We start from the raw sequence: 121896 nt of genomic DNA, 5'->3' as shown, positions 1-121896 counted from the left end.
CCCACTGAGCTCCTGCCCCCCAAAATGTCTGTGCACGCCCCTGGACTGTTGCCAATTATTAGCTAGGGAGTGTTTCTGACCTCCAATGGACGTGCTTCAACAGTCCCATAAATTTAAAATCCACTAGAGGGAGCTGCAAACTGAGATGTGTGGTGCTTCAAAAACATTGAATAATTTACTTTTTGTGAAACTAACAGTCATGTTTAAAGACACAGATCTAGTAACATGACGACGACAGGTTGTGTGAAGCATTTCTGTAATCACAGCAAGGAGACAGGTTAGTTGGACATTCAAAAAGGTTTTCCTTTATTTATGCATTTTTTCCTTGTTTTGCCTGCTCTTTGCGTTACACTCCGTTTAGTGAAGTCAGGCCTAAATCCACAAACCATCATAGTCACAACTGCAACTATTGCATAAATACAAAGCAACATACAGGTGATGCTCAAAACGTGAATGAAACACGAAAGAGGTTACAGTACGCAATGGCGAGAAGAAACAAAATGCAAACATTCACAGCAAAAAAAAAAAGGAACGACAACTCGTTTTTTTTCTTTTTTTTCTGTCAGCTTTGGTTTTATATGTTGCAATCTCTTACAACGACCTTAATCAAAAAAAGGTGGGTTCACATAATGACAACAAACAGGCTTTACAGAGGAGGTGAGCTGTACCATGACAACAGAATGCTCTAACGGAACAAACAGGGGAACAGGAGACAGCGATTAGACAAGTGTGACTTGTTTTATGTCGACATTGAACGCATCTCACTCCCAACACTCGCCTGCCCAGGAAAAAAAGCACCAGATTTTAGGCATCCAGATGAGGTACTAAATCGCACGCGACAACGCAAGTAAACTTTTCACTGATGGTCATGATTGGTTCTTTTCCTCACAGCAACAGTGTTTCTGTGCAACACGTCTTCATCAAGATTGAGAGAATAATTAACAAAAACCACAAAAAAGGAGAAAAATAAAATATACAGAAAGCTCTTATTAGCTCAAATAGGTTTCCAAACAATAAATATGTAGAATAAATTCAGAGAAGAAAAAAACCACACATGCACACACACCCACGCACATTTCTCAGTTCAATCAGTCTGCGAAAAGGTAAACCGAAGATCCAACATGAATGTTAGTGTGCTAAAACCTTAGTGAGTGTAGATTCGACTTGGAAAGGGAGAATGTCCCTTTTCAAGAGCTTCATATATGACCTTAATTCAAGCAATGATACTGTATTTATATAGAAATGTTTTAATAAATGTGCAGTGCTTAGTAATAGGGATTAAAGTCATTTATTATAACACAATCTCTGGTTTTCTAAAGATATTGATATTTATTGGCTTTGTCCCTGCCCATTCAAAAACAAATTGCTAAACAAGCCAACTCGTATACAACTGGAAAAAACATCAAAAAAGATCAATTTGGAAGTGTGCTTTTGTCAGTGCCCATACTGAACGGATATAAAGTGTTGATTTGAATCAATGCTGGTATATTTCCTTATAATCTTTTTTTTTAAACAACCACATGCATTTACATCTATGGATAAAGATTCTTTTTTTTCTCCTTTACACTGGAAACAAATCAAAAGGTCATTTGCATTCGTAAACCTTTATCATCTCCCCAAATCTGTGTTTTTGCAGCAGTGGAGTTTGTCAGTCTCAGCTTGGTCTGAGTGTTGAATGTGTTCTAAGCGAATGTCCGAGTGCCTGTGTGGTGCCAGAAGAGCAGCAGCGTCTTCTGTCGGAGGTGGAGGGTGGATGGGGGCTCGTGGTTCCCTGTCCTCTCCTGAGGGATTTCACAGTTTGTCCGTGTCAGGAAAGGAAAAAATAAAAACAAAATAAAGAAAAAGCTTTAAGAGAGAGGAGGGGGGAGGAGTCCTGCCCCCCGCGGACCGCCTCCCGCCGCTTCAGTTTCGTCACTCGTCATCGTCGTCTTCCTCCTCCTCTCCGTCGGACAACGAGGCGCAGGGACGGATCTGCCGGTAGCCGTCCAGCCACTTCTCCACCATCTGGGTGACGAGCGGGTGGTTGCGGCGGCGGGAGCTTTTCTGGAGAGCCACCAGAACGCCGCCCTCCGTCACGCAGCAGTCCAACCACTCCCGGAGGAGCTTCTCCTGTTGCTCTTCATTACCCATCTGAAGCAGAGGAGGAAGCACACAAACACACGACCATGAGAGGCAGCCACAGTGGAAGAAAGTCAAGATATCACACAGTGTTTATGAAATATATAAACCCCTGGTGCAAGTTTGCTCTTTTTAATCATTGAGTCGTGGTCACTATAATTTACAAAAAGCGGCCCAGAACACAGAATCAAAATGAGAATTTGCAGCTGGACTTGAAAGGGGCTCAAAAGAATGGGGTAAGTTTGTGTCCAGATGTGCAGAGTTGACTGAGACTGAGGATCAATGCTGCTGTGGCCAAAGGTACATCTACTACACACGTGGACAAAATTGTTGGTACCCCTCAGTTAAAGAAGGAAAAACCCACAATTCTCACTGAAATCACTTGAAACTCACAAAAGTAACAATAAATAAAAATTTATTGAAAATTAAATAATCAAAAACAGCCATTACTTTTGAATTGTTGATTAACATAATTATTTAAAAAAACAAACTAATGAAACAGGCCTGGACAAAAATGATGGTACCTCGATAAAAGATTGAAAACTATTTGACCAGAGTGACATGATTAACTCAGGTGTGTCATTTAATTGACATCACAGGTGTTTCCAAACTCATAATCAGTCAGTCTGCCTATTTAAAGGGAGACAAGTAGTCACCCTGCTGTTTGGTGAAAAGGTGTGTACCACACTGAACATGGACAACAGAAAGCGAAGGAGAGAATTGTCCCAGGACATCCGAAAAAAAATTATAGACAAACATCTTAAAGGTAAAGGCTATAAGACCATCTCTAAACAGCTTGAAGTTCCTGTGACAACAGTGGCTCATATTATTCAGAAGTTCAAGACCCACGGGACAGTAGCCAACCTCCCTGGACGTGGCCGCAAGAGGAAAATTGATGACAAATTGAAGAGACGGATCGTTGGAATTGTATCCAAAGAGCCCAGAGCAACCTCCAAAGAAATTAAAGGTGAACTCCAAGGCCAAGGTACATCAGTGTCAGATCGCACCATTCGTCGTTGTTTGAGCCAAAGTGGACTTCATGGGAGACGACCAAGGAGGACACCACTGCTGAAAAAAACTCATAAAAAAGCGAGACTGGAATTTGCAAAAATGCATGTTGACAAGCCACAAAGCTTCTGGGAGAATGTCCTTTGGACAGATGAGACCAAACTGGAGCTTTTTGGTAAGGCACATCAACTCTATGTTCATAGACTCAAAAACCAAGCATACGAAGAAAAGAACACTGTCCCTACGGTGAAACATGGAGGAGGCTCAGTAATGTTTTGGGGCTGCTTTGCTGCATCTGGCACAGGGTGTCTTGAAAGTGTGCAAGGTACGATGAAATCTGAAGACTATCAAGGCATTCTGGAGAGAAATGTGCTGCCTAGTGTCAGAAAGCTTGGTCTCAGTCGCAGGTCATGGGTCTTCCAACAGGACAACCATCCAAAACACACAGACAAAAACACCCAAGAATGGCTGAGAGAAAAGCGTTGGACTATTCTAAAGTGGCCTTCTATGAGCCCAGATCTGAATCCCATTGAACATATGTGGAAGGAGCTGAAACATGCCATTTGGAGAAGACACCCATCAAACCTGAGACAACTGGAGCTGTTTGCTCATGAGGAGTGGGCCAAAATACCTGTTGACAGCTGCAGAACGCTCACTGACAAATACAGAAATCGTTTAATTGCAGTGATTGCCTCAAAAGGTTGTGCAACAAAATATTAAGTTATGGGTACCATCATTTTTGTCCAGCCCTATTTCATTAGTTTGTTTTTTTAAATAATTATGTTAATCAACAATTCAAAAGTGATGGCTGATTTTGATTATTTAATTTTCAATAAATTTTTATTTATTGTTACTTTTGTGAGTTTCAAGTGATTTCAGTGAGAATTGTGGGTTTTTCCTTCTTTAACTGAGGGGTACCAACAATTTTGTCCACGTGTGTAAATACTGGCTTTAATGCAGTCAACTTATGCAACCTTTTTAAGATTTTCTATTTCTAACTAATGAGCATTACTTTGTAGAAATCTGTTTTCACTTTGACAATGAAAGTCTTTTATAAAATATTGTCAAAAAAGGCCATGATTCAAAGTTGGAAAGCAATAGAAGTAGAAATCTTCCAAGGTGGGTGAATACGTTTCATAGTCTTCAAAAGCTCTCACAAACCTCTAAAACCCAAACAGTTCAAGTCACATTTTTACTCACTGTTGTCTCATTTTTCACTCCGATACAAAGTCCTGTTTATACATGAAAACTGAAAAACCATGACTAGAAGTTGAGAGAACTCAAAGATGTCCTCTGTGCTGAATAACCAAGCTATAATAAAGAAAATGAAAATTAAAAAAAAAAAGAGTTAAACTACTTTGATCCTTAATTTCACACACACAAAAAAATGGAACCAGCATGTATACATTTTTTTCAAGCAACTACAAGTGTTATCAGTTCTGGAAAAAAAACATGAGTAGGTATTTTACTCGTGTTCTACAAGCATGAATGATAGGCATGGGCAGTTAATAAAATGGAACTTGACACATAAATGTAGAGCACAAACATGATAAAGGCCTGGGTTGACAGACACGAGTCACACTTGAATCACTTCTCTGATATTGTTTGCTTAAAATGACATCCATCTAGTTTAGGGTAAACTGTGAGGTTTCCACAGATTCTCTGTCAGATGATGGAGGTAAAACCGAATTCAGCGTTTTGCTGGTGTCATCAGACATTGAACACCTCGGCTGGAAGAAAATAGAGGCAGAGCTGCAGGGCATATGAGGGAGTGGAGATAACCAGTTACTCATATCTGTTTTGGTGTGGCTGCTTTAAAAACAAGAAAAGCAGCCATAGAACGCAGTACTCCTCCAAAGCTGCTCATTCCCCTATATGGCATTGTCAGAAATGCTGCACATTGTTGTAGAAATGCAGCTTTTTTTTTTTTAATAGTTATCGATGATGAGAAACACAGAATATGTCCATTTAATGTAGATGTACCCACAAAGGAAATGATCTTGCGCTGAGCACAGGCGTGTGTTATGCATGTGTACATTATGTACAGATCCGGAATCGCGTGATCCAAAAATTTAACAGGCAGTGACATCTGACGGGACTCAGAAACACCCCCACAATATAATCAATTGTTCCTTGTCTCATTTCTGACAAATAGGTCCCGATAGTCTGCTGCGGTGGATTGTATAGTAGGATCACAATCGTGATCATTAGCAGGCAGAATGTAGTGTTCACTTGTTGTCATGGTTACAGTCACGCTGTGCCACTATCTCGCAATGATACGGAAATCTTGAACAAATCCATGGATTTAGACTATAAGCCGCATTACTGCCAAAATCTAATGATGTGGTCCTTGTGCCATTTCTGACTTTCCCTAAAAATTTAATCCAAATCCGTTGAGTAATGTTGCGCACAGAAACACGGATTCACATATGCCAATCGTCACATAATTGAGGCATTTTATCATATACCGTAATTTCCGAACTACTGAGTGCACCTGAATATAAACTGCACCCACTAAATTTAAAAAGAAAAAAAATGCACATTTATAGGCCGTACTTGTCTATAAACTGCAGGTGTCCACGTTGTAACATGAGATGTTTACACAGAAAGATTTTTTAAACTTTTAATTAAACAAATGCTTTTTTCCCCCAATCAGTGACTGTAACACGGCAGTAAAACACATTTAGTGAGTTCACGCTGTCGACTCCAGCGTCTCACCATCGATTCATTGATGCCAAGCTAACGTGCAGCAGCTCCATTACCTTCTTCGACAGGCAGATCAATTACCTTTAACTTAAAAGCTGCATCATAGACATTTCTTTATGTGTTTTCCATGATGAGGGTGTGAATTTTTTGCTTTTTACAGAATCTAGTTACAGCAAATGGCTTGTTTCGGGCAGATATAGAAATTTGTCTTACTGAAACCCAAAGTTGCACATCATTATTTCAAAAACCGTCTGAAAGGTTTTTATAGCTTCTAGTTTTGATAAATGGTGTAATTTTGACGATTTTTTTTGTTTTTAATAGCATCCCTTTCCAACCTGTCAGCAGTTTTTAAGCTTCAGAGAGTTAAACTGTGTTGACAGAGTGAAGAAAAATCTCTTGCACAAAATAAACAGGCTTCAAAACAAAACAAAAAAACCCTCACATCAATCATGCACTGAATTTAAAAGCACAAACAAGAAATCAGCAGACACGGCAGGGGAGCAGCTTACTTCCTGTGCAGAGAGGAAGTGAATATGAAGCAGCTTCCTCTCGCTGTCGACCAGCGGCAGGAACGTGACCGTCACGTCATCGTCTGTGTTGAGGTTGGCGCCTGCGCCGCGATTGTCAAAGCCGTCGTTCTCCATGGCCACCAGTGCTGAGAAATGGCCTCGCGTGTAGCCCAGAGCGATGGGGCTTTTCCAGCAGAAACTCTGCTCCCACAAAAGGGGCAAGTACACGCCTGGAGGGGGAGGAGGAAGGACATAAAGAGAATTTAATTACACAAAAAAATCAAAAATAAGGAGATATGGAGATGTTCAATGTTGATGTGGGTTCAGGTCATTATACAGCACGTGGTTATTTGCTGCTTGTGCATAAATAAACTGCATACAGGTCAGTACTGGTGGGACTTTTTGTAACAGTTGATAGGTATCAGAGTTGACATTTTTGCTGTTTTCAGGCCTAAAATCAGCATGGCTGCATATAACCAAACACCACATTGCATTTTTACAGACAGATTTTTCTAAATATTATGTGTACAACTGAGTAAAATTGAATTGAACTGGTTGTTTAGCTCATTAGAAGGTGGTTGTTATTAAATTCAGACGGTTGTTTAGTTGGCATTTTAGTGATATCCAGTCATTTTTATGAATAAGTGATTGTTTCCACAATAAATAATTATGGAATTAGTAAAGACAAGATCAGAATGAACATCAAAAATATTCTTTTTACTTTTAACAAAAATGTATGCAAAATTTATCCTATGGACTTCAAAAGTCCCTCAATCATATATTGACCCATACACAGTAATAACATTCATGTTTTCTTCTTCTTTTCCTTTCGGCTTTTCCCTTCAGGGGTCGCCACATTCATGTTTGTACTGGAAAAACTTTAAGCAACTGCATAGTTCTCTTAAGTGGAAACATCACTTTACGACCTAAACTCTTACTGACGTATATTAACACCTTCAAAACACTGTCTCATTTGTTCTGAGTAGATTCATGGTCAGACCATGGTCTAACTGCGGAAATTTTAAAATTGGACAATTCTTCTTGTCACTTTATTGATTTTTTTTAAAAAGAAAATGTGTCTTTCCATCTAGGCAGCAGGTTTGGGGCATCAGGATGACATAATAAACTACTGTAGGTACTTCTGAGGCTTTTTGTGAGGAATAAAGGTGTTAATTGTGTCTGGAACTACTTTTGGAGTAAATGTGATACATGCAATGTTACTATTTCTGCTTTTCCTCCTTAATAAAACTTTTATTTTTCATACACAGGATCTTTTTATAATGAACTGGATCAAGCACTACTGTTCAAATGATACCGCTTGTTGGCCTAAATATCCTGAATTTACTCTCTTAGCCCCAAGCAGTTTCTAGGGTGTGTTTTAGCTCCTGTCATATTTATACTCACGGTGGATTCATTTTTCACTGCAACATAATGGAAAAAGCACAACCATGGCTAGAAACTCAGAGAATTTTAAATGATTATTATGTGATGCCATAAATCGCAACAACAGAAAGAAACATTTCATTTCTCCAAGTGCACAAAAGTGTCACCAATACTGGAAAATAAAATGTGACTGTAGATATTATAAATGTTCTACCAGCAACATTTAACTCCTCTTCATTGTTTTCTCCTATCTGCTCTGCATAAGCACAGCCTGCATTTCAGCCGAACAGTCCCTGAATTTTTGGCTAAACTTTGGGTTGTAGTTGAGTCACTATGAACTTTACTTTGAAAAATGTTTTGTTTTTACAGAATGACATCACAAATTGTTTAGTTTTAGTGATTGTTTTAAAATGAGAGATATAGAAAAACACTTTTTTGATTCATTTTAACAGTTGTAATCTTAGATATGGTTAAGTTTTTGTATAGAACAGTACACCACAGATGATTAGTTAAAGGACTCTTGGAAAGGTGAAGGTTCTATCTGTTCTTACAGTTTCCGGTTGTGATAAATGGTGTGATTTTGGCAATTGTTTTTTTTAGACAACATGCCTTTTAAATCTGCCAGCAGGTTTTGGAGTTCAGAGGGTCAACTACACAAGTTGAAGGAAAATGCTAGAAATTCCTAGACGTGGTTCTAGTTTCCTGTCTATTTCTTCTGTAAAAGTAGCAACAATGTAAAATACCCGGTTGTAAGCAGAAGCCCACCATGAAGTACTAATTATGCAGCAGCATCGGCCCTGCAGGAGTTCCTACAAAACATCACATTTTCTGAACTAATTGCATGTTTTGTATATGGAATCATAATCTCCAGGGTAAGTGGGAAGTATAGTTCACAAATAAAGCGAGAAAAAGACATGGCAACGTTTTGTTCTGACATGCAGTACAGCAGAATTACATAGGTGCAGAAATGGAAACAGCCAAAGTGCTGACTTTAGGATGCATTTGGTTTTACACAGAACAATGCAGAAAAGTCGACACAGTCCATATTCATGTCTCATATTTCTTCAGTTCACTAATACACAAAGCAGCTCCTGCACCTCGTGAATACCTGTGAAACTGACACCACGATTGAGAAGCCTCTGTTTGGCTCCTCTCCTAGTAACCACTGCGTTTTACTGGGTTCACTTGGTCACCACTTTAAGCGAGACGCCCCACCCCTCCCTATAGGCGCCCATAAGTACGCCTTTCCTACGTGTGTTTTACATTGGCTCCTGGCAACAGTAGATCACTGATCCATCAGGCAGCCTTTACCACAAGCAGCTGGCCCTTACAGAGCACTTTCATCATCCCCTGCACAGCATCACTCAGCAGGCAAATTGAATCCAGACTGTTTTTACTGCTTGTCATAAAGGTGGACCCCGCTCTCTGCGCTCGCAGGATTGTTTGACTCGGGGTTCTGATGGTTTACACATGTTCAAGGGTATCTAGGATGTGTGTGGAACATTTTCCAGCATCGCAATACTATTCCTCTGCACTGCTGACACAGAGCGAGGTTTTGTTTTGTTGTTCATGTTATTTTGAATCACACTGTACAAAAATACAATTAAATGAAGGACACTAGGCTGATACATGGTGTAAATAGCAATTACTGACACATCCGAGGGCCAGTTATGTCAGCTATGTCAGTTATGCAGACACATGTAGGCTGAAGCTATTTCACCAAGTCTAGTTCTTCTACACCCACTGGAACAAAGCTGCATTCAAAACTGAATGATACTTAACCAAAACAACATTAGTGTAATCATCGAAGCTCACCTTGAAAACGGGTGTACCCGAGTGTTTCGCCACGGAAACTTTTGTAATACTTCACTCCGTAGACGATAATGGGCCTACGAAGTATGTGTGCAAGAACGAAAATATGGGTCTGCTCCAAGCTGGATCCAGGCTGGAAAATCAAAACACAACACGAAGAGGGAAAACAGTTAAAAGAAGCACTTTTAGAAAGAACGGGGCTGGAGAAACTACAAAGCGAGGACTCTCGAATGCTGCCAAGTTACCCTCAGCATGCTCCAAGTGTTAAAACACCAAAAACACACACAATTACTGAGCTTTCACACCCAGATATAATAACAACCCGCCCAAATACTTAGTCAGTGAGGTCACATGGAGCAGTCAGAAGAGCTGACAGACAGGATGCACTTTGAGAGTGCATTGCAGATTAAGTACACTGTGGTAAGAGCAGTAAAGCTCCTTGCATAATTCATGCATCATTAGTGTGTCACATTTTAAGCACATCAAGCTCCTGTCCTCGCTGTTATTGTGTGTGTTTGCTTTCATGTGCATGTACCTGGCTGGCAAGGGACAGGATGAAAGCCCAGTCTTCCTGCCACTGTTCCTCTCGGAGGGAAAAGTGTAGGCCGAAGCTCTGGGAATACCACGACTCCCACTCCTTCCAGCGCGTGTAAAACCTGCAGACACACACAAACGATTTATCCTGTGACATTGTTTGACCTCTGTGCAGAAAGGCGTGTCACTGCTATTGACTGCATTCCTCAATCTCTGTTGTGGTTTAGGTTGGATGGCAATTGCTTATTATACCTAAATAGTAATTTTGTCACAAAAAAGCCAAAGTTTTGAACAAATAGGCATGAGTCACACTGGCCTGCTATGTTCAGGCAGAATCTTTCTAAGTCCCCCTCTGCTCAAAAATGTGTCTTGTTCCTCAGTCAGGATGTTTATGCTTCATTGTGCAGAATGTGCGCGGAGTTTGACACTGGAAGTCTGCTTTCAATTTTTGTTCGCCTCAAGTGGAAGGTTTGTACCTATGAGCATGATTTGTGACACTGCAGCAATTTTAGCAGCCAGCTGTGGTTTGGTATGCAACTTAAACAAGTGTGCAATGGAAATGTAAAGCCTCTGGCACACACATACTGTGAATGGACTTTTCTGTGAAACTTAAAACAAACAAAAAATTATGTTTTTTTTTTCATAGATTCAAGACCTCTGAATAAGGAAAATGAAGTAGGATTTGTTAAGAACATAATTGAATGTTTTTTTGAAAAACCATGACAGAACACGTACTGTTCACAATATTTTACCGTGTTTTGATACGGTTTTAAGCCAATGTGGACCTTTAAATTGTTTCAGTATTCCCACTTTATTAATCGGCTCCAGAATTTTTGTCTTCTCAAACTGGACAAGAGCCCTAGTTAAATCCTCTCATTTCCAGATCAAAGTCTCAGATCTCTGAATGGACTGGCAATAAAAACCTTGAAGTCTGGGTATGCATCCCAACCTCTAAGCCACATGTTCACTAGTCACGCAATGTCGAAAGAAAACAAAACGTAACTTTAGACTGATGAATGTCAAGATTCAGCTGTTTTGGTGTCCTTGAGTGAGGCACCAAAACTCAGTCATCTCACTTTCTGTAAACATTTCTGTCTAAAATGGTTTGCTAAATGAAAAAGGACAAACATGAATGAGATTTAGATGTCTTGTTTGTCAAACCTAATGCTGTCAAGCATCAATATGTTCGTGTAAAAACACACTGAATTGCTCAGTCTGCAGTGCATAAATATAAAAAATGCAGCAGTTTCACCTTGTCTGCCCAAATGAAAAGTCTACTAATCCTACAAAAAGCTAAATGAGCATACCAACACAAGCTCAATATTCCTTTCAATACTAATCTACTGCTGATGTGTGGTGCATTATGCCACGCAGTTTGAATATGCACAAGACCAGATGCAAATCACCCACAATGATCACATGTATTTAAAAGAGCTACAACACACTGCTCTGTATTTTAAGTAAACGTTCTGCAGGTCTCACCAGTGAGAACAGTCGTGCAGACTGTCGTGGAGGGTCTTGCGGAGAACTGAGTCCTTGTCGTAGATGCCCCATGTAGCCTGCAGCACAGAGTCGAGGAGGCAGTCCCCAGCCGTGCGGTTCCACAGGGCATACAGTCGACTGTCTAACCTGGTGCCAAGCTCCAGGGACCAGTTGATGATGGGAGACTCCTCTTCAAGTTCTGAACAAGAGGGGAAGAAAGGCTAAGTTCCATATCTCTAAACATTTCAGTGGTTCTGAATATTTAAGCACAACAACAACAAGTTGCACCAAGACATGCAACAGCGTGGAAAAGTGAGGGTACTACACGGGCCGTAGTGCTTTTTCTTGCAAGGCAGGTGATGGTATTTAAAAGGACTGTTTGGGAGTGTTAATGACTACTCACGTCTATAAAAAAAAAGATTTGACATAACAATGTTTGCATGTACCCCACATAACCAGATGACTGCCAGAGATCAGGTTACAACAGGAAACCAGAGAAGAAATACAGTGGTCGTATACGTATATTTCAGTGCACGCTAATATTTACGGCGTGGTAGAAACATGTTGCCCAGTGCAAGTAAAAGCATCAACTGTTGTTTCATGGTGTGTGTTGCCTTGTAAATGCCAGTCTTTTTGACGCTGAATTGCTCATTGCAGCTGGACAGAAGAATCTAACTTATCTAGTAGCTCAGATTTTTAGTTTAGAAAACATTTTGTTTGTTCATTTATATATAGACTATGAATTAATATATTCTAGACACAGATACACAAAGTTGCTGGCAAAGATTTTTCCCTTTTTTGTGCTACATTGCAATGAGGATATTTTACAAACTGGTCTTGAAGAAATTCAGTGCTCACTTTACATTGGTCAGGCTGTAAGGAGTATCAAACGTCCCTTAACATGAAAAAAATCTCGGTCCACTTTCATGTTTCTATCAAAATTTGTAATTTAAATGCAAAAAAAACCCCATCCATGAAGTCTCTTGATGGTGAAGTAAGAATTTGTGTTCATACAGCAGTGCTTCATACTTGACGCATTGGGATGATTAAACAGGACACGCAAATTAGCGAGAAACTAAAGAAGCAAAGGTGACGCCTTTTAAATGTGTTTATATTTGTGAGTGAGCATGTGGGCTGAAAGGAAAGACAATCATTCAATGGGGATCAGAGAAATCCCTGAAACTCAATTAGGCTGATTAGCCCAAATGCAAGTGGTGCACACGATAAAGACAGAGCGCCTGGCAGAGTGACAAGCAGGCAGGCAAAAAACCGGGCTGGCAAGAGAGAAAATACAAGTAATTTAACACTGCCAGCACTCCGCAGCCTCCCTCTTAATAGTATGCAGGTTGTGAAGGGGCTCCCTCTGATTGTCGAGCAGCCAGGCCGTCATTGGATCTGGCTCCTCTCTCAGCGCAATCGCATTGATACAGAAGTACAGCATGTGATAGCTTTTACTACAGACGACTAAAGTTATAAAGCTGAAGGAATACAGTATTTCACCTTTTTGTACGTCTCGGTCCAGCACCTCATCGAACAGTTTTTCCTGAACTGCTTGGGGCAGGTCCTCAATGTCTGAAACAAAAGGAAGCGGGAAAAATGACAGAAATGAAGAGAAAGCAGTGCAGAGAAGTTTGATTTTTATTCTTTGGCAAATGCGTTCATCTGTATTTCAACTACCTGAAACACTTGACCGGAGTGTCTGAAAAAGGCCAACTAGAAAATGTTTCTGTTGTGGCTCATTTCAAATCAAGTCACCCTGTTTTGTTCTTTCCACAACAGCCAATGGCTTTCACTGCTGGCTCTAAGCTCGTGTCAACACAGTAGATCATTCTTTAGCTAAAATAAATGAATGCATTGACTTTGTGGAACTGAACAGAATGTGTTTCTATAGTGGCCCGAAGCCAAGCTCGGTATTGTCCTGAAAACTCGGCATAACAAAAATCCTTAGCTTAGCTACCAGCAACAGACGGAACCATAATAGCTGCTCCGCACAGTGAAATTCAGCAGAAATAACAATGAATGCATGTAATTTTACAGAGCGACATCAGCAGAAATACTAAATATAGTTCTGTTATGAAGGAGAAACAGGCATAGTTGGCAGGCTGGCACAGTCAGAATGCAAGAACAATACTGAAACAGTGAGCCAGAGGTAGCCTCTGTGTTCTGGCAGTTGGAAACACACAACTGTGGCATTATGTCCCCTCAGCATCTAAACAACACGCAATTTCATACACCACAAGTAAACAAAACAAGCATTCTATTCCACACTTGGAAAGCAAGAAGCAATGGCTAGACTAGGTTTCTCAAACTGCAGAGTTTTTGGTTCCCCTTGTACACAAAGCACATTTTAACAGCTTCTGGAATTTGTGTTATGACAGTCAAAGTTGTGTGTTCAGCCTATTGTTTATAGCCAACTCTATCTACCAGACAGCCTACATTTGTGTCCTATTTGTTTGGTTTCTGATGAGTTGCTGACCTGCAGGCAGGGTGAAGGTCACCAGGTCAGTGAGGAAATAGCAGGTAAAGTCGCCCTTGCGCTGGTGAAGAGAAGCCGCCACCTCACGACGGATCTGCTCTGTCAGCTCAGGACACACCATGGCTGGAATACACTTGGCTGCCTGTTGGGAGACCTGCAGAGCCGAAGTAAAAGAAAGGAAGTTTTATGTACATCAAGACTATTGGAGACGGAGACTGAGAACTGAGAAACGACATTTCTAACAATTGAGGAAGGTTGTATTTCACAAGCAACCACAAAACCCCAAAAACGTCTGTGTTAACTGATGCAAAACCAGCTTTCAAAGTAGTTTATCTGCATGTAGCGGCCAGCTATATCACATGCTCCACCGAGGTCTAAGATGAACAAAATAAATAGTTTAACTTCGATAAAGTGGTGGAGGAGATATCTGAGACCAAACATGTCAACATAAAGAGATCTGTAGAAATTCCTGGAAAGACATCACATTGTGTAAAATGTGGCATAAATATGGAGAGGCTGAACTACAGCCTAAATCATAAGAAAGGAATCAATACCAAAGGTCAGAAGAGGGGATGTGCAGGGATAATGAAATAAAATGTACACTGGACAACATGGGCATTGATTTAGTTTATAGTTGTTTTCTATGAGCAAAAGTGATGTGGTTGATTTTAGGAATAAAGGATGCAAAATAATGACTAGGAAATAAAATTGAAATAATTTCATTTGTCCTATTGTTTAAATAAATCCTGATAAGTTCTGGTAATGAAATTAAAAACTGATTTTTTAAGCACAGTTAGAGCCTGAAAACTGAAAAAACCCATAACTTTTTGTGCATTTACGCACTAACCAAATGTACATTGCTTCTAGGACATGAACAGAACTGCTTCTGTGTTTGGTGTTCAAGCAGCTTTGAAACCTTTTGGGGACATGATCCAGTGGTTACTCACTAACCCCTTTGAAAAAGAAACTGGGGCAGCGACAGAGTGTGGGAGGAGAGGTGTGTAGACAGATAATCTCGGATCACAGTGCTGACGGCAAGTGAGCTTCAATCAACTTCAGTACAAGCACCGTGCCAGCAGAGACACACACACACATTCAGGGAACCTTCTAGTTGCACAGATACTCAAGATTCACATTTCTACCAAACCACTAAACACGCAATATACGAACGACACACACTAATTACTAACAGATGAATGGTTATCACTTTGGAGACCAGGATTTGACATTATTTTGTGCGCTGTGCACCAAAAGTGTGTAATTGCACTGCGGTCTCTTTCCTCTCTACAAATCCTTTGACCTTGTGATTCCTCCCGGCTGATCCCATTGGATGCTGAGATTAAAAGACTTTGCAAGAAAAAGCTGCATCATCTGCGACGCAACAACAAGCAGAGTAACAATCGTTCAATAGTTCAAGGGTGTCCTTTCCATCTGAGGACAATTTCTGGTGCAAATTTTCAAAACATTTAACACAGCAATTTCCATGTCCTTCAATAAAAAGCATGATTGCTTCAATATGTTATGCCAGGAGATCAGACAAAGCAATTGTAACAGATTGTTCCTACATGGGCTATTATTTGTTTATACCTAATTTATGTCATCCAGTTAATGTTTTATACTACACAAACTTAAGGGGTCTCAGTTCTTTTAATTATGTTTAACCTGTTTTTAAATACAAATTGAGAAATGTCCAAGAAACAGCCTTTAATTTCTATCTGTTGCACAGCATGCCAGTCTGATCTACCAGCGGCATGGGTTAAAAAAAGCCCGGCGTTTTGTCACGATGTAAAAAGAATTCAAAACACGTCAATACGCTGGTGCATGTGATTCCTCAAAGAGCAGCAGTGTCTTGGCTGTTTCTACTAACCTCAGTGAGTAACACTGCCAGCATGTCCTGTCTCTGGAAGCGGATTGCCAGGTGAACCAGCGTGAAGCCGTCATCAAATGCGGAGGGCCGATTTAACAGGCGCACCTCGTCTGATGTTAGCTGTCGTGCGATGTCCCCTCCTGACGACTTGTAGGCTTCCACGGCTGCCAGGTCACCTTCTACAACACCTTTCAGCCAAAGAGGGGGAAGGAAAAAGATCATGTCAATAAATATTATTAATAACTGCCATGGAATGTAGACACCGTTTAAAAAGTGAGGACCTTTTCTTTTCAGAATTTTAAATAGAAGACATTCACCACAGTAGAACCATTGAAATAGTATACGGCTCGCAAACAAAAAAGGCTCAGGAAACACAAATTCACATTTTGCTTGTATTCAGCAGCCAAAAAAATAAATGCACTTTGGGGCCAAATCACAAATTGGTAAACATGTTGAACACTGTGGTTACAAACGCATCATGACTTGACCCAAGGGACACAAAAAAAAAAAAAAAAAAACATGTGCAGAGGACATTCAGTGCCAGACCAAAAAGCATGAAATATTGGAGATGAGAAACTAGCTTTATCTCTGTGGCAGCACTAACAGCTCTGAGACTTCACTGACTTTGAAGTCAAGGGGAAATGACAATAGGGGGGGAACACTGTAACACAGTGAGTTTTTTTTCTCTGCTTAATCTCGAGGCTCAGATACTAGCTTGAAGGTTGAAGGAGCCGTCTGGTCAGGCAGTTGCAGGTGTTTGTTTTACCGTATTTTCTTGGCACAAGGCTAAACAATACAGAATTCATTTGTATCAACCCCTAGCACACAAACTCAGCCACTGACCAGCTAACCAGGACAGCCAAACAACAGAAACATATAACCATGTGCAGCAGAAGACATACTAGAGTCACTCTGTCGCTTCAAAGCTATTACGCTAAGTAAGCTGCCATTACAGTGAATCATCACTAAACCTACCTCTTAAACACACACACACACGCACTGACTAGTCGGATGTTCGGCTGTAAACTTTTACATTTTTTAGCCCATGATCTCACACGCTAAAAGCTCAAATGTAAACCATTTTCAGTCAGTTCTGTGTTTTACTGTGAGAGGGAGTGAATTAAGCGTTGAGTGATGTGTGTGTAGTGCGTGCAACGGTAAACTGTCATGAGAGGCACAAGGATAGAGATATTTTTAAGTCCTAAACCAAAGCGACAGAACAAACTGGTGATGAAGTTGGTTATAGCTGTGCAATCAGCTCAACGCGAAATTTACCCGTTTTAGGTTTCAGCACCGATGCCAGCCTCAAGTACTGCGATCCAACCAGCAACAAAGTGAGATAAAGTGACTTAGCCGTTTAACTTGAATAAACTATTTGGACGAGTGTGTTATGGTTATAAAATCTAATCAAACATCAAAGCATAAATACATTTCAAAGCTTCACTGCTACACAGATTTACTCTTTCCAGTTCTAGCATATACAGTAAATGCCCGGCTAGTATTCTCTCGTACATTTTGACAGCGTTAAACACTGTTGAGCTTTTGTTCTCACGTCAAAGGACCACACACAATGCTCAGCTGCATAATCTGTGTGTGAGTGAGAGCGAGAGAGACATGGAGTGGGTGGAAGGACTCGCTGTGCCATGTGGAGCTGGCTAGCGCTGTGAGAGATGAGGGGAGAAACTACACAATAGCAACGCAGTGTGATAGAGAAGGATCACAACTGCTTTCCACAAAACGCTCCATTAGTGTGGGTGTGCCTGTAGCCCTGCAGTCTGTACTGTACTCACCGATCCTTCGGTGAAGGCGCTAATATGCAAACACACACACTTACAGACAGACTGACGAGAGAGAAAGGATGAGGCTAAGTGATTCTTGGTCTTTTTCTTTCACGCAGCACATGCCATTTCGACAATGTGGATAGTGGTCACGTCCATCATAGGGAAATGAGCCACGAGACAGCTGTTGGTGCTTTTAAGTCTATGTAGGATCGGTATGCTTACCTGTACACGAGCCAGATTTGGAGGTAAAGCACTGCAAAGGCTGACAGATTTTTGGAAGTACAAAATCATTAGTGTATGCTTTGCTGCTCTGTTCGCATAATGCAACGGCAGATTGAAAACTGACAAGGCGAAACATGGGGAAACATACCACATGTTGCTGTTCACCAGGCTGTACATTTAAGTTTTTGTTTTACCAAATCGCTTCACCTTTACTCTCTTATCACAACAGAACGGACAAAAAGGTGATATTATTTCTCCTGTATCCACTACAAGTCGTTTCTGCTGTGGCTTAGACTGCGGCTGTTTTTTTACATCGCTTTGGAGAGGTGAATAAAAGCAAATATTTACTCAGAATAGTGCTCTTTGTAATAGTGCAGCAGCCTTCCTCACTTTGTTGCCTTTCACGGTGCAGATGTTCATTTCTTGTTTCAGTGAGACAAGGAAACTTGCACGACAGAGAGATGAGTATTCCACCCAAGAACAGTTTAAGAAAATAAGTACGTAGGACTGAATATGACACATTACTACTCGTGAAGATGGATATTCCGTTCAGCAAACCACGACCCGATCGCTATTTGTCATACAGATTTTACACGAGCTCTCATAAGGCAAACAAACTGTGACACATTTTCCAACTCTAAGGAAACACAAATTAATAAAGCAAGAAGAATATTGTGAGTTTTCAGTCAGACAATTTAACATGCCGCTGCAAGAAAAACCACAACTGTCATTAATAACGCTGAATTTAAAGGCAGGTTTCTTGGTGTGTTGGCTCACAGGCATGTCTTAATGAAACACAAAAATGAACCAGAGCCACTATTAATGCTGAATGTTACACGAGTGCTTTTCCTGCAACAACCTATCAAAATGACTGGCCCGAAAGAGGCCTGAGATTATGCTGGGCATCCTGCTGGTGTTAATACAGAAGTCTGAAAGGCTAACAAGAGAATCTCAAAGTACACCATTATGTATGCAGGAAGTCGTATGTATATTTTTTGTACTTTTTCTACAAAATGGTACTGATTGTTAATATTCAAGTTTGCTCAACTGCTACAATTGTTTTGATTTTCTATTTAAGGTTTACTTTGGAAAACACAAAAAGATGAACATTGCTGTAATTTTGCTGCTCTCTTTTATATTTAAGGTCATACTGCATTAAAAGTGTCACAACTGTGGGATAAAATAATCTCTCTTCAGAGTTTTAACTAGGTTTTTGTAGGTCTTAGGTGCCATGATGGTGAAAATGTTATGATATTTGACTAAAAACTAGACATATATAGCAACAACAGACATAATTCTTGGCTGTTTAACAAATGTATGTCGGTTTCTTTCTACAGCAAAAATGCTGACAGATGCTATGAACTTGCCTTTACTCATTATGAATTTATCTCCTCAGTAGCAGAAAAACACGTTACACAAGCCTTCAGAAACGCCTGCAGATAATCTCCAGACAAAACTGACTGTCTTGTAATTGGTCTTATAAACGGTATCCTTTGTCTCCAGGGCACCCGAGGTCTCTCAGCATAGTTTTTCTGTACAAGACTTATAATGGTAGGGAAAACCCTGCTATTGCAATAAATGTTTAACCGGCTTACATATATCTAAGAAGGATCTTTGGTATGCCATAACCTTTCCACGCTAAGTTATAATTATATTATTACGGCTCTGACTGAAACATGATATAAACCATATGGCTATACATAGCTCTAAGTATAAAAGTATTGACAGATTATTTTAGTCCTTCATAAGTCAGCCCAAGTTAGTACTATCACCTTACAGAAAGTAGGACACGGGTTTGTTTGGTGTTTGCACATTCCCTCTGTGTTCACATGGGCTTCCTTTGACCACGCTCCTGTTTCCTTTCACATTCCTAAGGTAGGAGTACTCAAGACTTTGAACTGCATGTAGGTGTTCATAGCTCTGAGTGACTGTGAGTCTATCTATGGCATCACTGTGCAGGACTAACAACACATCCAGGACATTTTCCAGCCCACTGTCCTCGGATGACAAGTAAAACTAAACACCCTTCCAAATAGGACTAAGTGAGAAAAATACATATATTATGAAGATTTATATGAAAACCAATGGCCCTAGCCAACGCTATTAACAACATACCATGCCCTGGTCACCATGTGAGGTCTCTGTAACTACTTAAAGATGGGACAGTGGGCCAATAAACCTGCACAAACGCAAACAAGTGGGTGCTTAAAGAGTCCGCTCAACTGGTGGCTCATCAAGCTTACAAGTCCCAAGCATCAGGCTTCAGGAATGATAAAGACATAAAACAAAACTAGTCTCTCCTAATGCACTTTAGTGTTTCTGGAAGAAACTTTTGCAGAACAGAGGAGGTAATACAACACGCAATGTCAGTACTTGTTTTGCCTCAACAACAACTTTATGTAAGCCACTCCTCTAACCAGCCTAAATTTCTTACCCTGAATTTATCATTTCTCTTGTCACTCCAGTGACAAAAGAAATGACCCGAAAAATATCACACATGTAAGCAGGGGCATTTGAGTTTAGAGAGTTGGTCTTGGGTCATGCACACCAGGGGCAAAGGTAATCACTGTTGCCCCAGACTTTTTTTTAATTTTTAACTTCTGTTACATGGGTCATGATATTTTTAGAGCAGCAGGTCCAGTTGGAAACCAGAGCACCTACCAGAACTGAGGATACTGTTTACAAACATTACGGGTGTAACGGTATGCGTATTCGTCCCAAAGTATTCGGTACAGGACATTTGGTTCAGTATGAGACTACTGTTCGGATGTCCAGAGTGTAGTTTATTTATGTCTATGTACTCACACTCACACAAGGTTTGGCAGTGCACCAGTTGTTGTTTATTAATTCAAAGCATGCTAGCAGGGTTAGCCTTGACAGCTGGATGGACACTTTTACGGCTGTCACTGTGCTACGTCCAAAGTGTTACCGCACAGTACACACTTCAGTTTGCCTTCCTGAATGGCCAGAAGTTGCGACCAGGCCCAATGTGGAACAACACATTAAGCGTAGTAAGCTCCCGGTCAGTTTTGCCAAGTGAAAACTAAAATGAAGTTTATTCAAACCAAATGGCATTGTCAGTGTTGGCAAAACAAGAGCAAAGCCGCATTACTTAATTAAATTCTAAAGTGGATATTGGGCTGATGTCTTATAAGCTTGATTTAAATTAATAGTGAATACTGCACACATCTAAATTGACATTTTTTACTTATGTGCTTTATAATTGAGAGTAAACAAATCAGTGTTTTGACAGAGCAATACTTACACTGTATTATTCTGCCAGAATTTGAGGGCCTTAAATGTTGCAGCAAGAATGTTTTTATATATATATATATGTATATGGCAAACTACCAAGGCCAAATAATCTAAATAATATTAATAGGCAGATTTTAAAGATAAATATAATCACCAGCCTAAAATAAGTACAGTAATGCACTTGATTGTAAACAGGCAGTGATTTTGGACATAGCTTGGATTTCATTTCCTTTAAAGGCCAAGGGAGAAATTAAGGGACATTTCTGGTCAGATAAGGAGCACTAACATTTTTAATAATTACAGCCAGTGACATCAGACACTGCAACTAAGACGAGACTTGGCCGGATCCAGACATGTCTCACAGAGATGGGGGAATTCACCAGTAACAGACTAAGTGTAGGACAAGAGGCAAACTAACTGCAGCAATGTTTCTCTACAATCAGTCTTGATGTCTTCTTGCTTTGAGAAATGAAGCAGCATGAAAAGATGTCCAATTATTTATCACTACAAGGGCGTAATGGGGTTATTAACTGCATGTGCGGCTGTCAAGTTTGTGCTGTCAGTATAATATAGAATAATTGTCTGTCAAAGAGACAGATAGGGAAAAAAAGGACGGAAGGTTGAGTGGGTGTGCAGAACAAACTCTACGCACTGATGGCACAGGCAAGAGAAAGAGTGAGATAGTGGTGTGAGAGAGAGAGAAAAAAAAAGCAATCATTAGTTGTTCTTACAATGCTCGTCCTCCCTCCCACTCCGCATTCACCAGCACACAGTGTGGGTGGCCGGACACTTGCCGTTTGTGTAGGGAAGTTTGTACTAGCTGAAGGCAGAGGATTACTAAGCATACAGTATGGCAGCATCAGTACGATGGAATTTAGAATCGTCCAGATACGGCTATATAAACTGGGACGCAACTAATTGCTATGCAGATTGTAAACCCATATTGATCATTTGCACACAAATTCAAGGAAATCCCATTTCAGTATTGGCCTGCCTTGCATCATTCTGACTCAATGTCCACCTCATAACATATCAATACACTAGGAGAACACTGATTACTTCAGTGAAAGCATATATCCTTTAAACTCACCGACACATGCATTGAGGAACAGCCAGTCAGTCCTTCTCATCCTGTTCTTAATCTGCTTCAGTTTTTTGAAATCCACCTCAAGCTCCTCTTTGCTCCCAACTCCAGCCCCTGATGCCAGTTCAATCCTCTGAAAGTCCATGTTCACCTCTGACTCCTGTTTTGATGATGGCGGTGACCTCCTGTGGCTGCTGCTACATCCCCCGACACCACCTACCACACCTCCAACTTGCCCAACCACATGCCCAGTGACACCCCTCCTGTTGTCCCTGTCCTGTTCATTGAGTTTTGAGGATGGTTGTTGGCTCTCAGGCTCTGATGCCAGTTCAATAGGTTCAGCGAGCAGACTATTGGGCCTGGGATGATCACACACAACACACTTGAGTGCCTTGGCCCAGTTCTCATAAGTGCATGTAGTGCAGGTCCAGTGCTTTGCATGGGTGTTCAGCCTGTTACGGTCATTATATTCCTCACAAGGGTCTGTAGTGGCGGCTGGGGGAGTAGGGTGGCATCCGGAGCCTGAGGTCTGGGGCGATTCCGTGGGGCTGCGTGGCTGCTGGGTATGATGTCCTTGATGTGTTGCATGTTGTCCATGCTGTTGTTGTTGAGCCTGTTGCCTTTGACACAGGCACTGTGTGCAACGGATAGCCCGAGGCCAGTTTAGGTAGGTACACATGTGGCACGACCACTTGCTACTAGTCTCAGGTACGTCAGCAATGCGAACGCGGGTCGGGCACTGGAGTCTGGACAAATGAGTAGGCTGGATCCCCCCTGAGATGGGGTGTTGCTAAGGCCTGCAGGGTCCCACTGATGCAGACTGGCATCCAGGGCAGGGCTGCTCTTGAAGGGCTCCTCAGTAATGATGGCACCCCCGCTGGGCCTCTGAGCGCGGCACATGGTGCACTTGATGGCTGATGGCCAGTTCTCGTATGTGCAGTATTCACAGGCCCACTTGGTAACCAGCTCTGTCATCGTCGCACCGCCGCTAAGGAAGGCTTCCTGCCGTTCAGAGGGACTCTCAGCTCGGCAGATCCACTCTCAAGGAGATCACACAGCAAGCAGTAGACTAGGGTAAAAAAAAAAAGGGGGGGGGGGGATTGTTTTAGACAAAAGCTTTGATGTTATGTTAAATGCAAACATTGAGACAAAACCTAAATATCGTATAACTCAAAGGCAAAGACTTCTGTAAAGTAAGAGCAATAACAATAGACTTGAAAGCTTGCAAATGCCTTCAAGAGAGGGAGGCAAAATATGCTGCTTCATTTTCCAGGTTCCAAGTGGTAAATGTGTTCAATAATGCACTCACTTTATTACTGCCACCTGTGCCACTCAGTACTGTGCTGTCAAACTATTTCCAATCTTCAGTGATGTAAACTGACACTAATTTGTAGCAGTAATCAAAGTGAGCAACGCTGACAGACTCACTAAGCAGAGTGCAACAAGGGAGAAGCTGCAGTCTTGAAGCGCCGCACTTATTTGTTGCGCTTCTATTAAAACCGGACACTGACTTTAAACACACGCAGTAAGTTATATACACCAGGCAAATGCGCCCTTACAACCGGGCCCGGTAACAGGAGACAAGGACGGATGAAACCCTACACCCGGCAGGGAGACGCGTGACTGGTTAAGACACTTACTGATGCACTGAAATTGAATTCGCCCCCAAAGCCTATTATTACCCACATATGAAACTGAATGTTCTCAATATTAAATTAGGAGACAAAAGCTGATAGAATTAAGTTAACGGCGGCTCGGCGGGGCAGCTCGGAGGGGAGTCGTCGCTGTGTTTACACCACGCCTCCAAGTTTACCAACACATCGTGAGAAATTCAACAAATTCGCAAGATACGGTCCTCCCCACCTTGAGACTAAGCTAACGAGAATTAACGGGAACCTTGCCCAGCGGCTAAGGTCGTAACGATCAACCAGTTTACTTATGACCAGCAAAGCGTTGATATGTTCCGCTCATTTAAACAATGAGTTTAATTCAAATGTGCATTCGACTGGTGTCACTTAACGTTAGTTAGCTATCAAATTAGCTACTGTTTAACTAAACCGACAGAGCAAGCTGGCGGGTAGATATCTTACAGGACAACCAGGCTACCTTCGTTCGGTTGTCAGCCAGGAATTATAGCCAAGCTAGCTGCTCGCTAACATTACGAGATTATGTTTTGCCCGTAGCCGTTACAGAGGCCCCTATCAACTCTACGAGGAGGTGGTGTAACGCTGAAATCTCACCTTTGCTTCGCTGTGTTTACACTCCTCGGTCCCCCGCTGCAGCCAAAACAAACGGAGCTTCCCCTCGGATCGGAGAAACCCACTCCAATCCGAACTCGGGCTTCTCTCACTGGACGACACTAGCCGCATATTTACTTCTGTGGGGCGCCGTTTAGTTGGCAGTTGAAGGTCCATACATACCACGGAGCGAGAAACCCTCCCCCCATCAGTCCCGTCCCTCCACCGTCGGTTTGGACGCTTTAAATCATTTTGGTCGTGTTCCCCGATTTCCAAACACCAAGCTGACGAGCTTTAATGGCGGCACAGGGGAAGGGAAGCAACCGAGGCAGGGCTGAAAAATACACTACGAGGGAGAGCAGAGAGCTCTGGGCCGAGTTACAGTCACAGGCAGGATCAGGATTTACCACCTGAATCTGCCAGCCAAGCTGATTGGTCAATGTCAGGGGATACACAAAAATCAACCAATCAGCTTCTACGTCTCTCATTCCTACTGTTAAAAGGCTCTGTGAAAGCATAACACACTCGAATATCACTATAGTAATAATGTGTAGAGCGTCCAGACATTAATTTTTTTTTTAGTCGACAGGCTCAGTTAATTACAGTAAAATAAATAAATAAATAAATGTTTGTTTTTAATTTGTGCATCGCAATTTGTTGCATCTCTGGCAAGCGACCACGTGGTATCCCCTCAAAGGGGATGAGGAGATGATGTCATCGTAAAAAATACTGCAGCAAGCAGTCTGCAGCAATGCATGACGGCTTCGGCAACTGTTCCAGGCGCTGAATTATCACTGATGGGAACCCACACTCCCCAAAGCCGAAATTTAATTTACATCAAAATTAATATACTACAAAATCATTTGATAACCAGCGAAAAATGCATGGATGCAACTCTTGTTTACAGGAAAGCCCGTCCAGCCCCTAAGTGATGTCATCGCTAGGACTACCACTAGGTTTTGCATATCCATAATACACACAATAATATAATATACCAACATAAATGTTTGATATTTGCTCAAGTCTTTGCAGAAGCATAAAAACTGTAGTCATCTCACAATTTTACACTCTATTTAACGTGCAAAATCCATGATCAAAAAATCCTGGAGGTTATTTACACATATCTAAAACATGCCAAAATGACTTTCACATTTAAACCGGCTTTCCTTCTACTACAATAATAAAACAAAAGGACATCATATCACATATGCATGTCTCATTTATTGTCCCCCAGTTTAAGAATCGTATCTCTGTGCTCATCCAAGAAAGTCCTTTGTCATTTTTTGTCAAGTACAACAAGTCCAGAAGATCTAAGCTGTGCTCCCGGACTTTGTTGCTTCAGGGAGGTGTTGATGTTGCAATGGCCCACTTGTGGGAGGAAGCGAAGGATCACCCCATACAGTAAGAGTACATGAGTGTATATTTGTATTAATTTGGAACTTGATAGGTGTAGGATCCTAACAATGTTCGTCATCTCACGCTTTATACTGGTGGTCTTCTGCACCAAAACCCTGCTGGTTTTCATTCTGGCCATCAAGTTGAGGTTACATCCAAGGACGCCAGAAAGAGAGACTTCAAGAGCAATCATCCAGGGGCCTGAAGACCAGGATTAAGAGTGAGGACAACACTGAGAACTGCTGCTCTATACCACCACAACACTCAACTGAGACAAGCTTATACAGTAAGTGCTGTTTAAATGCTACCCCCAGCCCCCTATGTCTACTATACATTCATTATTTATTTCCTCGTTATATTCCAGTACTCAAAGGAAACCACACTCCTAACAAACTGATTTTGTCATTTCGTAATGTGCGATTGTGTGACTCCAGGTGATTATTAACATTTTGAGTGCCAGTTCCCGATCAGTGACGCATTGGCATTACACATCAGGGCAACGAAATGACCCTAAGGCAAAAAACATGACATACAAACAGGCTGCGGAAATAAAGCAGAGCTTATTCCACAAGGCAAAGCATCACCCACCACAAAAACGTCTTAATTTCCAAATTGAGTGCAGCCTCCTGACTATGCCCGACACCCTCCGTGTGCAGTGCAAACATCTGTCCATGCTGAATATAACAGTGTCTAGAATTAACCGGTTCATGCAAGGAGGGCGTCCTACATCCAGCATCCAATCAATCCACACCTCACTTGTGTTTGTCTTCAAATGGGTCAGATGTTTAAAGGTCATCTGTATGTCACATCACCAACTTTGCTTGCAGGCTGTTCGGTCGCTACACAGACTCCCTCACACTTTACAGTTATGATTCCAGTTTCAAATACAAAGCAAAGTCACAGGTGTAACCATGAGATACAGGTCCACTGAGAAGCAGTCAATGAAAGTAAAGAGGGAAAACAGTTGGGAGTCGGAAGCAGTAAAGATTGTTTCAAGTAGACAAAACATAACATTATGGAAAGGTAGGCATGTAATTGCAGGAAATAACAGGAAAAAGGAATTAAAAAGCTGAAAGTTGATTATTGCAAACACAACACAGTTTGATAGAATTCTACCTCTTAAGAGAGAACTGTTAATGTGTTCTGTGTGCAGAGAGAAACTGCCCTGAGTGGAAGGCACTGTATACTGAAGCAAGGTCATGATGTTTTCATCACATTATCCAGGTCCATACACGTAACATTGACCCAAGCAGGTCACAATACATGAGGTCTGCAGTCCAACTATGCAAAGCTAGGAAGGTGATGCTCAGTCTCTGTTCCCAAGGTTACAATTCACACACTACAGGAGATATCAGCCTTCCATTATGACTTTAATAGAGAACAAGTCAGTGAGAAGTGAGCTTGAAGTGGTTAAATGAACATGGTCAGTAGTATTGAGACAACCAGCACTGGAAAGTGGAAGTAGCAGCCAGGTTTTATATGAAGAAGAACAGACAGATGCAATTTTTTTTAGTGGTAGCTCTCTGTGTTTGCAGCAGCAGCAGAAGGGAACCTTAAGCATCTGTTAGTAAAGCTACAGTACACTGTGTTTGCCCTGTGAACCCGTAACAATGCACAAAGCTGAGCTGAGTTTGGCTCCAGGTGGTCAAAGAGGACTACTCAAGTGGCACAACATGTCAGCATTGGTATAGCACAATAATAAAGAAATCTTAAATTTTGTTAAGTGCAGCAAAGCGCATACAATTTCAGTGTTATCCAAGAAGAACAAGACATTGACATTACTGTCAATCAAATTAGATAACTGATAATCTGACAAAATATATATATATGTATAATAAGCACCGCATTATATAAGTGGCAGAGTAAATTTTGTTTTTCAATCTATTCTTCATCATTTAAATAGGCAACTGTATGATTAATTCAAGACTGTGAAACATGGCAAAGAAAAATGTCCACAATCAAATGAGAAATGTGCCATTGTTAAAGAAATTCTAATGACATAAATCTCTTTCTTCAATTAAAAAATAAAACTTAACAACCATTTGCCTACTTGAGTGAATTTGTTTGAAAGGCCGCAGAATATTTTCCCTTTGCTTTCTTAATGGTTTGTTGTAAAAGAAAGCAAAAAAAAAAAAAACTAGTGCAAGAGGTAATGAAAGAGTGGGTGCTCAAAGTTGGTGATGCAAATGTGAAACAAAAGAACACACAGAACATACAGAAAGTGTGGCCCTGTCTGTTAAAGAGCCAGTTTGCCAACCAGTTGGCAGAATTACATTGTACTGTCTTGATCCCAAAACCAGACAGATCCACACTTAAATAAGTTGACCAGCCCATTCCAAAGAGAACATGAAAACATACGACTTTCCCCCAGCGAGATTCACCTGTTAAGCCTGCAAAGCCTAGCAAGGTTTCCCCTTAAAATGGAGATCAGACTAAGACAAGAAGAAATACACACAGTGGGACACCACTTGCGCATGCCTTTCACTTTCAGGACTGGCACTTCTTTTGTCTATGTTTGCCTATCTTTGATTGCTTCAGATGCCCACCCGTCAAGGTGTGTCACATATTTGTGTCCGTTACACATCCTGTGGCATGTTTCTATGTGGTCTGTGAACCACGAGCGTCCCCATCAGGACTGAGGGCAGCTGGTCGGCCTTGAGCTAAAACGCTGGCAGAGACCATTGGCAGATGAGTGGCTTCACTCACTAAGTTCTCATATTCGCTACTGTCCTCGTCTTCGTCATCGTCATCATCCTCATCATCGTCATCATCTTCCTGCCCTGCGGCTTGTCTGTCTAACGAGTCAGAGCTCGATCCATCACCATTGCCAAGATAGGGAGTGCTGGGTGTGGTAACAGGGTTTGAACTGGTGCTGAGGCCTAGGCCCAGCCCGAGGCCCATCCCCAGGCCATCCCCAGAGGGCCAGGGGTGGGGTGTCCTGGAGAGCCCACAGCTTGGGGCCGGGGCAATAGAGCAGCACTGGTAGGTGGGGAGGAAGAGGAGAGCAAAGAGTCATCTTGGGACAAGAGGTCAGTGTAAGATGGTGGGTTAGGTGAGGTACTGGGCCGCTCCGGGGCTGAGGGTGTGTGGAAGGTTATCCTGGACAGAAGGGAGGACTCAGAAGGTTCTGTGTTCTCCTCTGGGGAGGAATGGGAGTCTGCATTTTGGGCTTCACGGATCTCTGTCAAAGACAAGACAAAGATGGAACTTGTAAAAAGATCACTGCACATATAATCAGTGAAAATCAAGTTAGACGAGTCAACTGATCAGATACTTGAATTGGGCCAGAGGGAGAGGGAGCACCCAAGAGCTGTTCGAATGCTACACATGCTTAGCTCAGTGTTTCTTGTTTTGCTTTGTTTTTTGCTTGTGGTCTTAAGCCACTTTATGCTTCAAAAACTGAAACTTCACACACTGAAGCGAACAGCACTCCAGTTTACAACATCCACACCAGATACTTACTTCTCTCCTCTTCTGCTGTCTTGCGTTTCCTGAGAGCAATTTGTTGTTAAGTTTGTTCACGTCCTCTTGAATTTCTCTTTAACACGTTCACTTTGTTCTACTTCCCCACACACAGCCTAAAAATAAGACAAACAAATAAAAGCTCTCACAAAATGGGAAAAAAATCCACCAGCCAAACAATTTTACTACATGTTTTAGGCAAAATTCACCAGTTTCCATCATCCAGCTCACCTGTACTTTATCTTGTAGTGCACTGTAGACTTGGAATATTGTTCGAATATCTTTCATCACACCATCTTTGTCAAAGAATTCTGCCCTGCATGCAGGAATGACAATAAAGATTTTAATGAATTAAAGAATAACACTCAATACAAGCTTACCCTGTTTGTTTATCCAGAATATACATTTAGGGGGATTAGGGTACTGAAGGTGTGTAGTGGTTGAAATGTGGGTAAATCAAACATACTCCACAAAAATATCAGCTGAAGGAGCCAAGGTGAAAGCAGAGTGATCAGAAGCTGGATAGACAACCTTGGCTAAACCCCCTGCAGTCTGTGTAGCACTCATTTATAACAGAAACATTGGCTCTAAGTTTAGACACAAAGACACAGAAATACAAGCAGAAGCATGTGCAGGCTGTCACATACCAGCTCTCTACTGCAGCCAGTCACCCACAAAAGCATGCTCATACTACTTGCACACAGTGTCAAGCATAATCTTCCATAGCATGTGCAGACACAGATTTTGGCTGTACAGGATACTGGGGTTGCACACGACCACAGACACCCTGATTAAATCCCTGCCGACAGAGCACCCCATCAAACAGAAGGGAACCAGCTCCCACTGATAAGCTGAGGCACAAGCATGCGGGCTGGGAGGCAGTTGCACTTGTTATGCCCCGAGGTGAAGCTGTAGCCTGCTGTCAAGTGAAAACAGGTGCCTGCTGCAATTCCACACATATTAGAGGAGGCATGTAACTGTCTAAACACTCCCTGAGCCAAAAAAAGGAAAGTCAGCAATGCATAAGAGAGTCTAAACCTTACCCGTGCTCTTTGATGACCTTGGCGTAGTTAAGCGAGGTGTTGGGCACTGAGGAGACTTTGTATTCCTGCTGGCTGGTGTTGCCAAGGTTTGGGATTGTGAGCGTAATCCTCTGGTTGTACCTACTGAGTGGAGATGACCAGTTAGGGCTATGAATCCAACGACACACCTTTCCAGACAACAAATACTAGGCCCCAACTGTACACCACATACAGCTATTTTTAAAATGGCTCAAATGACATGAAAGTTGAATGGTTTCCAATAGTTGCCATTTGAGGACTTTGAACTGTTGATCATTTATCTTTTACACATTATTTAACATCCACTATCACATATGTACTGACACTGTCATTAACAGTACTAAGTAGAGATACAACTTTGTTTTTCTCGATACCACAACTTAGGCGATCTTGTCCTACCAATTAACAATCCAATCTGTACTTCTTAGTGCATGGAACTTTAAAAACACATTAATGTAATTTAACATGAGGCTAGGGTATACTTATTTTTATTACCACTGACAAGAAATGTATTAACTGAGGATTACTTGTGGAGAAGGAAGTTAATTATCATACAATAGTTTGACAATAAACATGCCGTTATTACCTGCGGTTAGGTCTGAAGAGCACATACTCAAGTGCATGCGTGGAGCTGTTGGCGGTAGAGATGAAGCTGAAGAGAAGGAAGACGAGGTCGGGTACGCCGAGCAGTTGAGTCAGCTGGTTGTGGATGGTCTGTTCCCTGAACGACATCTGCTGCTGCGTGTTTCTCCGGAACCGGTACCAACCAATGACATTCTGCGCGGTCAAAGAAACAACTCTTTTATGATGCATTTAATCCAATAAGCCTCACTAATCTAGGCCAATATAGGACAAAATACCAAGGACGAGGCTGACTAAATCACAATATACAGTAGCTGGAAAACCTAAAAATAAATTAATATCATTACAAAGACTACACAGCTAGGGAAATGTAACATAATTAGTATCTACGCAACTGTAATTTTTGGTGCGAAATGTCAAATAGTTCCGATCAAGACTTTGAAGGTGATTTCCACAAGGTTAAACCTAATTTATATTTTTAGCCACAATACCCAATCATACCGTTAGTTTGGAATCTCTCATTATTGATAATTAACATATGCAAACAAAGCCTTAGCATAAAGTTAATGAGAGGACATCACTGACATTTTACAGGCCATCACATTGACAGTGTCTGTTGATATGACAAATACAGAATAAAAACAAACAAACAAAAGAGACACTCACTTTCCGCCTATCTTTAAGTATGCTGTTGAGATTTTCTTCATTGACTTTACCTGCGTAGTCATAAAAGCTGATGACAGGGGGGAGAAAAACAAGTAAGTTCAAAGGGATTCATCATGTTTCAACTCCTCCTCTTCTTTAACCTACTTCTATTACCCATTCTTGTCAGATGGGGCCATCTACTGTCCAATGTCAAACTAATTCAGTTTGTGTTAAAATGGATGTAAAGCAGCTGATGTATTCATGAAAATTATTAGTATATTTACAGTGACTTGACACTAAACTACCAGAAGCTTAAAAAAATCAACACCATACATTTAGATAAGCATTAACAACATCAGGTTCTCTACAATCGCTACAATAAGCAAACATAGCAAAGCATTTCAGTCCTGTACCTTATTATGCACAAGTTACAGCAAAGTCTTACTTTCGTTTTTTATAAAGTCATGGTCAAAATAGTTTCTGACTGTTTATCTCCCTAAAGCAGTGTCTGTGGTACGCCATTACACAAGATAAAATTTTGGCACTTTGCACCATGCATACTGACAACTGGTTATAATAATAATTGATAGAGAGTATGGAGCTCAGATCTTACCTAAACAACTGTGCACAAGGGTCATGGTTATGGATTTCTGGTGAGAATAAACAGTGACAGATGTTTCAGTTACACAGTATTAAATATGCAAATCTTTAAAAGCATAATCCTAATGTAAACCAAAGTGCAGAGCAACAACTATAATTTTATTATTGTATTCATGAAGACATTTGTTATTTGCATGACCCCCCCCAAAAACACTGTTTTGGCCCTAAAGGCCAAATAAACAGTAAACCTGAACTTGCAAAGCAGAGGCACTTCTAAATATGATACAAGCCATATAAAAGCATTCATATTTTAAAACTTAATACTGAAACTTGCAGTTCTACTGTAGTCACATTAGCAGCTCTCCTGTAGCTACTGTCAGATGATCTCCCATTTTAAAATGAAATAAAGTGAGCAAAATGTCACAAAGTTATCATGTTGTGCTTTTTCCCACATTCTTTAAATATTTAATTGTCATTAGTTCTGACTAATACTGAAAGCTGTACTTTGTAGCAAATGTGTCTAGTTAGTTACGTCATTGTGCTTTCTATTTGATGCAGCATTCCCCACAAGAAATGACAATCTATTCGATATGAATAGTAAGTTTAAAATAAACTTCTCCCTTCATTGAGGTTCGGCAGTTCTGTTAAGGATTGTGTGATGGAAGTGTATGTACTTGATAAAAGTAATCCCTTGTACAGGAGTAGTAAGGGAGATGTCAACAGATGCTTTACTGCATTGAAGTGCTACAGTAAGTCATGACAGTGTGACAGAGCCAGCAAACACAATACCAGGACCCTGACAATGAAGCTGGTAAATGGAAATGAATCAAAATTGTTTTTTATGAATAAAACAATTATTCACACCTTTGATACTCTCATCGTCATAAAAAATAAGCTACAGAATGATAATACTTAGACCTTCTTAACTTTGCTTTATGACTAGTGATTGACTGACATTAATCTGTTGCTCCATGTGGCTGAAATGCCAAACTAAACTTTGTTTTGTTTGTTTCAGGGCTTACCTACTACCTGGACCAATTCTGCACTGCTGATCTGTGTGTCGCTGATGCTGACAGTCTCTTCTTGCCTTACATCTCCTAATAGGAAGCCCTCCTGTGTAAAGACATTTTCACAAAACCAGTTAAGGTACTAACTTAGTGCGGAAATTGATTGCCATTTTTGTATTGAATTCAGTGGTTAAACCAGAAATGCCAAACATGTTTTGGTTACAGCTAAATCAAACATCTCTGGTCTTTGGACTGTTATACGGTGTAGAAGTGACATTGATAAAGTAAAATTCCACAACTATTGTGCTTTTTAAAAAAATAATGCACATAATAATGAAATACTGCACACAAAATTGAAATTTCACACATGAAATTAAAAATATTGCACTCAGTACTGACACTGATCTTGAATATACAGATGTTTCAAATGTCTGTTAAGTTCCTTATCAATGAATAACATTTTTAAAATAAATGAAAAATTCACTATTTACAAAAGTGACAGTAATGAAAATGGGATACAGTGCAAAATAAAGGCAAGCCAGGCGAATATTTTTGTGTGTCTTAATGTCTTAAACATGATTCAGTTTACAAAGAACTATGCAAGACATCAGAATTGTAAATTTTTTTGGAAAAAAAATCACTATCACAGCAGTAAAAAACAAATATACTTTTTGTTCTGGGAGTAAATTAAGCTGTGTACTTCGTGTAGGCCAAGTAAGTGAGAAGTGACAGCAGCTGCTTATGTCAGGAATGCAGGAAAAGTTGCATGTAGCCAAGTAGCAGCTATGCACCTGTCCAGGCCGAGTTTTAAAGTCCTAGCAGCAGGGAAACTGATGTAAATACCGCTAACGTTTGCTTTAACTGTTGTGTCAAATCTGTATTTCCCTTATGCTAATCATCAGCAATCCCTCCTCGATTGCGTTTCTACGATGAGCAAGCTGAAGTCCCTCTAAAAAGAACAAAAATATCTTAACGGTCGTCAGTCATTTCGACTGTCCTGACTTTAGAGACTAACATTAGCAAGGTGGCTAACAAGCTAACCTAGCAATGCGGACAAGAAAGACAACAAGGCTTTGTGTTAGCTATTTTAGAATTTATTGCGTCAGCGTATTTTTGATAAAATACTTAACTTCTGTAGGACAATAGGTCGAAGTGACAGCAAATGTTAGCAGCACCGATACACGGAAGTCACTTGACTTGGTAGCTTAGCTATCATGCTAAGTAGCCAACTGCTGGGTATTTCCTGGAAATCAAACTTTCACAACAGCATTACCTATGTTGATATAATAGGTGTTCACATGTACAGTCTTTTATGGCTAATATTATAAATCGATAATTAACGCCTGTGCACCTGCAATGCGTGTGATTATTTTAAGATTATTGGTTCTGCCTTCTTGTTACTGTAACTACACAGTCTGATGAACCAATACTTGCCGGTGAATAGACGGAACCAATACTAGCTAGCCAGCAACAGGATGATGACACTGGAAAACAACACAAACTAAAGGGGCTGGTGAACGATCAGAAACACTAACGAGCTACGCACGCTTCAGCAACCACAGCATAATATTTCATGAACATAATTTGGAATACTTACATGATCTGAGTTGCTGTTGGCGCTGTGATAACACACAGAACTAAAAGTATAACCTGAAATGGATGCCGCCATGATGGAAACATCCCTATCAATCCCGATGCCCCCTGCGGTTGGAAACTCCTCAAACGCGCTGTCTTCTGGGAACTGTAGGCGACGACTGGACGTTCTCCTTCTCAGCATGGACGACTCCACGGACATCACACATGGCTGTGGAAATACCTCGGACTCAGAGGAAGAAAGATGTTCAGATAGTGATTTCGGAACTTCAAAACTCGGAACGAAAGAATAGTAAGTGTTGCTAACCTTACTTCATGACGACATGCTGCTCCCGTGTAGCTACAAGGCTACAAGAGACAGCAGCAATGCTAACGGATGCAACACGTAAAGTCTTTTAAAAACCGGTTTTAGTATTTCTTTATGTAATTCGCTACTAACTGTTACTTATTTGGGCATTTTGTTAATTAAACCACAGTAATTTATTATCTTATAGTTAATATTAATATGGCGTTAAGGGAAACAAGGAAGTTGAATTGTTAGCTGTAAACTAAATGCAATATACGTTTGCTAGATAATATGAGAAATGTGTGTTTGTAGCTATTAAACTACCAGGTTTTGAACGGAAGTCTGGTCAGGTCAAATGAGAACGTTTTTCTGTAGCTCATTTAAAGCAACAGTTGTTCTGCCAAATTGTTTTCCAGTAGAAACATTACATATTAAACTAACAGAGTTGAGTATTGAGACCTTGCAGTGTTATTTATGGTGTGCATTTACCTTCGCAGTTGAAAGATTAATGGTTGAAACCCTACAAAAATGATATAAAGTACACATTTCACAGACTCAAATAAATATGAATTAATTTATTGCTAATAACAGTACTGTTAATTATGGAGATTAACCATGTTCATTTAAATATGAAGGCTCGACCCTGCAGTGTTCTTAACTGTTGAGATCAGACTAATTTAAACCGGAAGTAAAAAAAATATGAAAACCCAATAAATGCAAGGATTCCCTCTGACTAAACTTTGTTTTCTTACGAGATGACAAAACATACAGCTCAAACCTATCCAGGACGACAGGAAAGGTCACAGAGATCTGTCTCATATCCTCCATACATTTATATTCACTATAAAACTGCCTTCTCTTGCTAATAGAGAAAGTATTACACAGGAGCTTGCAAGACATACAGTGATTAGATATTAGCATTGCCTATCAGGTTGACTGCTTATATGTATTTACATGAATAGTTGTCTGTTTCTGTCCTGTTTTGCAGTTGGGAGGATGCATACCAAAGAGAACTGGAGACATTCAAAGACATTGGAGATGTTGGCGAGATATGGTAATAATACAGAGTGCTGGCATGTTCATCTCCAGATTAATCCAGTATTTCCACTTGTTATTACACTAAAATTGTTATTTCTCAAGCCAAAATGTCATTTTCATAATCCTTGACCAATGTTTGGTCTCTGACATACCCCGTTTTACTAAAATCTGTGTGTTTCCATTTTCTTGTAAGGTTTGGTGAGGAAAGCATGAGCCGTGTGCTGCGATGGATGGACAAAGCTAAGATCCCAGAAGACGCTGCTATTCTTGACATTGGCACTGGAAATGGAGCGTTTTTAGTTGAACTGGTATGGAAGGATTAAAAATAAATGTTACTAGTGTTACAATTTCTCAGGCATTTTCATTTGAGTGGATCACTTCAACTGCATCACAATAAATCTGAAAAAATAGCACCATCTGTTGATTGTCCAGTGTACCAGGGATATTGCCCATGTAAACACAAATTGTATTTTTAAAATCTTATAAAGCCCCAATCCAATTGCCTTTCACCTTCATTGTAATGTGTTGAGGCAATGGAAGAAATCTCCTCAGTGTCATTTATCTGGCTAAATGCCAACAGGTGGAATATACATTTGTGATCTGTTTGATCTATCAACTATTAAGATTTATGGTGAAAGCAATATAATTGACATGTGTTGTTATGTGTGTGTGTGTGTGTTCAGGCAAAAAGCGGATACAAGAATCTGACCGGTATAGATTATTCTCCAGCGTCTGTCGAATTGGCCAGAAATGTTTTGCAGGCAGAAGATGTGACTGATGTAACTGTAAAGGTGAGTTCAGTCCTGTTTGTGCTTTAAAACTGTATATTTTCAGTTAATTTACTCTCAGCGTAATGACAGATTTAACCACCACAGGGAACAGCCAACAGATTGTGTTCAAGTTCATGCGTTATTTTCGAACTGCGATTTGAAATATTTGTGGATTTCGTAGCAATATGCTGTTCAACTGGAGCATTCACATTGTGACAGATTAAAATGTGCTTCATTGCAGCTGTAATAATGTACACAGGTGTTTTATCAGTGCATAGATCATAATGACATTTACACGCCTAATTTATTACTGCTAGGCTATATTAAAATTTCTAAGGCTAGGTGAGTTTATTTCTGCCAAAACTATATTCACCACACTTAAACTCTGCAGTGTAATATTTTTATGGCTCTTATGCCCCACACAAATCACCCATTGATACAAAATGAATACCCTTCATTCCTAAGTGCCAATAATACAATACAGCTTTCAGCATACAGTGAGCCAACTTGGGCCTGGGAAGGTTGGAGGAAACTTTCTTGTGTTTACCATGTGGGAGAGTTGGATGGGAAGAGGGCCTTGAATGTGATGGAAGTCTGCCCACCTCAAACCAGAAATGAATTGGCAGGATATAACACACATCTACTAACACAGACATGCAAGAAAAACAGGTTTGAACTGCTGGCCGGCCTATAAAGGTTGTGATGAGTGAGTTTTCCTCTCCTAATACAGTTGAATATATGCTATATGCATCACACCCCTATGATGGTGTGTGCTTTGCTTGGACAGAAAGTCTGCCATTGAAGTCAATATTGACCTTAGCTGGACAGAGGGAGCACAGTGGTTGTATGTGTGTGTATGTGAGAGAGAAATGGTATGTTGGCACGTATGGCTTGGTCATTTCTACACTAAATTGCCAGAATAATTTGTGTGAATGTGTGTCTCTCAAAGGGCATTTTTAGTCTTAAATCTTTATCCAAATTTATCTCCATTTACACGAGTCACTTTCTTTGACACTTTCATACGTGTCTTCAACATCTTCCCAGTTTTTTTTCTATTTTTACAGATTCACATCTCACACTTGTCTCCAGTGAATCACAGTTGATCTGCCATCATAAAACTCATATTATGTGACCCATAGTTTGTGAGTATGTGGCCCTTGAGCTCACCCCAGAGATCTGGTGTTTTGCCCCCTGTCCAGATAAAGGGGTCCTTTCACTGGCGGTATGGTGGGTCAGAAACCTCCACAGAATTAACTGCTGTCATGTCAGCAGTTGGAATTTAGTTTTAAAGTGAACCAGTGTAGCATAGCACATTTCATTTTGGTTGATGCTGAAAGATTTCTTCTTACAGTTTACGTACCTTCAAAGAGTTTGGCTAAACATTTAACTTGCTGGAGGTTTGTTGAATAAATCTTGACTTCACACATTTTCTTTTTTTTTTCTCTTTTTAAGGAGATGGATTTCCTAAACTGTCAAGGGGAGCTGAAGGGTTTTGATGTCTGCATCGACAAAGGAACGTTTGATGCAATAAGCTTAAACCCAGACAACACCAAGGAGGGCAAAAAACTGTATATTGAAGCTCTTAAAGTTGCACTTAAAGACAAAGGATTTTTCACTATCACCTCATGTAACTGGACAAAAGAGCAGCTGCTTGAAAGATTCAGTGAAGGTGAGAGAAGATACTAAAATACGTTATTATATGTCGAGTAAAACATTTTGATTTTTTCTGTTAAATCTAGTTTATTTCTCTTTAAGAGAAGGTATACAGCTTACCAACGATCATAGAAAGCTGACTGATGCTTCAAAAGCCAATTAAATTGGATGGCTGATATATAAACGCAATCTTTGATCAGACATTTAAAAAAAATATAAACTACAGTTATATCAAGTGATTCCACATGGAAATTTTAGTCTAACTTGCTACTGCTTAAGTCCTGGCTACCTACAGCGGTAATTAATTTCGACAGATCTGCAGAAGAACTGTACATTGGTCTTGTCCAATACAAGAATTACACAAATAAACTTAGCATTGTGTGCAGCAGTATGCGTCAAAAATACACATTTTAGGGGTATTTTAGTTTAACTGTTCATCTTGTGCAAAAGAATCAAATAGAAAGATCACATTTTGTTCATAATAAATCTCAGGATGAACAAATATTTGAATTTAAATCACAAGTGCAATTTCAAACATCATCAGCATGATCATAATCACTTTACACATTTCATTTAAGTATTCACCAAAATCTAACCACTAACAAAAGGTTCTATTTTTAAAAAGTAATAATGAGAATCTTTTGCTCTTCGCTGCAGCTGTGAATTAATGAGTGACTCTGCTGTGGCCAACCGTCACATAACAAAAATTCAGGGACTCTTTTTGAACTGCAGGCTGTGTTTACACGGCAGACAGGTAGTCCAAGTATGGACATAAATTTAAAATTGTACATACCACAGTAGTAAAATATCTGTGGTATGTAAAGCCACCTCTTTTTTAATTTTTTTACAGTATGAATGTAACACTTGGAGGAACTTGGAAAATATTGTACATGCTGATTCTAAGTTTTTTCAATTTTTGTAAAATAAATAATCAAGGCAGTTCAACTTTAATTTCTATATGACTTATGACATTACAACTGTGTTATACTGCACAAAAGACGTATTTTGTGTTCTCTCTGCTTTATGCCTTGGTTGTGCTGTTTCCACTGAAGTGTAGAACTTTATATTGCATACGATATGAGCACATGGGGACAAATATAGTGACAAGAGCAAAAAATGCTCAGAAACCGGTTGAGGTTCACAGGGTTAAGGTGACAAGATACAGGCCATCAGTGGTTTCACACTGTTTCACTGACAGATATAACACAGGAAAATATGCTGCAGTGTATTAACAAGAACAGAGAAAAAGATTTCTAGCCTCTAAACATGGACATGAACAAACTTAAAATACTTAAAAATCAGCTTTGGGATTTTATTATGAAGTAGGAAATACATTAAACATGTTTGACATATCAGGATACGCAAAAAAAAAAAAAAAGGTAGGAAACAACATCGTTTTTGTTTTTAACAAAAAAGTCCACAGGGAAAGTTTAAGTGCATGTCTGCCAAGTTGCAGAAAGGTTAAAACACTGGCAAAAACATGTTGGACCTTTGGGTGTGGATCAGTGTGATTTAGAGTTGTGTCTTTCTGGCATGTAACAGGTTATGTTTGCTGTCTGACCCTCAGTCAAAACGCAGACACAGTTCCACAGCTGCCACAGTTACCTGGCAGGTTGTTAAGCTGCAGGCAACAACAGCCTGTAAAGTCAGAATTTCGGCAAGCGTCCATTAGCTGTCACTCGTCTCAGTGTAGTCACTCTGGAGAGCCTGCAGGGGGCCGAGACGCCTTGAGATCTCATCTGTTACACTGACAGTCTGTCTTTATGAGGCCCCAGGAAGCATCACAGATGGTGGATGGATAATTCTTGACTCACAGTTTTGCTCCTAACTCCTCTATAGTAATGTAGCCATAGTCCACAAGAAAAGCCTCTAGCCGTCTGTGTTGGTGTTCTGCTAGTTTGCATAATTCACATTTCTTAACCTCCACATTTTTTCTTTGTTGACTCACAGGGTTCGAGTTTGTACAGGAGTTGCCTACACCCAGTTTCCAGTTTGGAGGCAAGACGGGCAACAGTGTGGCAGCTGTCATCTTCAAGAGAGTACACTGATCCATGTGTGACAAGCACGTATTTGTCTTTTTTGGCCCATCCATCCTGCAGCTTTTTTCTGTTTGTCACAGGAAATTATTGTATCTGTGCACTTTAAGACATTTTTTTACTATATCTGTTTGTACAGTATTCATTTTTAAGACTGTAATGATACAGATATGCAACAAACTGAGTGGGACATTTTTCTGAAAATAAATCATTCTTTGGTTTTGTTGCTGTGATATTAACTTTACAGTAATCCACCTTAAAAACTCCTGTTGAATAACTTCATATAAAATGATTATACAATATTTGTCGGACTGTCTCATTCATTTTGAGTTTCAAGATTATTCATATACATTTAAGTGGTGCTAAGAACTTTGTATTCTGTGAATAATACTAAGTCAGTTACGCTTGCTTTCAAGATTGTTTAAAAGCATGATGTAAACTACCTTGAAAAGCTCAGTAAAACAAACAGCTGTTGCACAGATGAAGGATTAGATTTAGGATAATATAAAATATTTTCACCTAACAGTTTGTACTTGTAACATCTGCCTGTCATTATAGGTGAACTCTTTAACCTTGTGGACCTACTGGCACTTGTTTTCGTGTGGTCTCTTTCCTGAGGCTATGTGAGTCTGTAAATAGCCACAGGCAATGATTCTATAATTGTATTTGATTAGTTATCAGTAGTTAAATAGGCAGAAATGTGTTCTGTAATCCTGTACAAAAAATATCCATGTAATAATTTGCACTGAATAATCTCCCCTTTTCCATAAATCATCTTCTAAACCCTGAAATTACTCTCCGTGACCCTGCTGAAATACCTGACCCACAGAAAATCAGTGTTCTGTCTTACAAGGTTAATTACATTCATCTTTCATACCATGCAAAGAATAGGCCCTACCTAATTGGCTAAACTGGAAACCAGCAGCGCTTGAGGGACCGAGGACCATGATTAAGAACTTCTGACATATAATGAATAAACAAGAGGTCACCACTTCTGTGGGAGAAGCTTGTCTGCCATTTCCTTTCTCAATGGCATCATTAATAACTGCCAAACTCTGGATCCTAATTGCGAGCTGGGCCAGCAGCCCAATGGGAGCCATCGATGTCGAGGCACGCCGTTGAGTAAACACATGCAAGCTTTACAAGAATTACTGCCTGGAAATTTACAAGGCTCTGGATATCCTGCCTGGATGTGCATGTTATGCCCACATTTGCAAGTCTCACAGAGACTTTCCCATGAAGTGAAATGCTCCAACTCAATTAAATACCTGTCATTTACCTTTGTCATCATTCAGTCTTACAGTCTTCAAAGCGTCTTGGTCACTGTTTTTGTTTTTGTGATTGTGTCAGGGTCGTAAGATTTGGATCTATGCTTTAAAACACCGTGCATCACTATTTTCCCCCATTGCTAAGAAACTGACTTCAGTCTTTGTCAGTTTTACTATAAAACATCATTACTATCAGTGTATGTTACACTGTAATCACAAGGAAATCTTCAGAGGTTTCTTTATACACTGCATGCCGCGTTTGATATTTTGCAACTGACTAGACCTTGACATGTCTGAGACATGCCCGTCTACACTCTCTAAACTCAGCAGGTTCAACTGGCTGTCTTAGAAGAGCTGGGACCTTTTCCTTCTTTCATCCTTAAAAATATTCAATTTCTCTTCACCATGAAGTTAAATAAAACATTAAAACTGAGGATCTTGATGGGTTGAACTGAACTGTATGGTACATTTATCCCCGTCGGCACTTCCACAGCTTTGGGGCTGGCACATGTTTGAAGCTACACTTTTATTCCACTCATAATATTAACCTATAAGGTTTTCAGACTTGATGCCATAGCCCACTGGCTGCTCGAATACCACGCTTTCATTTCAACCTCTCAAGTGTGATACTGCAAATATTTATGTTTTCCACTCCATCTCCCTGGAAACATGTTTGAAGGTCTCCTAATAGGATTTTGGTGGATTGATTGAATTACTCCAGCATGTTGCACTGAACTTTTTTTCCATGGCATGAAGTGGAAGTGGGAAAGGCTCCATTTTTACAGCAATTCAGACCTTGCTTTTCACACTCTGCCTTTTGAGTAATGACTACCATGGCTAAAATACATTAGCATGAGCTCAAAAAGTCTTAAAAGTACATTTTTAACTACTGTTAACTATCTATATATCATTATTTTAGGTAAAATGTGTAAAATACTAATAATAAACTAAACAGAACAGTCACTTTCAGTTAAGTAGCTTAGCTTTCCTTGTGTACATGAAGTGCCAACACCTACTTGTGCCTTTAACATCAATGAAATGCAGAGTAATTTAAAGTAGCATGTGTATTGTAAAAGCCTGAGGGAGGACCGCAGTGGAACGTACCAACTCGGAAAGGGTGGGGGTATTAGCTGTTAATAAAACTTCTCTCCGCATGTGAAGGGACTTTGAAGAGTTTTTGTTGCTTCACAATAATAGTTACACATCTAGAAGCTAATTATGCATCATATTGCTGTTTCTGTGTGTACATATATTTGGTAGTCGGTCGTTTTCCCCCTCGTCTCCCCCGTCGACTGGAGTTGTGCGTACGCGGATATAGTTACAATCAACGCTAAGGGCTGAAGGCTGCAGCGAGCTCTCAGCTGCTCGCAGTCCTGCTCAGTCCTGCGCTGAGGACGCTGAACGGGCGGCTGCAACTGCGAGAAACTTTTTTTTAATGTTTTGCTTTGTTTTGCATTCCCTTTGTTGAAGATGACCTAACTTCGAAAGAGCCTCTGCTGGCCAGGTAGTAGGATATTTGCTCAGATTGCGTTATAACTATGCTCGGGCTTGTTTCTTCTTTCAGTTAAGTTAACTTTTGTTCAGGCTGGGCTTCCTCTGTGGCTGATTACACATTTTAAGGTTACTTTGAGGCACAGAAAACACTTTTTCCCCTCCTGTATGTATTATTCACGAAATCATCAGCTACTTTCAAACCAGATTTGGAACAAAAAAGTGCAGTTTTTAGTGTGTAGCACTCTGGATGTCATAGATCATTTATAGTCATGTTTCTGGACTCAGTCAGCTGTTTACAAGTGAGTGTCAGCATGTGAATATGATGAAATCTGCTCGATCAACCTGTTGCTGCGTTAAGGTTTCTGCTTTAGAGGGGGTGCACGAACTCCCCTTCATCTGCCAGCCAAGGTAATGAAGCTGGTGTTAGATACAGAACCAGGAGGTGGAGAGGCAGTGTGGTTGCTTTGCAGCATATATTCTCAATACACCACAACCTGTGAGAAGAGACTGAGACTAAGCTTGAGGGCTCAGAGTCATAAGGCTCAGTTGGCATATCTCCCCCCAATCTCCATCACACACTTAGGTTTTTGTTCCCCCTTCAGATAGTGATCTGTAATTACTAATTTTTGTGCTTCTCAAGGCATCAAAGGAGGTACTTTTTGTGACTTGAGGGAGTTGAAACTAATAGCCGCTTTGTTCTTCCTCAATTTGGTTTCTGTTTTATTAGCAGTTATATAAATATAAAGCTGCATCCTTGACTCAGTATACGTGGTTCTTGTTACGACTACGTGACAGAGAGTCACTTACACCAAATTTATGTTCTCAATGTGTTAATGAAACTGAAGCCACAATGATAAGAGCTCATAATATACTGATAAGAAGATTTTTTAATATGAGTTTATGAGTTTATTATCAGAGGACATAAAAATGAGGCTGGCCACAGCAAGCTCATTTTGCAATTCCTTTATTGCGTTCAAAACCAAAGCCAAGACACTGAATACAGGGCACTGTGGCAGCAACGCACTAAACTGCTTATTTGTCAGTGTTGTTTCCTTTCCTTTGTGGGTTAGGAAGTAAGTGTTGGTACTTGTGTTTTTCCCCCTCGGGTATTGCACGACAGTTGGTTGATCTTTGTGGACACCATAAACATGGTACCACGAAAAACTGGTTTGGTACCAGGGTGCCCTAATTGCAAAATACATGGAAATGTTTCTTGATGCCACCATTAGCAATGGTCGACTTACAGCAATGGTCTGCCAGTTTGGTCATCTGAACAGGAAGTGCACAAGTTAAGGAGTAAATGCCCTCATAAATGCAAAGAGTAGCTGAAGTTCAGGTTGGAAATGGAGCAGAGAACTGGGCAAAGATTTAATCACATGTCAGCTCTAGTGTCTAATTACAAAGGAGATGTTGATAGGGGTGCCTCACAGATACTGGCTGGCTCAGGGGGAAACCTGCTCTGCGCATTTCTTCTCTTGCCTTTGGATTATAATGACTGCACCTTGCTTTGATTTCCAAAATAAGCTTCTGCTGGAATGTTGCAGGTTGGTGCGAACAAGCATTTTTCATCTATGATTTTATGTGACCAGGGTCAGATTGAACATGTTCTATTCTGATGTCAGTAACTGAGTTTTGATGCATTTATGCATATAATTTCATTCAATTCAAAGAGACAAACTTCAGTTTCATTACGCATTTGGGTTTGCAAAGACTTTGGACTTACAAAAACTTACATGCAAGGACATTTTGAGTAAATGCAATAAAAAAATATCACAGTTTTAGCTGTATTTTAAATGTATTTAAACTCCTGGAGACAGTTTAAAATATATGCAATTAACTTTTCTTGTATTCTGTGTTGCGGAATGTTTGCATCTTTATTTACAAGATATTCAACCAATTATCTGTCTAATGAGTAAGAAGCAAGCAACACATTTTCACGTTTGCTGGCAATCACTTTTTTGCTTTTAATCTTTTTAATGAAGCACAACTTGATGTACTGCAATTGTGCTCGAGAGCAGCCCCGGCATTGTTAGTCTTTAGGCTTTTTTTGGACATACTACAGACATAATTTATGAAGGCAATTAAGGCCGGTGGGTTTTTAAAGGGGATCGCTCTGCGCTTCAGTGTGTGCTTAAGACGCACACATTTGCAATGTCTTTGTGTTGCAGGCAAAGGGCCCTATTAGAGCTCCATTCTGTCAGTGGGCAGCTGTGTGCCTGTATGCTGAGCAAGCCACTGGTCCATTCTCCGTCTGTGTGTACAACTCTTGCTCAGTCCACACACTGACGCACATGCTGCTACTTTTACCCCTCTCACTTTTCTTTCTTTCTGCCTCCCTGTATATTTCAGTCTCACTTTTTGCATGTTTTTCTCTGCTGTTTGTCTTTCTGTTCCGCTTATACCCTGCCTCTTTCTCTCCCTCGTCCTCTGGCTCGGGGCATTATGCAAAGCTACCAGAAAAGGATTGTTAGCCATGCCTGTCTGTGCCTCCATGGTACTCTCTATTCATTTCAGAAGCTTCCCTTTCTTCTCTGTGACCTGCAATCATAACTGCTGTTGCAACACACACGCTAAAACTTCAACCATTTGGCTTCAAAGAGTTCAAATGAAACACTTTGGTCATTTCACTTTCCCAGTTTAATTGTTTTAGTGCCGTTATTCCTCATTTTTTATATTCCTTCCTCATTAACATGATAGATTTGTAAGTCTGGCGTCTCGTTGCCCACAGAGCCAAAGACCTGCAGCTGAAAAGAAAAGAAAAGAGGCATTCTCACATACACCAGAGAAGCACTCCCCCAACCCCCTAAGACAGGCACCAGACTCTACTTAGACATGAAAAGCATTCTGGGATGCAATAGGAATGCTGCCATCGACACATCCCACTATAGTGTTGCTATGTAGGGATAGTGAGGAATCATCTTACATTTAAAAAAAAGAAGTTGTCTCCAGTGTTGCATTTTCACTCTCACGTGAATGACTTTGCACCCTTGGGGCTTCATTTTTAGGTACTTTGTTTGCATATTTAGTGTCTGATGGTATTAATATGTTGTGTGTGTGCATAACCTGTATTATTCTGGAAAGCCCCATAGCCCAGGTGTGCTATTACTTTGTGGTTTCCTGCCTTGTGTCACCCCTGTTATAAATGCAGTGGTTGGCATTCTGCTGTTTATTTTCCTTTAGATTATCTCTACTTCAAAACGGCAGTCATCATATACCTTCTGTGTGAATCATGTGATGTGAATTTGGCTTGTCTGTAGTTCCAGTCTAATGAAACAATCCCCAAATTGCATCCCTTGAGAAAAGAGAACTGAAAGTTTCTGTTTCTGTGTTTGACACAGACAGCCTAATTTGATGTATATTTAGAATCAGTTTTCCACAGTTGTAACAAAGCATCCAGTCTCTCCTCCAACATGTAGGACTTTTACAGTTAACCACAATGGCTGATACTAACCTGGCATGTAATCTGTTACATCCTGCAAAAGTGGCTCTTTGTGCAAGCCTAGGCTTGAGACCAGAGCCAGTGTGACCTGACAATCCTGCTTGCACAAAGACAGTCGATTTTAATGGAGACATTCGTCGCAACACTTATAAGTAGGCCTCCACAATAACTATGGGTTGTCAGCATTTGAAGTTGAGTCTGATTGCATGTTTTACGTGTATATTTTATATGTACCTGCAGGTGATTCTAAACAATACCAACAAGTAACAAGATTTGCAACCAACTGGCAGCACATCAGTCCACTCACTGCAGAATGTCAAGAAATAAATTTAAGACCACAGAGATGGAGATCAAACAGAACTGTGGCTAAAGAGAGAGAGATTGACTTAAGCTTCTATATTCCAATATTTTTGTGCATTACTTTCTGAGGAATAAAATAATCTCTATTCTGACTTATTGGCTACATCTACATTTATACACTTTTAAAATTCATAGCTTTTGCTGCATTAGTGCCCAGCATCCGCATTTCTCTGGCATGCAGGAACCCTGAAATGGAGATTTTTGCAAGCACTGCTGACCCCATTTTGGTAGTCTTGATGGGCAGAAATAGAGACTTTTAGAAGCTATATACAGTCACATCTGTTTCCTGATTGGTTCTGAACAGTAACTTGGTTCCCATAGCTGATTCATCACACCACCATCACATTACCCTTTTCCTAAGGAAATTAAAGACATTAGTCTGTGTTACTTATTTTCAGTAACAGTTCCTACTCTGTGTCAGTCCAACCAAAGAAGTCTCTGGTCTTAATTTTCACCATTGCTGTTCTTCCTCCGGTATTTTTTTTGTTTACAACTAAGCAACTAACCCTCTGCTTCTTGGTTAGACCAGTGCGTGCATGCCCAGTGTGCATGAATAGTCATCTTGAGATAATTTTTGTTTAGAAATGGAGTTTTGAAAGGAAGATTTTCACTGTGGATGCAGCTGTAGTGTGGAAAAAGTAAAACATTCCTCTGTCGGTACGGTCTTGTTGCCCAACATATGGACCTTATCACTGCACAGTTTTGGATATAATACTATCCAACAAGAGTTTGATTTGCTTTAGAGTCTTTCAGAAAAGATTAGATCAAACCACACATCCTCCCTACAATCCTGACAGCTCTTGAACATCTCTATAAATGTAAGATGAAACAAAAAAAACTACTAAAATGATGAGTTTTATATGCTAAAGCATGTGCCAGCCTTTCACCACTAACAAGTTTACAACAATGTCTTGACAACACTCTCTCTTCCTGTTTAGCTCTGCAGAATGGAGAACTCACAACTCGGACACTTTTCCTTTTTTCTTTTACTCTATTTTCAGCTGTCTAAACAGTACTTTATAGGTGGTTTTCCAGCAAAAACACCCAAAATAACACGGCTTCAGTTGGCTTTTAAAATCTTGTCTGTGCTAAACCCCTGCTACACACTATGCTGAGCAGTCAGAGGGTCCATATGGTGAGTTGAGCCCCGTCATGAATGAATGAATGGGCCGATGGAATGCTGCTCATGGTTTACGATCTCCCACCATACACACTCACAACCCACCCACACCTCCACGATGTGAACATGACATTATGTAATGGCGTAATGCTACATTATAGATTGATTGGTCGGGACAGTCTATAACATCACTTGCTTACACAACGTAGGAGTGGTCCCCCTTTTTTGAGCTGAGCAAGAGATTGGTAGCAGCACTGGAGGCTCCCATGTAATGCATCCCTGATGGATTAGAGCTCTGGTTAGTGTGCAGGAACCAGAACAGGCACTCATGGATAATGGAAGAAACCACAAGCAGAAAGGCAAGGATTGATAGGGGGGGCAGTGTAATTAGTGGGGTACCTAGTGTATAGAGAGTCGAGGCATGCAAGGGTTACTCCAGGGGGCAAGAGGCCCCATACCTTCCTTTACTCAAACTAAAACACCTGATCCTATGCCTGTCAAGCTTCTTAAGATTTCAGTTAACTAAGTCCCGGTCCGAGACATAGGGGTCAACCCTGAATAAATTTCAGGCTGCCTAGATACTAGAAAATAAAGCTGCGCTTGTTTGCAGGTTGTACGTCAATGTTCTGCAGCTTAGTTAAACTGGCCTTGCTCAATAGTCCAGTTTCCTTTAACAAACACACTCACTGATAAAGAAATGATAAGCTATCCAGACATTATCCTTAACCAGATGGGTGACGTCTGCCTTTTTAGGATCACCGGGTTGTCACTGTTGTCCTCTGTTTTGGGTTTGGTTGCCATGGCTACCCATTAAATTCCTAGAAACAGTGTAGCAACAGTTTTATGAAGTAAGTCAGAGAGAAGCTGGCCCTTTGAAATATCAGTGAGCAATCTTACTCTGTTGATTTTGCTTGAAAAATGCTTTGTAGTGGAACTCAATCATTTTTTCATGATTTTCATTATCTGCTCTCAGACATTAATTGCGGCAATGTTAAATGCTAAGATAGCCTTTTTTAATGTTAAAGAGTGAGCCCACTCACTTACATCATGATGCAGTTTATAGTAATTACTGATGTGAAATGATGACAGAATGTGATATTAGCTGCACTAGTTTACTGTGTTTTCCCTTTTTTAAACAGGAGTGGTCGATGAGTCGAGTGTGTGAAGTTTACTGAATGTCACAATGCTTGGTGGATATCACTTGGGGTTGGTTGTTGCTTTTCACGTATTTGGTAATGAAGTCGGCACGTTCCACACCCAATTCAGCAGTGGCATGTGACCACAAGGGAAGTACAACTTACGTATACACTGCAAAGGGAAGTGTGCTTACATATGCAAGTTATGCTTGTATGTCTTCATGCCAGCTGAGTAGTGATAAGATCACCCAGATTAACTGGACATGTAGATTGACGCCGAAGAAAAGAGCAATTCTCAAGAAGTGCTTTGAATGATGATTCATGCTTTTATTTTCATTGCAGGTGTCTAGTTACAGGTAACTGCGCCTTTTCCATGGTAAGACTTCAGCTAGTTGCTCATTACAGTGGAACTTTAAATGCCGGCGGTATTTATGCAGAGGTTAATAATGAGTGTTGTTAGAGAAACATTCAGGGGAATCTGCAAAAGGAAGCCAGAATTTGACTACTGACATTGCATCAAGTTTGACTGAATGAGCACTTCACTGTTTATGCACTTCTGAAGATCGAGCGGTGTAATGGTGTGTTGTTTTTGGCGAGTGTTCCTTCGCCGGTGGGTACTAGGGTGATGGCCAAAGGATTCAAAGGTATGTCTTGACCTCCCTAGGACCATTTTTACAACCACGACTGCATTATCTGAGACAGGGGTGGTAGTGTGTTCACCCTGAATTAACAATCTACATCATGGACAAAAGAATGGCATTTACGTTTCTCCACATATGACTGCAAAAAAATGTACATTATTGATGCTTTCATCTGTTTTTTCTTGGCCAACTGTGTAAAACAGATTCCAGCTTCCTTCACTGAAACACATGCCATTGCAATGTCAGAAAAAATTGTAGGGACAAATTAAATTTAAACTAATCAAAACAAGAGTGCTGATATGGACAAGGCTTTTCACTCATGCAGCATTTTGTTTGTTTGTTTGCTCCTCATCATTTCATTAGTGTAAAATTAATTAGTTTCTTTTTAGCAACAGCCACTGATCAAAGTCTTGACACCAGACGCACTCCGCACAAGTATGCAGTAACCTGAGCCAATTAGTGATGGACACCAAACACCCCGTCACACAACTTTAGGGGGGCCCAAATAGGCTTCTATTCATCTGCCTGTACAAATCACTGCCTGGGCAAAGAGCCATATTATCTTAGCTGCCCTTTCTTGTGCCCTCCTGAGTCATTGACTATTGTGAGCCAAGAGCTGCTGTCTGCACCGCAGCATACACAAGTCTGACTGGAAGTACCATTAGTTTTTAATCCCCTGTGAATGTCAAATTTAGTTACACAAAACTCAAAGGTCTTAGAGGCCCACATATTTCCATTTAGCAATAGAGCTTTCCTTTATTTTAATCAAATATTAATGACTGAGATGGCATTTGACGTAACATTTACAAGTCACAGGTGGTCCTTCTTGCCTGGTCAGGCTTTATTAAAAGGTGGATGTATGATTAAAAGAGGACTTTTTTTTTTAACCCCCGATGACCGATTGGTATTGTTGATTTTCAAACTGGAAAAACAAGACTGCTTTCCTGAGAATGTCACATGTCTTGTAATCAAACTAATCTGAGGGAAAAGTGTTGTTCATCCAGTTGCAGAATCCTTCCTTATGTCATATCTACAATGCCTTTAATAGTATTATAAAAATAAATGATGAGACCAATGATCAAATGGGCTGCTTCACTTTGATGTTTGATTAGTCTGGGTTTAAGATACCAGCATTGAATGATTGAGATTTAGTGAGATTTTGGCTTTATGAAACCATATCTATCCCACTACATAATAGAAATTGTCAGTGTAGGAGTGATCCATCCAGGTTGAGGTGTCGTGCAAACTGATCTCTTCCTCAATTTTTGTCAGTGTGACAGCAAGTCAAACAAAAGACCATTCACACATTGAGATGTAGCCACAAGGAGACTTGCTTTGAACACTGATGTGATCCTTAAAGGCTCCACACAAGTGCTCTACAGTTTTCTGTCCATTAAGCTCTGGTTTCCCCATCATGAGAAGTCGGTTCATTAAGTAAGCATGGCTCCAGGGTTGAATTCACACTCGGTCTGCCCTCTCCCATGACCCTACTTGCTAGTCACTACGCACGCACACACACCGCAGTGTAGGTTTGCATAAACAGACATGCATGTACAGACACACACACACACACTCTGACTGCTGAGGTTTCAGCCCTGATGGAACAGGTCACACTTCCTCATAGCACACTCATAACAACCTTTACTCATGACCGTCATGCTCTTCGACCACCGTTCTGATTAACACGCACACACAAACGCTGTTCCATTACCCCACCGGTAACTCAGTGTCGGGCCTAATCAGTAAAGTAATCTGCAAAACTGATCACGAAGAACATTCCCCTCCCCTCTCACTCCCACCACCACCACTGGCTTCTCTTGCCTGTTGAGGCCCAGTTGTGCTCCACTGACTCTCTGGGATAAATGGAGATAATGGGAGTCATATGCTAGTTGGTTTGAGGCAGGCCTACATGAAACATTTATAGTCTTCATGTAGTCATGGGGCTGGGAAGGAGGGAAGGGACAGAGATGACATTGTGATTGTGATCAGACTGGTATAACATTCAATTTGTTTTCAATCCATGTGCAAACAACCTCCTTTGTATCTTTTATTTTAAGATTTCCCCGTTTTCTCTTTTACAAGTTACTTTCTCACAAAACTACTACTCCTAATACCCAATGCACACTTGTACCCTTACTCTCTAAAGTATGCTACAGCCCTTGCTTAACATGAAACCACATGTTACACGGGCAGGACAACATAGTCTGCCTGGAAGATCCATTAGCCTCATGTGTTGCTCCACAGTAGAAAGCTGTCGTTAGCCAACAGTTGAATGAGGGATCTGAACCGTGCTGGTACTCTCTAATTGGATGCTGTCAGTGTGTTTGGCGGTTGGTTAATGAAGGAGAGAAGCTCAAGCCCAAAGTCACTGCAGCAACTTCCTGCTAAAGAAACTGAAAGGCCGAGATCTTTCCCATGCATTGTGCAGCATCAGAAAGGCTGCAGACCGGACGTGATGAGGCATGCTTCTTAAATAAAGCATATGTACCATCTGCCATACATATAATCCCCTCCAAAGGTTTTTTTTTTTAAGAGTTGTGTTTACTGCTTCGGCTACTGTTTGTGCATCACCATCTGCGGCGCAGGCAGCCGATGAGGCAACCGCAGCTCCATATACGTTCCTTTTCTGTTCGAGTTTCCGAGCCACATCTGTAGTCATGTGACGTGAGCGATGTCTTTTCCTGGATTAGCTCAACTTTTCTCACTGTTACAACATGTTTGGGTTGCCATATGTTCAGTACATTAGGTTGACGGGGCAAATGTTCCATTAGTCGCAGGGTTAAGGGATCAATTCAGCATATCGCAGCACGTTTTGTGTACAAAGACTTATAGGTGTGTAGCTATGTGGATAACTCAGTGGTTACTGTAAAGTTGTTCAAGGTTACGTGGAAAAATACAAGTTTTAGCAGGTCAAAAATGATCCCTCTGTGGATAATTGCAGTAGGTCAGAGGTCAGCATTTAGATTTAACAGTGGACTAAATTTAAAAAGGCAATCCTACATGTTTTCACAATGTCTTCTATTAGTATTTCTTGCATTAATTTAAGAGTAATGTTAATGCATTGTTTAAAGATTCTGCACATTTCAACTTTTCAATTCGTCATTGTGGACTATCAGCAGCTTTTGATAATACGGAATTGGCAGACAAATTGCTCACACACGTGAATATGTTCTGCAAGACTACAAGACTCGACAAGTAGCAGATAAACAGTGGCTTGCATCATGTGTGGTTGAATGGAAGTACTGCTGCTGGATTTGCCTGCCATATCTGTTTGGCTGCCACTTATCCCCGTTTGTGAGAAACAAATATTTTTTTCCAAAGCTGTAAAATTCAAACTGCAGTTTACATATGACTTGGTTCATTTAAAGATTCTTTCCATACATGTATTGAGACATAAAAACAAATCTGCTGGGAATAAAAATGTATGTCTGCTATGTTTTCTTTTTTTACTGCAAATAATGCCCGCTGTTAGTACAATTGACTAGGTGTGATGTTTCCAAAATTGTACACATACGTAGATCTAGATTTAATGTGAGAACAAAAACTTTTCCGCCCTGTTTTGCCACGCTCTGCACAGATAGCTCATCACTCTGCACTGTGCACCAAGTGAACCAACAGCAATGAAATTACATTTTTAGTGCAGATGAACTTTGAATAAGGTTGATTATATTTTTTATGTCCATTATTAACCTGGTTTTACTAGACTTTTTTCTGATACCATATAGTGGTGCAGAAGGAGAAACAGTAGTCGCAAGGTTTGGGAACCTTGATTTGGCCCACTAGCCCATCTCTTTGCCCACAACTTTCGTGCCAATGGACACAGTAGTTAAATTGATATTTATGTCTGTCTTTTCCATTTCCTCTTTCCATCTCCACAGGGATCAGCTGAAGTCTGAGGACCACCCTGCTACCTCTACCACCTCCATCAGCACTGCACTCCAGATGGGACCTCACCAACTGCTCATCTGCTTCGCCCAAATGCACTATCTGCCCTCTGCCCTCATTTAAGATGGCTGCCCGTGGCCTTTTCCTGCACCCCGACGGACTGGAGCAGAGCGACTTGTTACCATGGTGATCATTTTCTCGAAAACACTGGAAAAGAAGAAGGGTGTCAATGATGTAAGGTCCAAGAACATCGAGAGGCGGCTGGTGAGAGAAACTTTTCACGCAAAGAAAACTGGTTTTCAGATGGAGGAGGGAGTATCGTAGCAGCTTTTAGCTTGGCCCACTTTACATAAACTCAGATGTCTTGTCCGGTGGGGATGGTGGATTTGACAGTGTTGAAAATACAGTATGTTAACATGTAAACTTGGAAGGGCTTCTTTACTTTTTGAAAGTAGGATCAGCCAAGATATTGTCTTATGTTTCAATATTTGTGCGAATATAGGCTAAACATACGTCAGGCTAAAGAATTGAGTGGAGAAGCATTACAGATGGAAATAAAAGGCACGAGGGGTAGTGGCTGCATGATGCTTCCACAAATGTCAGAGCTCCTTCCACATTTAATTTCATTCCCAGCTCCTACATGTAGTAGCAAGAAACTTTTAATGACGTGAGGCAGCTTGGTGGTGTGCTGCATTTTTGGGAGGTCACTCCTGAGAACTATTTCTCCTTTTACCAACACCCGTGTTTCAGTTCTGATAGTAAAGTAAGGGGTTTATTTTTATCTTATTACTACATTCACACAGCACAGGAGGTTTCAGTTTTCCTCTTGTTATCTTACTGCCTCTATAAAGTCTCGAATGTGCAAAATCTAAACACTCCTTGAACCACTCAAATGGAGATGCACCAGAAACATTCCTTAGCACAGATTACCATCAAGATGTGTTTGTTGTAAATAATCCAGGAACTGTTTGGCTCATCATATTTTGCATGCAGGCCCACAAGCTTTGCAAACGGGTTTCTCTCTTATTTTCCCCTTTATCGTAGTAACTGAGGAGCGTAGGTAGATGTAGATATCTCTTCTGTGCTGCTGCAGATTTCATCTCTAACTTACAGCAGGCTTTTTCACTGAGGTTGTTGTGTCTCTATTCAGGAAGTCATGTTAAAAGCCTGAGGTTTGAGTGTATGAATTCTGTAATTTTATCATTTTCTCCAACACAATGCGCTTTGTTTCGGATTCTGTATCTTGTATCTTAGAAAACACATTTTTTGTTGTGGTGATAACCTCAAGGTGAGTCAGAGCATAGTACTGTTGCTTTTTCCTTTGTGTCCTTTTGTGCAGACAGCCACCACCCTTTCATAAGAAGTGAACTCAGAGAGAGGATAGGTGTCTGATTGAAAGATAGGTGTGTGTTGACAGAACTGTTTTATACTCCAAAAGGACTTTGTTCCTTAAAGAAGAAGTCTAAAACAGGTGCGGTGTGAATTTAGTTCTTATAGTTTCTCTGTGTGGTAAAATGATTTTTCAGCTTGCAAGTCCTTGAAGTGAATTTCATGCAGACCGTGAAGAAATGCAGAGAAATGTATTGTCTTACAAATACAAGGAGACACATTTTGAATCTTACTGAGTATTTGCAGTGCAGTGTTTTTCTCCTGTTTTTTGCTTCTTTCCAAACTAGGCTGAGGGAATGCCATAACATAAAAACACTCTATTTCAAACCCACAGTAAATATTTTCAGTGAACTTGTTAGGAGTTATGTTTCTGTTTACTCTTGAGGGAAAAATCTGTCTGTTCAGCTGCTAAATGCTCCACTGCTCACCAAACATTTTGTGCGGAGCAGGTGGCTTACAGTTGGATTATCAGAATTTGATCGCTGAAAACATCTGCTTGTCTTTGGAAGTGATGCTGATGAGAGCAATGACAGTGAGCCAAAAACAGTAAAGTTGCAGGCTGTTAAAACAAAACAACAAAATCTGCAAGATGCTGTAAAGCTCCTGGAAAACACTGCAGATCGGGGTGTTCATTTTAATTTCCTTTGCATTACACATAGACATCTGCTCTATTATTAATAAAACAAGATTAGCAAGAGCAGCTTTAAGTGAGCATCTTAAAGTTACTTTAAGAAATTGAAGCAGGTTAATTTGCAGCTTTGGGAAGGTTAAATCCTTGTTTAATTGCCCTTTTTTGGTTTGCTTTGTCCCTCAATGACTGTGTTTGCCTGTTTTCCACAGCGTGAGCTCCACACCATGAGCAGAGGGACCACCCTCTTCTCCTGTGCGGGTAAGTTATCTCCATTTTTCCTCTCTCTGTTTTGCTGTTTTTCCTTCAATTAAAACATCTCATCCCTCTGTTCTCTGCGTTCATTTAGAATCTGAACAGTAGCATTGCTTGAGTGGGATGCTTCGTAGATGTAATAGCGTAACGGATCACACATTTATTTCCATAAAGGTTGAACCATGAAGACCAGCATTGTTGTTTATCCCCTGTCTCTCACTTCTCCCTCTCCCCGTCTGTCACTCATCCCCCTCTCATGATCAGGGTGCACCTGCCTCCACACAACGTTGCACAGCATTCTCATGGGAGTCAACTGTAATTGAATATGCTGTTGCCTATGTCAACAATTTCCCCTCGGCTCTGTTAGTCTTGCAATAATTACCCCGTGCTAAAAGATATGCGACTGTAAATACAATCCCCGCCCTCCAGTTTCACTCACTATCCCCTTTTTGTTTTGCAGTGAGACGTAGTGACGTCACAGTGAGGAGTGCGGCACTTTTTCCACTGTTAACCTTCGCATTCCGTAACACGTCTCGTTACTTCAACCAGTGCTTTGAGTCTTGCCATCAAAGGATGACCTTTTTGAAGTTCATCCCTTTCTCCCTTTGTCAAGCTGTTTGCCTAACATTCCTGTCAGGTCGTCACTGTAGCCCCCGTACATTGTTTGTCCGCCCAAAACAATGATTTCCGTGCAGTAGTCTGTGAGACAGCATGCCAAAATTAGAGACAAGCATCCAGAAGGCTGGAATGGTCGGCGAGGCGCATTTTTTGCCAAAAACGTACAGCTTAACCACTTGGCTTAGCGTCTGTAGCCACAATAACACTTTACTGGCAAGGTGCATTATCACACACAGCTTTGTGATAGACTCTGTTTGTGTTGACAGTGAGATCACTGGCAAGTCACACTGCTTTCTGAAGAATTTCCCTTTATCAACTTGAGTAATGGGAGTAACTTGCCAACTGTTTCACTTAGTAGTTCATGGTTTGGGGATCGGTGCTCTTGCCTGTGGCAGGTTCTAAATATTCAGGAATGGTGGTTGTTTGTCAGCTGGATACTTCAAGACAGCATCTGTAACACACAACAGACTGGCCTTTTTTCAGATTTCTTTGGTAATCAAGCATTTGTACCATTGATAGGTGTAGTTTTTTCATCTTTAGCCACACTACAGACCCAAAATTTGAAAGCAAGGCCAATACAGGGCAAACATTTGAAAGAAACTTCAAGTTTCTGTTCTCAATGCCTTTCTTAAAAAAGTAAAAATGATCAAACCAGTATGAATTCTATGGATTTTGGGGTGTATTTACTGCATGGTCAGACTTTGCTTTCATTGATATGCCCCATTTCACCTTTAGGTATGCATTGATGTTACCAGACAGTTGCTGAATGAATGATGAATGAATGAATGAAGAAAAGAAGGGTTTAGTTTTAGAGTAATGAAGATTAGCAAGAGCCCCAACTTCAGTGCAAAAGTAAAAACAAATCACAGTTTATGGAGAGTTTACATTCAAAAATCCAGTAAATCTCAGCTGTGTCCGTATCTCTATAATTACCACAGAAATGGCTAGAAAGAAACAGCTGAGTAAGAAACAAGAGTACAAATAATACCTGATAATTATAGTAAAAATGCATTGTACAAATTTGATCTTGTCTCCAAACTTTGGCCTGTAGTGTGTAAAATTAATGGTGACAGTACCTACAACGTGCAGCTGAGGCTTCTTCGCGCTTTTAGCCGTTAATTTAAAAAATATTGAGACAAAACACAGTGATCTAATTGAATTATATGCTATACAATGTAATAGAATGAACTGCTAAATTCTTCATTAAAACAGGCAGCTTTTTTGCACTTATAAAACATTGCTGTTAATAAAATGCCTTCATGTTTGCAGAAAGTGAATAAGTCTCCCTTTCTTTTCCCCTCAGTTGTTCTTCAGCTTTTACTTCAGATATGCTGAGCAGCACTGGGCAGCTCAACTGTAGTGTTATTTCCTCTTGGCTTTATCCTGTCATTCATTTGGAGATAAATAACTGATAACACTTTCTTTATTTAATGCACCAGAGCACATGATTTTCTCTTGGCTTTAGTGTTTTGCTGTGTGGTTCTTCTAAGCTGGCAGACAATAATCTTCCTTTTTTCTTCCAAACAGCTTATTTTTATAGCACCGCCTTAAGCATGTTTTTGTGTGTTTGTGCCTTTCTGTCTGTGTGGGTTAAATACTAAATGATCCCTCCAGATACTGGTGCCTTTCTGAGAACTAGAATTCACTGTGCTCTAATTACCAGAACACACTTTTGCCCATATTACTTTGTGTACTGATAGAGGTACAAAGAAAGGGCTGCTATCAGAGGTCGACTGGTGTGAATTTGTGTGTTTTGACTGTTGCAGAAGCAGATAGGTGGCTGGACTTGGGGCGAGGCTGTGCCATCCAGCAGAGAGTTCCATGCCAGACTGGTGCCAGTCTGGAGAGCCTGTGGGATGGCAGCCGGACTGGGCCAAGGAACCAGGCAACGCCACAGCAATCACCAGCCTGATAAGTGATCTAAGTATCAGCAACAGCAGCGTGACGGGCACCCACACCACGTCCTCCACCGCACACACACCACTACAGCTACCAGCCAGGCTCCCACAGCGCCCCCCAGCAAACGTCAGTGCCGCTCCCTGTCGTTCTCCGATGAATTCAGCGGGTTTCGCTCGTCTTGGAGGCCCCAGGGCTCCCGAGTGTGGACGACGGTGGAGAAGCGAAGATGCCACAGCGGAGGAAGTGGTCCGAGGAGGAGGTGGGGGAGGCCATTTTCCTATCATGCAGCGTAGCTCCAGCTTCAGCTTGCCCTCACGCTCCAGCATCCCTTCAGACGGAACCCTGGACCTGCCATGCTTCAACCAGCGACTGCCTCTCCACCCTCAGTTCACTGCCTCTCCAGTCTCCCCTACCTCTCCTTCCTCACATCATCCTCATCACCACTCCCACAACCACCACTTCCTCAGGCCTCTCTCGCTTTCCCACGAGCAGATCAGCCTGCCAGAGCTCCAGAGGGAGGAGGCATCGGAGACCAGTTCTCCAGACTCCACCCCGGAGCTGGGGAGGCGAGCTGGCAGAGGCCGGGGGGCCGGGGTGTCTGAGCCGGAGTAGGTCCCAGCCCTGTGTGCTAAATGACAAAAAGATTGGTATGAAGCGCCGGAGACCAGAAGATGCCCAGGGGCAGCGTCCCTCCCTGGACCTGGCAAAGATGACTCAGGTTAGTTGGAAATGGTGACATGCACAGACTAGCATGAACACATTTTGATTCATTTGTTTGGTATTGTAACTTGACTAATTTATGACTTTAGTGGCATGTTTGTTTGCTGCTTGAGCATAAATCAGGAGTAACTTTTCCTAATCTTAGTTTAACATTTAGTTCAATCCTGGACCAAATGAATTTACCTCACAGACGCCTTTTTGTTCTTAGACCAGAGAGATCCTCAAACCAAACATGATCTTTCTTCCTCTGAGTGTGATCAGGGTCTGCATTAAATCAAGCTGAATTAAGTTTTCCGGGTCGTCGGTCTGAGGCTTTAGGGCTAAGTGATCTCAGGCTTTCCTCCCTCCTGCTCATGCAGTGGTGCTTACTAAAGAAGCATTCCTCATGTTCGTTCACACTGCCGAGCCCCACGCTCTAGCAAGCCGGCTCCAGTTTATCATTTCATTAACTCTGTTGGGTAAACAGCCCATCCAAAGGTTGGACTTCTCACCGTATATTTGCTTCCTCTCTGCAAAACTCCTGTCCTGTACTTCCATCTTTTAGAAGCTGCACTGCTTCATCCTTTCCTGTGCCCTCTGTCTACTTCTAGGCGGCCGCAGAAACCAAAGGTGATTAATTGTGGGGAAACTGGGGATATTTGGATGCACAGAATTCCACATTGCTTCCCCCCATGTCGAGAGTTTGTTTGTTCTTTTGTAAGGTCGGAGGAAGCAGCGGAACAGTCAGGGAGTATAAATGACCCCTGGACAGACCCAAACCCAAAATAGAACTGCAGAAGTATTTTAATGACATGTATCGTTTTGATGCTTGGCAATGCTCTGATGTTTTTACAAAAGCCAGAAAGATCTTGATTTAGTACTTGTATCACAATCAGCTTTTCATTCCTTTAAATACTCTGGAAACTGTAGCACTAACAGCAGCCACTGATAGCAAAGGAAGCCTGGACTGAGACAAGAGGCACAACTCAGATCACAGACAATGCTCAATTTACTTTAGCTTTCCTGAATATATCATTTAAGGTTGCACACTAGATTGTTTAAGCATCAGCATTGCAATGTGTGCATGCTCAGTAGTGTCATCGCAGGAAGTGCAATGCGAGAGACTCAAACACATCCTGCTATAGCTGTTTTTGGTTTCCTTGCGTGATACAAAAAGAAAGTTGATGACTAATCTACAAGAGAAGTCCATGGGGTAGAACATATTTTATTTTATTTAAAGGCTTCTTGAATATATAGCTTGACTGTATTTAAAGTTTGTTGACATGGAGGCTTCACACGTACACAGCAAAATGAGCAAGAAACTGGTATAGAAAACACGAAAAAGGAAGATGTGGTTGCAAAACAAAATGCAACATCAGCTGTAAGGAAAGGTTTCGGCTACCGAAAGTTACTGATTATGTTTAACAAAAGCAGATACCCTGTTTTCGGTGTCTTGCAATTGCTTCATTTGACCATCTAAGTCAGCAACTCAAAACTCTGATACGATAAATGCAACGCCAGATCTGAAAGTCATCAAAAAACTATTTCAAAACCCTTTGCCATTGTTACACCATATCAGATGGGTTCCAAACAGCTTAATTTTTAAACTGTTAGTGGAGATTATCTCCCTTGCAATAGGACCTCCATCATTCTAGAGTGATTAGTTCTTTCCAAGTTGAGTTTTTCAAGCCTTCTGCTGAAAATCTCTGATCTGTAGCCCTCATATCATTCATATAATACCCTAAAACATTCCTCTCTTCTACCTCCTGGCAGTGGGATATTGTCCTTTCCTCTGCTTTTATTAGAAAGTTTCATCAGCTTATCTGCCTATCCTCCCTTTTTTTTCCCCAAAAACTGTGTTCCCAGCCAGTCACCCTCAGGATCCAGCCAGGGCTGGAACAACAAGGCCTGGGTAATGGAGCCTAGCAGGCGTGTTTCCTCGAGTCATGCCAGCTGCTAAGACGGAAAAAATCCGGCACGATGACTCCACATCTACACACAAACACTCACATGGAGTCAGTTTTACGTTACCTCTGCCGGCTGCATGTTGCTGTTTTGAGTCGACTTGTGTGATTGCACGTACTCGGTGTTGTTGTATGAGTCAGGTCCTGCATGCGGCTTGTGTCATCTCTGATCTGATGTTTACTTTCTCACCGTTGAGCAAGTTTGGAAAGTAACCAGTTACACAGCACATACAGAATAATTCACAACACATTTTGCTCCCTTACTTCTCTTTCTTTTCCTCTACTGTTGAGACTTGACTTGAGTCCTTTTGTCAGAAACCAATCCAAGTCAAATGCTACATCTAGTGTGCCTTAACAAGCAGGTTTATAACATATCACACTATATTTCATTACCCAAAAGTCCCAGAAGCAACTGTTGAAAACTCCACATGGTTGTTGTAGGTTACCAAAGTGGTTTGTCTCAGTGAGAGCCAAGGGAAAGGGAAAGCTTGCAGCTGGCAAACCGTCTGGAAAAGGAAGTGATAATGTGGAAACGCAGGGCTAGTTACAACCTGTGCCTGTTCTAGTGAGGACAGAACATAAAAATTACTTTCAGGGTTGAGAGCAGATGATATTTTACAACCTCTGATGGGATCTAGCTTGATTTTTGAAAGGAATTTTTTTCCTTGTGGTTATAAATGAAGGATCACGTCACATTTCTTGCATTTGACTGTTGAACTTGAGCTGTTTTGGGGAAGACTTGACATGTTGACTGACCACTGTGTGGCTTCAGTGATGCTGTTTCTCCAGTTCTATAGTCACTTTGTTCTCAAGAAGGAGTCTAATCACAACATTCCCAAGCTAAAAAAAAGGTGCCATCCCTGCCTTAGGGTGTCAATTAAGATTTCTTTCCACACCTAAACACTCAGTTTTATAGGTGTGGATGAGTAATACTGTCTGAAGGTAAAGAAAAACAAAAGTAGATGTGTATTTGGCACACCAGCTTACTAACCGCTAAGTGACGTCTGACTGCTCTGGAAGGGGTTCAGGCGTGTGTTATTGTCTGAATCTGCTGGATAACAACTGTGGATGGGGTCCCACAGGGTCAAGAGGTGAAAGATGCCGGTCGACACATAACAAGTCCAGAGTGTGTGTTGTCTGTGGAACATGGTGTAATTTGGCCTCTAGATGCCTCGACCACGTCAATGAAGGCGGGTGTGAATTCTGGGATGCATGTCATGCTAATCGGCTATAACTCGACCACCATAGGGATTTACGTGCAGCCACCCCCAGAATTCCTCGAATGTCCTGCCTGTCAGCCGTGCATATCAGCTCACTCCTCCCGTCCACTACCAAGTTTTCATCCCCGGCTGCCCTTCCACCTTGGCCCGTCATTGTTTCTTTTTTTGAGCAGTCAGACTGGGGAGTGTTATCTCCTCATTCTAGGTCGCTTGCTTTTGAGGAAGAGGCCTGCGAGAGGTCAGGTTGGGGAGTTGATAAGTTCACTTTGTACATTTTGAAAAACAATTACAGGCTATGTTTGGGTTAGTCGCATTAGCAATCGCGGTGGTAAAGGGGGGGGGGGGTGGCGTGTGGTGCTTGAATGCGTGCTTATGGATGCCAGTGCATTCAGGAGAGAAGCCGAAGAAAGGGGGTATTATTTCTGCAGGGAAGCCGGCAGACAAACTCCTCACTCCTCTCTATTAATATCATCTCGCTGGCCCCAAGTTAGAGCCGCCCTGCTCTTCCCCTCCTCTCTCCATCTCACTCCATTCCTGAGATGGCAGACATGGTGATCATAGCTGAGTGTCAAGCCCCGCAGGCTTGTGGGAACACCTAGGTGGGCGTCTTAAGGTGTAGCGCTCCCTGCGTATAATGACATGCCGCGACTCGTCCCAGGTGTGTATTGCATCGTAAAGCATCCCCAAACACCTCTATTCAGTCATACATGCACATTATCTGCACTTTCTCAACACTGCCAACCTCACATATTTATCTTTTGCATCTTCCTTCCTGGCATTTGCATTCACCTGCCATTCGTCCTGCGTGTTGTGAGGTGAAATCCAGACAAACACACATACCAAAGCGATGCATTCACACACACACTCACACACACAGGCTGAATACAGATAATTGTTCCAGAGGTGTGCCACTGTGTAGTTTGACTGTCACCACCGAGTTAAAATCTCCTGTCTTTGCTTGCACCTCTGCCCTCTCTTTTGTTTTACAATTGTTTGCCATTGGAGGTCTGTTTGCTGTCTTTCCCAGAGCAGTGTGTCACTCGATGTTGTTTTTCTGACCTCGTTTCAGCACAGAGCTAATCCAAACAAGTTTACTCATACTCTGAATTTGCACAAAGAGTGCACAGTAACGTACCTGCACCCCTCAGGACATGTGTGATTATATCTGTGCGTGTGATTGTCGTCAGGGTTGCAGCCGGACCTTTGCCGTGTCTCCTAGCAGGGTGTTGTTTGTTGTTTGTCCTAATTATCAAGAGGGTATTTGCCTAACCTCTTGGCTCGTGCTTCTCCCACAGCAGCTGCCTTTCGATCCCATGTTGTAGTTGTGTTGATTGTGCTTCGAAATACTGCATGTTGTCTACCAGAACTACAGGTACATGTATAAAAGCGTGTTTATTTTATGATGTCGGTAAATTGGATGGAAAAAATGGAACGATTGGTTGCAATGTTAAAGTGCCAATCTATTCAATTCGTTAATCTCACAGCACTTAGCATAGTGTCTAGTGTCTGGAGCTAGTGGATATAATGAATGGAAGAGGGTGTATAATCTTTAATTTGGTATCTCATACCACATCTTTATAGTGTTAATGGACAACATTTATTGATGAAATGGCTGGCAATAGTTGACTTTTCCCACTTAATATCCAAAACCATGTGTACACCATTCCCAGAGCTCATGCATGGTTTCCCAAAATGCAAAGACAAATTCACTAGTGAGTTTAGCATCATGTTACCAGACATTAATGCCCTCTTCTGTCTACTTATTAAGACAACATGTGTTGCCTCTTCATGAGTTTATTTTAAATAATTCTGTTGACCTGACCACGGTTCAAAAAGCAAGTCTAATTATCGTTGTTAATTTTCTAGAATTTTTATTCATTATACTTTTGTCAGCATTCAATTATTCTGTGACCATTGTGGGTTTTCTTTCATTAACCGAGAGGTACCAACAATTTGTCCACGTGTGTATTTCTATATTATTTAAGCGTCAACTAGAATTCAAAACTTGAGGGAACACTGCATCAATCTACGCCAATTTATTTCACTGTGAAGCACTATGCGGCCTGACATATATATAACATCTTTCTGTGACTCAGGAGGAGCTTTGCAAAGTTAAATAACCCCAATGACATAAACCTCTCAAGTCTTTGCAAACAAAAGTTGTGAGGTATGAAAGAAAATCAAAGCAGCTAGAGTGATGGAGGGTTTTATTGATCATACTATCCAACTGTACAATGCTACATCAAATATTACCAGTTGCAGCAGCGTGGTTGGCGTAGTCTTCACGTTGTGCAGTCTGTGTATGTGTGCACACGTGTGAGTCATCGCTGCAAAATGTGGACCTACTGTAGCGGGAATAACCTCACAGGCAGTTTAAAATACTTTGGCACGTCTGTTGTGGTAAGATTTTGCCAGTCTGGTATGGCGTGGTAGTATCCCAACGGTAGCAGACGCAAAACTAGACAGGTGTGTGGTTAGCATTGAAATAAAAGCTGAATTTGAAGAGGACTGTCGTTTGAGAATTCATTGACATCTTGACTTGTACAAGTGCAAGATGATCTCTACTTTGAAGCTTGACTGAAAATAATCACTAGTAGTAGAAAAAGGTATATTTCTGGCTTTTTGAAGTGTTTATTGTGTGTAGCTAAGTTTTAAAGGTGTATTTCTAGAATTCCAGAGTGGCCCTTTAAGGATTACAACTTCTTTAAAGTGCTACTTATTTGTCTGTAAACGGTTAGAATCCTGCATTTTCGTTAGAGAGCCCATGTGTGTGGTTACAGTGATTTGTGTCTGTGCATGGATGTATTTCATCTGGCCAAGCTGGGCACACAGCAGAAATCTAACCCTGCTCCCCCAACCTTCCACCACGCCCACCCCAAATCTCGTCGACACTTATAGAAAGCATATTGTGGAGAACTGCCTTCTCCTCCTCACTCCATTCCTCTATGATGCTTTCGCTCCTCCTCCGCTGTGATAATTAGTAGTGGGGTATACCGGGGGTTGAACACAGAGAGAGAAGAGCGAGGGCTCAGAATCCCCTTTTCCACTCCAGTGGGGTAGCTACAGCAAAGGCCACCCACTCCTCATGATCACCTCAAGCATTTGCAGATGAAGTATGGTGTGTTTTGTGCTGCTAGTAAACCTAAACTCAGATGGCCATAATCCTGTGATATAGTTTTCTTTGGACCATAGGACATCGAAAAAGGAAATGAGCCTTCAGAAAAGAAAGGGAGACTCCCAGCTCATCTGTAACAGGAAAAGTAATGTCTCTGCACATGCTCGGGAACATTAGTGGTGTCTGTCATGTAAGCCCGAAGCTTTATAGAGAAAACCTCATCTCTATTCACCTCCATGCCTCCAACATCTGCTGCTGGGGGCACTCCAGAGATCATTAACCCTTTCACTGCGCCGCACGGCAGCCTTTCTTTGTTACAGGGAGGAATCCGGCGTGGAAAGAGAGCATGAAAGCAAAACAGAGAGCAACTTTTCGGCAAATGAAATCTCTTTAAAGGTCAAGTTTTGAGAGCTAAAGGACAAGCGATTGTTCACATGCAGATTCTCTCTTGCACTGCTCAGAGTGCACTATAAAACATTATAACAACTGCGAATTACAATGACTTAAATAAGAAACGTCCCTCACCATAGAGGGCTGGGTTAGGTATGCGTTTCAAAGTGGCTTCCAGTGATAAATAGGCAAGAGCACAGTTTTGACACAAGATACCTTCTGTGGTTTGCAACTCATCTCAGTGTTTTTCTCAAACAAACCAGAAGGTTAGAGTTCTGTGTACGTTCTGCAATGGCGCGTTCAGTGTGTGTGTACTCGTGCGCTCGCGTGTTTACATGTTCACATAGCGCCGATGAAAGGGAAGGCCAGGTTTTTGGCTACCCAAACTGAAACCCAATCTCAAAACTGACATTCTGGGAAAACCCTGAGCTCGAATTCCCCCCCGACAAACCCTTTTACAACCTCATTACAGTGAAAGCCTGAATGTGAACTCGCAATAGGATGCACAAACCAACATTTATGTTATTTCTCTTTGTGTCTTCCTCTCTTTGCAGAAACTTCAACTTTTCAGAGCTTAAGCTGCCCTGGTTTCTCAGCTATAGACGGCTGCCAGTCGAGTCTACCCTCCTTTGAGACCACCGGCCAACCAGATTCTGACTTCACGGCTGTGTCTGAGCTGGGACTAGAGTCACGGCTGGAAGCGAGAGAAGATGACGATGATGAAGATTCATCCTACGAGGAGCTGGACAGCGACTCTGCCTGTAGCGTGGATTCTCGGCCCGGGTCTCCTGTGGACGTGGACGGTAAACGCACCCTCTGGAAGGGTGATTGTGGGACACAGAGGGACATTTTCCAGCTGGGGGGAGAGCTGGATCTTGACCAGATTGAAAGAAACTGAACACTTTCTAGGAGATTTTAAAAGACTCTGTCGGGACTGATGTAGAAAGTTGTGGTTGATGTATGAAAAAGCGAGATTGAAGATGGATTGTGAGAAAAATAGGTGAGTTTTGAAAGGGAAAGATGTTTGAAAGGCAAAGAAAGTGATATAGTTGATAAAGTATGTTGATTGGCTTCTTAATGACACATTTGCCTTGAACATTCTTACTGTTTGAATCAAAGAGCAGTGACCTTAGTTGTTTTTTATTATTATTGGGTATTCAGCTTAACTCAGGAGTGGGAAAGTGAGGGTTAGTCTTAAGAAAATCTCCCAGCCCCCACTCTCTTCAGCCTTATGACCTTTCCAGAGTCAGCTAACCTTAGGTTTGTAGTACTGTAGCAGTAGCTGGGCTCTCCTGTATTTAGCTCAAGCTTGTTTTTCAGAGAAAGTGGGGGGCATCAAAGATGGGGTGAAACAGGGCAGGGCAAAGCAGCAGGAAGACGTTTCTTCTCAGAGGCTTACCCTTACCCTCATCTTTTGTGCACACATGAAAGTGTTTTGGGGTTTTTTTGTTTTGTTTTTTTGCTGAATGTAGGCTCAATAAGCTTTACGAGAAGTTCAGAAAATGAAATGTGCCTTCTTTTGGATGCTTGCTCTCTCAGTTCTCTTCAAGAAACGTGCCTCGATTGAAGCCACATTTTCTGACTCTGTTTTGTAGTTTCCTCATATGCAAATTGTATATTTGAATTAAACACTGAATCTCAAGTTTTTTTTCAGTTCTAAACATCAGTGTATATTTTTCTAAGTAACTGTTTTTTATGAGCTGTTTGTGAAGGAGCAAGAATACAAGGTCTTTCTTCTAACAGAATGGACATGAAATAAATTTGCAACCTGCACTCATATGTCTGGTTTAATTTCATTTAATTAACAAAGGTTTGGGCATTTAAGCACAATCTTGTCACTTCGAAAGTCTGAATAAGCAGCAAAGTTTCCACACACACTTTAGAAACTGTACCTGTTCACCCACAGTCACTTCCTGCCTGACATTTCACAGCCATTTTTTGAAGCTCAGACTTTGTTTTGAACATCCACAGATGCATTTTAGATGTTTATAGAGAAAAGTATTTGCTATTTTCTCTTCACAGTAGCTATCTAAGGTGTTTACAGACTACAAACAAGCTTTGTTAAAATCTGCTCACGAGACCCAAACAAAAATGGCAGGAAGTCTAGACATGGAATATTCCTGGCCGGTAACCCTGCAGTGACCAGAGGAGGTGATGTCAGGAGAAAATGTCTCGGGACCTGCGAGGCAGACAGTCAGACACGTCAACCGGGCAAGCTTGTTCCTCCTTGGGATTTCCTATCATGTCTCTTATGTCTGTCCAAGCCGCTGAAACAAACTCAAAGCACCTGCCACCTTTATTAAACCCCTCTCAGTAGGTGCCTCTGTCTTTAAACTGCGTTAGAGGCCTGTGTTATCGGTATTATTGCTCACCAGGGAGGCTGATGGCTGAAATAAATTGATAGGACAGATTGTTTTTCCAACACGGGGAGGAAGGCACTGGCTGCAAAACTGTGTTTATGTTCAAAACAGGATGTTACAGCCACTTGCAGCTTTTCTTTCAATCATGGTCTTAAAGGAAGGCATCTCATTGCTTAGGTGTTGGCTTACACAACGCTCATTCAAAGGCCCTGAAATAGATACAGACGGTGCTCCGCTTGTATACGCAGAAAACTGTATTAGCTGTCACTTTGCCTTCCTTTTCATTCCCTGCGGGCCCGCCTGTGTCTAGATGTCTCAAAGAAAAGGGATGAGCTGAAGAAAAATGCTCGAATTCAGAGGCAAACAGGCAAATGATGTCCGAAAGACTCAAACATCAGTTCACACCTCGCTTTTACTTGACAGAAAGGGCTGGAAGCATAAAATCCTGTTGCTATCAACAGTACGCTGGTTGCTTGTTGCTCCCAAAGGTCAGTAAACCACACACACACACACACACACACACTCACACACATATTTCCTTTCTGGCAGGAAGTGGCAGGCGAAGCGGGGGAGAGAGTTAATATCTGAGGTAAAAGCGCTATAAATAGGGAGCATTGTAGTTGTGGCTGGCAAACGTAGACACTAGAGAGAGGGAGGCAGGAAAGGCCACGTTAGACAAATTTACAGCGCCCTGGACTGCTCGGCCTCGATTACATGTGAGAAAACATTGGAGGAATTCTCCCCCCCCCCAAAAAAAGCTTTATTTTACTCTGTCAGCAAATTACTTGAACTCTCTTAAGAGAACCTCAGAGGTCAGAATAACGGCATCGGTTTTTCATCAGACTTTGAAGGCATAATCTAGTGTTTATGTCCAGACAACTGGGAGTTTTCTTGCATCTCGGATCAGAAGAATGCGTCTTATGAAATACTGATACGTTTGATGTGTTTGAAGTGAAGGCTGCTGCTTTTATTTGTTCGGGGAAAATTGGCAGAGTACAAATGACAAGTCAAAAATAACAACACGGGAGAGGAGACAAGATATTGTGGAGAGAGAGCAGAAGAAGTGCAGGAAAACAGAGGAAATAACGCGCTACAAGGTACAAAACCACACTTCATAATACCACATGCATGCGAAATAATTCAAATATTTTAACACCTAGTTTAGAAATTAGGGTTGTAAGTTTTGCTTAGAGTATGAATGCTAATGTCAGTGTGACCATTTATTAAATAAAATACATTGGTGTCTTATCAAACCATAATCTTTTAATTACTTCTTTGCTGCCTTGTTAGTTGAGAAGATTCCCACTGTTTTATTATTTGCCATTAAAACTTGTGTTTTAACATGCAGGCAATTAAGTGATCATTGAAAAATATCAGGAAGAATTGCTTTATGTTTTAGAGATGGGCTGTTTGTAATTATTCACCTCTTAAATCATCATTTTCTGCAAAATGATAGCAAATTAGGTGCTTTAGAAGGGAAATGGTGTTTCTAGCCTTATTATAATTTGGCTTCAACCCTCCTCTTGTCCTCATTTACGGGCACCAAAAATATTGTTTCCTTCTCTGAAAAAAAATCCCAAAATTCAGCAAAAAAATCTCCCAAAATTCTGAAAATTTGCAAAACCTTCAGGAAGAAAATTATAACAATTACTTAAAAGTTTCCTTTGGAAGTTTTTTTTTTTTTTAAATCCCACAAATGTGGCAAGAAAATTCTTGTAAATATTTTCAAAAAATTAGTAAAAATCTTCAAAAAAATCCTAAAAATATCTAAAGTGATTACATGCATATCAGTAAAACTTCTAATATTCTCTTAAGAACATTCACATTAAAATCAACCAAAATCCAGTGAAATTCGCTGGATTTTGGTTGATTTATTGTGAACATTCTTAAGAAACATTTTTAACATTTCCTTTTTTCCACCAAAGATTTCCTAAAAATGTTGAAAATGTGGACATCAGAAGTTTCACTGTGAAAAATTACGTTTTTTTCCCACATTTTCAAACTTTAAAACAGGTCAATTCGACCTGCAGGACAACATGAGGCTTAAATCAAACTCTGTGGTATTTTCTGCCTGCATAAGTGAGAATTAGAATCCATGAGAATGCAGTTTGTTGAATAAACTAACAGAGTGAGAGACATAAGCGTCAAAACTGACCAAGCGGGTGAAAAAAATGAAGTCAAAATGATGTGAAAGTGGATGTAAAGCGAGCGTTGCCTCCATGCTGGGAATCTCTAGTTCTGCTCAGCAAAGCTACATTTTGTGCTCAAGGTTGAGCAGATTAATCTTCCTGTCTGGGACAGCTGGGTTTATCTGTGTCTACATGTGCACTTGTAAGTGCATGCATGCGTTGGCAGACACCTAGTTAGACAGGTGGCCGCGAGTGTCACATGTCACTGATTGACTAGTTCCCCTCACAGACCTGACAGAGTGCAACCCAACACTGCGTCGCCACGGCTCCCATGAATGTGTGCACCCTCCCCTCCACCTCCACATCCCACCGTGATTTACATCTTCATAATACGCCGTAATGACTGGTTCTGTTGTAATGCCAGCCACCCAAGAGTACCTGGAAATCCCTGGAGGACGAAGCTGTTATCTTTGCATATTTCTTGAATGAAGTCCCATATGTTAACCCTCGTGTCGTCCTGCAGGTCAAATTGACCCGTTTTAAAGTTTAAAAATGTGGGGAAAAAAACATATTTTCACACTGAAACCTCTGACGTCCACATTTTAAACATTTTTGGGAAATTTCTGAACATTTTTTGGTGGAAAAAAAGAAATGTTAAAAAAGATGTTTCTTAAGAATGTTCACAAAAAAAATCAACCAAAATCCAGCGAATTTCCAGCATTTTCATTAAGCATTATCTTAAGAAAATATAAGAAGTTTTGCGGCTATATATGTAATCACTTCAAATATTTGTAGGATTTTTTTGGGAAGATTTTTAGTAATTTTTTGAAAAATATTTACAAGATTTTTTTGTTAAATTTAGGGGGTGCTCTTCAGAAAATATCTGAAGGTTTGCTGATATATATTTAATCACTTTAGATATTTTTACGAATTTTTTGGAAGATTTTTACAAATTTTTTGAAAAATATTTACAAAAAATTTTTTGCTAAATTTGGAGGATTTTAAAAAATTTTTTAAATAAAACTTTTAGGGGAAACCTTTTAGGAATTATTTGAATTGTCTTCCTGAAGGTTTTGCAATTTTTCAGAAATTTGGGGATTTTTTGGCTGAATTTTTTGTTTGTTCTTCAGAAAAGGAAACAATATTTTTTGGTGCCTGTAAATGAAGACAACAGCAAGGTTAAAGCCACTATGCTCTGATGGACAAAAAAACTCACCCACTAGTGATGACAGATTAGAAATTAGAGTTGAAGTCTAATGAGGAGTTTGCAGTTCCAAAACAATCCAAAAACAATAACAGTTAAAGGCAATAAGTTTGTATAATTAAGTGATAAAGGTTAACTGTTAGTTTTGTCTCCTCCAGCAGCCAATAAGTTGACAAACAAAACAACCGATGTAAACACTTAAAGGCAATTGGATGATGTTTTCCATCATTAACTATCATAGTTAAGACATGAAAGGATGGTGGTATTTACAGGACTGGAGACAGTGATGGACATGTCTTGGCATTACCTGAGCAGTACATGTTGTAGACTTAGGCAAGGTGAACCCTGAAAAACCCAGACTTCACTTTGCAACTCTGCTTGTAAATCTCGCCCAGTTTATGGGAAGCAGATGGTGACAGTGTTTGGTGTTGATGTGCTTTGTGGTATTCACAGCAACTCATTCAAATCAAGTGTTTCTGAAAGGACTAATGCTACCAGCTCTCCTATTACAAGAAAAAAGAGGAGTGCCATAGGGCCATAGACTGACAACAGACTTTGACGACGCACACACTGCCAGGCATTTATTCCATTTTGGAAATGTGTTGCCATGCCACCCAAACACTTCCCATTGTGCGCGTGCTGCAATCGAACATGTGGTTTATAGAATATGAGAGAGATGAAAGTAGAAGAGCATTAACACTCAGAGGAAGGACACGTGCTGAGAGAGAGGAAACACATGCTCCGTTTTTTCGAGCAAAAGGGTAGTACACACAGGAGGCTGGCTGTTGACTTGCCACATACACAGCGATGACTGAATGCCAAACAATGGAGGACTGAAATAGACATGTTTTTGCAGCGACTGGTCCTCCATCCATCCATCACACCGGCTACATCTGGGTCAACGAGTGGTGCACGAAGGTCGCCTCCCTCCCAGTTTAAATCCAGAACGGCTGCGTTTCATGAATCAAAACCAAATTTCGGCCACGTGCTGCAAATTCAAGACAGTGAATATCTGGAGAAGGTAAATAAAAACGAAGAAAACGTGTGAAACAAATGAGCAGAGCTGGTGTGTGACAAATGTGGCTGTCTGTCAACAGATAATAAATACCCAGTTGCCCTTACACAACGGATTTGTTTGTATGTAGCAACTCAAACAACCTCAGCCATAAAACTGCAACGCACAGTGAGCCGAGTTAAATCCCTGGATCGAGCAAAACCTGAGCCAACAGATTTGCATCACCGCTCCGTATAAAAAGTCTTGATTTATAATCTGGTTTCAGGTCTTCGGAGGACGCTGCCCTGTCCGTTTCAATCGCTGATGTTTGTTTTCCAGCCCCGGCTTGCAATCTGAGTGACCAAAGCAGACAGGGTTGACTCAGGACACTTGAGCTGTAATCAAACTGAAATCAGCGATTACTCAGCACCGACTACCAGAAACAACATCAGGAGCGAGAAAGCAGAGAGACAGCTGCAGCCTGCTTTCTTACCTCTGACCTGGGGTATAAAGGTGGTTGGGGTGGAGGTGGGGTTGTAGTCTCTTTAGGAGTGTCCCCTGGTCGTGGCTAATAGAGGCTGACTTCGTCCAACCACCACCTGAAGTGATAACGGATGTGAAATGACCCCTGGTTTGGCAACATCATCCAGCTTAACGTGAATTGTTCACATGCATTTGTAAGATAATGCTTCAGTTTATTATGGCAAGTTAGTAAGGCTGCCAGTGTGAAAATACAGACCAGAGTTTGTATAAAGCAGATATAAAATGGGGGGAAAACTATTCTGAGTGTTGGTGTTGCCTATTGATACATTTTTCGGACTGCAATCACTGATTAAAGCACTAAATTTTATCTCTGTGATCCAAATTTAGCATTTTTTTCAACAAAAATCACCCTTTCCTGCTCTAAAATGACTTGGAATTAACTCTACACCATTACTGCCTGTAATATGTAGATGTACTGTATAAAGTCTCGGCCTCTCCTGTCACCTACAATCAGCTCAAACACAGTGAAACTAGTGATTAATACTAGAGTGATTCAGTCATAAACGTTTGAAACTGGAAATTTATTCTGAAGAAGGACAATGGCACAGAAAGTCCCACTCAAAGTCCCAACCAGCAAGATGATGAGTTTAGTTTCTCAGGTTTGTTATCTGTGAAACCCCAGAAGTCTGATTCAGTGTTTTTCAGACTGTCATTCACACAGTGGTGGAAAAAAGCTTTTAGACATTCCTAAAATTTTACACAATCTGAAATATCATCATGAAATGTTTGTGGGAAAATATTTTTTTGCATTTCAAAAGGTGTGGCTGCATTAGACAGACACAAACAAACACAAATGATATTTTTTTGTTTATTGTTAAGAAGAAAAACTAAATTCTTGACAGTTTCAGTATCTCAGTTCTCAACATTGATGGTATCAAAGTCAACAAATAACAGAGAATGTGTTCAAAACTGAACAAAAAATACACAAACCATCACATCATCAAATCAGTATTTAGTAGTCCTGCCGTTAGCACACTGTTGAGGGGTAATCTTGTCCCATTTTTCTTGAATTATTGCTTTTAATTCTTCTAAATTTTTGTTGTTTTGTTCTTGTTTTAGCCGTTTCTGTCTCTGAAGAACTTTCAAATGTGCTGTCTTTGTACAGACATGAAGCACGGCAATAAAAATTGTGCCTTAAAAATAAAAAGCACGACCTTCATTAGCGGATCAGTGGTACCAAAATAACCCAATACTCAAAATTTCTTATGTATTTTTTGTGAAACCAAGCAATTTTAAGTTTTTAATGGCTTTTTTTTAGCATTTGTTTAGTATTTTGGCTGTGACTATACTAAAAGAAATTACACTTGAAGACCTAAGAGTGATTCTTAATACAATATTTCACAAATGCACGGGCTTTCTGAAAACTTTTTTCCACCATTTCTGCAGTTTCAAGGCAGAAAAGCTCGATCATGACTTCCATATATGAAAAAACACCTTATGGATGTGTTAGTGAGGTCAAAAAAAAGTGATTTTCAATAGATTTCTGTCTGAATTATAATGCACAGTAACTTAAAATATTTAAATCAGACCTAGTCTATGATTGTTTAAGACTGATTTTACTACAACAAGGCATTTTTGATACTACTATGGACTCCTGGACTGTCGCCCGTTTGTCCAGACAACCTTTATAGGTATTTGTCAAGTCAAGCTGTATCTCAGATTTAATATGACAAGTAGTTACTACGTAGCGGGGGTTTTGACTTTGAATTGGATAGTCATTCTGTTTCCTATAACAGTTCTATTGATTCCAAGAGGTCTACTTTCTGTGTTTTGTCTTGGCCAGACTTTAAGATGATATCAGTTTTAGGAAAACTGTTGGGAGTCATTTGTAGCTTGATAATCGGACTAAATTTCCATTTCTTTCACTTCATTTATGCAACCTGACATTGTGCTGATGTTGGATCACCTCTTTTTGGAATATGGGTTTTATTTTGGTTTGCCCTAACCAATAAGGAGTGAGTTTGATATTCATCTTGCCAATACGTCCTTTTTTCATTTTTCCAGCCAGTTCAGCTGCAGAAAAGTCGCCACTGCTCGATCACTACTTTTCTTTCTGCAGCATTTTATTTTATGAAGGTTGCTAGTACCTAACTAGTTACCTGCAAAGCTGTAATTGGTCATTTATGTCTCTAACCAGTTTCATATCAATGGGAACGTTTGTGGACTGCAGAACAAATCCCATAACCTGGCAATAGCCAGATTAATAATTGTGTAGTACTTGATAGTACTCCACAATATCAATCTGGGACCGCTCCATGTAAATCCGTTCGGAGGCAAGAGGCACGGATTGGACAATGCAACAGTATGTCCCGCCTCTGACAGGTTTGCTTTTAGCCAATCGCGGCAAACTTTAATATGTCGTCATCGGGTTGCGCGCAGGTGCTATGGGTTGGTCAAAGTAAAACTGACTTAATAGCAGCATCTACACGATCGCAGTGTTTCCCCTCCTATATGACCGACGAGGCCACCGCCTCACTAAAATTTTGCCGAAATTGCCGCCTCACTGGTCCGCGCCCAAAAAAAACCAAATGGAAAGCACCAAGCCACCAGAGCTGTCATTTTTAACTGTGCGGGTCCGCCGGCTGCTCTACCCCGGTCTCCCCCGCTAGCTGGTCGGCTAACACCTGCCGCCGCTCATCTGCCCGGGACAAACTACGCACGCGCACGCCCCCCATGTTTGTTTTGATCTACTGGCGCTTGGTGTTGTCGTCACACCCGGATATCCCGCACATTATCCCGCCCCACACACGAATACTGCTGCGTGATTGGCCCGACCACTTGGTGCGGTATGAAAAGTGAAGGCGGGAGCGGAGCAAGATGGTTTCTTGAGAGATTTGTGAACTCACAAATATCGCGAGAAATCAACTTGCTGGCAAGGTTACAAATCCCGTATCTGGGTGGCAATTTGGGGATCTGCAACCAGTTCATGAAACTTATGGCCCTTGTGTCATCTGAACTTTGGCTTCTTGCTGTCTCAGAAGTGAGGAGTATAATGTGATCACATAAAAACCATTAAGCACTCGTCACAACTGATAAAATATTACTACATAATTCAGGATAATGAATCCCAGGGTTTTCTTTTCATTGAATAAATAAGTTCCAGGCATGCATATGTTTAGTATAATTGTTGAAATCTGTAGCTGTTGTTGTTGAAGAAGAAAACACCATCATGTCTTCATTAAATTAAACACATGCAGTTGGTATCACAGCTTTGTGTCAGTTATCCAATGGACTACAGCTGCAGCTATAGCAGCACGTTGTGTAGATTACACAGAGTGAGAATAATGAGTGGGATATCCATCAGATCTACTCCGTTAGCCCCCGGCTGGGTCCTGTGGGTGCGTCCAGGAAAGGCGCCTGCCACGCACTCACATCTGTAAACATGAGCAGACGAGCAGGCAGCAGTCGCCGATGTTATCACGGCAGACATCAGCTGCTGGGCAGACAACAAATGAACATGAAAATGCTAATTAGCTTCGAATTAAGTCTCTGAATAACCTGACTGGTAGGTTTCTGACTGATCAACAAACAGCTACGGGACCCTCGGCCGCAGATTATGCCACTGTAGAGGCAACATGTGCTTGATGACATGTTTTACAAAGTGATACTGTGAGTTTGAGCTTCTTAGCTAAGTCCCTTCCAACATCTCAAGAAGCAAACGCATACATTAAGAGTGCAGTAAAGGCTTTTAGATAAGCTTAAATGCCATTAAATGTCCAAACCAAGCCATTACTTTGTGCTTTAAAACTAAAAAAAAGCGCTAGTACAGCAGAATCCTACTTGGGATTATCCTTCAGGAAGTCCATGAGTGGGGCTCCACGCCTTTTAAAAGTCCTTGGATTTTCCCTTGGATGTAAATGTTGATAGTTGGGGAGAAAGCAGGCCTGCAAATATTTTAAGCCCCCCAGCTAAGACAAGGTTTTAGTGGGTTTTTCCAAAGCACAGAAATTGCATGTTTGGCCTGCAGATAACAAAAAATACCGTCTTTTTTCTTTGTAATAAAGCTACAGTGCTGTCAGAGTTACTGACAGAAATATACTGCAGTGAATAAACTTTACTTTGACCACAAACTTGTGTCAGATTCACAAACTGCATCTCACAGCTCATTAGATATTTGGCATCATTCTTTCATCTGTAAAACCCCTTTCCTTTTCCAGTTTTCCAGTTTTTATCCTTCAAAGTGCTCATTAAGCAACTGGAGCCGCATATCGAATGGATTCAGTTTGACAAATGTCTTCATTTTGTTTCACAAAACCTGCAGGGAGGAGGAACAAACAGGATTTTGGAATGTCATCATATCCTGTGGGAGCAGATATTATTGATGCGGCTGGTTGCAGAGCTTCAGGTTCCCACCAAGTACTGACAGATTACTAATCTGTGTGAGCCAGTGTTGCTGCTTTGGTGTGGGTCTCTGTCAAGGATATAGCAGATAGTTGTGTTTGATCTAGCTGGGAAGAGAGAAAATTAGAGTGCTTAGAAAATCCTTGGTAAGGCATCGGGAGCTTTTCCATTATCTCTGGAGAAGCAGTACATCGTGTTTCGCACTCATTGTGCTCCTGGTTTTACTTCTCGTCGACTTCAAGGTTGAAGTGAATGCATTTTTTGTTATCTCTGCTTTAAAGAGAGAGAAAGGTTACACCTGTAACCGACACAGGAAGCGACAAAGGGAGGCTTACTGTATGCATACATTCATCTGTCTGCAGCTTTTTTCTCCATTGGAAAGCTTTACCTCTCCGAGTCTGTTTTCTTATGTTTTTACTTCCCCTTACATGTTCAATCTCAGTGTTGCACACAAAAACCCAAACAAAGTCGGCCATTGTGTAGAAGCTGTGCAGGGTGATCGAGGGCAGACGGTAGCTGTCTTTATAAAGCACAATCAGAGAGGTATACAGAAAGGACAATGGAGCTCTATGGGGAAGCAAAGACGGGGCTGGTGTCTGTTATTTCTGCCTCCCGGTAGGTTTGCATGTCCCTGACAAAAGAGAGAGACCTCTTCCCATGCTTGTACAGAGAGCACTTTCCAAGTGTACACCCTGCCTCTGTACTGTTTGTGTACAGTCTGTGCATGCCTTTCAGTGATTAAAGAATGTGGTCGCCTGCGTAGGAGTCCGTCACTGTTTGGGTATCGCACAGAGCGAGTCAGTTGATGCACTTCACGCCTATCTGAGATTTGGATGTTTCCTCTTGTTCTGGCTCCCTGTACTCTCTCCTCCCTTCCTTTGACTCTTAATCAGTGAGATGAAGGGATGGGAGGAGCGTTGGAGGAAGGAGCCAAGATGTGGGGGTCCCTTCTTCTTCTTCTTCTTCTTCTTCTTCTTTTTTTGTTATCCTTCCCTGCACTCATCACTGAGATGTCTGATCCCTCCTCTCCGGAGCACGTGGCAGTTCTTTCCCAAGGTTAGGGAGCGGAGTCCACTCAGAGGGGAGGAAGCCGAACTGTCACTGGTGCTCCAATTTATCAGCTTCCCGTTAAGATTTACGGTCGTATCATGGCCTACTCCTTTTCTCAAGAATCCACAGGCTGCTATGAAGAGTGCAACACACACACACACACAGCTATGGGTGCACATATGCATGGGCAGTCACATGCACACATACCACAGGGACTCCATAATATCAGCACACTCTGAGCACACTTCTCTCTCTGAGAAAAGAGGAAACAGGGAGAAAAGAGAAGGAGTTGTGAAATGTAGGGGAAAGTTGTACAAAGGATTGATTCAAGAATGCAGCGACAATACAAACAGCCAAGTTTAAACAACTTCTCCTCTGCAAATTTACAGTGTTTCAAGCTATTTTTCACCGAGCATGTGTGCGAGAAAGCCGCTCGAACCACAACACATTTTTCAACCTTTGTCCTTCATCACATGCTGCACGGTTTGTAAAGCTGAGGCAAATACAGGCAAAGATTCAGCACAATGTAGTCGACGAAGGCCTTGTAAGGCGTTTGGGTTTGGAAAGCCCCATAGCATGCTATTCATTTTCCCTCCCCTGCGCTCGCCAGCCCACTCCACCCGGCTATTATGGCGGGGTTGCTCTCCAGGGACCCCCAACACAGACGCTAGTTTGGAAACCCCAAGCACGCCGACCGCCTGCATTTCAGCGAGGAAAATAGGGGAAGGGAAGGGACAAAGAAAAGGAGAGAACAGTCGTGTTCCTGGCTGCATCTTCCTCAGTCTGTGATTTCCATTCCGTGTGAATGTAAACAAACAGAGACATGAAAGAAGAAAACACGGTCCGAAAGAAGAAAAGAAATATCCAAGAGAAGGAGGCGAAAACAAGAGAGGCAAAAACAGTCCAGAGGAAAAACATATCTTGGCAAGAGGCGTGAGATACAAGTCACCAGCTCATTTAATGGTGCCACTGCCAGACATGGAGACAAAAAACACATGCAGGCAACAAAAGCTGGCCTCCAGACACACTGGCACAGAGAGGAGCCTCCATGACGAACTCTGACACACATCAATTTGAACTTCTTATAAGTTTTAAAATTAAAACCCGACATGATCAGCCTTCATTTAGATATTTTTCATACCTTATAGAGAGCTAAAACTTGAATGAAAAACACTTGCAGGATCTTAGTAGGACAAGTAATTTATCAGACATTTATCACTTAACATATCATTTGATTTAACCCTCATGTTGTCTTGCAGGTCAAAATTGACCCGTTTTAAAGTTTGAAAATGTGTGAAAAAAATCTATTTTCACAGTGAAAATAGATCTGATGTCCACATTTTCAACATTTTTGGGAAATCTTTGAACATTTTTTTGTTGGAAAAAATGAAATATTAAAAATGTTTCCCTCAGAACATTCATAAAAAATCAACCAAAATCCAGCAAAATTTGCTAGATTGTGTTCTTAAAGAAAACATCAGAAGTTTTACTGATATATATGTAATCATTTTAGATATTTTTAGGATTTTTTTGGAAGATTTGTATTCATTCACATGTCAAGTTTGGGGGATTTTTTTAAAATAAAACTTTTAATGGAAACTTTTAAGGAATTATTGGAATTTTCTTCCTGAAGGTTTTACAAATTTTCAGAAATTTGGGGATTTTTTTTTTTTTTTTGCTGAATTTTGGGATTTTTTTCAAACAAGGAAAGAAATTTTTTTTTTGGTGCCCGTAAATGAGAAGAACATGAGGGTTAAGAGTGCATCCTAATGGACCCATGAGAGTGAATTCATTTCAATAGTTGTCCTTTTTGTTTATTTTTTTTCATAAATAAATCAGTTTATATTGTCAGAACATGGGATGCAAATGGCAACAGGTAAGCTAACATCGTTCATATTTTTTAAGTCTTTCTCTCTTTCTAGTTTAACTTCGGATATCACCTCGGTTTGTAGAACATTTAAATGCCATATGGACAGACTTGTGAAAATGGGCATTTGACCATTAAAGACTATTTGTTAAGCAACTGGCTCTCATGTATGAATGCACTGGGATGGGAGAGATTTTAAAGGATGCCAGCTTGGTTTGCTTTTCCAAATAGATAAAACATGACAGAAAACATGCAGAGGACAACATTGAAGCCAATGTGGAAGAGACAAAAACTGCAGTTCCATAAATTACCACTTGAGAGCGACTCTGAAAATGAGTCAATCCCTATAGATCCCCATGTTAAAATGCCCAACTTTACAGTAGAAATAAACATGCTTACAGTCTGGTACAAAATGGGTTTTGGTCTCGATAGCGAATCTCCCTCTTCATGACATCTAGAGGGGGAGTAATTCTTTATATAACTCGCTCGTTTAAATTGTTTTAAGGCTTAAATGTATTCATAATTAAGGGCGTAGCTGCTTGAGGGACAGGTTGGCACCATAAATGGACAATTCATGGCCCTCAGATGTTTGCATGGCCTGACTCATCTCCACCTACACTACACCTCTTTGCTCATTTTTGGATTAGCCAGAAGTTAGAGAAAATCAGGCACTGAAAAGATGGCAACATTCAAGCCACTACACAGTAACTCCATTCCACATTGCAACCTTTTTCTTTTCCTTTTCAGTATGTGCTGCAGCTGCCCTTACAAAGTGCTTCCTGCTGCATGCAATATGTATTAAACTGGGACATACTATTTCATTTATACTCAAGCGAGACACTATGACGTGACGGAATTAGGCAAAGGAGCGTGGGTCAGAAAAAGCATGCTGGCTCGCATACTGCAAACTCCAGCTGGATGTACTGAGACATCCTGGTATTTTTCGCCCATTGCTTTTGACGTAGTATATAATGCAACATACTAAATCTTTTTCAAGCATATTATATAGCACTGTGGAAACACCCTGAGCTTCAAAACCGCTCCTCAGGAAACCCATTGGTGACATCATGGAGGCTTCATACTTCTTTATATACATTTAGTAGTTAATTTTCATACTTTGCTGGCAGAAAATGAAGTGTGTTGTAAAGACATGGAAGGTCAGCAATCAGTCTACAAACTGTGCTGTGGAAAACACAAGCATTTTGAAGCACTTACTTGGTGCTTTTTAACACCGAATGTAGCTACAGGACGGAACTTAGTCATCATAATAAACGTCAGGGAGCAATTTTAATGTGAACTGATTTTCTGGGATAAATTATAACAGCTATTCATGGGTGTCAAGCAAATATGTCTATACTAATCGATCTCTGACATTAGGTGTCGGTGACATCAGTATGCGAGTACACGGTTAACAATGAAAGTTCTTGTCAGCTAATGACAGCTTGTGACATCTGGGCCCGGTGTCATAGGAAACGGTTATGTAACCTGCGCAGAACAAAATGGTACCATGTGAAAAGGTCTGTGTTCATGGGTGGACCTGTGCAGAGAACAGCACGTCAGGGACAGATTGATTGGGTGTCAGGAGAGTAGGAGGAAGGAGCTTTATGAGCTTTGAGCTCCAGTTTCTGTTTTCAGCATTAGTCACTAGTACCTCTCTCTCTCTCTCTCTCTCTTTCGCTTCCCACCAACTTCTCTCTTTTCTCTCACTGTACATCTATTATAGAACATTTGCAGTCCCTTGACTGAGTAAAACCTCATGTGTAAAAGCATGTGTGTAGCAGTGATACACACATCAAAATTGGGTTGACCTTTTACATTTTTGTCCATAATCCTACACTTAACCACTATGAAATGAGATTCTGGATTTTTGTTTCCTATTCTCTGAAATCCTCCACTGGGGAAGAACAACAAACATATATTTACCAATCTAAGGCCATATGGAGTCATCTACAGATCTGGGTGGACTCAAAGACTTGCAAAGCCTCCTTGTAGACAAAAAAAAAAGGTTTCATTTAAAGCAGTTTCCTTCTTTTCTTTCATTTTCTTCACTCCATTTTATGTCCCCCTGGTGCATACCATAGACGCTATAGTGGTGTTTCCAGCTGCCAAAACCGCAAAGTGCTTTTACATCTGTGTCATATGTCCTGTCTGTGCTTTGCTCTCCCCGTGGCCTCACCACTTAAAAAACTATGGTCGCAGTGACATAAAGGCGGAACGCAGTGGATGTTCAACAACAGCATACACTTTTTGTTTGGACACATTAACATATAAACACAGTTGATCTGCTTTTAGATCTTTACATATCTCTATCTAAATATTTACTAAAAGCTTCCTCCAATTCAGGAGGTTTAATGTTCAGGACATGAGACAAAAATCTCCCTTATGCATCATATTTTGGAGGGCTGCCAGTCATTGAAACAGTTGTTGTGGCAGGTGATCCTCCAAGGATGTGAGTAAAAACTTCATATACTGGACACTGAGGGAGAAAGAATAAACAGAGCACTTCTGTGCGCCTCAACTACTGCGTGGTTTATTTTAAAGAAGGATTACAAGCAACATTTCCCTGCATTAGCTGGTAAAGGCATCTAGTGACAACTCAACAAGCTGCAACTGATATATTATTCGCTTTTAACAACGCTGCGGAGAATAGTTGGCATACAGTTGTCTATTTACATGTCCTGCAGACACGGAGTAACATTAGCATGAAATATCGGTCTCTTTAGCTGCTAAATGCCCCACTCTGTTTATAAGCGAGCCACTAAGTTACTGTGACTTCTGTTTGATGCAAGGCAGCCACTGTAAAATGAGTTTTTCTCAACTTCTTTGCATAAAATATTGCCTGCTAAAGCTGGAAATACACTCAACAAGAAGAGCTGGCCTGAATTTTGCACTCAAACTGAAATTAGAATTACATTTTGAAGGGAGAAAAGGGCCTTTCAACTTGCTACAATCCATAAAAGCAAACTTCCATTACCAAAAGTCAAAAATGAAGTAAGACTTTTTGAGCTACAGCACTTTTCTTCAGCTAAATCTCAAATACACTTTCTACAGTGTAAGTTAACCCGAAACAACTGAAAATGCTTTGTGTTTAGGCCATCTTCAGTGTCAGGAAATCATTTTGTGGATCTTCATCAGTATAATTGACTCATTTGATGCCATTTTATCCGAGACGCTGATAAAGGAAAACAGATACGTGTAAGTAGTGAATCCAGAGATGGATGAGTCTAGTTTCCGTGTTTTTCTCTGTCTGTCTCTTTCTTTGATTTCTTTACTGGATGCCCTCCAGACTTGTGATACAGTTTGTTTTTGTACATAAACAACCATTTCCGTTACACTTACTTTCCTCAAAATTCTGGTTGCAAACACTGCTGTATATGTTTTTCTTGGAATTACCTGAGCACTATTTCGTTACTGGCACCAGGCCTTTTGGATTACCAAAGGTGTTTGTCCAACAAAGAATGTCAGAGAGGGAAAAGCACTCAGCGTTGACATGGAAATCGTGGGTTTATGAAAGAGGGAGTGATCTGAGATACAAAACAAACATCACTCTTCCTTCTTTTGTGAAATCCTAAAGGGAGAGTTCCATGCGCATTTATAGCTTTAAACTGTCACCGGATAGGTAAACACCATATCAGGGAAATCCTAAGTTTGCTTTTCTGATAAATGAAGTGAAGATGATGAATGATTTACAGTAAATAAGTTGAATTGCCATTGATCAGACCAGTTCCTCAGCATTTTAGTCTTGCCCTGCTCGCCCACAGACTGGTGTTGGGTTTCTGCCCTCCATCTGTCTGCCTGCATGCCTCCCCGCCCCCCTTGTCTTTCTTCTTTCTTCTCTAATGGTTGTGTTCAATAAAAATCAGCAGGCACAGAGAAGTCTTTCTCCCGCACACCCTCAAGTAACCTGGTTTGACACAAGCAGACGTCATAACTCTGTTAGAGTAACCCAGTTAGGTGCAATCATCAGAAACACTATTAAGAAGCCAGACGGTCTCTGAAGGTAGATTTGTTTCTGAGAAAGCGCAATGGCCATTATGAATATTTGGCATCCTTACTCTCTTACTCAGCCAATTGCCGTTTCTGTAGTAGTTTTATTGGTGGCCTGTTATATCCAGGATTATTAGTGAGTTTATTCACTGACTTACTGAATGTGTAATTTTATTGGTGAGGCTGTAACTGGGTCAATATATAACTGAGGGACTCTTGAAGTCCATGGGATATACTTTGCATACAATAATATATAGAATAATGTCTTATTTATTCTCTTGTTTTCACTTATTTATTTCACTCACTGCACTACCGCACCAGTATTTATAACTTATTTTATTTTATCTCAGCTGTTTTTAATTGTGTGTGTGTTTTATTGCTGACCCTGCATCGCCATTTCATTCTGCAGTGCATCTCTGGCGTAATTTGCCTGAATGACAAGGAAGTAATCTGATTCTGATAGAAACAGGTGAAGACAGCTGGCTCTATGTAAAACAAGACGAATAAAACTGTTGAATCTTGAATCTTTACCGGTGACAAAATCTCACATTATATATGTCCAGAGATCACATCAGGCCCCAAAGCCAACGACCTACACTACCAGTCAGAGGTTTGGACACACCTTCTCATTCAGTGGCTTTTATTTAATTATTTTCTACATTGTAGATTAACACTGAAAACCAAAAATAATGCATATGAAATTACGTTGTAAAGAAAAAAGTGTTGATCTTCAATATTAATCTACAATGTAGAGAATAATACAGATTAAAATAAATAAAAAGCATTGAATGAGAAAATTTGACTGGTATTGTATCCCAGAATTTGAACATAAGTAGTCTGGGTCCGTACCAGAATTAAGTGAGTTCTTCTTGTGGCTAATTCTCCACCTCTCTACCAAATTTTCTGAAATTCTCCTCTGCAGTTTTTACGTCATTTTTCTCAAAAACAGATGATGACAGACTCCTGATCACACACCCCCACCTTGGTTCTCGTCTTGTCATAGAAATAAAAACTTAGCATTTTATTGGGAGTTATGCAGTAGAGTATTTATAGGCCAGGACTGATTGCCAGGCATCCAGGGGAGACTCCAGGAAGTTACTGCACGGAGTCAAGAAGCTGTTCGCACATAACCCCCTGTAAATGGGCAAACTTGTATTTTTATGCTTCATTTTTTAAACGAATTAGACATATCTGTTTTAATGAGCGACTTATAGAGGTGCTGGTAGATACACAGAGCCAGGTGTGCTGTTTTCCTTCATTTCCCGTCTGTCAGCTAAGCTAAGCTAATCTGCTGCAGACATGAGAGTGGTGTCCATCTTCCCTCTGATGCCAGAAACCACATTAAGCATTTCTCCAAACGATTTCTTTGCATTCATGCAAACGAAAGGCCACATCCTCATCCATGCACATGAAAACACAGTGCAAAGAGCAGGGCTATGTTTACCGCATTTCCAAGGAGTTATCTATAATGTAGGAAGTGCGTGTGTAATGAAGGAAGCCTAACTAAAAGATAAACACACCACACCTTATACTGTCTTGTCCTGTCAGATCCTGTCTCATTCTGCCTGACTGCTGCTGCTGCCTCTGGGTCAACAAGAAGAGCAGCTGCATGTGGCTGACTTTTTAAACAAGGCTTTTTGCGTTCATCGTGCCAAAAGCATCAAATCTGTTGTGGCACACTCGAGAGGGCACGATCTGTCCATGTGCAAACTGAAAGGAAAGAAAGTTAAAATAAAAAAAAAAACACAAATGAAACTAGGTGTGTTCGATGCACGCGTAATTATCTCAGTTTCAAGGGAACAGCTTGTACTCACAGCAGAGAGATGCACCAACTGACACTCCTTAAGCACACTCATACCTACAAACACATTATATCATGAAGTCTTAATGGGCATTTGCTTCACCAAACTATGCATTAGGTTAAATTTACCTGTCACTCCTATGCCTTCACACACAAAAAAAGCCTCAACGCAAGCAGAAACTCACGGAGAGAAAGTGAGAAAGATGGAGAATGGTGTGTTTACTTTATCGGCACATCGTGGCACAGCCTGAACAAAAGGTCCCCGTGTGTTTTGGCTGCACAATACCTCCTTGCAGGTTATTTCTGGTGTTTTGGCGGTGGAGAAAGGATGAAAGAGCGGTCACAAAGGAAAGAATGTGGTTCCTGTTGCGGTCCTAGGGGGTCACGGGCGAGGAGGTGTGGGGGTGGAGTGTCTGCCTTTTCACTTTGGGTGGCCCCTGGGGTGCCTGAGCCAAGGTTTGTCCTGGGAGGAGGAGGAGAGGAGGGAAATGAGTGTTTATGAGTCAGAGTTGCAGGGGTCAAAGGTATGAGTTACGAAGGGAGAACAGAGCGATACAAAGGGTGCCACCTTGGTTTAACCCCTGGCAAAGATAAGAGCGTTTCAAGGAATGAAGACAGTCAAGCTTGGTGCTGACATCATCTTCAACCCTCCTGTTGTCTTCATTTACAGGCACCAAAAAATATTGTTTCCTTGTCTGAAAAAAAATCCCAAAATTCTGCAAATAAAATTCACCAAATTTCTGAAAATGTGCAAAGCTTCCCTTAAAACTTTTATTTTTTTAAATCCCCCAAATTTGGCAAGAAAATTCTTGTAAATATTTTCAAAAAAAATTGTAAAATAATCCTAAAAATATCCAAAGTGATTACAAATATATCAGTAAAATTTCTAATATCTTCTTTAAGAGCATTCACAAAAAAATCAACCAAAATCCAGCGAATTTCGCTGGATTTTGGTTGATTTTTTGTGAATGTTCTTTAGAAACATTTTTAACATTTTTTTTTCCACCAAAAAATGTTCAAAGATAAGAAGTGAATATATGTATATATATTTTTACCACATTTTTAAACTTTAAAACGCGTCAATTTTGACCTGGAGGACGACACAAGGGTTGAAAAGTGACGCAAAATGGCGATGGAAGTTTGCGAAAGTGCAGTCGCTGACACTAAACTTGAGTCCCTGCGGGAACATCTCGGCCTCTGCTGGTGCGACTAAACAAACACTGACAGAGGAGACACATGACATGTAAATCCCTGCGGTAACAATGTGTTCACTGCTCACATTTTTGTACAGAAGACGAGCCTGCGTGTGAAAGATCGTGTCCGTCGTCTTTTTGAATGTTTGCTGTGAGAAGACGTGCTGCAACAGAGAAGTAACACTTTTTAGATCCCAATGCTACATATGCGTGTTTGTGCGATTGTTGTTCTTGCACTTCTGTGTGCACACGTTCCATTTCTGGCAGTGTCCCATAACCGCCGTCGAGAAACACTTTCACAGAATCTAGTTCTGCCACTGTCTGTCTGTGTGTGTTTACTATAGCCACAGGGCTGTCGTTATCATCAACACAAAACTCCTGTCATAAAAGGGCCGATGACAGAACGCACAGGCAGCCAACTTTTTCCTTTAATTGTCGGAGAAGATTCTGATCTGAAAGCCGCATGAGAAGCTGTATTGTCGCCAAACAAGACAAAAAAACTATTCAGATGGAATTAAGATTACAAAAAGACACAGAAACCATTCCAGTCAGTGGGCACAAAATAACCTATTCACTCAGGGAAGTCACACAGACCTCACTTTTATGTCGTCTTTGTGTGCAGATTTTTTGGGGCCTAAAAGCAGAAAAATCTTCAGCAATGATGACGAGGCCGCCGGCGAACAATGAGAAGACATTCGAGCTTTCTCTTTTGTTTGGTTGCATGTGTGCAGTGTAATTAGCACAGCTGTCTGGGGCCCTATAGCTGCTTGCCTGGAAGACTGGTGCGACTATGCAGGAAAGCAGCAGGAAGGGATGGGGAGGAGGACGCGGCAAACAAATCATGAACCGTGCAGGATTCCTCATTTAAATGTATTTGAATCAAGGCCAGGAGTGAAAAGAAGATGTGAGCAGGGAACTCAAGTGTGAAGGTGGAAGAAAAAAGAGAATGTTTGGCATTTACACTGACCGTTTGAGTCTTTCCTGGTGGTGTGGCTTTGCTGTGCATCTTTGTGATACAACGAGCCTAAAATACCTAAATAATAAGTCAACTAAGTTCTGATTTTGATGCAATCTTTCCTTCTTTTGCAGCAAAAAGACACTACAGGACTGTATGGATGCAAAATCTACCAGAGAAAAGCATGTTTTCCACTGTGGATGCGTTCATGGTGAATGTTTGCTCAGTCACAGAGCTGATTTCAACACTAACAAAAAGCCCAAAAATAATAGACGATATTAATGTGACTCTCCTCTGATGTTTACCACAGATTCAGCTCCAGGTGACGCTGAAATATGAGTAAATAAAAGTTGAGCAATCATTACTGCAAATGATTTATTAGGCTGTTAAACACACTGATATTATCTTAAATTAAATCATGTGTAATTCTAATCTAAATGCCTACATGCTGAAGTTTTATGAGGCCTGGGCTGCTGTGTGTGTGTCAGATAAATGCTGACAGTGTTTCAACCTGGCTATCTTCTCCAGCACTCCCTCCTCAGATAAAGCAAGATAAATCATGAAAGATAAAAAAAAAAAACACAAAAGGAAACACACTGAGCTGCTTTGTCTTGTGCAACGTCTTGTAGATGAGTCTGGGAAACATCCACAGACAAATGGGCTCAGCTGATGTGACGACGCTTTGCAGAAACGGCTGGAAATGTTTTTCAAATTAGAGCCACGTTTAAGATCCACATGATACATTGTGAGTGTAACCTTCTACTTTATTTTTTGGTTTCATCTTCGTGAATGGATATCTATTCCATCATTCATCCAGTATGACATACGAGTATATTTATATAGCCCAATATCATAAATCACAAATTCACCCTAGAGCCTTGATATGGATCGACTGCACAAAAAAAGGAAAAAAAATAGAAGGTACCCACAGAACAAAAACAGAGGAGGGACCTTTCTTTTCTCTGCAATAGCAAAATGACAGTATGGAAAATCAGGATGGCAATTATAGATAGTATTTATATTAACGCTAAACGAGCAAGCAGCTAAAGTTTCTGACTTGGTAAAACAATTTGAACTAATCCGCTGGCCTTTATCTGCAGCACAAAGCAGCGAGACGTGAACAGGTTTGGGTTGGGCAGCACCTAAGTATTTATGCAGTGAACCAAAGCTTTTGCATCTGGGCCTTGATTGAACAGCACACATGTACAAACTGCATTCGAACGCGCAGTTAATGTACACAGAAACACAATATATTTACCGATAATGTAATGAAATGCCATTCTATGACGCCGTGTTCCTGGAAAAAGCCATCTAGATGCCTATCTGGCAGAAGGACAGGAAATTTGAGAAGCCATAACCAAACCAATAAGCCCGGCGATGATTATTCAACACCCTGGCCAGGAGGCAGCTGTCAGGGATACGCAGTCAAAGACTCCCCACGGCTTTGAACTTGAGCAGAGCCTTTGTGGCGGCAGATAGATGAGGCTGGGTGGAGAGCTGCACCGACTCTTCAGCGTGGCAGCTGTGTGTGTGTGTGTCCTGCTCAAGCAACAATATAGCAGTTAACCTTCCTTCAAATGCCAACCGAAATGACCCAGAATGATGCTGATAATGTTCAACAAACACAGACGACAGGTTGTGTGTGCATGTGTGTGTTTATTCCCCACGATAACCCCGTCCTGACCCGGCTCATCTCTTAATGGCCCTTGTTAAGGCAACTAATCATTTCACAGACTGTTGCACAACACCTTTTACTCTCTCCGAGGAACACGCCGTGCTGAAAATAAAAGCTCATATTTAATAACGACACCCAGCAGCCTCACACACCACACTCTCTCTATAAGGCACCGCATGTTTTAGCAACATTTAGACTTGTAAGGTTTTATAACTGAAAATACTGGGCGTGTTGAGACTGAACACAGTGTAAAAAACAAAAAAGTCAATCAGTAAAATTGTGCAATTTGTAGGAAAACACTGCAGCCAACACTGTTTCTACCAGTACAGCATCTCATTACAGAGCAGAGCCAGCAGATGGCACCATTTTACTTCAATATGAGCAAAGGTGATGAGTACCATCTTTCCAGTCATATTTAATCCTCCTGTGAGTCAAAATTGACCCGTTTTAAAGTTTGAAAATGTGGGGAAAATATATATATATTTTCACAGTGAAACTTCTGGTGTCCACATTTTCAACATTTTCGGAATTTCTTTGAACATTTTTTGGTGGAAAACAGAAATAGAAGTTTTACTGATATACATGTAATCATTTTAGATATTTTTAGGATTTCTTTAGAAGATTTTTACAATTTTTTGAAATACTTACATGAATTTTCTTGCCAAATTGAGGGATTTTTTTTAAATTAAACTTTTAAGGGAAATTTTTAAGGGATCATTGGAATTTTCTTCCTGAAGGTTTTGTAAATTTTCAGAAATTTGGGGAATTTTTTTTGCTGAATTTTGGGATTCATTTTCAGACAAGGAAACAATATTTTTTGGTGCCCATAAATGAGGACAACAGGAGGGTTAACTACACATTTACCCCCACAAACTACACCACCAGAGGTCATTTTTTGAATGAGTTAGGAGTTTACATGCTCTTATTGTAAAAGGTTATTTAAGGGTGGAGATGAGACAAGAAAGAGCATTTAAAAAACTAACTGACTGAACCTTATTGCCTATAATTTTTCATTTTTTTCAATTATTATAATCAGAAAACAAAAGCAAAATTATATTAAAACCATAAACATCTCAAAAGCACAGATCAGTTTTAGCTTTTATTTTCTAAATTAAATATTAGATTCAGGTCTTTGATTAGGAGAAGCCTTTTCTCTAAAATTCCTATGCATATGTACATTCATCGCTGTTTATAACCACTTTTTCTTATATCTTAACTCATAAATGTTTAACAACGTAAATCTGTCTTTGGTGATATTTTCTGAATTAATCTCAGTTGTGCTTTTTCTTCTTCCTGCATATTAATACTGGCATTCCCCCCAATGTCATTTATTTCATTTGAAATCTACGTAGGTGATCAAACCCCCAATACTTTTAGGAAATGTTGAGATCTTTAGGCTCACAGCTCCCTCTTCTGACACAGAAAATATAACAAACAGCAGCTCACTCCAGCATGTGGGAAGTAATTGTGTGGATTTCCTTATATAAAAAATGGGTATTTGGACTCTGAAAAACCTCAAAATGTTTTGGAAAACCACAGAGCTACAAAAGGCACTGCCGCTCATTTGCCTCTAAAAGTCTGAATGGTACAGCAGTAATGGTTTTCCAACATTATTCTCCAAGATGCCCGAAAATGATGGAGACTGATCCTGACGGCCACAAGAAGATCTGAATCTGAAAATGACTATTTCAGATTAAATAATTCTATGAATAAACAATCACTCTAGTGTCATAATGTAATGATTATTGATGCCACCACATTTAGACTGGTGACGAATTAAAGGAGAAACCTTAACCTTTGACCTTTGGGCTCTGTTGTTTGCCAGCATGGTGTGCATGTATGGGGGGGCGAACACAGACTGCATGGAGACAAAGGGAAATGTGTTTTTCTGTGTGTAATTTGGATGAATCAACACTTTAAAGCATCTGGACCAGATTGTCTTCATGTGCATATTTACAAATGTTTGAAATTTCCCCTTTCACGCCGCTCTGACTTTAACGGCGCTTGGAGGAAATCAACAAAACATCATACCATATGTGTTCAGAAGTACGATTCAGCTGATCGTCTGGTAACGGAGACAAACCGGACTAAGCTGGGATTAGATCTGGCAGTTTTTTTCACCTATGCAAACCAAGATAAAATTGAGTAGAACATGACGGTGGAATCTGTTTATAATGGCCAATTTAGCCACATCAGCACATCTTTTCCAATGAAGAGCACGGACTGTAATTGACCAATTACTTCATATTTGCCATAAATGGATTAATAGTGGAGCAGGGATGGGGGGGGGGGGGGGGGGATTGAGCTACTCCCACTGAGAGTGCTCTCTGGGGTCCCGGAGGTCTTATCAGTTTGCCCTGCTTGTCCCTTAAACTGCCCTATTTGCTGCCGACTGTCACCCAGCCAGATAGATCGAGGTCTAATAGAGAGGCCTGTTCTGTTAAGTGATTGAGCTGTAAATACAGATTGACCTGAACTAAGACTCTCATCATCTGTAAACTCATTCAACACTCAGCGTCCTCTCCCTTGACGTTTGGGAGAGTCTGAATCATGTCCCTCGCTGAGCAGGGGGCATCTCTGATCATGAGATAGAGGGAGGGGAGAGACTGGGCCTCACAGCTCGTAGTATATAAACATATATGTGTGTGTGTGTGTGTGTGTGTGTGTGTGTGTGTGTGTGTGTGTGTGTGTGTGTGTGTGTGTGTGTGTGTGTGTGTGTGTGTGTGTGTGTGTGTGTGTGTGAATGTGAGAGGGTGCTGAAGCGTCAAACTACAGCCCCGAGATGATCTTTCCATCAGCCCCACAGAGAGGCGGAGATTGTCCCCGGGCAGAATTTATGGAAATGGTCGTAAAACGTGAAGACTTCAGAAATGGGATATGTCGATAAAACCCACAGCGGCACAATCTACGGCAGTTTACTGAGGAGATGAGTGGGCCGGCTGTTAGACAACTCAAATCTCATTTTCTCAATAAAGCCCTGTAAGTGAACAACCCTAAAGGTTTCATAAATCTTAATATAGGACAGATTCATCAAGAACGTATTTATTGTTATGGAGGAGAGCCACTGCAGCATTAATCCCATCAGCAGGCGTGCTCTAATGGCAAAATTAGACCTTTTATTTCATTACAAATGTGCAATAACCATGCTAAGTTAGCCTGGTTTTTGCATGTTTTATCCAAATTATTATTCCTAAACAATCCCACAAGTAATTTTCTCTTCATTTTATTGTGTTTTTTTTTAGGAATCATATTGGATAATACAAGTCAGAATCAGAATCACTTTATTATTAAGTCAATGTCCAACAGGAAAACAATTTATCATTTAAATAATATTGTCATCTGTACTTGAGCTGTATTTTTGTTTGAGATTCACAGGGAATGGATTTTAGTCTTTTGGGACTCATTTTAAGCAAATTATGGTTTAAAATAAAACCACAGTTATAATAACAACTTTCCTATTTCCTCAGTGGTTGGATCTGATGCAAGCATGCGGAGGAAATATGAGTGGTGAATTAAAAAAGACCGAAAGGCATACACAGAGATCTGAGAAGTTTGCCAAATGGCTTATTCTTGATACTTTGTTCCCTGTTCTGTGCTGCAGGTTTGAAATCAATAAGGTTAAAGTGATGGCAGTTCATTTTCATTTCAAGGACTGTCTAGTCATATCTTATTAAGAGCAGTTAATGACCCACAGCACCTCCTGCAGATGATCCTCAGCTCAACTTCCCACATTTATTGACGACTCACAAGATAATTTAGGGTATTTTGTGAAGAATTCTTAATGTGCATCGACTCCTGAAAAACTGGAAACTCTTTAACCTCTTTTGATCAAACTTTTCAACCTTTCTGGGTTGTGGACTGTCAGTTTCAAAAGTGGAATAAGGCGTCGTGGCTGTAAAACGTCCGGCTCTTTCTGGCCTCTGCGCCAGAGTCGGTCCGTTGATTGCTGGATGCTCCACATGGGCAGTGATGCCTGCAGAGCCAGACAACCGAAGGGGGGGGAACGCCTTATGAAAGCCAGCGACTCCTCCCCCTGGGGGAAGGCGAGGACCCAAACCGTTTTACTAGCACAGAAGGGCAATAAGTGCTAAAGGAAAACAATTATACTGCAATCATTTCCGATTCTTTGGCAGTCACGGGGCAAAACGGTCTGAGGATGAAGGTTACGGGGCAGTAGGGAGCTGCTATGAAAACTGAAAGACATGTTTGAGAGAAGTTATGCTTATAAAACAAATTCACAAACGCATTTAGAACGAAAATAATACTTTAAATACTACTTTGCTCTGTTTTGGGGAGCCATGTTAGCTGGAAAGGCAACGATCTAATCAATAAAAGGGCTTTAAATGATTCAAAGGTGATTGATTTTGCTTTAATAAAGTTGAATGTGCGGCAAATTAACTTTAATTAACAACTATGTCTTGTGTCTGTGTTGAAACTGCTTCATTAAAGAGTTAGTTCACCCAAATTACAAAAACTGAAAATGCTATTCTTTTATCGACAATTGAACAACAACAGACATTTTCTAGCAAACGTCCTTGAAAATCAGTGATAAAATTCAGTTTTTATTGTACTTCAGTTTGCAGAAAGTCTACTTGAAAATTTCTGCTAATTAGCTGTAATAATTCTGCTTGGAAGAAGACTGTGATGGCAGCAGAAATTTTTAAGGTTGATATCTGATAATTAGCACAAATAAAACCAAAGCTAACTGCATGGGAATATAGTCATGCAGGGTAAAATATATTTTTCGTTTTTGGCCGGCAAATAGGCCTTTTACAGGATGGAATATGAATAATAGGCATCAGGTTCTGCCTATATTCTACCAGTGTTTAAGCTGATAAGGAATGTTGGATCTCAGTCGTCAGTGCTGCCACTATATTCCTGTTTACTGCGCTGGGTTAAAGTACAACACAGCTGCAACCTCTCAGGAACATATTTAGGTCTTATTTGAGGCGGTGGTCGTGCCCAGTGTCATGAGCAAAGCTTCTCTGGGGAAGCTTCAGCCTGGATCAACAGTAATCCTTCTCCTATGGAGGTCACAGTCTAGTTATAGGAGGTAAAGGTTCCCTCGGCTGTTTCCAGCCCACCTTCCATTAGCAATCTGTTAGCTGCAGTCCATGGAGGGAGGGCGCTCCTGGGAGTACACAAACATACAACGGCACACACACGCACACACACACACACACACACACACACACACACACACACACACACACACACACACACACACACACACACACACACACACACACACACACACACACACACACACACACACACACACACGCTCACGGCACAGACCTTGTTTGATGAAAAAGAACAATTAAGGAAGAAATGAGGGAGAATCATCAGGGGAAATGGTTGATGAAGGCTTTATTGATTAGAGCAGCTCCACTGATCCAGCTCTCACTGTAGCAATTACCACCGGCTGCCAGCAACAGCGGGGGCCTCGTGGTGCAGGGGCCCCGTTTGAAGACCATAACGTTAAAGACGGGGAAATAAGGAAGCATTTCTGGCCTGGATCACATTTTGAACCAACTTTCCCACAAGAACATGAACCAGAATTACATGACTTGTAGAGCGTTCACTGTGAAAGAACGGAACACTTCACAAAGAGTCATTTTGATCATTTTAATATAGAGACAATGATCATGAATTTGGTCAATTGGTGCCCTGTAAAGTGAGGAATGGCAAATGATTACCTCATTATAATAAATGATCATTTTTTCACATCACTTTATGGCATCATTTTTACCAAATACTCCATTTTTCTTGTGTATTCCATATGCATGAATCTGCATGAAGCTGCATATGACAGCGCAGAATAAAGCCACCTCTTCCTACACACAAATTCACACACACACACACACACACACACACACACTCAAACACCAATGATTAATTCAAATCCCCTGTGAATTAAGCAATAAAGTCTAATGGGGGCACATCTGAGTCAACATGCCGACATACCAGCCAGAGAAGCCGGTCGTTATTCGTTTGTTTGCTCAGCTAAGACAGCTCGGTATTTGTATTTAAATCAGCCTGCTCTTAGACCGAAGACAAAGGCGACGTGCACATTGACTTATCAGTGCACTTGTTTAGATTGCAGATGCATGCAGCCACGGGTGGCTTGAAGCAGCGTCTCCTCTTGGCGTAGTGACAAATTGTAATGCGGTTTAATCTTATCATTGCATAACAACAAGACAAGAGGCTGAGTCTGTTTGTGAGAAGAAAAGGGTTACATCCCATTGTGTCACATGATCCTGGCATCAGGCGCCGTAAAGTGAGTGAATGAGTTGGATTAGAGGATGCATCTTCATCCCGACGGCTCAGATACCAAGTTCAAAGGTCAGAGGAGGTGACCTTCATCTAATTAGAGGTGGAGCGGAAATGTGATGTGGTTCTTTATGAAAAAAATCCTGAAAGTGTTCCTAAAAGAACCCTGACAACTGAATTTCCCTTCGGGGATGAATAAAGTGATTCTGATTCTGATTCTAAAGCATCTCCTGCTGACTGTTAAATTCACATAAGTGATGCCAATTAGCCCCAAAAACAAGCTGTATAGTCTAAAAAATACATTACAGTTAGTATAAAAGTGGGCTTAACTGCAGATCACATGCAAACAACGAAATGAAAAAAAGCAATATGTTATGTAGTTATGAATTCTGTATGTATTGTATAATTACACTTAATATTTACTACATAGCAAAATATCCAATAACATGTTCAGGTATTTAATTTTGATCTGGATTGTCAAACAAAGCTGTGATTTAAGAGAGTATTTAGTAAATGTATTGCAAAATAAAATGGGAAAATTGTGTCCACATACTCATGGACTGAGTATAGCTTTAAAACTTAGATAAAATACACCAAAGTGCCGCAAATCCAACTGTAGCAACATTTGTAATTGAAACTATTTCTGTTCATCAGATAAATGGAAATACATTCTTAACTTAATACAATACGCAATATGCATGACAACCATAAAAAAGACATATATTCTGTTTTTCAATCATAATATCGTCTACAAAAGGCCTTCTGTAAAAGTGTGCAATGCTAAAACATCACTATAAACTAAACAAAGTCTTGCTTGGCAGCTAATGGACTACTTTAATGTCATCTTACACTGGGAACGGATGAAAAGACCACTTCTCCCAGTAACATCCACCACTAACAGAGCCACTGCGCCCATTCTGCGTTCCACTAACTCCAGCCTCACAGTTTCACAACCTCATGAACTATTTAGCAAGGGCACAGAAACAAAACAGAGATAACGGTCAATGGAAAAATATAAAGGGACAAACACAATCTGTTTCTGCGCTAGATGGAGACGAATGGAGCACAATCCATTGCCTTCCATCACACCTACCCAGCCTGCACCGTGGCTGCTCCCTGCTTAACCACAATGATGATTAATCCCACACCCACTATTTATATTTCCTAATTGTAATTAGCGCGAATTATCAATTACGGTTAGTGCTTAATTGCCCTTCATAAAGACAGCTCCCCAGGTTTAAACGGGTCCATTTAAATAATGTAACTAATAGCTCTTGCCTTTACGTTGCGGATACATCTTCATTGTTCCACGCGTGAACCGTGATGGTTGCTCGTAATTTAACAGGGCAATCGAGAGAAGGAGTGCAGGTGGCACTGCGGGACTAATTATTGTTAATGAATTATGATGTGACCTTCTCAGAACAATGGCTAATCGATGCTCACGTTGAGTGACAGTGCGCTCGCTGCAGATGCCAGAGAGCCATTACTAGCAGGCCTCAGCCTCGTGGAAAACAGGCAGCCCTCAGCGCCTGTGTCCTCCTGGTCGTCCTAATTGTGTACACTCTCTTCTGCTCACCTCCCTGTGGCTGCAATTGAAGTTTTTTGTGTGGACATGATGCACAGGCCAAAACACCTCTGTAGCCTAATTTACAGGACAAACAATTCACAGTCTAGCCAGGATATTACAACGCCCTCCATAATTATTGGCACCCCTGGTTGAGATGTGTTCTTTAGCTTCTAATAAATTCAGATTTGTTTCTAAATAATATAGGACCACAATGAAAAAAGAGGAAAATCCAACCTTAAATTGAAGTGGATTTATTCAGTGGGGGAAATAAATCACACATTAAGAAATAATTCTTATACATCAAATCATGTGTGCCACAATTATTAGCACCCTAATGTTAAAACTTTGTACAAACCTCTGTTGCCAACAAAACAGCACCTAGTCTTCTCCTATAATACTTTTTTTTTTTTTTTTTTTTTTTACAATTTTCAGTGTGAGAGTATGCTTCTGCAATAAAAATTGAATTCATTTTAATTCTTTCAACACATCTGAACCAGGTGTGCCAATAATTATGGAGGGCGGTGTAAGACTGGCTTTGTGCACTGGGAGGATGCTGCCATGTGTCACCTGTTTAACTTCTGTATGATTCTACTTAGCAAGGGAAATAAGCTCAAGTGCTCTAATGTTTTGCGTCACCCACAGCTATCTCAAAACTGAGCGTCATGATTTTCACTGACTTCTGAATCTACACTTTTCTCTCCGCTTCTCCTCCCTGATGTTTGCGTGCTTCAATGCAACAAAACACATCCCATATAGCTTTGTGCATCAAAACACAACATATAAATTAAATTATAAGGCCAGTTCTACAGACTTATCCAAACACACTGCTACCCTCTGAGTTAAACTCATGCCGTCAGTGTTTGGAAGTAAGTTTGCCTACTTTGCCGACACGGCCACGCCATTCTGGATGTTAGCCGATGACGCCGATGTTTGAACTGACCTTTACCTTGTTGTGACAGGGGTGCGGTATGACTGACAGTGTCCCTCAGCATAATTTACCCCCGCCCCGCATCGCCCTCCATCTCCTCCGTGATGCAGTTGACCCCTTTACAAATCACCCCCAACTTTACACATCTGCTGCCTGTCAGCATCTGCCAGGCGCACTCACCCGTCCCGCCTGTAATGAAAAACTCTCATTACTCGCCTCCACCCAACAGGTACACAGGCCGTTAGGACAATTACTGGGCAATGCCACTGACCTTGTTGTCAGAGAGAGTCAAACAAACACAGAGGTCTAACTGAAAGGAGGCCTGGCTGCCGGTAACACCCGTAGACATGGGGGAGAGTTGGCAAAAAAAAGAGAGGAGCTTCATGCCCGTTAAGGAAGATTGTACTGTATTGATCTACACTGGCACACATCGATGCCAGCTGCCTCTGAGTGAAGATAAAGTAGAAGCAAACGGAGTAGCAAAAGTCAATACTCTGAGATAACTGCCACCGTGTTCAGACAAACTAGAGACCGCATTCAAATGACCAAACTGGAGGTTTTTCATGAAGTACGAACTAGAAGTGCAAACAATGTTCCAAATAATACCATCAAAAGATCTGAAGTCAGCACAGAATGCAACATGCAAACTTCTTGCACACTCCAGAATGAGCAAATCACAACACTATCGATCACTTATAAAGAAGTTTATTCGTCTGAGGACTAAAGTACCAATAATAAAGTAAGAACTAGTGACTCTTACTGTCAGCAAAATACTTAACAAAGAATTTATAACTGTGAGACACTCAAAAAATACATCTGTTATCATTTAACAGTCAAAGTTGCATTGATTAGTTGCAGAAACTGCTTCCAAATCTGCCAAAAATAACTTCAGTTGTCAGATAATCAAAGTCAGGTTATAAATATTGAGCGAACATGGGTAGTGCAAAAAGGACAATGGGATTTATTAGTTTAATGTATCAAAAAATCAAAACACTTGAGTCTGCAGCTTGCTAGCAGCTCTGAGGCTGTGCCAGCAGGCATGGTGGGATTTATGCTAAATACTAATGTCAGAACTTTGCAGCTACAGTGCCAACAATCCACTATTCAGGAGAATAAAGTTACATCTTCAGCATCATAGTTTTGTGTGCCAGCTTGAGAGCATTTGCAAATTAGCACTAAGCAGAAGTTGCAGTGGAGGTTGATGGGAATGTTCTGCAGAGTTGCTGATATTTGGACATAAACGGAAGTACTATCAAAGCTAAAACTCTGAGAAAAAGTCACCAAAATCAATAGGATTCATTGTACTGGACCTCTCTCTCTCCAATGCACACTTTGCAGTCATACCTCTACTGTTGAATCTGTTATAATGACATAAAAGTTATCCCAAAATTAAGCACGCTAACAAAAAACTGCAATCAAAACCACGTCTATGCTCTTCAGCAATTTTTCATCAGTTTCAGAGTTGAGGAATCTGACACAGAGGACATAATAGCCTCCTTAATGGTTGACCAGACACTTGCTGATCCTTTGTTTGAGTCTCACTTTACAGGACAGTCACAGAGACTCTGGTGGAGTTCAGGAAAAACAATGGACACTCCAGTCTGTGAGTAGAACGGCAGCTCATAACGCCACTCCTGCCATTAGACAAATTATCTAACGTTTAGCAGACTGGGGGCAGCCTCCCTGTGACGTGATGACTTTATTGACCCTGGAGGGGGGTCTCGGGTGGAAGTGTGTCTCTTCGGCTCCCTGCAGTGTCCAACGGGGGGTACTCCTCCTCTCTGAAGTCTTGCTCCGGCCGGCACAGACTCAGAACTGAGCCAGCTGCCGTTCCCGCTCTCTGAAGTCCACCTGAAGGCCTCTTTGTCCCCGGGCTGGTCTCTTTGTCCCGCCGACCCACGCAAACAGATGTCCGGCCACTGGGCTTTCTTGTAGGAAGTTGTAAACCTCCAGTGTGCAGCGGCCTCTTTTCATATGGAGCGACTACAGTAATGGCCGTGCAAGTGGCATACGCATGCAAATGCTGACATGCAGACACCCTGTAGTGGCGGCTTTAACAAATGTTTGACTATGTAACTGCAGACCGGTCCACCAGACTATGGCTGGGCAACAGTTAAACCTCCACATATAGCAGAGCAGTCACCTTTAACTGTGTAAGTAACACAGGAAATTGTGTATGGGAGGCCATTAACAGTGTGTAAACATGATTAGATCTCCCATGTCACCACCACTGGACAGCCTTCTGTCTCATCCACACTCGGCACAGACCTCACAGGCTTAGATGGTAAAATATGTTAATAACCACAGCCTGCAGGGGGAAAACATACGCTTTTATCACCAATTTAGACCTAACATAATCCTAAAAACATAAAATTAGTAATATAAATTGAGGATTAGCTGAAAATGTAAATAATCTAGAATTATTTAGGTCATTCAAGGACTAAAGGAAGCTTCAAACGAGTCCGTCTGTGCAGTTGCAGTTGCTGGTTTAGCCTCCCAGTATCCAAAATGACTGTCTGTAAGCCATCAGGTTTTATCTGTATTGGACACCTGCTGAGAATATTGATCCCGTGCTGGTTTCACCATTTTAGCCATCACCAGGCATCAGGCTTTAAACAACCCTATGTCACTTTATATTGAATACTAATCGCGACGACGAGGGAGCCGATTGATTGTGAATATAAATCTATCACATTAGGTGAGAAACCAATCAGCTGTATTTATTCTGTGCCCGCAATTTGGCTTTGGAGGCTTTAAAGAAGCAAATAGATTAGTGAGGCATCATGGATCCTTTAAGTCTGCCCAAAGCGTGCATCCTTATTTAGTTTTCTCTGATAAGCAAGTGTAAATTGCTGTAACACAGTAAAGAAAATTAAGCATATACTGACTTCTACAAATTAAAAGACAACAAATCTTCATATTTCAATCATTAGTTTTTGTCATTGAACTTAAGTAATGTATTTTAGTGCACTGAAAGGTTGCACAAATGATTATGGTAATGCTCTAGAAGGAAAATAACTCATTCAGCAGCTAAATAATACACCTGCAATTATGAATGAGCAAAAATTGTAAAATTAGGGGTTTCAATCAGACGTGAAATGTTAATAAATGACAATATCTTCATAATACCGCTAAATAATAATCCCCCAGAGCTATTTAATATTATATCAATACTTAAATATCACTTTAATACATTATAGGTGGATATCAAGGTGTATGATTCTTTACTGACAGTTACATTATAATGTTAAATGTCAATGTATTTATATATAGAAATTTTAAATATAAAAGGTTTTTATTATTGTACTAATAGGAGGTTTTGATGCTGCAACATTTCCATAAACAATCAGTGGTGTAACAGTAAAAACAGACAGTTTGGCTTCTATTAAAAGAAAGTTTGTTTCTCAGGGGACACAAAATCCCCTTCCGGACACTGATGCCTCTAAAAGACTCCAATTTGGGCAGACAGGACGATGTCTGATATGAATCAGGTGCCATCTGTGCATAATTTACTTTCAAGTCGTGAATTATTGAATTTAATGATATGGGTGATTATCGGCGAATGCTTTGAGCCCATTAGGTGGTCGTGTGAAACACTAATAGTGTTTGTGTCACGTGCCTGGATGAGAGACTGGGGGGACAGACGCTTTAAAGACCGCGCTCCGGTCATCTGATTCACGCTGCAAGACTGACAGACAGAAGCAGAGGAGCGAAGCCAGCATTCACTCTGGAAGGGATCATCACCGCTAATCCGCTCTGATGAAGCTAGGAGACGAGAAGTAGGCGAAACTATGAGAAGTTGTTCTCCACACGCGTAATTACGCACAGCGGTCGCTTTTCCGTCTTTAAGGGTCTTTCCGTGTAAAGGATGCTGGAGCCCAAAGAGTGACAATGACGTCCAGTCATAAGATTTCCTTCTCTATTATTGACATATTGGATCCGAACAAATTCAACAGCAAAAGGGTGAACGAACTTTCCGGCGTGAGGGAGAAGTTTTTGGTGCCAAATGTGGAGAAAACAAGTTTGGAGTCGGACAGCAGAGCAGCCGGAGACTTCAGAGTGGAGCGCACAGAAGCAGGTAAAGAAAGCATTTTTAAATATATATTATTCAATGCAGTGCAATAAATTTATTTTTATTTGTTGTTTGCGTGAGTGAATTATTTGTAAAGAGCCAGACATGTCAGCAAATCCATATCTAAATATATAAAAGTCATGTCCAAACACTGCAAAAATAAGAGCTCAGGAGTAAAATAAATATTTGCTTTGAAATCTTACCAAAGAAAAGGGGGTGGGGGAAAGAAAGAAAGAAAAGTTTTTGCTGTTGGTTCAGACTAAACACCAGAAAACTGAAACGCTTTCTATCAGATTTATTGCCATCTCTGTATGACCTTCCCTTAATTTCCAAGGCTGCGTTTCCTTTCAAGGAAGCCACAAAGGCTTGCTCCCAAAGCCCCAGCGTGTGATTGGCATTGGGACAGGCAGGCTAGATAATTGTTTAAATCGTCCCATTGAGGATGCCTGTGCGCGCTTTGATCGATATCCCATTACTGCATCCTGCATATCTCCCTCCAGCACCTTGCAGGTACAAACTTCACACCCCATCCATGTCTGATCCTAAATATCGTTCGATTAAAACTTCCCTTTAAATAGATGACATTTATTGATCCACTCGCAAATATGAAACTCCATTAGCACGTCACGGCTGAGGTGGCGGAGCTGGATTTAGACGGGATTTCTTTCCGCAACATGACATTTGAGGCGCTGTGTGGTTTATAAATTATTTAAGGATTAGTGACCAAGTCTTCCCCTCCTCCGATGCTTCGTTCCGCCTCGACGAGTCCAGGATCCTAATCAAACACTTTGCAGATGTCAACTTTAGGCCTTGTGTGTTCAAACCGAATAAAGAGGATCACGAGGAGACATTTCTCCATCGGGCCTTTAACTTCTGGATTTGACGCACGATTTCTGTCTTGTCAGGAGCTGTTCTTCAGCACCACTCACAATTTAGTCCCTTTAGAGACCTTTATTTATCTTTTTGTCACACAGACACATGCAAAATCCCAATATACAATATTCTCTTATTAAAATTAGAATATTATTATCCAATTCTTAAAAATATTGTTGAATCTTGAACCACCACGACATGTCCTTGATTGTTCACCTTCAAAATTAACTCTCGGCCTTGAATTTGGCTCTTAAATAGTTCTGTAGCCTATCAAACCATTTTAAACTTTCTTTTTTTGTCGTAAAAATAAAATAATATGATTCAAATCGACCCATTAGAAGCTGAGGTTTCCATAACTCTTCTTTTCTATCCACAGGAGATGAGACAGGAGATGACCACTCTGCGCTCTCCCAGCACCCTGCAGCGGTGGGTGACCCCCTCCTGCTCTCCCCACAGCCCGACACAGAGCCCTGTCCGGCCGGGGAGCAGGAGGAGGCGGACCGGGAGTCAACGGTCGCCCTGCCGGACCACTCACCGCACAACAAGCGTCGGCGCCCGGACGCGGCCTGCGCCAAACCGCGGCGCGCCAGAACAGCTTTCACTTACGAACAACTGGTGGCTCTAGAGAACAAGTTCCGCGCAACTCGCTACTTGTCCGTGTGTGAGAGACTAAACCTGGCTCTGTCCTTAAGCCTGACCGAGACCCAGGTGAAAATCTGGTTCCAGAACAGGAGGACCAAGTGGAAAAAGCAGAACCCTGGGGTGGACAGCACCTTGCAGCCTGGCTCCAGCTCCCTGGTCAGTCCCAACCAGGCCAACTGCGGGTCGAGCTCCGCTAGCTTCCACCAGACTTTCTCCAACTTCAGCTCTGGGAATGTGATCTTCCACACGGCCAGTGGTGTTCCGCTTTCATCCACTGGAGGGCTCCTGCATCCCTTCATGTCCAATGGATTCGTCCAGCCGACTTATTTCAACCCACATCTATGAAACAAACCAAGACTGACAGGTTGCAGCTGGGTTTCCTTTGAGCAAATTCTTATTTTTTTCTACTTTGAACGTTGACTGCCCAGATTATTGCATTTCTTGTCCTTTATCATGTTATCAAACAGTTTTTTAAGTCATAAAACTCTACTGACTGTCTTTAATCTTTAAGCAACATGACAACAAAAGGCCAAATATGTGATCTGTGAGCAAACGCAACAATTATTTAAACATTTAAGGTGTTCTTTAGTTCTGTCTGCACTAATATTCCATCATTGTATTTGCTATTACACCTCCTCACAGTATTAAACAGCTCATACAGTAGCATTTCCTGTACCAGTGTGTCGTCTCCCATCTCAGCCTGTGCCATATTGCACCATTGTTTCTACCTCTCAAAGGTTTGCACATCTTACATCTGTTGGCATTTATGCAACATTATCAGTGTAACTTAATTAAAAAAAAAACATAAAACATCTGTTTGTGTCCTCTGTATTGCAAAGTGAAAGCATTTCAAATGGGAATAAATTGGTGGATGCTTTCCAAACCTCTTCAGCATTCATTTGGCAAAGGTGACATAAGTGGTTTGTAACTGCGGTTTTGTAGATCATGTCCTCAGTAAAAGGTGTAAATGACTCATCTGTTGAGCAACAATTCTGAGTGTTTGGCAAAAGTAAATCCAGGTAGATCACAAATTACTGTATGACAACAGATTGATGTCTCTATAGAAGCAAGGATAGTATTTAAATTTCAGTGATGATACTTAAAAATCACAGATTAAATCAACTATTTGTAGGCTACTTAAGTATTTCCCTGATATGCCATATATTTTTTTCTTGTACTCTGCTGCATTTCAGAGAGAAATATTTCATTATTTACTCTGTTCAGTAGTCCACAACGATTGCACATTCAAGTTATATGTGTCAATATATAATTGAGGGACTTTAAAAGTCAGTGGGATAAATCTTGCATACATACTGGTATGTATTAAAAGTTTTTTTTAAAAATCATGTTTTTATGTTCACTATAATCATGCCTTGACAAATTCTATAATTATTTTTTATGGAAACAATCATTAATTAATAAAATGACTGGGTATCACTAAAATGTCAACTAAATTTAATAACAACCACCTAATTAGCTAAACATTAATAAAATGAGCTTATTCAAAAATGCTTTGATTGTGCTCTGTTTATTAAGTTGAGATAATCACAACAGATGTTTCTTTTTTGGTAATGTATCAAATTTCATATATAAAATAACAGACTGTATTTGTGTCTGAGAAATTACTTTCAACTAAGTTTCCCATTACAAAACACCTCTCAAGGAAGTGTTAATTCCAGATCACATGACCTGCTCCACGTGATGTCATTTCCTCCTGAAGAAACGACTGGAAGACTCCAAGGCTTTCTGAGTTATTTAATATAAAGTAGTGCGTGAGTCAAGTGTGGATTTATGGCATGTCAACAGGTTTACTACAATATCTTTAGAAATAACTTTCAATTTCAGTTTTACTCAGTTGTATATATAATATTTAGAAGAATCTTTCAGTAAAAAGGTTATGTGGTGTTTGGTTAAAGGCGGCCATGTTGATTTTAGGCCTGAAAACAGCAAAAATGTCACCTATGTTATCAAAGTCCCACAATTATTTATTCACCCATATAATATGTTGCATTTTTATCGGTTAAACTGCTCGACCATATTTAAATCTGAGTTAATAAATCAGAGATAATAATCCATTAATAATAGATGTCTTCCAGTCTACTAGGAGCAAGTCTTAATGTGTTGAGAAGCTGTAAGGTAAGCTGTAATGGTTTTGTTATGAGTTATTAAATCATTCACTCATGTTTTAGAGCTCTTATGGGCCACCGACAAGCAGTTTTTTGGATTCCCTCATTGTGGAACATTTGATGAGATGCAAGATGAATATTAAATTAAATTTTGAGTCCCATATGGTTCTGAAATACAAGGAAATAACAAAGAAAGTACAATAAATGGAATTAATTCCTCAATTGCACATGTTAATCTATATGCAAAATACATGCATTTGGCTATTAATGGATGCTAGATTTATGAACAACTGGACATTGATTTAAGACCTCTTAACCAATGGCTTATTATGAATTACTTATTAATGATTATTTCTAATTATAAGTCAGTGATACCCCTGTATTAATGACTTACCAACTTTTATAACAGTCAATATGACTTATTAGAAAGAAGTTAGTCAAAGATTCAATAACTATAGAGTCATACTGGAGCAGGATTAAGCCATGGTTGTAATCACTGGCTTGTAAATATTAAATATTAGTAAATAGGATTCACTAATAATAAAGATAATAATTGCAGCTTATAAACCCTAAACGCTGTGTGTACATTTAGCAATTTAATCTTCTTCAAGGTATTTTTTGAGTAATAGCTCTCCTTCTTCTTCTCATTTTTATTATTATTGTTATCATTAGGGTATCAACTAGTCAACGTCAAATAAATTTAGAAATACAATGTACAAAATAAGATATAAAAAGGCAAAAATTAAGTAAATTAAGCACTAGAAAGCAGAAATCAGGTAAACTAAGAACAATGGAAGCAAAACTAGAACTAAGAAAAGCAGAATTAAGTGAAATGTAAACATGAGATAAAGTGGCAGACAAAGTGCAGAATAGTCAAAACAATGCAAATGAGGAACTACTAATTCTGCTGTCCAAATCAAGCAAACTCTTGAATCCAGAACTATTGCAAGAATGACTCTCCACCACTGGTTACACTTGCACTTAAATGCTACAACCACACAGTGTCACCATTTCATTTCTTTCTTTCTACGCAATCTCACTTTATACCCAGTGAAACAACTGTGAATATAAGATGAATTCTGGCCTTCAGATTCAGAATAAATCAGTGTGTTTTTTTAAAAAAAACATATCTGTTTTCTATGCTTTATATTATAATCTGCCATGTGTTTTTAAATGTAAAAGAATATTTATCTTGTTAACTGACTGACTTTATCCCTTTATCTCAGTGAGTCTTTTTCATGATGAAATAAAGTTATATAAGTGATTACACCTTCCTGTTTGGGTGAATTTATTTTGAGATGAATCAAATCATCTTGTTGTAAATTAATAAAACATAGCAAAGATAGAATAAAAAGATGAAAATGTGCCATCCTGTGCATGCCAAGTGTAGTTTTAGGAGGAGACATACAGAGAGAAACTTGAAAAACACACCAATATAAAGAAAATTATTTTCAAATCTCCCGCCTTTTGTGGACATAATTCGTAAAAGAGGTGTGTGATTGTTGGACATATGTCTATTTTTATACGTCTGCTTCTTTTTCTATGCGACTGAACCAACATATCACCCACTGAGCAGAGAGACGCCAACCGGCAGAACAAAGCAGACCGAAGAGAGATTTTGCTCTACAGCTTTAGGTAGCCGGGATGATCAGCGCAGTCCTTCAGCGGTGGACTGGGAGCTTCAAACCCGCTGTCAGGCCAGTGCCGTTAGGTGACATCTTTCAAGAGCGTGTTGTGCTTGATCTACAATGCCTCGGCTGAATAAGAGGCTTCTGCCCATATCTGGAGAAAGTCAGGGGAAGAGCAGACGGTGGCTGGTAGGCAATTTTCTCCTGACATCAGTTTGATGGTTGGAGGGCTGACAAGCATCCTTCAATTAGATGGAATTTTCTCTCTTCTGTCAAAACCTGGACAATATCAACCTGCCACTGAGGTGCTGGAGTTAGTGGAGCTTCAACTTGAGTTATTTCTCTTTAAAAAACAAAACAAAAAAACAACTTTCCCCCTATTTTACATGCATATCTTTGAACCTGCTGTCCATCAAGCACACACATTAATAGATTAGAGTTGTTTGTTCTGGCTGTTGCATATGAATGTCCCCCCTTGGGTTCAGCGATATTTTTCACTCTCAACAACGTCTGGCATGCAGCCCGAAGAATTTGACAGTTTTGATCAATACTCTGGGAAATCCGGCATAAGGAACCCATCCCATGTTTTGGCTGGAGGCTACCGTTATACGGCAATGTGATGAATAATTTTGCGAGGTATTTGAGGGGGGTCATTTAGGTCTGGGGAGAAGAGGGTGCTTGTTTAAAATTCATGCTGGGGAATGTGCTGGGACAAGGTCAGATGTTAATGGTAACAGTGCTTTAATGCCTGTGTGTGTCTGTGTGTGGTGGTTTGGGGAGAAAATTCCATCCACAGCCCCGTGTTCGCTGTACTTATCTCCTTGCAGAGAAAGGAGTTGGAGGCATGAATAAATAAAATGGAGCTGAGGATTTCCTGGTATGCGTGTGTGTGTGTGCTATCCTCAGCTGTGTTGCTCCACAGGGAACGGCATCTTTTTCGCAGAGGTTCACAGGTCAGATGGGAAGAACGGATGGTGCGATAGGGAGGGCGAGAAGAGACACAGGAAGAAATAAAGATGGAGGGATCCAGGCAAAACACTGTGGGAGGGATTTAAAAGGATATATCTGCAAATCCACCTTCTGATTCCTTCGAATTATTTACGAAAAAACCACATTCATGACGACATGCTGATATCATACATTATGTAGCAGGTAGCCCTTGACTTAGCTGCAAAGAAAGATCAAGTAAGTATCTAGCACCTCAACTGGCACTAAAATGAGCAAATTATCACCTTTTGGAACACTCTTAAATGCTCCACTTCATTCAAAAACTAGTCGCTAACTTACAGTTAAGGCGTTTTTGGTAGCATTTCCTACCAAATCAAGCTAATAAGAGCATCTTTTCACTCTAAGTTTCCTCTCTTACAATCAAGTTGTGATGTGTTCCACCGTTAATCTAGAAAATGTGAATAAAATCCCTCAAAGAAGTTTTAATGAGGGTGGAGGTTTTTCCCTTGACCTTGCAGCGAGGTCCAACATTTGACAAAAAGCAAACAGATAAATAAGTCCGCGTCAACTTTGCAGCTTTATCCAGGGATTTCAACAGCAACTCGAAGTCTTCCTCGGCAAAATGGATTTCACTCGGTTGTCATGGAAACAGCTCCTTTTGTCATCACGACCTTGACAATGATAACTCCATACACCAAGCAAGACTGCGAAAGCTCGTAGGTGGATCGTGGCTTAAGTTTTTCGGAATAGAAAACTTCAAAACAGCTCACAATATGTGTTACAATTATAATTCCACTAAATCACCTGAATACAATATGCTAAGCGTGCGTGTCTGTGTGCTGAGCAGCCTTCAAAGCAGCAGCCAGGATTCAACAAGTTGGTTTCGAAGCCTCAGCGTCAGCAGTTCAGATAGTTGCACCTACACACACCACTGCATATAAAACTCTGCTTTATTTTTTCCTCTCAGCACAGCATGTGGGCTGTGTACTCCTGTTTGGTGAACTTTGATAATTTTTAGAAAGCAGTGATTTCTTTTTTCTGCGCTACAGAAAAATACTGCAGAGAAGCCAATTCAAGAGAAGCATTTTTTTCTTTACTATAAATGTTTAACTGCAGCCAATTCTCTGTGATCTCTCACAAATTGAGGGACTTTTGAAGTCTATGGGATGTATCTTGCAAACATTTTTATTAAACGTAAAAAACTAATGTTGTTATGTTCATTCTGATCATGTCTTTACAAATTCTGTAATTATTTGTTATGGAAACAATCATTTATTAATAAAAAATGACTGGATATCACTAAAATGTCAACTAAATAACTGTCTCAATTTAATAACAACCACCTTCTAATTTGCTAAACAAGAATAAAATGAGCTCATTTATAAATAGTTATGATTGTGTTCTTTTTATTAAGTTGAGATAATCATGACATATCTCTTTTTATTTGCAATATATCAAATTTTATATGGAAAAAATAACTATTTGTATCTGAGAAATCACTTTCAACTAAGTTTCCCATTACAAAAACACCTCTCAAGCAAGTGTGTTAATTCCAGATCACATGACCTGCTCCACATGATGTCATTTCCTCCTGATGAAAAGACTGGAAAGACTCCAAGGCTTTTTGAGTTACTTAATATAAAGCAGTGTGTGAGTCAAGTGTGGACAGTATTACTACAATATCTTCATAAATAACTTTACCTTTCAATTTTACTCAATTGTATATATAATATTTTAGAAGAATCTTTTTGTAAAAATACCATGTGGTGTTTGGTTATAGGCGGCCGTGTTGATTTTAGGCCTGAAAACAGCAAAAATGTCAATGACGTTACAAAAAGTCCCGCAATTATAAATTGACCCATATCTTACCAGCTTCACTAGCTTAGCAAAAATCAAAGGGTGCAATAGAGCAGAATCAAAGTCTCCCTGTAGCAGTCTGTAAATCTGTTGGGAACACTACTGTCTTGCCGAGAGTAATACTGCAGGCCAAGAAAAAGACAGCAGCATGACAGCAAAAGCTGGTCGTGGAGAGTTTGCAGACATCCTGCTTTCTTTGCTTGAAGTTTTACTTGACATCTCTCTAAGATGTTTTGTATTTCGGCTGCGTTCACCGACACAGCAGGGACCCAAGGCAGGAGGAGAAAAAAAAAAAAAGATTTCTTCAAGCGGCAGTCGGTTGGCAGAAGGAGCCAGCTTTTAATGGTGTTTTAATCAGCTGTAGAAAGTGAAAGTCAGGTTGAGGTTTAAAAGAAGGAGGAGGTGGACCCTCTGAGGTTTAGAACTTCACCGTTTCAAAATTCAGACCACTTCATCTCCGGGTCAGTTCAATAACAAACGTGGAATCATGAAAACTTTATCGGCTCCATTTCCGAGGAAAAGAGCTGTTGTACATCCTTGTGCATTTTCTTATGTCGCATACAGAAAGAATATTTACTTCAGATTTGAATCACCAGCTGTTAAACTCTTTCCAAATCCTCGAAGCTAAAACACAAATTACACAGACTTCAGACAGCTACTGCGTTTGAGAAGTTAGAGAATGCCAAATGCTTGACAAATGCTCCCTTCTGTTTGCCTGCAGTCTGTCATCATTTGAGCGCTCTTCTCCAGCTGTTGCCAGTCATTAGGAAAAAATGTAACGAAATGAAATCTCCAAGTGTTAAAAGTAAGTAAGTATCCTCTTTTCTGCATTCGTAATTAAATCTGAGTTTCCATGTGGCGTAACAAATTCTATTTTGACAGGATTTTGTCTGTGGATCCGCCTCAGGGAGTACAGCGTGTGAGAAAGTCAATATTTTGTCTCATCCAGGCCGGCTTTGCCCTCCCTTATTGATTTGTTCCATCTATGATGAACAATGTGGTTTTGATAAAGCAATTTTCTAAACAGAAGTGAAAAAGTTCCTCGTGAGAGGCAGAAAATTCAGAGTGGCAAAACAATTAGAGGAACACAAATGAGCTACAGCAAGCGCAATTATGACGTAGAGCGAGACTTCTGGACTAATCTCGGTTCAGGGGGAAATATTTGGACAACTTCCCAGTTAGGGTTTTGCTCAAGACGGACCGGAAATGGCATGTCAGTGTGTGAGCGATGTCTTCGATAAATCTCTGGCAGGCAGCTCTGTTTGAGCTCGTCTGGTCCATCTTTTCCACTTTCCCTACGAAGCTTTTTGACTTTATGAGTTCTAATCTTTACAGACAGGCCAACATAGACACGCTGATGTGATTACAAGACCACTGGCACAGGAGCTAAGCAGAGGATGAAAACAGATTTTCCAAGGAAAGGGCTTGTGATTTAATCGCCAGTAAGACGAGGGGGGATTCCAGATCCTTGAATCAACTTGAACTTCGAGCTGAATCCAGCCAAAGCTGACACGAATGTATTCCCTACTGTTGCCGTCACAGGAAGCTGTAAATAGTTCTCACAGCTCTGAGCCTTTGGTGTGAAATGTTTCAACTGTCTGCCATCAGATAGGACCAGACATTATTGTTCTCCACTTTAGAAAGGTTGTGTGAGGATAGATCATTAAAAAAACAGATGCTGAAGCCAAATCTAAGTACTGATGCATCCACTGATTGAAAGAAAGCAAAAACAGTCTGTCAATAATCAACAAAACGTCCTCTCACTGGCTGTTTAAAATTCTCTTCACTTGCATCATTCCCAAACTGCAGCTTCACCAGATGTGTTGTTTCACTGATTTGATACATTCAAAGGTCAGCTGAGCTAATACCGAATGCTGTTAATTGCAGTCTGTCTCAAAGTCAAAGACCACAGCACTGGAAGGCAGCTTGTCCTCCCTCACACACACATTTATACCCACACACGGCTCCAACACCATCATTAGAGAACATTATCTTGCAGTCGCTGCTGACTGAACTAATGGCATTCTCGTGAAATCTGTTGCTGCTGTTAAATATGGAAAAGACAGCAGCACATTTTTTTCTGCCATGGGAAGCCTCTGTTTACTGATGAAATCTGAATCTGTGCTGGGACGGTAAACACTCCAAGGTGAGCCGACATCCATATATTTGACTCATAAGCTTAACGCTGGGTGGAAGCGGTATGCAGGGGAATAAATTTCAGCTTTAATGAGCTTTGCTTCCCTTCGAGGATCTCCAGTAACTTCCTGGAATACCTCTGCAGTCCTTTGAAGAAAGTGTCAACTTTCCAGAGATGACGGAAGGAGCTTGCAGGTCTGAGTTGTGTTTTTGGTCTAATTCAGTGGATTCCATAATGTAAGAGGATGCACAAAGCTGGAGGATACTTCTGAAGAATGGGAAAAGAAGGTAAAATGAATGTAATGTTCTTTATAAGAAGCCACAAAGTGTTTAACAAGTCAGTATTAATATGGAAGCACAAATACATGAAATGGAGCTGCAGATTCATTTCTGTTTTAATTATACATTCATTCTCTATACACTGCTTAATCCACATTAGGGTTGTGGGAGAGCTGGAGCCTATCTCAGCTGACTTGGTGTGAAGGCCGGGGACACTCTGGACAGGTCACCAGTCTATCACAGGGCTACATATACAGGCTAAAAATGCTATAAGTGTTGAGAGTGAACCAGCACTGTAAAATCTGAGCTGAATCCACTTTACCATTTGCATGGCAATCTATTCAGTAGTTTTTAGTATATTTCACCTTGGTTCATCCCTAAAAACATCTTGCTAGTGAGGCTAAATGTATCTGTTGAGATGCGGCAAGACTGCTAACATAATGAAGCCTAATGGTGTGTTTGAATATGAGTATAACAATCAACATTAACCACATCAGACACATTCAAACTGATGAAAACAAATCCATTCACTGCAGAAAATCTAACTGCTGAACTCCCCTCACACACACAGCTTGTGCATCTCCGTGAGACGTGAATAAATCACAATCAATTTAACAGGAATTAACAGCAATTAGACTCGCACTCTCATGCATATGGATATGCTCTGAAGGGGAGGCAGTTTATTCAAATGGGACTTTATCTTCTTATAGCAGCGTCATTTTCCCAGGGCACGCTCTTTCACTTGTCAGAAATGAACCATCTTGCCTCTTTAAAGTTGCAACCAGTGGGAGCAGCAAAGATGAACATCGTGGCAGCCCTCGACATTTCATTTCATTTCTCTCATTTTCTTCCCCCCTGTTTATTCCCTGCAAGAAACAGATGTCTTGACGAATGATGAGGGGGTTGGATTTCGACAAGAGAATTAATTTCCCTGCCGTAAAGAGGGAGGAAATGCGTCAATGAACTGAGAAGCCTCTGTCTCGTGTGATGTATAGTGAAATGGAAGGACTTCATTTCATCGTGATCGTTTTTTAACCATCTATGCTGATAAGACTGAAAGTGGAGAGTGATGTTTTTGGACATATTGTTGCTTGGTGGTGTCATTTTTTAAAAGTCTCTCTCTGTACATTTATTTAACCTCTAAAAACTCCTCCCTGTGTTACATATTTAGACCTTTTCTGAATAAATAGAATCTGTTGAAGCCTGAAAATGGCTTAGATGTAACTCTGCACTGTTGCTTCCTTTAGGAATATGAAGTTAGCACCTCTGTCTTCATGCACCCATCCAAACTCACTGCACCTTTAACACACCAGCTCACATACGACATTTAAAAACTGTAAAAGCCACTCTATGTTACAGAATGGCAATTTGTAAGTAATTCGGCCATATATGATCAGAAAGTTCCATCCTGAAACTTTGCAGGATTGTCTCCTTAGATTTCTGAGGTAGAAAACCCGAGAAATCTGATCTCTGTTTTTGAGACTGTCTTTGATACACTGCAGTTTCATTGTAGAAAAGCTCATTTCTCTCAAGAACACCATATGGACATGTTAGCAAGGTAAAAAAACAAAACTTTTCACCAGAGTGGCTTGTCCATGGAATGATGGCGTCATCAAAAATGGCCTGTAGTAACTTCTCAGATAAATAAACCATGAGAAAAAAGGCAGCTTTAAGCAGAATCATTGAACAACAGCTTGTTTCTTAACTAGTCGCACCCTCAACAGATCAGAAAACACAAGCTGTGTCATGTTTTTAGTAAATAATACAGCACTGATCATCCACACAGCAGTGCTTGATTACCTTGCATAACCTCACATGTGCTCGGCTTGCATCAAATTCCTGTTCTTAAAACTCTAACAAATGTAAAACACACTTCCCCGAAGCAAACGAGATGAGACAGGCTGTGGGATAATTACTACACTAAAACTGACACTTCAGGGAAGCTGAAACTTCTCAAAAAGTGACGTTCTAAAGCTAATTTTCCTCACAGAATCTTCAGATGGCAAAGCATAAATGGCAAAACACACCCAAACACTTTTCAAAATGCATAAATTGAATGAATATGTGGTCTACAAAGTGATGAATACCATCGTACCATATTTGTTCGTTTTGCTTTCAACAGAGCTTGTGTTTTTTTCATTAGGCCTACTGACTCCCACTCACACAGAGTGAGTCATGACAACAAATGAAGAAAAAAAATAATCTGCAGTAGAACATCATGACCTCATTTAAAGGCCAGCAATAATCACCTGTTGTGTGCACATGATGACTCTAACACTACAATATAGATATTACACAATCACAAATGGTTGCTCAATGTCACTCACACCATCAGCATTTGTCGGTTCACGGTGAGAACAGTTTGTCCTTCAGAAGAGAGCCTAAAAAGCTGATAGAAATCACATCACGAAAGCGTGTGTGTTACACTTCTGAAGCTCACCTTCAAACATTCCCCAAATCGCTGCATTTTGCATCAAAATCTTTTCATCTTCAAAAAAAGGACGCACGGTGAGCATCTACCGGAGATTAAATAGTAATATCAAGGCTGATGTGCTGCTATGGAGGCGGATAGAGGAGTCTGGTCTGTCCATCAATGTAAAACCTCACTGATGCAGGTAGACTAAATATAATGAAACATTTAGGTAGGATATGAACTCTGTGGAGCACTGTGGAGACATGGGGGCAGATCTAAGGAAATGGATCAACAGCGATGGCTAATAAGTTCATATTTAAACCTAATGTTCAAAGGAGGTGTTTAGGACTTTTCTCATTTCAAAAAATGCTCCCAGAAGGCTAAAGGTTAACTACGACAGAATGCTTTAATTGGAATATTCAGAGGATGCCGTTGAACTTTCTCAGAGCAGTATTTAAAAACATCAACAAGATGTTCTCCAGACCTCAGAAATCAGAATGTGTTTTTATGAAACGTTCCTGTTATGTTACAGGTCAACAAAAGTGGAACATTCCGAGTATGTTCTGAGAACATTGCTGAGGTAACATTATAGAAAAATGTCAAATGTTCCCACAATGTTGCATGATTACAGGGGGATGCTTTCTCAATGCAAAATGCGGCAAGTGTTTCAAGGTAATTTTTAGAGAAAAGTCTTTATCTGTCCTTTAATAGGAACATTCTAGCAACTCCAACAGAACTTCTTGCCAAAAACATTACTAGAACTTCCCCAGAATGTTTGTAGAACAATTAAATTCTAGCTGGGACCGTGTATCAACAGTTGGTCTCCATCACTAGAGAGTATCAGAAAGGTTTTACCAGAATCAGAAAGTTTATATTGCACAGTAGGTTTTCACTTATACAGAATTTAACTTTTCGTGAATAACATTAAACGGTAACATTTAGATTGAAATCCACTGTTGCAAAAATACAACATCAGTTTTATTTATTTTTATGTTTTTGGGACCTGAGATACGTCACATTTTCCCATTGTTTAAAAATTACGTAGTATTATTAGTAGAAGCAACCTATTTTTAATCCATATTCAATGCAAAAAGTTGTTTTTGTTTTTATTTTTCAGTGTTCCTTGTCTGAAATCATTCAGATTCAGTGTTCAGGTCTGAGATATATATCACATTTGCACATCGCTTGTTAAATTACATAAAAATATTAGTAGAAACAACCTATGTGTAATCGATGTAACCCTGTAAACCCAAATATAGAAAAAAAATTAACACACACACACACATTATATATATATATATATATATATACATAATAAAAAAAATTGACCTGATGTCTTTTTGTAACTGTGTGTTTTACAGGGTTAAAAGTGTTCCTCGTCAGTAGGTAGTTAGTGTTAAAAGACAAATTAAAAGCAGTAAGTGTAAGCAAGGATTTCACAAAAAGTAACAGAAATACTTCCAATGTGCGGGATTTTTCCTAAATTATCCACACATAGATACATTTTATGTCACAGATTTTGCTCCAGGGACCTCAAATCGTTGCATTTGTTAATTTTTCAATCTCATCCAGTGCGTTTCCTCCATTAGGATAACATGCAATCAACTAAAGAGGTGCTGAGAGTCCTAAAAGTTGGCACAAGTAACCAGGGTCCACTCATTTGCTTGATTTTAATTACAAGTACTGTAGCATTTATCATAACAGGACGTCAAATCTAGGTAGAAATCTACACCGGCTCAGCTGCTGTTGGTGGTGATGCTCCACATGCGCGCCTCCCACTTCGCCTCCTCTCTCCGTTGCGCGCAGCGGAGCTCAGTCAGTCTGATGGAGACTCCGGAAAGTCTCGCGTTTCCGTGACAGAAGCTGGCCGGCGCTTGTCAACATGAACACCGTTCACGACGAGGATACGCCTGCTGAAGGTATATTTCTCCTAACGCTTGGTAAAGACACCTGTCAGCTCGGGTTGACTGTGGCCACAATGGTTCGTGAGCGGCTGCACGGAAGACGACTGGAATAGAGCGACCCAACTCCAGAGTGAGTATCTAAGAAGGATTTTTATCACACTCCTGGAGATTATTGCTTAGCTGTATCATGGTTTGTTTAATCATTTAAAAGTTCATTATCCTGAGACTAAAAATTACATTTTAATTCACGCTTTCGGTTTCTTTTGTTGCCATTTAAAAAAAGCATTGAGCTAAAAGGTATCACTGTGGCATAGACTTAGAATCTGCATCTCTGATTATACAGCAGGAATACTCACCAACAGCCTACAATGGACTGAAACACTACAAAGATGAGATCAGTTGTCCACTAATGAGCTTTGATACTCCTCAAAGTGAAGTTTTGGTTTGTTTTTCCTGGGATAAAACCATCTATCATCACATTTAAACTGTGTCCTTCACCGAGCAGCTGCAGAGTCTCTTGCTGTCATGTCTCTGGGGAGTTGAAGACTCTTAGTTTACCAGAGACTGAATCACAAACAGGACTGTGTCATGACGCGAAGACAAACTGCAAACATTTGTGTACATGCTTCCAAACTCATCCGCTTATCTTCTAATTATTATTCCGCCATCATCAGATAACCAACCGGACCGTCCTCTGCAACATCCAAATATTTGGGAGATTCCCCTGTAAATTCCTTTCATTAAGCCAGACTTTTTTCTCATGCGTCCCCAGCAACCAAACCATTAAGCAACTTCTTTTCCATTGCTGGGGTTGGTTTTGTAGCCCAGAGTGAGATCATGTGGTATGTGAGATGTTTGTGCACATTTCTGTTTGACATTTAGTTCATTTTTCTTCCCCATTTCAGTCTATTCAAAGGGGCTGCAGCTTAAGTCCTGACAGGTAGGCAGATGACCTTTGGACAAACCCGCCTCTGTGCAGCTTCTAAAAAGGTGTATTTCTTTGTTAATTGGAGGGGAGCTGGAGCTGGAGTGTGAGCAAAGGAGGAGACAGATACAGTGTTGTTTTTTTTTTAAGTTGAAGCACCTCTTCACACCCTATAACTCTGCACACATCCACACACACCCAAGGTAAACCTCAGTGCTGCACCCAGCCCTGCAGCCTGTCTGGTCTGCTGGGCAAGAAGGTTTTAGGTTGCCCCCACCCCACCCCCACTACCACCAAATTTGCGGAACGAATGTCTGGAGCTGCTGAGATGTCAAAGTCATGCTTCTTTTGGCAAGGGCCGGCATTGGAAGGCTTAGGTAATGCCAGAAGTATGAGAGGGGAAGAGGGAGAGTGAGTGAGTGAGTGAGTGAGTGAGTGAGTGAGTGAGTGAGTGAGTGAGTTGTACCATATCAGATTGTTTAGACTGGACTCTGGGGGTCCACCACAAATGGAAGAAAATGATTCTGTAAGGGAGCGTTAGGAATGTAGGAGGACGGCATGATACTAAAGTGTTCTGGCAACGTGTCAGAGCTTCTATTTCCAGAGTCGGTAGTTTTTAATCTGAGATGACAACAAGCCCCGGTAATGCGAGATTGTCTCTGCATTATTTCTAACATGAAAACTGTTTTAGAGAAGATGATTCAGTGGAGTCAAACTTTTATCTGCAGCCGTCACTGGCTTGTTGTTCTGCTCTCGCTGTTGAGTAATTTTCCTGATGGATGATGTTTTTCCACTGGGAGTTTTCCGAGTTTGTTTTTCTTGGCCATCTGATGATGTGTTGTAGCTGCTATTGCACCGAAAAGATTACACTTTGCTGTGATTCTGTCATCCTTTCAGCTTTATAATGGAGTTGCTTGGTTTTATTTGTACATAAGACAACACAATTGACTTGTCATGCGATGTATGATTGCTAAATTCAATTCTCTCCATTCAGATGCACATATACAGTCCATGTTTTGGGCATTATGGCTCATTTTTGCAAAGTTATTCTGATGATACTCTAAACACTTTAACCAATTAAAGTTTTTTTTTTAAAGAATACATTTTAAACTTGCATGTTTTAACATTTTACCCCCCAAACCGCCTAAACAAAAAAATGTAACTCTAATGAGCCGTATACGTGCTGGAGCTCCAAATCCAGTCTGAGTCACCAGCCAAGAAAAATATTTCCTGTAATGTATAAAAGCATTATAATGTGGGATCAGGCAGTACTCCAAGTGAAACACAGGCTAAGAAGTCATGACTCATTACAAAGATATAATTATTATGTTCATGACACACAATAATTACAGTCTAAAGATAAAGATTTCAAAGTGCTTTTTTTTAACCATGAACATATTTTGTGAAGATATTGAGTACATTACAAGCACTTTAGGCTCACGAGAATTAACAAAGAAACCATCCTACTAAAATCAAGTCAGTGCATGTCCTGTAACAAGACTTTGTGAGTGTAAGCAGGATTTACAGTAGGTATTCACAAGTAGAAGCAGTTGAACAGTGTTGACAGGTTCTGTCTTCAGGTGGTTTTCACCAACACAATCAGCTGCAGAAAGGTGAGGTCACGACTCAAGAAGAGACGTGTCGGGTTCAGGGAACACAAAGATTTGGCTACGTAGTAAAACTGCAGCAGAGCTTTCGCCTCTTCTGCTCATTAATCTGGTTAATCAAAGGGAAAATGTGATCAGGCAGAAGAATTACTCTGCTCAGATTTAACCGGCTGTTTGTAAATGGAATTAAACATCTTTGAATTACAGTAAAACATTACTCTGATCAGTTTACTGACAAATATTGTCCACACCAAGTCAGTTGCTGTGATCCAAGACGGAAACATGGACAGTCAGCTGATCTTAGCCAGGGGTAGCCAAAATGTAGTGTTTTGACCTCAAACGTCCTCATCAAGCCCTACAAAGCAGTGCTTGGCTGTGAGGTAATTTTGGCTTAGTGGCCAAAGTTGTTTGTTGCATTACACTCGATGGTCCAAAGAAACAATCATTATGAAAGAAATGCATCTTTCTAAGCATCACAAAGCTGGACGTGAGCTAGTATTATTCCGTTTAGTTGCAGGTGTAACAGAAATGTAAGTCTTCAATATCTTCATACTTAAACAACTCCAACTCCTTTGGCGACCTGACATTGCATCAAGCATAGAAATATATTCACAAATAATTGTCATTTAACCAACTGTATGACATGAGTGAGCGTGACAGCAGGAGAAACAGAAAGGATGCATGCATGAGCAATCAAGAGACGTTACGCTGAAATTTGAACAGAACCTAATAAAAAACAACCATGGAACAACACGGCAGAAGCCAGTAAGTCTTCTAACATTTTCTCTCTAAGCAGTTTTAGATCACTAGACGTTGTTAAGGTCATTGGTCAGTCCCTATTTTTGCTGCAATATACACAAATGATAGACCAATTAAAGAAACAGCGCTGAGTATCAGTATGAAACAGGAAGTGAATAACAGCCTCTCATGTTAAAGGTCAGTCTTTTGTCAACCCATCCATCCACCCCAACCTCCTCCCTATGTGAACTTTGTGGCTTTAAAGCTGCATCACCACATTTCCTCCTTTCCCTCCCTGCATAGTTAAAATTAACCTCAACAGCCTCAAATCTGTCACTTGAACTAATGTCCTTTAAGGTCAGAGGCCAGTCATCATCATATTTACCCCAAGAAAAAAATTATTAATATTCTGAAACAGCTAAAAGAAACAGAGCTGAGTATTACTATGAAACAGGAAGCAAACAATAGCTTCCCATGTTAAAGGTCAGTCTTTTGGCCACCCTTCTATCTGCCCTGACCTCCTCCCAAAGTGAACTTTGTGGCTTTTCAGCTCCATCACCACATTTCCTCCTTTCCCTCCCTTAATAGCTAAAATAACACCCAATAACTGCAAATTAGTCACTTGAGTGTAAACATGTTGTGTTGATGATTGATGTTGTCTTCCACGACCACAAAAGTTCATTTAACAGCAACAACAACATCACAATCGGTCATGTTGCATCAATGGCACGAGTTGTTTTTTTTTTAATAGGAGAGCAG

The 121896-nt window shown here is 40.6% G+C and overlaps 6 protein-coding genes across 6 annotated transcripts in view; 4 read left to right on the top strand and 2 right to left on the bottom strand.

Annotated features, from left to right (window-relative positions):
• Positions 1-282: 282 nt before the first annotated feature.
• Positions 283-24886, bottom strand: zranb1b (zinc finger, RAN-binding domain containing 1b). The gene is given in 11 exon segments (XM_022218985.2): positions 283-2130; positions 6342-6571; positions 9540-9669; positions 10072-10192; positions 11553-11751; positions 13053-13124; positions 14029-14182; positions 15896-16083; positions 22244-22966; positions 22969-23306; positions 24478-24886. Coding segments are annotated over 10 exon segments (2280 nt in total). The 5' UTR covers positions 23213-23306; positions 24478-24886; the 3' UTR covers positions 283-1911.
• Positions 24887-27985: 3099 nt separating this feature from the next.
• On the bottom strand, positions 27986-35021 carry abraxas2 (abraxas 2, BRISC complex subunit). The gene is given in 12 exon segments (XM_051960233.1): positions 27986-28702; positions 28783-29050; positions 29332-29379; positions 29382-29402; positions 29405-29447; positions 29563-29647; positions 30375-30494; positions 30979-31169; positions 31641-31707; positions 32233-32269; positions 33242-33332; positions 34824-35021. Coding segments are annotated over 12 exon segments (1404 nt in total). The 3' UTR covers positions 27986-28467.
• Positions 34969-40904, top strand: eef1akmt2 (EEF1A lysine methyltransferase 2). Its single transcript, XM_022218988.2, has 6 exons — positions 34969-35111; positions 36094-36159; positions 36337-36451; positions 36827-36934; positions 38366-38582; positions 40517-40904. Exons 1-6 carry the CDS (start codon positions 35002-35004, stop codon positions 40612-40614), a joined length of 714 nt encoding a protein of 237 aa, XP_022074680.2. The 5' UTR covers positions 34969-35001; the 3' UTR covers positions 40615-40904.
• A 2300-nt stretch (positions 40905-43204) lies between these two features.
• On the top strand, positions 43205-67895 carry LOC110968965 (protein FAM53B-like). The gene is given in 9 exon segments (XM_051960232.1): positions 43205-43374; positions 53939-54209; positions 56175-56223; positions 58602-58705; positions 58708-58810; positions 58813-58979; positions 58981-59312; positions 59314-59456; positions 66677-67895. Coding segments are annotated over 8 exon segments (1323 nt in total). The 5' UTR covers positions 43205-43374; positions 53939-54128; the 3' UTR covers positions 67021-67895.
• Positions 67896-99922: 32027 nt separating this feature from the next.
• Positions 99923-105519, top strand: LOC110959407 (NK1 transcription factor-related protein 2-like). The gene is made up of 3 exons (XM_022206261.2): positions 99923-99926; positions 102840-103067; positions 104314-105519. Exons 1-3 carry the CDS (start codon positions 99923-99925, stop codon positions 104919-104921), a joined length of 840 nt encoding a protein of 279 aa, XP_022061953.2. The 3' UTR covers positions 104922-105519.
• Positions 105520-117747: 12228 nt separating this feature from the next.
• The window catches only part of LOC110959408 (carbohydrate sulfotransferase 15-like), a 19418-nt gene continuing 15269 nt past the window's right edge, over positions 117748-121896 (top strand). Inside the window, 1 exon segment of the mRNA XM_022206262.2 lies at positions 117748-117997. The gene's annotated coding sequence lies outside the window, so the exon portion shown is untranslated.

The sequence above is a fragment of the Acanthochromis polyacanthus genome, chromosome 15 (genome assembly GCF_021347895.1).
Source record: "Acanthochromis polyacanthus isolate Apoly-LR-REF ecotype Palm Island chromosome 15, KAUST_Apoly_ChrSc, whole genome shotgun sequence".
NCBI classification, from domain to species: domain Eukaryota; kingdom Metazoa; phylum Chordata; class Actinopteri; family Pomacentridae; genus Acanthochromis; species Acanthochromis polyacanthus.
This window is presented reverse-complemented; position numbering and strand designations above follow the sequence as displayed.

Excerpts from the sequence above, each read along its gene's own strand:
- eef1akmt2 (XM_022218988.2), top strand. The coding sequence starts at position 35,002 with ATGGACGACTCCACGGACATCACACATGGCTGTGGAAATACCTCGGAC. Across the intron at positions 35,112-36,093 it reads AAACTCGGAACGAAAGAATA|TTGGGAGGATGCATACCAAA; the intron begins GTAAGTGTTGCT and ends CCTGTTTTGCAG. Across the intron at positions 36,935-38,365 it reads TGACTGATGTAACTGTAAAG|GAGATGGATTTCCTAAACTG; the intron begins GTGAGTTCAGTC and ends TCTCTTTTTAAG.
- LOC110959407 (XM_022206261.2), top strand. Across the intron at positions 103,068-104,313 it reads AGTGGAGCGCACAGAAGCAG|ATGAGACAGGAGATGACCAC; the intron begins GTAAAGAAAGCA and ends TATCCACAGGAG.